General features: G+C 41.8%; 1 protein-coding gene across 1 annotated transcript; it reads right to left on the bottom strand.

The window, feature by feature from the left end:
- Positions 1 to 19,641: 19,641 nt before the first annotated feature.
- On the bottom strand, positions 19,642 to 79,590 carry LOC124787949 (ADP-ribosylation factor-like protein 3). The gene is made up of 4 exons (XM_047254953.1): positions 79,313 to 79,590; positions 66,030 to 66,204; positions 43,141 to 43,322; positions 19,642 to 20,974 (listed from the first exon to the last, which is right to left on the bottom strand). Exons 1-4 carry the CDS (start codon positions 79,457 to 79,459, stop codon positions 20,795 to 20,797), a joined length of 684 nt encoding a protein of 227 aa, XP_047110909.1. The 5' UTR covers positions 79,460 to 79,590; the 3' UTR covers positions 19,642 to 20,794.
- Between the last annotated feature and the right edge of the window lie 42,306 nt (positions 79,591 to 121,896).

The following is a 121,896-nucleotide window of genomic DNA, read 5'->3' as shown; positions in this document are numbered from 1 at the left end:
AGTATCACAGCAAAAACTATAATTGTAGCCAACTTGGTTGGTCCTCATTGTCATCTTGTGATGCTGCAGTAAGTCTGCCCAGAAATGACTTTACACAATTGGCAGGAATGACAATTGAATTGAAAGGCAGGCTTAAGGGTGACTGGCAACAATACCTCCAACATTGGGTATGGTCCTTTCCTAAACTTCTTAAACTTTTGACCTGACTCTTCTTTAACACTAGGTAGCTCAGGTAGACAAGATCTCCGTTCAATACTGTGGCATGAGTGTTTGGCAACCTTGTTGTTTCGCTTGCTGCAGAAAACATAGATGATTCCACTGCTTCACTCCCTTCCATGCCTCCTTCATCTTGTGCTCTAATTCCTTTACATGCTTATTGCTGATTCCAGTGGTCAATCAGGTAAAGTCCAAGGGTGAATGCATCCTTCTTCCAGATACAATTTCGTACAGACTTAGGCCTGCTGCCGTGTGCATATTTGCATTGTAAGCACTCACGATGTATGGTAGACACGCACCCAAGTCATCGTGCATGCTTCTTATGTAGTGAGTAACCATCTTAATTATTATTCCATTTAATTGTTCAATGCATCCATATCCTGAAGTGTGTGCGAGTGCATTTCTTAGCTGCATTATTTTCATCAGCTTGCAAATCAGTCTAAGAAATTCACACAAGAAATTTGTTCCTTGATCATTGATTATGGTGAATTCTGATCCAAACTTCTGAATCCACTCGTTAAAAAAAAAAAAAAAAAAAAAAAAAAACTTTAGCCGCTGTCTCAGCACTTTGATCACATATTGGTATAATGAAAATATATCTGGAGAAATGATCTAACATGATCAATATATATTTATTCCTATCTTTAGTCTTAGGCAGTGCCTGATTTGTGACAGTAAGTGCCAGTATGCTGTACTGATACCTCTGACAACAAAAAATCAGGACTTCAGATTTTGAGTTGTGTCTATTGTAGAACTTTATTTTTTACCAGTACAAATGTTTTATTCACACTTTTAAAATGCTCAGAAAAATGTTAAAACAATGTTTTAAGAAGTCTAAATTTCAAAAACACACCTCAAAAGATCACTGTACTGGAACCTTTTCCTTTTTTTTTCACAAATCAAGCAGTGGTCTTAGGTAAAGGTCCAGCAACATCAAGTCCTACTCTTTCAAATGGTTCACTTGTCTCTGGCAGTTCTTGTAATGGTCCCTTAGTTGTTCCCAAATTATTATGCCTGTTACAGGAATCACACTGTGAAACAAACTCAAAACTGTAAGCTTTACTGCTTGGCCACCAGTATATCTCAGTTATTTCAATTTTTGGTGCTTTTTCACCACGATGATCAGAAAATAATGAATCATGCTGTTCCATCATGATTTGCTCTCTCATTCTTTCTGGAGTAAGGAGGCTGTTTCCTTTACTAGAGATTTTGTACACCATTCCATCTGTTTTGACGAACCATTGATTACATTTCCATATTTTTCATTGTGGGTCTTCCTGCTGAGCTGCTTTTACCTCTCGTCATGACTTACTGTAACACAAGCATGAACCTTTTGATCGTTGTGCCAATGTTTACACGCAGTTTAGTGAATAACCTTAAACTGCAACCCATTCAGTCTAAAAGCTCACCTCATTAATCCGAAATGTGGGTCCTTTAAGCTCATTGACCTTTCAAGCACAGCATGGTCTGTAAACACTGTAAATTGTGTTCCTGTCAAAAATATCTGTTGTGTGTCATACCAAAAACCAAAGCACAAAGCTCCTTTGCAGTTGTAGTATAATTACATTCTGCTTTGTTTAATTGTCTGGAAGCAAATGATATTGGGTGTTCATGGTCATCAATTTCTTGAGACAAAATAGCACCAACAGCAAAATTTGAAACATTGTTTAATGAATGAAGCACTTGCTGAAATCTGGGTACGCTAATGCTGGAGCTGTAGTTAGGGAAGTTTTAAAGTTACTCCATCACATTTTTTGCATTCTGTCGATCAATTAAATATTGTTCCTTTTCTCAGTGGCTGCATCATTGGGCATACTGTTCTTATTGCTAACTGCATAACTGGCTATGAAACATCTGTTGAAATTGGCTAACCCAAAGAATGATTGCAGTTCCTTTAAATTCTGTAGTTCAGGAAATTTCTTGACAGTTGCAATTAGTTTTGAGCCCAGATGGACACCAGTTCACTTGATTTTGTGCATTTATCTAATAATAAACATAAATTTGTGCTCCCTACATGTTCAAAAACTGCTTTAAGTCTCTCAGTATGCTGTTTTGTGTTTTCACTGAAAATTATTATGTTGTCAAGGTATAAAAGAGCTTGTGTCTCTGTGAGCCCTCACAAAACCGAATCCATCAGATGATGGAAGGTGGCTGGCACATTGCAAAGTCTAAATGTAAAGTATTTATAAACTCATGATGCTGTAACAAATGAAGTTGCCACTCAATCATCTGGATTTGCTATCAGCTATTGATATCCATTTGTTAGGTCACAAACCAGAAAAATTTGACACCTGTCCAAGTAGTCTAGGATTTCTACCAATTTTGGTAAAGGGTTAAATGTCTGTTGTTTTCTGCATTCACAGCACAGTATCGATGCAAAAACAGAACTGTGGCTCTCCAGAAACAGATTTCCTTGTAGCAATAATAATTGGTGAAGACCACACTGGATCTGCAACATCTCTTGGTTCTACAATTCCAACTTCCAGTTGTTCTTTAACAATTTTGTCTACCAGCTGTCACTGACTGAAGGGTTTCTGAGTGAACTGGTGCTGCATTTCCAGTACGTATACGATGCTGAATCAATTGAGCGACAGGTAGCTATGAATGTTCTCGGAAAAGATCCACATACTCAAACAAAACAAGCACTGAGAACTGTGCTTCATCTGTCAAATGTTCTATCTTTTGCTAAATCTTATGCTTCAGCTCATTATCAACTTCAACTCTCCATGGCAATTTTTCAGCAACTGTACAAAAATCTGTCTTCATGACTGCGATACTTCATTTGGAATTTGTATGACATCACTTCTACTTATGCTCAGCACTTCAGCAACTTTCATTCCTCACGGCAATATGACATCTTTTTTGCTCATTTTCGCTCTTGTTATGGGGCTTTAGCTATGTTCCAGCTCACCATTGTAGCCACATGTACATTTCTGGTGACATAACAATGCACCTTGTCCAGTAACTCACATTTACTTCACTGTTCGGTCGATAACAGAGTTCCTTCTTTGCATTGGGATGGCTTGACTTCAACATGATTATTTTTCCTTCTCCATGGAGAATTTGCTAAAGTTGATCAATTTGTACATTGATTTGGAGAGTTTGAACTGATGTGTTGGTCAGGTTGATCAGTCCCATAATGTCAGTGTTGGTTCTCCTTTGAGTATGATCTGAAAAATGACTTCCTAGCTCATAGTTGCTATGACCTAGTCCAGTCTTTCTAACCGCAGCACATATCTCTGCCCCATTAGTGGACAAGAAATCAAATCCAACTGAACCATCACAGCATGTTTCATTGCTTGAAACAACATGCACCCTCACTGTGTATTTTTCTTGGCCTAAACACAATTCTATGTCAACCTCTCCATGGTTATGTAGCTTCTCACCATTTAAGTGATGCACTTTTAGCTGCGGCTTAACTTGTCCCTGTATTAATAAGAAGCTCAATTTGTTGTCCATATACACAGTGCCTATCATGAAGTCATTGTCAATCTGACTTTCAGTGGAGGTAACAGGAAGCAATGGCTCAGGCAGAGGGGGAAACGATGTGGTGGCACGTAATCCCCTTTATTCTTTTAACGATCTACCAAATTATCTGTTGCTCACATTACCTTTTCTTCTATTGTGGCAGTCCCTCAATACATGACTCATAGCTCATGATTGTAGCAAATTCATTTCTCCTTACAGTGTTGATGCTTGTAACTGGGTTCCTTACATCTGTAACATTCTACATTTGTATTGAATACGCAACACTCTGCTCTTCGGGTATCAGTAGGCCATCTTAATGCATTTTACAAATCCATCACTGCCTTCTGTACTGTAACCATATTTGAGCAGACTAACCTGAATTCCATCGTCGGATGCTCCCTCGTTGTCAGATGATGTCCAAGCAGCTGCACCATGGAGAGATAGCAGGTACTCTGAATTCTCGGATGTCCACACATCCATCACACCTCCTCAGGACTAATATTTCCATAATTGATCCTCATGCTAACACCATTTCTGTATGGGGTTATGGGCTTGTCTCCTTGGCTGAGGACCTTCCATACTATTTGTCAGGATTGTGTAGGCACAGGGTACTTGAGGTACAGAAATATGCCAACACCAAGTATTTAACCGTCATTGCTATATTCCTTAAAAACAGTTTATAATATTAACATGTTCATTATGCCAACCTGTCATAAATGTGCCTGACATCCTAGCACCAGATACTATTGATGTGAAAAGTCTCATTTTGAGCTGAAAAACCACACAAGTTAAAAAAGCTCCACTCTATGCAGGTGACCATTGACAAAACTCGTCTCGACTGCATGTATGGAGGTGCTCAGCGGCAGGCATATACCAACACTGTAGTTCATCAGCGTCCCAAGATAGCACCAGCTTATGCTTACATACTCATGAGATGCCTGCGTCCAAGCCTTTTGCCCTTACCATTCATACACTTGTGAATAATGTGAAAGTTTTAAACATAGGCAAGTGAAGTAGAATGTCTGGCATTCTGAGGAAAACAAGGCTTATTACGTCAGGTATTGCATCCTCAACCAGAAGACACCAGTTTTGGAAAATCAGTAGTTAGAGAGATCATAAGAATAATATCATACCACTGTAAAGCAATTTCTCTTCTTGTTATGATAGGTTCACAACCTGATTGAGTCAATGTGTATCTTCTCACAAAATGAGACATACCGTATCCAGTCACAAGAGTGGAGATAAGTAATTAAGGACCTTTGGGAATGTCAATCCACAATAAAGAGTGATGATGTTGATGTTTGGTTTGTGGGGCACTCAACTACGCGGTCATCAGCGCCTGTACAAAGTCTCAATTTTTTCACACTCCAATTTTTTGCGCAGTACAATTTAGCCACTATCATGAATGATGATGATGAAATGATGAGGACAACACAAACACCCAGTCCCCGGGCAGAGAAAATCCCCAACCCGGCCGGGAATCAAACCCGGGGCCCCATGATCCAGGGGCAGCAACACTAGCCACTACATCATCAGCTGTGGACTAATAAAGAGTGAACAATAGAAGTTACACACAATATTAATTTACTGAAAGAACACATACCGCAAAATGATGATACATGAAACATGGCAGGAAAAATTACACAAAGGAAACATATTCCATACATCTGATTTCAGTCTTAGTCTCTGACCAATTGTGTTGCCACATAGCCGCCATTCCACCCCCTCACTGCCTTGAAGTGTGGAGCTCCTGGGATGAATAAATATAAGAGGAATGATGAGTCAGAAGGACTTTACAACTTTGAGATGATACAGAAATTTATTCAGCTAACTTACAGAACTGACAGATGTGTTATTTTGTAGCAAACCACCTCAAGTTTCACACAAAAGTGTAAAGTGTCATTTTGATCGAATGTGACTACCTTTTGTGATGTGGCAAACGTCTCACCGGTTAGCAGTTTCTTTCCACACTCATTGCAGCAAATCGGATGTAACTTGTGCGCCGGCAGCATAGATGCAGTCTTTCAGGTTGGCTAAATTGTTTGGTAGGGGAGGAACATACATACGATCTTTAATGAACACCAGAGAAAGAGATCCAGTGGTGTCAAGTCTTGGGAGTGAGGTGGCAGAGGGCTAATACACCAACCCAGAAAGCGATTATCAAGGAAACCTCAAACTTCCGTGAGGGAATCAGGTGTTGCACCATCTTGCTGGTAGTAAACCATCCTATTTCCATCACCTTCACTGTTCTGTGGTATTAAAAAAATTTTAAGCATATCCTGATATAAAAACCACATAGCGAACACACTCTACAGCAGTGAAAGTACGCACTACGCTGGTGCTCCTGGTGGCAGATAGAGTACTGACGCATTACATAGATCAAACTTGATGTTTGCTATAAAATGACACATCTACCGATTCTGTATGTTATCTCAACAAAATTCAGTATCATCCAAAAGCTGTAAGGACCTTTTTGACTCACCCTGTATTCATGCTGTATGCCTCTGCCAGCCTTTGTGTAGACTGGTCTTAGAACAGGAGAAACTGGGCAGGTGTCCTGTGGAGACTAATCCAATGATGGTGTAGTGTCGGTGGTGGTGTTGGTCGACTTAGGTGGCCTCGTGCTTGCTTGTCTGGTCATAGCAAAAGGTGGCTGGCAGGCCCATGACGTAATGTAGACATCAGGTAACAACGGGTTGCTCAACACACACATTTCATCTGCCTGGAGCAAACGCTTGACAGTAACCTTGATGGGTTTGTCATTCTTGTGTTGCTGTAGGAGGACCTCAAGGTGGATAGTCCCGTTGTTGGTGTGGAATAGGGTAACAATCTCAGCTTGTTGAATGTTGTGGATGGGTGGTTATCACCACAAAGAGCAATCAGAAATTTCTCACCAGCAGCTGTTATTTCCTTTGGAAGGGTTGTAGGGTCAGTGAATTTAGCAATGTGTGATTCAAGCAGACATATGTCGCAGCCACTCATTGTGTAGCGGAGGAGCATTTGGTTGGCAACGCTCTTCTCCATTGCACTTTTCAGATGGTAGAGAGGTATACCTCTTCCTGGCTTGTGGAAATATACATTCAGGGAAGTTTGGGACACCCATCATTATGAGCAGAAGGTCAACATCTTCCCCACAATTGTGACGCTTGCTAGCTGAAGCCAGCAATTCTGCCGTCCACATCATCAATGTGTCTGCATCGTCAGCTGCCTGCTTGGAGGCAATTCCACTTTCACTGCACATTGTCGTCAGCGTGGTGATTTGTCTACCCTCATTTTTCACACGCACTAAAAAATTTATTTGTGAAACTGTTGGTATCATGGTGCTGCATACAGTTTTCACACTTTGACCATACTTACTTCGTACATTATTTATATACAAGTTACAAATTTGTTTGAAGGTATGCCAACTCAACCATACAAATCTGTGCGACAGAAAGCCCCCAGCAATCACATAAAACACGTGGTTCCCATTATCACACTGAAACCTCTGGCTCCCAAGAGGCTTCTTCAGCTTACATCTTGCAAATGAAACACAGATTACCATGGTCAGTGTGGGTGTAGGTGATCAGGAATGTTCTTCGTGAAACTGTGCCAGCAATGTGATGGGTCGTACTCCAACATCGACGACAACTTTGATACAGAAGATGATCTCGATGATGCCCTTGCAGTACCACTGAAGTAGCCTAGGTGACAGAAGGTATTAATTCTTGTAATATTTTGCAGCATTATGCACCTTTTCAAATCACTTTTTCTCTATCACAAAAATAAAACCATTCAGTTCCATTTTTCCAATTGAAGAACAGCAATAATTCACTGTTCAGCCTGGACCTTTCACAGTCCTTGATTCATTTTCTTGACCTTGCATTGCCCAAGACCCTCACCTGGACCTTCCCGTGCCAAAGAATCGACAGCTAAAATGAGACGAGGAAAAAAAAACTACATGCATGATATCAGTTTGAGTATTTCTTCACACACTGATAGTTCACTATACAATTTATCTGCCACTTGTATCCATATTCTATCACTGAACACCTCGTTCCTTTCAGTAGGAGAACCTGCTCAGACCAATAATCCAACCGTGCTTGGCACTCTCATTTAATGACAAATTTACATGACCACCTACAGATTTCATACCCATCTTTCTATTCAGTGTCATTACCTAATATGTTGCGAATACAGTATTATTTGTCAATGCTTTGATCAAACATGCTTTCCCAACCATTCATTCAAACAACCTCCTATGCATAACACATGAGAAGTATAGCTCTGATGAGAGATAAGACAGATGGGAGTGATTGTCTGGCTGTAGGGTACAGAAGGCATTTTTATAATTTTCGTGTTACTACTTCCCCCCTTAAGAGAAAATTGAATGTTTACAGACGACTCTTATAAGAAATTTAATGTACTTTCACATGCTGTACAGGTTTTCATTGTTATCATGTATAATTTTCAAGTTGTAGGTAGTGGAGCGAAGAGCAAAAAAAAAAAAAAAATCACTACTTTTCAGCATGCTCTAATGCCACTACCACTCATCATAAAATCAAACCTGACTAGTGCATTTTGTAGGAAATTTTGTGTACTTAAATTTGCAGTGTGTGTTCATTTTTGAAAAACACACAGCTTTCAAAATATAAGTAAAAAACCGAAAAAAAGCAAAACTTGACGTTTTTTTTATGTTTTTCATTGTGAAGCTGGCCTCCAACAAGGCAGCCAACTAGGAATTCACATTCAGTACCCTGAAAAACATATGGAATCATTGATTTAAAAAAATTCTGCAATTTTGTTACAAAAACAGCTAGTTTGGTCACCAGTTGACTGGACTATGAATCATTCCACTTGTTTTAATTGCTATTTGTATGTTGATAATCACTGTTGCTACAGCTAGCTCATGGTCACTGATACCAGTTTCAATGAAAGTATCCTCAAAACGGCCAGCTTTATTTGTTGCCATTTGATCCATCATGGAGAGGCTTCTGATGTATCTGTTCTAGGTAGGTCTCAGAGAAGGTATGTCTGCCACTTATAAAACTATTATTCCCCTCTTGCTTGTTGGATGATTCAATCTCCTCAAATGATGACAATACAATTGAGGAACCTACATGCAACTGAACTTTACATTTTCTCTGAAGTTTTCGGTTACGTCAGGAGATAAGTCTGATGGTCATTAGAAGGATCCAACAATTTGTTTATTTCCAATGTTGACACTGCGCCCAAACTATGTTGCATGCAGCTTCACTTTCTGTCTCAGTAGATTTGAGTTCCTGGTCTACTGCGACGAATACACCATCCCCATTTACCATTAGCCTCTCCGTCTGGTATACACACAAATTTTCCACAAAAATCTTAGTACCATCAATTTCAGATTTTAACCAGCTTCATTTCTCTAGTATTATATGAGCTCCACTTCCTTTTAGGAGTGCTTCAAACTTTGGAACTTCATAGCATATGCTTTGACAGTCAATCACTAGAATTTTAAACTCCTGTCTGTAGGGGACATTTCTTTGGATCTTATCAGACAATTCCTGGTCTCTACAGCTATTATTTGGACTGGATGGAGAATCACCTATATATATATATATATATATATATATATATATATATATATATATATATATATATATATATATATATATATATATATAAATGGTCCTGGGACAGAAAGTGAAGCTGCAAGCAACATAGTTTGGGCGAGATGCAGTGTCAACATTGGAAATAAACAAATTGTTGGATCCTTCTATTGACCATATATATATATATATATATATATATATATATATATATATAAAACAAAGATGATGTGACTTACCGAACGAAAGCGCTGGCAGGTCGATAGACACACAAACAAACACAAACACACACACAAAATTCAAGCTTTCGCAACAAACTGTTGCCTCATCAGGAAAGAGGGAAGGAGAGGGAAAGACGAAAGGATGTGGGTTTTAAGGGAGAGGGTAAGGAGTCATTCCAATCCCGGGAGCGGAAAGACTTACCTCAGGGGGCAAAAAGGACGGGTATACACTCACACACACACACACATATCCATCCACACATATACAGACACAAGCAGACATATTTAAAGATGATATTTAAATATGTCTGCTTGTGTCTGTATATGTGTGGATGGATATGTGTGTGTGTGCGAGTGTATACCCGTCCTTTTTTCCCCCTAAGGTAAGTCTTTCCGCTCCCAGGACTGGAATGACTCCTTACCCTCTCCCTTAAAAACCACATCCTTTCGTCTTTCCCTCTCCTTCCCTCTTTCCTGATGAGGCAACCGTTGGTTGCGAAAGCTAGAATTTTGTGTGTATGTTTGTGTTTGTTTGTGTGTCTATCGACCTGCCAGCGCTTTCGTTCGGTAAGTCACCTCATCTTTGTTTTTATATATATTTTTTCCCATGTGGAATGTTTCCCTCTATTATATTGATATCATTAATTTGAATCCAACAATTACGTTTGTTATTGTCACTGTTGCATTTCGAAATCTTTTCTGTCGTCTTATTTTCCTCTTTCTGTTTTTGCCAGTAGTTTCACTTTGTATTCACCTTCTCCTTTTTACCGTAATCTGCTATACTATTTTATCCCGCCTATATATACTCAATAATACGTAACCCACTTCCAAACCATAACCAAAAAATTTTTTTGCCGCTTTCAGCACTATCACCGCTATAATATCCACCGTTTCTAGTTCACAAACAGTTCCTTTCACCTTTTAAACAACCATTTTGGCCAGTTCTAATAAGTTTCGCTTTATTTCCATTTCCGTTTTTCCCATATCACTTATAATATTTAGCTGCTTCCCACAGGTTTTAATGTCATTATTTCCTCGTCAGACAATTGTTAGCCTCATTTTCATAATCTGCCACCACAAAACCACTCCTTTTAATATGCTACACGCAGTTTTTTCAAAATTTTCCCGAATTTCTCTGTCCTTTAACGTGTTTTGGCGGCAACACAACCACCTAACCTTTGTGTACATTGTTGTCTACCAACCCAAGTCCAACATAGCCCAGCTGTAACCAACACCTTTTCGCCTTTTGTGGATATGTGTGTGTGTGTGTGTGTGTGTGTGTGTGTGTGTGTGTGTGTGTATACCTGTCCTTTTTTCCCCCCCAAGGTAAGTCTTTCCGCTCCCGGGATTGGAATGACTCCTTACCCTCTCCCTTAAAACCCACATCCTTTCGTCTTTCCCTCTCCTTCCCTCTTTCCTGATGAGGCAACCGTTGGTTGCGAAAGCTAGAATTTTGTGTGTATGTTTGTGTTTGTTTGTGTGTCTATCGACCTGCCAGCGCTTTCGTTCGGTAAGTCACCTCATCTTTGTTTTTATATATATTTTTTCCCATGTGGAATGTTTCCCTCTATTATATTGATATCATTAATTTGAATCCAACAATTACGTTTGTTATTGTCACTGTTGCATTTCGAAATCTTTTCTGTCGTCTTATTTTCCTCTTTCTGTTTTTGCCAGTAGTTTCACTTTGTATTCACCTTCTCCTTTTTACCGTAATCTGCTATACTATTTTATCCCGCCTATATATACTCAATAATACGTAACCCACTTCCAAACCATAACCAAAAAATTTTTTTGGCGCTTTCAGCACTACCGCCGCTATAATATCCACCGTTTCTAGTTCACAAACAGTTCCTTTCACCTTTTAAACAACCATTTTGGCCAGTTCTAATAACTTTCGCTTTATTTCCATTTCCGTTTTTCCCATATCACTTATAATATTTAGCTGCTTCCCACAGGTTTTAACGTCATTATTTCCTCGTCAGACAATTGTTAGCCTCATTTTCATAATCTGCCACCACAAAACCACTCCTTTTAATATGCTACACGCAGTTTTTTCAAAATTTTTCCGAATTTCTCTGTCCTTTAACGTGTTTTGGCGGCAACACAACCACCTAACCTTTGTGCACATCGTTGTCTACCAACCCAAGTCCAACATAGCCCAGCTGTAACCAACACCTTTTCGCCTTTTTTCATTCCAGATCTCCAGTTACTTTCCAGTTCACCTTTATCTCTCCCCATATATTTTTATTTTCATTTTCATTTCACCTCATGTTACACTTTCCACCTTCTAATACCATGTCACCCTCACAACACCCCCACAACGACCCTATTAAGTTTTATTTACATTCCCTCCGCAAACATGCTTTCGCCCTGGCCAGATTACGCTCCCATATTCTATTTTCTCAGGCTTGTCTGACATTTGGCATTACCCCCAAAGGCAGGTCTTTAAATATGTCTGCTTGTGTCTGTATGTGTGGATGGATGTGTGTGTGTGTGTGTGTGTGTGTGTGTGCACGAGTGTATACCTGTCCTTTTTTCCCCCCAAGGTAAGTCTTTCCGCTCCCGGGATTGGAATGACTCCTTACCCTCTCCCTTAAAACCCACATCCTTTCGTCTTTCCCTCTCCTTCCCTCTTTCCTGATGAGGCAACCGTTGGTTGCGAAAGCTAGAATTTTGTGTGTATGTTTGTGTTTGTTTGTGTGTCTATCGACCTGCCAGCGCTTTCGTTCGGTAAGTCACCTCATCTTTGTTTTTATATATATTTTTTCCCACGTGGAATGTTTCCCTCTATTATATTGATTATATATATAAACCTATTGTGTGTGTGTGTGTGTGTGTGTGTGTGTGTGTGTGTGTGTGTGTGTGTGTGTGCTACACTAGTCAGCTACCTGGGTAGTGTACACTTGACCCGTTCAGGAGGATCCTACAGTTCTCTACTCTGTAACCCAAGTCTTGAAAGTCACAGTCAAGTTTGTCACAGGACTTCTGAAGTCTCTGGCACATGCCTTTCACTCGATTCAAAATTTGGAAGCCACAATCATTTTCAGGAACAATCCTGTTGATTGTGAGCTTCGCTAAATTCTATGAGCAGGGCTGGATGGTCTTCTTAACTTCTCTGCCAGTCATTGGAATGACCCAGGTATGACCCCAGAACCCAGACAAGAGGCATTGTTTGTTCCAACGTGCACTACAATCTGAAGTTGGTTGGACTCTGTTCCCTCAATGGCTGCCAGAATAAACATTTTAACATGTTGAATGAGGACCCCAGACATACACGCTGAGTGCACGTGGTGTTCCTTCCCATCTTTTACTAACAATTCCATAAGAAGTACAATTCCACAATGTGTCTGAAGTGCTGATGGTTAATAAACCCCTACCCTTTTGTGTTTTCCTCCTCGACACAAGACCCAGGGGGTTTCCCTACACGTGAATGGTGTCTCAGTGCCTCAGACTTGTTGGTTATGGGGATGGGTGTAGCACCCTGAGCTTTCTTTGGCCCCTTTCTCTGCTATACAGGGCACTTAGCCCTACCCTCAGATGCTACCTCCTCACAGTGAAGTGGAAGAAAAGTGATAGATACCATACTTCCTGAGAGAAGACAGGGTCCGCATGAGAAAATCATAATTGAGGTACCTACGATATCTTTGGTACATTACTCTCAGGAGATTTCCCAACACACTAGTCCACAGCAGCTATATGAGGTGGTGGCAGCTGTTGCGGTTCTGAAGTTGTCTGTAGTAGGTGCCATCAAATAGTGGTTGTTGACAGGATGTTGTCTGTCTCACATACATGTAATTTTCAATGGAAAAAATTTCGAGATTTTTCTATAATGTTCTGAAGCATCTACCAATATTATCTAATGTCAATTAACATTGTTGAATGCTCTAGAATATGCTCCAATGTTCCGGAATACAACCTGGAAATGGCACATATTGTTGTAATTGATGAGTTGTGTAACGTAATAAAGACAGAGGAACAATGTCCAAAAATATCTGCTTATAGAGAAAAACTATGTAAGCAAAGAATTCCTGTGTGAGCACAATCTTAGCAACAAAAATTTACAGAGTCCGATACAAACAGATTAGCAAGTACAAAATGTACCAGGGGAAGAAAAGATATTTAAATTCACTAATACAATGATTAACCAAGACAGAAGCGAGAACTTCCCAACAGGATTTCTAAATATGCTCAATGTTCCTGGTGTACCGTATCAAGAAAAATTTTTAAACAATTTCATAAAACTTCACAGAAGTAGAAATGTTACCTCAAAAAGAAAATGGCAAGTCAGCACTCATACTGCAAATTCCACTTATTTCACCTGACTTACCATTTAGCTGTAAAAGCCTCCAATAACCAGCAAGACGAGTATACAGTATGACTATCAATATAAATCCACAGCAAGCATTACAATGTTGTGGGGTTAATCAAAAAACTTATTCCTCTCACAGACAACTAAGTGTAGCATATTAGACAACAACAAAACTTATTCATCTTTCCACCTGAAGGCAAAATTCAGAATGTAGTTTATAACCATACACTCTGAAAAAGACATATGTTATGCAAATGTGGTGGCTAATTGCAAATTTTTCTTATCCAGAAACTGAAGTGAGGAAGAAAAGAAAAATTAATCCAATCCTTTTAGTTAGGAGGGCGAGTCAAATGAAAGCCTTAAATATTTTTAAAAATATTATTTATTGTGCAGAAGTGGTATAAAATTGTATCACTTTTCAACATAACTTCCCCCACGCTCAATGCAAGTCCTCCAGCACTTACAAAGTGCATAAATTCCTTTAGAAAAAAATTCTTTTGGTAGTCTGCGCAACCACTCATGCACCGCGTGGTGTACCTCTTCATCAGAATGGGACTTCTTTCCTCCCATTGCGTCTTTGAGTGGTCCAAGCATATGGACATCACTTGGGGCAAGGTCTGGTGAGTATGGTGGATGAGGAAGACACTCAAAATGCAAGTCTGTGATTGTACGGGCAGTGTGGGGCCTTGCATTGTCATGTTGCAAAAGGACACCTGCTGACAGCAATCCATGTAACATTGATTTAATTGCAGGCCGCAGATCATTTTTTAGGATATCTGTGTACGATGCACTGGTAACAGTGGTCCCTCTAGGCATGCAATGCTCCAAAATGACACCTTTCTCATCCCAAGAGAGAGTCAACATAACCTTCCCTGCTGATGATTCTGTTTGAAACATCTTTGGTTTTGGTGATGAGGAATGGCACCATTCCTTGCTTGCTCTCTTCGTTTCTAGTTGGTGGAAGTGAACTCGGGTTTCATTCCCAGTAACACTTCTTGCAAGGAAGCCATCACCTTCTTGTTCAAAGCCCCAAAGAAGATCTTCACAAGCATCAACACGTTGTTCTCTCATTTCAGGAGTCAGCTGCCGTGGCACCCATCTTGCAGACACTTTGTGAAACTGGAGCACATCATGCACAATGTGGTGTGCTGATCCACGAATAATCTGTAAACACGCTGCAATGTCATTCAGTGTCACTTGGAGGTTTTCCTTCACCATGGCTTCAACAGCTGCAATGTCCTGTGGGGTCACAACTCATTGTGCCTGACCTGGACAAGGAGCATCTTCCACTGAAGTCACACCATTTGCGAACTTCTTACTCCATTCGTAGACTTGCTGCTGTGACAAACATGCGTCATCGTACTGAACCTTCATTCGTCAATGAATTTCAATAGGTTCCACACCTACACTACGCAAAAACAGAATAACAGAACGCTATTCTTCCCTGGTGCAATTTGCAAGTGGGGCGGCCATCTTTATACTGATACTGCGACGGTATGTGTGCATCTGCACTAAGCTGCCACCTACAGGCCATTCTGCACGCTGTTTGTAGCATGCTTACCAACTAAACAGGATAACGGCGCAAAATTTCGATTTGTTATTACACATTTAAGGTTTTCATTTGACTCACCCTCTTACTTTCATGAATACTTTAAAAGAAATTATTTTTGGTAAATTAATTTTGTATTCTGTTCTCGTCTGTTGTGTACTGCCTACTGATTGACACAAGCACAACATGGAGACCAAACTTTTAGCTTAACTGCAGGTAGTCAGAATATGTGCCTATTGGATGTTAATGGACTCTAGCTGGATAAATGTTGTTCTGTTGGTTTGAGATGAGTAGAAACTGTTCAGGCTTAGAGTAAAAGATTAGTCACTACTTTATGGAAGGGTTTTCAGAACACACAAGAATTATTTCTTAGTTCCACTGGTTTTATTCCCAATAATACTGAACTGTGCAATTCCATGGGTCCAAAAGTTTCAACGTGACATGACAACACCTTTCAGGTGAATTTTGCTATGTTCATGAGCTGAAGATGCCAGAAGAAGTTTGTCCGTCTGTGTCCCCTGGCTTCATTACAATGTGATTAGAGTACGCATGGATTCAGTACAGATATTGAAAGTACAGTAACTGTTAAGGATATAAAAATTCATAACTGTCTGCACCCCACACAGTGTTTCAAAAAGAAGCTAGGGGGTCTTGACAATTACTTTGAATCTTCATGGATTTCAAGGATGAGCAAGGCTTGGTAAGACTATATAATCTGGATTAAAATATCTTGGGCATAATGAATAACATCTGAACAGAAATAAAATTAAAATATACCTTATGGTTTGAAATACTGACAGTTTGATGATGTTTTCTAGTTTTAAATATGGCAAACTGCTCAATGTGATGTAACAAAATTAATACTTTATTTAACACTAATAGGAATTTATTCACTTAGCGGAAGATAAGGATAACACTAAGACTTGTTAAGAACTGCAAAAACTATCTACATCAGTGATCTGCAATTCACACGTTAGTGCCAGGCAGAGGGTTCATCAAACCACTTTTACGCTCTCTCTCTTCCATTCCACTCTCTCTCTCTCTTCCATTCCACTCTCAAACAATGTGCAGGACAAATTAATACTTGAATCTTTCCATGCGAGTATTTTATTACAATGACCATTTCTTATTAAGTAGGTGTGCACCAACAAAATATTTCTGTGTTCAGAGGATCAATTTGGTGATTGTAATTTCAGGGAAAGGTCTCACTGCAACAGAAAAACACTTCCATTTTAACAATTTTAACCCCAACTCTTGTATCATATCCATCACACACACTACGCTATTTCACAATAATACACAACAAGTTGCCCTTCTTTGAAATTTTTCTGTCAATTGTCAATCCTATCTGGAAAGGATCCTACAATGCAGCAATATTCTAGCAGAGGACAGTCAAGCATTTTTAAACGTAATCTCTTCAGAACCAAAAGGCTGATAGTTAATAATACATACTGATCTAACAGATGGTCATACAAATGAATTGGAAAATTTCAGGATGTAATCAATAAATAAATTAATAAATTAAGACACTTTGTGTACAATGGCTCACATTCCTAATGTTTCAGAAACAACATGAAGTGATATCTTCAAATATACTGGATGTTTAAAAAAGAATATATGTATTACAAATTATTATTTGTCCAAACTATCAATCGCTGTGCCTTGGCTCGACTACTGGAGAAACGAATATAGTCTAGTTTATATTAATAGCCGTTAGATGCATCGAGATGCAGTGCTACAGACAAATGTTGAAAATTAAGTGGATTGATAAGGTAAGGAATGTGGAGGTTCTGTGAAGAATTGGAGAGGAAAGGTATATGTGGAAAACACTGATAAGGAGAAGGGACAGGATGACAGGACATCTGTTAAGACATGAGGGAATGACTTCCATGGCACTAGAGGGAACTGTAGAAGGCAAAAACTATAGAGGAAAACAGAGATTGAAATACATCCATCAAATAATTAAGGACTTAGATTGCCAGTGCTACTCCAAGATGAAAAGGTTAGCACAGAAGAGGAATTCGTGGCGGGCTGCATCAAACAAGTCAGAATAATCATGGAGGAGGGAGAGGGAGGGAGGGAGGGAGGGATTGGGGGGGGGGGGGGGGGGGGGAGGATGAGTCGAACATTCGCAGATGGTATCGACAGACTCTAGCTACAGGTTGTGTATGTAAAGGAAAGAGTCCTGGCCGCACTTGTGTTCCTGAACAAAATGTTGCACGAATTCAAACTGCATTCCAGTGCAGTCCTTCAAAATCAACTCGTCATGCCAGTCTGAAGTTACAACTGCCTACAACAACAATTTGGCGTGTTTTGCAACATCGGTTGGTTGTGAAGGTGTATAAGTTACAGCTGTTACAAGCTCTGCGTCCTGATGACAAAAACAAATGTGTCGCATTTTGTAACAAGATTCTTGATGCTATTGACAATGATAACACTTTTGCACAACGCATCGTGTTCAGTGATGAGGTGACTTGCCATGTTAATGGTCAGGTAAACAAACACAATGTTCGAATTTGGGGCCTACAGAACCCACATGCAGCCAAAGTTAATGTGTATTGTGCAATATCCCGATCATCTGTTTACGACCCATTCTTCTTTTCATTTTTCAACAAGACAGGGCACCCCCTCACTGTAGCCACCAAGTGCGTGAATATCTGAATGAAACTCTACCGAACAGTTGGATTGGTCGACAAAGAGCTGGCGACTTAGCATGTCTCAGCTGGGCTCCATGGTCACCAGATTTGACATCGTCTGACTTCTTCCTATGGGGTTTCGTTAAAGACAACAATTATGTACCACCATTCCCACAGAACCTTGAAGAGTTGAAGAACTGCATCCATACGATCATAACATCCGTGACCAAGGACATGCTTGTTCGAGTATGGGAGGAATTTGAGTATTGATGTGACATTGTTCGTGTTACTGATGGAGGACACACTGAACATCTGTAATCTGAACTTGAGAGATTCATAAATGTGTGTGTAAAGTTTCATATTTGTATGTCTTAATGTTTAATAAATATATGCATTTGAAATACGTATATTCTTTTTTTAAACACCCTGTGCTACTAATTTTAGTCACAGATAGACCAATCAATGACTATGCCGCTGCAAGTGATGTTTAATACGGGTGCTTGTATACAGAGAAAGTAACATACATTACGACAGCTACCTTTTTATTGTTGTTGTTGTCTTCAGCCCACAAGACTTGTTTGATGCAGCTCACTATGCTACTGTATCCTGTGAAAGCTTCATCATCTCTGAATAACTACTGCAACTACATCTTTCTGAATCTGCTTAATGTATTCATCACTTTTTCTCACTCTACAATTTTTGCAGCTCCCCCCCCCCCCCCCCCTTTCCCTCTACTACTGAATTAGTGACCCCTTGATGTCTCAGAATGTTTTAATCTAGTCAGGTCAGGCCACAGCTTTCTTTTCTCCCCAATTCTATTCAGTACCTCGTTATTAGTCACGTGATCTACCAATCTACCTTTTTAATATTAAATGAAACACAGGAAATTAAATGCTAAATCACATAAACAAAAATATCTCTCTTCCTATAAGACCTAATGCAATTATGAATCATCATACTTCCAAACAAATCACGAAGTGACAAATTTCATTATGGTTTTGTAACTATACCTTTTCCGAGTCCATTAACTGACTAGAATTGTCTTGAACTTGCAAATGGAATTAAATAAGAACATGCACAATACTGAGCAAACTTCCCGTAATTACATTCTCATAAGGTAGCAAGTGACATTTCCACTATAAATCTAGCATTTATTGATGCCCTCTCAATGACTTCACCACCACGATTGTGCACTGAAGTATTTTTTAGTAATTTTTTATATAGCTAGTTCTTAGTAATTTCAATTCTGACATATTAATGGGTGAATTTACCAATAAATTCTAATTTTGAAATGTTTAAGTGAAAATGCAGAATAATGTGAACAAAGCTGCAGGAGCAACACCAAGATGAAGTGTTTATTGCTCCTTACATGGATGTCATGGAAAGAAGGCAGGGGATGGAAAGGAAGAGGATCTTAAAATTTGAGTCACAACATCAATAGTTATAGTTACAACTTTATCTTTGGATAGTTTTTCACAAGATAATGTTTGTCTGCAAATAATGATCTACGAAATCAAAGCTGGTTAAAATGCTGCAATCTATTAGCTCAACCTTTGAGATCTGTCACAAAGGCATATGATAGTGGACTGGTGTAATGTGATAAAATTTATATAGAAAGTATCTAAAAGCATTGAGTTTATGTTGAACATTTTCAGATATATAAAACACACAATACAGTAAATGCATTAGTTTTTATTATAATGATATACATTTACAAAATTAATAAATAGATATTTCAGATTAAATATAAGAGACTGCCTGTTACCAGACATAAGGCAAGAAGGTACTGATAGAATACCTCAGGTAGTTTAATAAAAATTTCAAAGTACTGAGACAGGCAGTCAAGAATGTTACATCAAGTCATGTTTACAGGACCAGTAATTCTCAGTCTCATCATCAGTTTCTTTCTCTATTATATATTTACAAAAACTGAGATTCAGTAGGCCTATTACAAATAAAGAACTGCAGAATTGGTTTGAGAGACCCAAGCTGCTGGCACAGACTGAATTATTGGAACTGAACTTAAGACTCGTAAATTCTGTAAAAGTCACTTGAAATTAAGAGATTCGATAAAATGGATTTAACACATAGAAATGAATATTCTAAAAAAGGAGTACAAGAATTGACAAAGAAAACTATAAATTTAATTCATCAAGCTCAGATTTTACTCCGTCTCTCTCATTCATAGCTACAACACTTTTTCCTTATTTTATTTTACTTGGTCTTTCCTTATTTTTTTCTTAAAATTCAAAAGTTATTTGTTGAAATAATCAGTTTTAAACATTAGCACAACTAATTTTATTCATCTTGTGCATACTTATATTTTGGCTGTGGCAACATAAAGGAAAACAATCACCATGTTTCATTTTGCACCAGCAGATAATAGAGACACAGCAGATAATTCCAAAGCACTTTTATTATTCTGAGCCTCAGTTGATGACAAAATGATTCTGTAAAACGAAGTCTTACTCTGACAGACTCCTAGGCCAAGAATTGCTCATACAGTGACATATTTACCAATCAAAATCCTGTCATTAACAAAATCACACATGTCCATAGTATACATTTGCACACTTCAGACACCCCGTGGAATGTAATCTAAATAATCAGCCTTGAAATTTCAGTTTTACACACACAAGAAAGTACAATAAATCTCATTTGAAAGAGTGGCAAATGCAATAGCACAAATGTCCTATTTCCAATAATACGAAATCATTATGTATAAAACATCTAGTCTACACATAAAAAAGAACAGCAGGATACTGTGAAATACTGTCTCACAATCAACCCATTTATTTTAAATACACAAAAGAAATTTATTTTACTTAGACATTTGTCATGCTGAAAAGAGCTTGTTGCACTTCCAAAATTGAAGGATGCCTCGCTATTTCAGTTGAAGGTATGGCTGTAGTACCCACAACACGAACTTTATGTTTTGAAGCAGGAATGCTGTTCAGGTCTAAAATGTCTGCAATCTCCTCACTGTTTTTTGCATTGGGGAGATCCTGCAACACAGATAAGAACCAGTTATTTTGTACATATTACAGGACATGGTGCCAAGGACCTGTAAACATGTTTTTCCTCTTTCTTTTCAACCCCAGTTACACAAATTAGTTGACACCATGGGCTTGGTAATTGTCACACATCTTTTGTGCATATTTTTTTCGTATTTGTCCATATCATGTCTTTCTTTATCATTCAAACTAATTCTGCCTCGCAAGCACTGCCCTTTTGCTTCATAATAACATGCCTGTCTTTTCTTATATACATCTACATACATAATCTGCAAGCTACCATATGGTGCATGGTGGAAAGTACCTTGACCACTATTAGGCATTCCCTTTCCCGTTCCACTCGCAAATCGAGCAAGGGAAAAGTGATTGTCTAAACATTTCCCTATGAGCCCTAATTTTACTAACTTTGTCTTCATGGCCGTTAACACAGAATGTACAATGGTGACAGTATAATCTTTCTGCAGCCAGCCACAAATGCCGGTGCTCTAAATTTTCTCAATAATGTTTTGCAAAAAGAATATCATCTTCCCTCTACGGATTCCAACTGAGTTCACAAAGTGTTATACTCGCAACCTGTTTGAACCTACCAGTAGCTAATCTACCAGATATGATTACCTCCACTACTGCAATTATTTACTGCCTTTGATTTTATATATTTATCTGAACTATTAATTTACTGACAGCACCAAAGCCCTTTCACTAAGCACTTCTTTAAGGTGAACAAAATTCCCTTGCTTGAGGTAACTGTGATGAATACAGATAGAAAAAATTAAATGTAGATGATGATATTTTGATAACAACTCAATGTAGTTCAGGGTGTATACGTGGACAACAAAAAAATATTCCTGGATTTCTCCCGGATTTCCTGGTTAAAAATACACATTAAATTTGAATTCCATCAGACACCGCATGTTACTTTCTGAAGCATTGAAATAGAGAATGCGAGGCACTTTGTAAACCAGTCACAGCTCATGTCACGTGATCTCGCCAGCCAATGACAGTGGATATTCAGAGTACAGGACACGTGATGTAGTCAGCCAATAGCAAAATCATTGTTAAGTAGCAAGAAAAACCGTAACAGGGAAAGTTAATGGTTTAAATTAATATGCACAGTGTTGCTACAAGAAAAGCAAATTTCTCACGTATAATATTTGTCTCGGTAGATTAATAAGCTGGAAGAGAAGCTAAGCTTTCACTTATATTGTTCACCTTTTTTGCGCGTGTTAACACTTTAAGATACATCACACAAATGCGCCGGTAAAATTGTTTTAATACCAACAAAAATCTCTGATATTCTGGGCTCAAAATTCTTCTAAATATTTTGACATCAAAGAGCTGATTCTTAAATGAGAGTCAAATGCTCTATGATTTAAGAAATTCATCGTACATTCACGCACATAGTTCATCTTGTGGAAAAAGATCTTACATTATGCCATTTTTTGAAACACGACATCAGAGGATACTCAAAGAGTGTCGGAATTTCGTGAACCATATTAAAATGCATAATTCAGCTTAAAGTGCACATTCGTATGTACAGACTCCCAATTAAGTAGGCCTCGACCTGATATTAAGGGTTTCAGTGTGGTTTTCAGGATGTAAATTTTCTTGGAGTACCAGTACTGTATTAGCTCATGTTTGGTTCTTCATTATGACACAATACCATACATGCTAGAAGATGAAAATATGCACTTGAAATGAAGAGGATGGTTGAAACTAGCCAATAGTTAGGCAAACTGACAAATATAACTTCATTGCCCTGCAAGGCATCTATGCTTGACAGTCAGGGAATTGGAAATAAAATAAAATCTGAAACAAATATCATATTTTAGCCTTCCATAATTATGTGACTGTTTTAATTCACCTGATAGCTCCCAGCCACAGAAATCCGTTTTGTTTTCCTTTGATGTGAGAGCAGTAAACAAAGAGGAAACAGCAAAACCACCAAATGTAAATACAGATCACATGAAGACTACCCCCCTTCCCCCTCCCCCTCCCCCACTATAACTCAAGACTGCTCTGCGCATCAGCCCCGGATCTACGATCTTTCCGGGCAATACTAGATAGTGCCCCCCCCCCCCCTTTCCCTCCTCACTTGAATGTTTGAGATAGGACATCAAAAATTTGAAAGGAAACGACTTCACAAAAATACGTTCATTTTGTAGTGCACATCTTTCTGAAGAGTCTGATACATAAAACATATATGAGGGTTGGAACTTTAATAGTGGAAACTATTTATTTACAGCTCGTACAAAATAAGCACATGTTTCAAAGTTTTACTGTCCACAAAGTAGTCCCAGCATTGTGTATAACCCGTTGCCAGCAATGTGGAAGTCGTAGGATACTCTTAGCAGTGCCAGTTGTGTTGACAGTTCGAGCGGCGCGATCTATTGCCTGACGAATTTGTAGTAGTTCTAAAGCGACTGCCGTGGAATGTTTCCTTCAGTTTAAAAATTGAGTTGAACTCACGAGGGCTTAAGACAGGGGAGTGCAGTAGGTGGTATAGCACTTAGCAGTCCCATCAGTCAAACAAATCAGTAACAGCTTGCACTGTACATGCTTGAGCATTGTCCTGCAAAATCATGGCCAGGTCCTGCAGAAACTGTCATCACTTCTGTCTCTATGGTGTTCATTTTTGGAACACAACCATACAGTGCAAACTGTTACTGATTTGTTTGACCGATGTGGCTGCTAAGTGCTATACTACCTACTGCATTCCACTGGCTTAAGCCCTCGTGTGTTCATCTTGATTTCTAAACTGAAGGAAACACTTTAGGGCATCTGCTTCAGAACTGCTCCAAATTCGTCGTGCAATAGACCGCGCCACTTGAACTGTCAACACATCTGGCACTGCTAAGAGTATCCTACGACTTCCACATCGCTGGCAATGGGTTATACACAATGCTTGTGACTACTTTGAAGGCCAATAAAGCTTTGAAGCACATACCTATTTTGTACAAGCTGTAAATAAATAGTTGCCACTATTAAAGTTCCAACCCTTGCATCTTCGAGGAAATGTAAGACATGTTATTTGGTATTAAGTTAGCCACGATGCAGTGCCATGCTCTTCACACAGCATTCTTCAACCGCACATCAGTGTATTTCACTCTGTGGAACTCAAACGTGTATATTTAGCAATGGATGGCATCAAGCTACATTCAGGACAGTGGAAGTTAAAATGTCCTGTGGTGCCTCTCCTGCTCCCAGTTGGCTGGTTTGACATTCTGCCCCTCTTTAAAAAAATCTCGCAGTTAACACTGGATTGGATTATTTGTAACCAGGAGAACAAGAACTCTTCAGAAAATTTGCACTCTTTATTGCCTATTAGCTAATAACTTAACCAGTAAAACAAGAGACTAGCAAGACATCAAACTTTTCTTCAACCCTTAGGTCCTAGCGTTTTCTTCTCTCTTATCTGGCTACAGCTTTAGATGGTGCGCTTTCCTTTGTGCGAAAGAATCTATTAGCTCACTAAAATTTGTCAAACTTTTGCTACATGAAAAATTGAAATGTCATTGTCTAATACCGGAAAAGCTGTTAATACAAATAGTACCCAAGACTGGTGTGGTTTCTCAATCTGACTGCATTTATTTCGTCACAGTCTGCTAGAAAAAACAAAATAGCCTTTTCTAATATTTCAGCAACCAAATAAGCGAGACTATTTTGGCAATAATGGTAATTTTGATAACACGACAGAATATGATTCACGAAGTACCAATATGAAATGCTTATTTGGTCTATTATAAGCAAAATGCTTTATGTTAGGAAACAGTTTCACATTTAATTCACACACTCCAGTTTCTCAGGCATGAGATCAAAAAGTAGTAGCATGAGATTTTTGTATAAATTTGGAATCGTCATATTCTTCCATAATTTGTGTGAAGTCCCCATTTCTCCGGGTAGAATGTGGCTGCTTGCTGCTACTGCTTACACAGCCAACAGCCACATTACTGTAGCCAGAGGCAGGTGAAGGTACTACTCACACACGACTCAACTGCGCATGCACACGAGGGCGCTTGCAACTGCTGAAATGAATCTAATGTAAACAGTTGTAACGTCAACTCATCAGAGGCAATTTGTTGTTATAAAGCATTGCATTGTCTTCCTAAAGCCTTTGACACATTTTGCTGTTGGCAGACACTTGTATGAGCATGATTTTTTTTATATGGCGCATGTCATTTGCAATTTAAGTTTATTTTCATTTATTTTCTCATCCATGTTTTATTGCTGCAGTATTATTCTGCAGTAGCAGGACACAGTAATATCCTTTGTTAGAGTATTGGTTCTTACCAGTCAACATTACAAAAATTTAGCTAAAACAATGAAAAATTCCCGGAATTCTGAAAAATTCTCGGGCTTTTCTCGGTTTTCTCCTGGATGAAAAAATTCCTGGGTTTTTCCCAGATCTCCCGATTGTCCTGGGTCATATACACACTGTAGTTAAACAAATGAATATTGTGTGTAGAGCATGACCAAAAAATTAATGATTTTCTGAAGATAATTTTATTTAGAATAATGTGCATAAAGTGAAAAGATTGTTGAAAACAGTGGCATATCACACCTTAGAGAAAATGGGCAGAGCCATTAGCAGGGTAAGGAATGAACATTAATTCCCAATAAGTACTTACAATGGCTTACAGTATTAGGAGATGACTGAAATGACATCTCTGGCCTGATAAATATACTACCACAGCATAAAATGAAATAAAGGGAGCAATAAGGCAATACTGTAATTAGTGAAAAAGCAAAACCAGGGAAAAGATTACCCAAAAGTAATAAAAACTAAATAACTACACAATGAGAAAGTTTTGTGTGTGTGTAAGGGTCGGAGGGGGAGGGGGGGGAAGGGGGGGTGGCACGCGCGTGCATGTGTAATGCGCTTGATGATCAAAGTACTGTCTTCGAAGATTGCGTATGCACTATTAATGGCCACTTGGGTGGCACAGCATGAATGAAGTACACATGTTCTGTTTTAAAATTAGGTAAAACTACACAATAAAATAATGCCATTTGAAGACCGAATCACTGAAACTGATCAAAGAATACAGATGGAGGAAAACATGCTGAAGCAACTGTAATTAACTGTCAAATAGTTTGCAGAAAAGTCCCAGAACTCTACTCTCTCTAAGGAAACTGTTGTGCTCGCATAAAACTATGAACTGAATTGGCTCAAACCAGAGGCAGAAATTGGGAATATCACCCGGGAAGACAGGTTAGACTCTTCATGAAGCTAAGTGTTTACAACAACAAACAGCAAATATTAAGCCCAACCGATATCAGTGTACCTGGACATTTCTATCAGCCACCATATTCCACCATATCAGTATTACAAAGACAGTCAAAATTCAAAAGTAATGAATATCCCAAACATATGGTAGCTGTAGAGTGCCACTAACTCAACAGGTAATCTCCATAGTCTAGCAGTTAAACATTACTGACCACTGTTACATAGGTCTTTTTTACGCTTGTGGGATTATTTCATATTTTTCTGTCTTGCTAATACCAAGAAAGGGATCCACTGAACCACATGAGTCCAAGGGAGAAGCTTGGATTAATAACCTACACAAAAAAATCGAAATCAAAGGCTGGCATCAGCCTGGACACCGCACAACCCTACCACAAAAGGGAATTTACAAAAACTGATGAAACTCAATTACAACTTATGCCTGTTATTGTTAAGAAGGCTCTGAGTGAAGCCTACAACAATTTATATGTTCAAATCTTCACAAAAATCTTTCATAAAATCCTAAGAAGTTGTAATTCTTTGTTAAGGTCAATGGATGGATTAAATCCTCACCACGAGTACCACTGATCATTTTGGTGTGGGAAACTAAAGACAAGAGGCAAAAATCTCTTGTTTAAAAATACTATCATACTGAAGAGCCTACTAACATAAATACACCATACAAAAAATTAAGTCAACCCCAGAAAATATCAAACTAAAACTATAACATCAGCCTCAATGACCACAATGCGGTGAAGAAGAGTGTCACTTCGGGTATGCCATATCGATCCTGATATTACAAGTCGATGATTATATTCTACAGATTCAACAACGAGAAATGTTGATTGCTACATTCCACCCACTGTTCCGAATAAACCCTAGTATTTTCCGTGTGGTTAAGATCGGATGACTAGTGGTTGAGATGACGAAAGACATTCATGACATCCTGTAGAAGTAAATCTCTAGACAACCTCCTTTGTGAGATATTGGTACAATATGTGCGGATGGGAGAATGTCTTAACTCATCGCATCTACAAGGTGGGGTAGCAAGTGAGCATTTCCACGTGCTGTCCGGGGCCACATGTTCCTTGGTGTCATTATTTGAAGGTGTTTAGCGGAAAAGGAGAAAAAGAGAGGGCCATGGCTACAATGAATGCCATGAAAACTGACATACTTCTTGTCCATATCTTATCCAAACTACATCAGTTTTAAAACGGCCTGTCAACCTACCTTGTACATAAGGTTGTATATTGAGACACAATGCTTTTGTTAGAGAAAGTATTAATACAAAATGCTTAAAGATCAGTAGTTTACATCATTTAAGAGAACTTACTTGGAAGACAACTGACGCTCTCTTGCAGCATCCATACAAGTAAAAGTATACTAAGTCCTGTGAAGACTACTGCAACATTGTTAGGTGGAACTAGTATCAAAAATTGTGACCAAGATAAATTTTGTTAAGTAGATCTTCTGACATTGAACACAGGAGAGTTACAGAATGCATACAGGAAATGCACCATTGATACCAACTATTTTGCATTTCACTATGTTGACTGTGATGGGACTCCAATAGCGGTTCTAAATTTAAAAGGGAATTAAAGATTAAATATTTTGGCCCATAGCAACATGGATGACGGCAGTAAATACAACCATGTTCGAGTCAAATAGGACACAGGAATACAAGAAGATTTCACTGTTTGTCTAAGATGATATCCTGTCTTGGGCCGGAGGGCTACAACCGATTTGGCTGTCCATGACACCACTACAACTGCTGTCGATCGACGCGATGGCAGCTCATCTACAGTCAATGTCCACAGGTGCAGCAAGCTGTTTCCATCATCCAGTGAGCTATACTCAGTACATAACTGAGATTTCTTATGCTTTGTCTGAGTTTAAAACTCCCAAAGAATTAAAATGGTGTAGACATAAATAAGAAGTGACATTTAAGTACTGTTAAATCTGCATATTTATTTATAATATGCAAAGTGTGGATTTGTAATTTGGCTAAGGAGTTACAGACTGAAGTAAATAAACAGTGTGACCTAGCAAGAAACAAAACGAATGTCCAGTAGAAATAGGTATACGATTGACTTAAAGACATTAAATGATCAGATCTTAGATATAGAAGTGTTAGAGCAGGGTCAGAATTTAATGAAACACCAAATGTTCAGAAAACACTGACTATTTTGGACGAATGCTGCGGCAATGTGAGCAAATGCTGTTACTGTCAGAAGCAAGCTGGAACAGTAGGGGAAGGTGCTTTATTATGTAGGTGAAGAGCTATAAAGCTTCTTCAAAATACTACCCATTATCGAGCCCTTGTGAGCAAGCAATGAAGGAATTTAGGCGTTTGTGCAGAACATACTGTTCTGCAAACATACTACATAGGCTCAGATGATTTCGGAGTGTCAAATAATCAGAAATGAACTACTGCACATATCTACAGGACTATCTCTCGTTGATGTGGTATTGAAAAATTTTAATGGTGAAATCCTATTAAAATTATTTAAATGGCCAGCTGTAAGAAAGACAGAAACAGAAGAACTACAGAAAATAGTGGCTAATAGTTTTCACCAGCAAGCAGAAATCAGAGTTAAGAGACACAATGAGAATGTGAATACAACAATATTCCATATCGATGAGCTACAACTGATTTAGCATCATCACCACAGTCCAAATATAAAGAAAGAGACTCGCAAATCCCCCCCCCCCCCCCAAGATGGTGTGGACAATTTAAAATAGTGGGTATTCCACATCCGTACGCAGTATTCTTAGTAGACCCCAAAATGGAGTAAGAAAAAGGTTTATATGCCGTTGATATGGTGAAGAAGTAAAGTCCTCAGGGGACCTCCATTCTACGTGGGTTCGGCAGTTTGATGTCTGTTGGGTTTACAGTTTCAGTATTTCCTGTTCAGTTTTTCCTTGAAACGGTTTCTTCACCTTTTGCTGTTCTGTTGCCTTTCAATTTTACCTTTTACTGTCCCTGCTGTCGAGACATCTTCGCGGGTACGGGGCGCGGTTGGGCTACCCTCTCCCCAAGGAGAGTGGCAGGTTCAGCGGCGTTCGCGACGCACGAGGCGGAGGGAAAATGTGGAGGCTGGCCGTGTGGCATGGCCCGCTCTGCCTGTGAGTGGACATGTGGCTGCTCTTTCAGCAAGGTCCGAGCAGGCACATGGGGGGAGGGGTTTATTGGCTATTGGGAGCTCCAACGTTAGGCGGGTGATGGAGCCCCTTAGGGAAATAGCAGAAAGGTCGGGGAAGAAGACCAGTGTTCACTCTGTCTGCTTGCCGGGGGGTCTCATCCGAGATGTGGAGGAGGCCCTGCCGGCGGCGATAGAGACCACTGGGTGCACCCGACTGCAAATTGTTGCTCATGTCGGCACCAATGATTCCTGCCGTCTGGGTTCAGAGGTCATCCTCAGTTCGTACAGGCGGTTGGCGGAATTGGTGAAGGTGGAAAGCCTCGCTCGTGGGGTGGAATCTGAGCTAACTACTTGTAGTATAGTTCCCAGAACCGATTGCGGTCCTCTGGTTTGGAGCTGAGTGGAAGGCTTAAACCAGAGGCTCAGACGATTCTGCGTAGATCTGGGGTGCAAATTTCTCGACCTCCGCTATCGGGTGGAGAAATGTAGGGTCCCCCAAAATAGGTCAGGCGTGCACTACACGCCGGAAGCGGCTACAAGGGTAGTGGAGTACGTGTGGAGTGCACATGGGGGTTTTTTAGGTTAGAGAATTCCCTTCCTAGGCCCAACAAGATGCCTCCTGAGACGCGGCAAGGTAGGAGAAGGCAAAATGCAACAGGGAATAACAATATTAACGTGCTAATAGTAAACTGCAGGAGTGTCTATAGAAAGGTCCCAGAACTGCTCTCATTAATAAACGGTCACAACGCCCATATAACACTAGGGACAGAAAGTTGGCTGAAACCAGACGTAAACAGTAATGAAATCCTAAACTCGGACTGGAATGTATACCGCAGAGACAGGCTGGACTGTGAAGGGGGAGGCGTGTTTATAGCGATAAGAAGTGCAATAGTATCGAAGGAAATTGACGGAGATCTGAAATGTGAAATAATTTGGGTGAAGGTCACGGTTAAAGCAGACTCAGGCATGGTAATTGGATGTCTCTATAGGCCCCCTGGCTCAGCAGCTGTTGTGGCTGAGTACCTGAAGGATAATTTAGAAAATATTTCGAGTAGATTTCCCCACCATGTTATAGTTCTGGGTGGAGATTTTAATTTGCCGGATATAGACTGGGAGACTCAAACGTTCATAACGGGTGGCAGGGACAAAGAATCCAGCGACATTTTTTAAGTGCTTTATCTGAAAACTACCTTGAGCAGTTAAACAGAGAACCAACTCGTGGCGATAACATATTAGACCTTCTGGTGACAAACAGACCCGAACTATTTGAAACAGTTAACGCAGAACAAGGAATCAGCGATCATAAAGCGGTTACAGCATCGATGATTTAAACCGTAAATAGAAATATTAAAAAAGGTAGGAAGATTTTTCTGTTTAGCAAAAGTGCCAAAAAGAAGATTACAGAGTACCTGACGGCTCAACACAAAAGTTTTGTCTCAAGTACAGATAGTGTTGAGGATCAGTGGACAAAGTTCAAAACCATCGTACAATATGCGTTAGATGAGTATGTGCCAAGCAAGATCGTAAGAGATGGAAAAGAGCCACCGTGGTACAACAACCGAGTTAGAAAACTGCTGCGGAAGCAAAGGGAACTTCACAGCAAACATAAACATAGCCAAAGCCTTGCAGACAAACAAAAACTACGTGAAGCGAAATGTAGTGTGAGGAGGGCTATGCGAGAGGCGTTCAATGAATTCGAAAGTAAAGTTCTATGTACTGACTTGGCAGAAAATCCTAAGAAATTTTGGTCTTATGTCAAAGCGGTAGGTGGAACAAAACAAAATGTCCAGACACTTTGTGACCAAAATGGTACTGAAACACAGGATGACAGACTAAAGGCCGAAATACTAAATGTCTTTTTCCAAAGCTGTTTCACAGAGGAAGACTGCACTGTAGTTCCTCCTCTACATTGTCGTACAGATGACAAAGTGGTAGATATCGAAATAGACGACAGAGGGCTAGAGATACAATTAAAATCGCTCAAAAGAGGAAAGGCCGCTGGACCTGACGGGATACCAGTTCGATTTTACACAGAGTACGCGAAGGAACTTGCCCCCCTTCTTGCAGCGGTGTACCGTAGGTCTCTAGAAGAACGTAGCGTTCCAAAGGATTGGAAAAGGGCACAGGTCATACCTGTTTTCAAGAAGGGACGTCGAACAGATGTGCAGAACTATAGACCTATATCTCTAACGTCGATCAGTTGTAGAATTTTGGAACACGTATTATGTTCGAGTATAATGACTTTTCTGGAGACTGGAAATCTACTCTGTAGGAATCAGCATGGGTTTCGAAAAAGACGGTCGTGTGAAACCCAGCTCGCGCTATTCGTCCACGAGACTCAGAGGGCCATAGACACGGGATCACAGGTAGATGCCGTGTTTCTTGACTTCCGCAAGGCGTTTGATGCAGTTCCCCACGGTCGTTTAATGAACAAAGTAAGAGCATATGGACTATCAGACCAATTGTGTGATTGGATTGAAGAGTTCCTAGATAACAGAACGCAGTATGTCATTCTCAATGGAGAGAAGTCATCCGAAGTAAGAGTGATTTCAGGTGTGCCGCAGGGTAGTGTCATAGGACCGTTGCTATTCACAATATACATAAATGACCTTGTGGATGACATCGGAAGTTCACTGAGGCTTTTTGCAGATGATGCTGTGGTGTATCGAGAGGTTGTAACAATGGAAAATTGTACTGAAATGCAGGAGGATCTGCAGCGAATTGACGCATGGTGCAGGGATTGGCAATTCAATCTCAATGTAGACATGTGTAATGTGCTGCGAATACATAGAAAGATAGATCCCTTATCATTTAGCTACAAAATAGCAGGTCAGCAACTGGAAGCAGTTAATTCCATAAATTATCTAGGAGTACGCATTAGGAGTGATTTAAAATGGAATGACCACATAAAGTTGATCGTCGGTAAAGCAGATTCATTGGAAGAATACTAAGGAAATGCAATCTGAAAACAAAGGAAGTAGGTTACAGTACGCTTGTTCACCCACTGCTTGAATACCGCTCAGCAGTGTGGGATCCGTACCAGATAGGGTTGATAGAAGAGAGAGAGAAGATCTAACGGAGAGCAGCGCGCTTCGTTACAGGATCATTTAGTAATCGCGAAAGCGTTACGGACATGATAGATAAACTCCAGTGGAAGACTCTGCAGGAGAGATGCTCAGTAGCTTGGTACGGGCTTTTGTTAAAGTTTCGGGAACATACCTTCACCGAAGAGTCAAGCAGTATATTGCTCCCTCCTATGTATATCTCGCGAAGAGACCATGAGGATAAAATCAGAGAGATTAGAGCCCACACAGAAGCATACCGACAATCCTTCTTTCCACGAACAATACGAGACTGGAATAGAAGGGAGAACCGATAGAGGTACTCAGGGTGCCCTCCGCCACACACCGTCAGGTGGCTTGCGGAGTATGGATGTAGATGTAGATGTGGATGTAGTTAAAGTGGTAAAATGACTGTTAACGAAATTATCTCAAAGAGAGGTTGGACTATGGTTTTAAGCAAAAATATATTGTTCTCTCTTGGAGACAGGAAACGCAAAAAGACTAATAAAAGCATGTAATTAAGAGGGTTTATATGACATCTTTAGTCACAGTGGGCGGGATATGAAGTGTGACATAACGTTTTTTGGAAAGTGAATGTTCCACTCCCAGCATTCCAAGATGATGAAATATGTTCATGATGTTTTAAGTGTTGGGACTTCCCACTGTGTGAGATATTGTTACAACATGTGCAGATGCAAAAAGTCTTGAACCACCACATCTACAAGGCGGGACAACAAATGAGCATCTCCACCTGCTGTGTGGGGCCACTTGTTCCTTGACATTGTGGTTTGAAGAGGTTTACAAGACACAGTGAAAAAGAGAAGGCCATGGCTACAACGGACACCATGAAAACTGTCTGTTGAACAGGTTTGTGTAGAAAATACTTTTTGCCTTTATCTTATCCAAGTTATATCAGTTTTAAAAAGATCCATCAGTCCATTTTTACACAGGATTTCAAACTGAAACACGATGTTTTTATAAGAGAAAGTGTTAATACATGAGGTTCAAAGTTCAGTAGTTTATGTCATCTGAGTAACGTGGAAGACAATTAACACTCTCTTTAAGCACCCATGCACACACAAGGAGATGAAGTCCTGTGAAGATTGCTGCAACACAGTTAGGTGGAACAGAATAACAAGGCCATGTCGGCAAACATCAATAACGGTTACCAAGAGAAGTTTTATTAAGTAGATCTTCTGACACTGAGCATAAGAGGGTTACAGATGCATAAAGTAAATTTAACACTGACAGCATTCCAAAAAACCATTGATGTTATTCCAGTCCCTCTCACTTGAGTTATTTTTACGGCCACTGTTCTTATGCCGTGTTACGTGATTGGAAAGGATATTCTATTCCTTGTAGATATGATGGACAGTCTGCATATACACCAACAAATCTGTCATATTTATTCATAGTATGTTCATGGACAAAGTCAAACACAATAGCTCCTTTCTACCACTCTGTTATACTCCTTGCCATGAATGACAATAGGTGAAGGGGTCCATGACTGCCTACACTACTTCACAAATAAACAAATGTGTGAAATTTTGCAAAAGCCATTGGAACTACACTAAGTTAACACAATGCAAGGCCCTAAGAAAATTATGTTAGATTTAACATTAAACTTGTGAATAATATTAATGCTTCCGTTACTCAAATCTCTTGTGCAACCAAGAGTCCCACAGACAGATAAGGAGCACACATTGCTCCTGTTTATAAGAAGTGTAAAAGAAGGAATGCACACAATTACAGACAAATATCCCTAACAAGTTTTATACATGGAAGACACCCGGAGGCACAGAAAGATTTCAGGTAGATTATGTAAGTGGCAGACAGAGGTTTCAAAATAACGTTTTATACTGCAAAACATATCCAGGGACAGATACGGGGACCTGACCATAATTTATTGGTTATCAACTGCAGATTAACACAAGATATTTCAAGATAGTAGGAAATTAAGGAGATGGAAAAAAGTTGAAAAAAGTCAGAGGTTGTTGAGAGCTTCAGAGGGAGAATTAGGTGCCAACTGACTGAAGCAGGGATAAAGAATATAAAATAAGTTGAATGCAAAGCCTTGAGGGATGAAACAGTGCAGACAGCACAGGATAAAATAAGCAAAAAGTCCAGTAGAAATCCTCAGGTAATGCAAAGCATACCCAACCTGACACCTGACATAAGGGGAAAATGTAAAAACGCAGTATGCAAAAGGGAATATGGATATCTATAAAATGAGATTGACCAAAATTCCAAAATGTTAAGCAGGAATGGTTAGAGGACAAATGTGAGACATAAGAAGTATGTGTAACTGAGAGCAAGATAGATGCTGATGCTGCCTATATGAAAATTAGAAAGACCTTTGGGGGAAAGAGAACCACGACCTCAGATGGCAAACCATTGCCACGTAAAGATGGAATGCTGAAGGGTTGAACAACTATGCAGAACTATTATACAGGGGTAACAAACTTTAAGTCAGTGTTATAGAAAGGGAAGCAGAAGTAGATGGAGAAGAGTTGGGAAATATAATACATCTAGAAATTTCAGTTGTTTATATACTGTGAAGAAAGTGACCATGCACTGGAATGCTGAAAAAAGTGATCAAGCACTGGAATACCTAAGTGGAAACAAGGCTACTTGAGTAGATGACATTCCCTCAGAAATACTGAGGTCCTTGGGAGAGTCAGCCATTAGACAGAACTATTTTCTCTGCTGTGCAAGATATAAATGAGGCAAGTGAAATACACATGGACTTCAAGAAGAATGTAATAATTCCAATTGCCAGTAGGCAGGTGCTGACAGGTGTCAAAAGTATTGAATAATCAGTTCAGTAAATCATGACTGCAAAGAACTGACAAATTATTTACAGAAGAGTGGAAAAACTGGCAGAAGGCATTCTTGGTTATGATCATTTTGGTCTCTGGAAAAATGCAAAAACACGCAAGGCAATACTGACCCTACAATTTATCTTTTAAGACTGGCTAAATAAAGGCAAACCTACATTTACAGCATTTTTAGTTTTACAGAAGGCTTTTGACAATGTTGAAAAGAATATGCTCTCTGAAACACTTAAGATAATAGAGATAAAATGCAGTGAGGGAAAAGTTATTTGGATTGTATTCTGTCTCCAATCTACAAGCTGTGAAGGAAAGCAGGGACAAATTTGGGACGAGGAGGTTTGCCAATCAGACTGTAATTCTGTCAGAGACAGCTAAGGTCTTGGAATACCAGGTGAATGAAATAGATAGTGTTTTGAAAAAGATGACATATGATAAACATCAACAAAAGTAAAACATTGGAAATGAGATACATTCCAATTATATCTGGCAATGATAACCGTATTAAATTAGAAAATGAGATGCTAGAAGTAGATGAGTTGGATAGCAAAATAACTGATGATGGCCAAAGTAGTGGTGATAGAAAATGCAGATTGCCTATAGCATGAAAAGCATTTAAAAAAATATATATTTAATATAAATTTAAGTGATGCAAATTGTTTCTTCCTGTCTGGAGTGTCACCCTATATGAAAGTGAGACACGGATGGTAAGGCATACAGTTAAGACAATATGATGCTATAGAAGAATGTTGAAGATTAGATGGGTAGATTCAGTAACTTATGAAGAGGTACTGATCAATTTATAGGAAATATCCTGAGGCATAACAAATGCATCAGTTTCGTAATGGAGGGAAGAGAGAGAATATCTGTGTGTGTGTGTGTGTGTGTGTGTGTGTGTGTGTGTGTGTGTGTGTGTGGTGGTTTTTTTTTTTTTTTTTTTTTTTTGGCGCACAACTTCAATGGTCATTAGCGCCCTGACTACTCTAAGAATGCACCGCGAGGCACAAGTTGACCACAACAACTAAAAGGGAAAACACGATAAAAGACAGACTGACAGGCATAGGATTAAAAAACAGCATCATCAAATGTCCTTAGCGAGGTGTGTCAAATTGATAAAACGAAGAACACGAGCAGCTGCTCGTGGGTCATCCGCTAAAATAGCATCGAAAGTATTTGGCAGGTTAAGATCGAGGCCCAGTGTGTTAAGATCTGGACAGGACATTAAAATGTGTCTAACCGTCAGCAAGTGCCCACATGGGCAGAACGGCGCCGGCGCAGCCGTCAGCAGATGGCGATGGCTGAACCGGCAGTGTCCAATTCTTAACCGGGCTAAAACGACCTCCTCCCGCCGAGAAGGGCGTGAGGAGGACGTCCAAGCCACGGGAAGAGGTTTTAAGGCCCGAAGCTTGTTGTCGGTAAGTGCAGCCCAATCGGCATGCCACAGAGATAAGATGCGCCGACAAATCACCCTGCTAAAATCGGACGAAGGGACGCAACAAGAAGCTGTTCGAGGCTGGAGGACCGCAGCCTTGGCCGCGGCATCTGCAGCTTCGTTCCCAGGCATACCGACATGGCCCGGAACCCACATAAAGCTAACTGGAGAACCGACGTCCACCAGCTGCTGAAGAGAGCGTTGGATCCGGTGTACGAAAGGGTGAACCGGGTACGGATCACTGAGGCTCTGGATGGCGCTCAGGGAATCTGAGCAGATGACATAAGCAGAATGTCGGTGGCGGCAGATGTAAAGAACAGCCTGGTAGAGGGCAAAGAGCTCAGCTGTGAAGACCGAACAATGGCCATGGAGCCGGTATTTGAAACTTTGTGCCTCGACAATAAAGGAACACCCGACCCCGTCATTGGTCTTAGAGCCATCTGTATAAATGAAAGTCATGTCGATGAACTTCGAACGAAGTTCCAAAAAACGGGAGTGGTAGACCGAACCGGGGGTGACCTCTTTTGGGAGCGAGCTGAGGTCAAGGTGAACGCGGACCTGAGCCTGGAGCCAAGGTGGCGTGCGGCTCTCGCCCACTCGAAAGGTTGCAGGGAGGGAAAAAGTAAGGTGTTGAAGGAGGCGACGAAAGCGAACGCCAGGGGGTAGCAGGGCAGAGACATACAACCCGTATTGACGGTCAAGAGAGTCGTCAAAAAAGGAACGATAAGACGGATGGTCGGGCATTGACAGTAGCCGACAGGCATACCGACAAAGCAGTATATCGCGCCGGTAGGTGAGTGGCAATTCGCCAGCGTCAGCATGAAGACTCTCTACGGGACTGGTATAAAATGCTCCGATCGCAAGTCGTAAACCCCGATGTTGTATGGAGTTGAGGCGGCGTAAGATGGATGGCCGTGCAGAGGAGTATACGAAGCTCCCATAATCCAGCTTGGAGCGGACGATCGACCGATATAGACGAAGTAGGACGGTTCGATCCGCTCCCCACGACAGACCACTGAGAACACGGAGGACATTTAAAGAACGGGTACAACGGGCGGCCAAATATGACACATGTGGAGACCAGCTAAGTTTCCTGTCAAATGTAAGGCCTAAAAATTTGGTTGTCTCCACGATTGGGAGAGCAACGGGACCGAGTCTTAAGGACGGTGGGAGAAACTCTTTGTATCGCCAGAAGTTAATACAGACCGTCTTCTCGGCAGAAAAACGGAAGCCATTGGCGACACTCCAGGAGTAAAGACGGTCAAGAGAACGCTGAAGACAGCGCTCCAGGACACGTGTAAACTGCGCGCTGCAATAGATGGTAAAATCGTCCACGAAAAGGGAGCCTGATACATCAGCTGGGAGGCAATCCATTATTGGATTGATCGCGATGGCGAAGAGAGCGACGCTCAAAACTGAGCCCTGTGGCACCCCATTCTCCTGGCGAAAGGTGTCGGACAGGACAGAACCCACACGTACCCTGAACTGTCGATCCATTAAAAAGGAACGAATAAAAAGAGGGAGGCGACCGCGAAGGCCCCATGTATGCATGGTGCGGAGGATGCCCGCCTTCCAACAGGTGTCGTAAGCTTTCTCCAAATCAAAGAACACAGCCGCGGTCGGGCGCTTCCGCAAGAAGTTATTCATAATGAAGGTCGACAAGGTAACCAGATGGTCAACAGCAGAGCGGCGCCTACGAAATCCACATTGTACATTGGTAAGTAGGCGTCGAGACTCGAGCAGCCAAACCAATCGAGAGTTAACCATTCGCTCCATCACTTTACAGACACAGCTGGTAAGCGAGATAGGTCGATAACTGGAAGGCAAGTGCTTGTCCTTCCCCGGCTTAGGAATCGGGACAACAATAGACTCGCGCCAGCATGCGGGAACATGTCCCTCAATCCAGATGCGATTGTATGTACGAAGAAGAAAACCTTTACCCGCAGGAGAAAGGTTCTTCAGCATCTGAATATGAATAGAATCTGGCCCTGGAGCAGAGGACCGTGATCGGCCAAGTGCTTTTTCGAGTTCCCGCATGGTGAATGGGGCATTATAACTTTCACAATTCGAGGAGCGGAAGTTAGGTGGCCTAGCCTCCTCTGCCTGTTTGCGGGGGAGGAAGGCAGGGTGGTAATGAGCGGAGCTCGAAACCTCTGCGAAAAAGCGGCCGAAGGCATTGGAGACAGCCTCAGGGGCCACAAGGACGTCATTCGCGACCTTCAAGCCAGAAACTGGTGAGTGGACCTTAGTGCCAGATAGCCGGCGCAGGCTACCCCAGACAACAGAAGAAGGAGTAAAACTGTTGAAGGTGCTTGTGAAAGCAGCCCAGCTGGCTTTCTTGCTTTCTTTGATAATACGATGACACTGAGCACGTAATCGTTTATAATTGATACAATTCGCCACTGTAGGGTGGCGTTTAAAAGTGCGTAAAGCACGTCGACGAGCACGTAAAGCGTCTCTACATGCTGCGGTCCACCAGGGGACCGGTACGCGACGTGGAGAAGAAGGAGGGTGAGGGATGGAATATTCAGCAGCAGCGAGAATGACTTCCGTGAGGTGTGCGACCTGACGATCGCAGCTTGTAAAGGTTTGATCCTGAAAGGTCGCCCTGGAAGAGAAGAGCCCCCAGTCTGCCTTGGAGATGGTCCAATTAGAGAAGCACGGAGAGGGGGTATGCTGCAGGAGATGGATAACACACGGGAAGTGGTCGCTCGAATATGTATCAGAAAGTGCATACCACTCAAACCGGCGTGCAAGTTGGGGAGTACATATAGAGAGGTCTAAATGGGAATAGGTGTGAGATGTGTCCGAAAGAAAAGTAGGGGCGCCAGTATTGAGGCAGACAAGATCGAGCTGGTTGAAAAGGTCTGCTAACAAGGAGCCCCTCGGGCAGGATGCTGGAGAGCCCCAAAGGGGATGGTGGGCATTGAAGTCTCCAGTTAACAAAAATGGTGCAGGTAGCTGAGCAATAAGTTGCATCACGTCTGCCCTGGTAACGGCAGATGACGATGGAGTGTAAACGGTACAAAAGGAAAACGTAAAAGTGGGGAGAGTAATGCGGATGGCAACTGCCTGCAGGCCGGTGTGCAACGTGATGGGATCGTAGTAAATATCATCCCGGACCAGCAACATAACCCCTCCATGAGCTGGGATACCTACCACAGGGGGTAGGTCAAAACGCACAGAGGTGTAGTGTGCCAAGGCAATTTCATCGCATGGGCGTAGCTTCGTTTCCTGGAGGGCTACGACGAGCGGACGGTGCAAGCGGAGCAGCAACTTCAAGTCCTCTCGGTTGGAGCGAATGCTGCGAATATTCCAGTGAATAAGTGCCATCCTAAGAAAAGAAAGATGAGAGAAGTGGTCACCTCGAAGGCCGCTTAGGGCCTGGCTTCGAGCGAGCACTGCCGCCGCTATCAGTAGGCGGACAGTCATCGTCCATTGGGTCTATAGGGTCATCGGCCATCTCGGGAGGATGGCCGGGAGGGGGAGCTTCCTCCGCCAGTGAACGGCCAGATGTACGGCGACCAGCGGTGCGGCCAGGCGAAACGGATGACGGCCTGGGGCGGCAGCCGCTGGGTGGCGCAAGAGAAGAAATGCGCCGTGGCGGGGAAGGAGAACTGTGCTTCCTATGCGCCTTTTTGGAAGGACGTGTAGTGGAAGTACCGGTCGAAGGCTGGGAGGTCGAGGTACGGAGGAAGTCTGCACGGGATGGTTCCTTCTTGAAGGCCCGTGCATCTGACTTCGGTGTCTTCGTCTTAGCAGAAGCTGAAGAAGGTGCTCGTGGCTGTGGGGTGATGGGAGGAAGAGGAGACGTCGACCGCGCGATCTTAGCACTGGCCGAACGGACGACCGTGGTGCTGAAGGTCTGATCGCATGTCTGGGTTGCTACCTCCCGGGTAGTCCGAGGAGAGGCGAGGACAGTACTGTATTTCCCCGCTGGGAGCAGCGTGGGCTTCCTACTAGCCAATAGCTTGCGAGCAGCCGAGGTGGACACTTTCTCTTTGACCCGAATTTCCTGGATACAGCGTTCTTCCTTATAGACAGGACAGTCGCGGGAGGATGCGGCATGGTCACCCTGACAGTTCACACAACGAGGAGACGGAGGTGGACAGTCACCCTCATGGGCATCCCTGCCACAGGTGACACATTTAGCCGCATTGGAACAAGACTGTCGAGTGTGATTGAAACGCTGACACTGGTAGCAGCGCGTAGGTGTCGGGATATACGGGCGAACAGAAATAACCTCGTAGCCCGCCTTGATGCGCGATGGCAGCTTAACACTATCGAAGGTCAAGAAAATTGTCCGGGTCGGTACAAGGTCATTGTTGACCTTTTTCATGACCCTATGGACAGCCGTCACGCCCTGCTCAGCGAGGAATGATTGAAGCTCCTCGTCAGTCAATCCGTCGAGGGAGCCAGTATAGACCACACCACGAGACGAATTCAAAGTTCGGTGGGCCTCCACCCGGACAGGGAACGTGTACAGGAGGGTGGCCCGAAGCAGTTTTTGTGCCTGAAAGGCATTCTCAGTTTCTAGTAATAAGGTGCCGTTACGCAACCTGGTACAGGATTTGACAGATCCGGCTATGGCATCTACGCCCTTCTGAATAACGAAAGGGTTGACAGAGGAAAAATCCTTTCCGTCCTCAGTTCGAGAAACTACGAGGAACTGTGGGGCAGGCGGTAGTACTTTTGTCACTGTTGGCTGGTCACGTTTCTGTTTTTGGGTCGAAGTCGAAAGAGATGGAGTAGAATCCATTGCGGAGGAATCCCCCATGATTGCCAGCGTCTCCGATGGCGCGCTCCTTCCTTGTGGGGACCCTCTCAGAGGGCACTCCCGCCTTAGGTGAATGTTTACACCTCAGGTCACACCTCCCGAGAAACAGACGGAGGGACCAATCGGCATGGTCAGAAGGTATCAGCTCAGGCAATCACCCCTCCCCGGGCCTGGCCTTTACCAGGGGGTACGCGCGTGCCTTACATGTCTACCCAGGGCGGGGACTTACGCGTTACCCCGTCACCGGCTACGCGTGCGAACGCGTGGGTCGGCCTTCAGGCACGCACAGGGAGGAAGGAAGAAGAGGAAAAAGAAGAGAGAGAGGGAGAAAGAGGACAGACTGTCTCAAACGCCGAGGCGGAGACCAGAGAAGGCAAGGAGAAGAAGGCAATGAGAAAGCAAGGGGAAGAAGGCAATGAGAAGGCAAGGAGAAGAAGGCAATGAGAAGGCAAGGAGAAAAAGGCAATGAGAAGGCAAGGAGAAAAAGGCAAGGAGAAGGCAAGGGAAAGAGTAAGGAAGACAGTGAGGTGGAGAAGAGCAAAGAAAGGAACCAACAAAAGGAAGGAAGAAACGAGAAGTGAAAAAACCAAAAGGACCACGATGATAGGTCGTGGAACCGTCCGTCTCCGGACGCAGGCGCGAACTACCCCCGTGAGGGGGATGGACTCCTTTTAGTCGCCTCTTACGACAGGCAGGAATACCGCGGGCCTATTCTAATCCCCGGACCCGCAGGGGGGGGGGGGGGGGGGGGGGGGGTGTAAAAATTTTAGGAGACCAACGGATGAAATACAGTAGGTTCAAATGGATGAGGGTTGCAGTAATTATTTGATAACAAAGAGCATCGCACATGACAGTACATATAGAAAATAATAAACAAAAATGAAAATAATAGGGTGAGTCCTGAAGTATAACAGGATTATAAATGAAATCAGTATACATAATTTATCACAAATGGTCAGCAGCACTCTCACATTGTTCCAGTATGTTGCTGTTGCCTATGGCAAATTACTGTTACTGAATGATTACAAGAACATTTAGAAGAAATTATTTCCACTTCAGGTGTTGGTTGCACCTACCCTTAAATATGGGTAAATTCAAGGTAAAGCATAAACGAGGGAAAGCACTTGATAGCACCCTATTATAACTTTAAAGACTAACATTTGGAGCCTGCCACATTCTTCAAATGCCTAAAAGTAATAACAGAAGTGATCAGCTGAAACATGAAATCAATAATAGGGAAAGAAAATAGATCAGATTTATTGAGGGGATTCAATAAAAGGACAGTTCATCTGTTAAGGTAATCTCACGCTGCATTAGTTCTTAGTATTTAAGAAGTTCTCCAGGATTTGAAGAAAGGAAAATATGGGTTTTATGTCCCATGACTGAAATATCATTAAAGATGGAGCACAAGCTCAGATTGGGGAAGGGTGCAGAAGGAAATCAGCTGTCTTTTTGTATCACTGTTTGGCACCCTTCCCACGACCATGTCACGATTGTCAATACAAAACTGTATTTTATAGCTCATAAAGGCTAGAAACAATTTAAATGAAGCATTCAAATGTTATATATTAGAACCTCGGTAGGATAGAAAATGTAAGCAAAAATAAGACTAACAATAAGGTTAATATTGCATCTTAACATGCCATGTTATGTTATGAAATTTTATCATGTAATGCCACACAATCACAAACCTGCTTATTAGCTAGGACAAGTAGAGGCACATGTGCTAGCCTTTCATCTCCTAAAAGGCTCTTAAGCTCACGAAATGCTAATGGCAAGTTATGGTCATCTGCTGCATCTACCACGAACACCAGGAGGTCTGTGTCCTGCAAGAAGTTACTCCAGTAGGGACGCACGCTTGGTCCACCACCAACTGTAAGAGAAGAAAAATGTGCATCGTAAAGTACCAGCAAGTGGTAACACTCAAACAACAAGGACGCCACGTTACATGTAAGTGAAAATAGATATCTTAGATTAAATTAACAGTTTTCATCCCACTTAGATTTACTTTATTCCTTTTACTATCAGCTGACAGTTTCGCATGGCAGGCTTTAAACAGACCTAATCACAGGGATTTCTACCAATTTTGATAACGCTGACTCACTGCAAACGTTGGTAACATTTGCGACATTCCAAAAACATTCAAGTACCTGAAATAGAAGGAGCTTCTGGTCATGAAAATCCCCAACGTGAATTAAATAAATGCTAAGCTGTTGTGGAATGATGAGCTTATTCCAAACATTCAACCATCTGTCTCCTTTCCAGTGGACTACATTCTTGGAATGTTTAATCTGTCATACCAGATGTTACCTACTTAATTGCCGTAATATTCATACTGAAGTTCCCGAACTTGCTGCTCTCCACGAAATTTAAAATTTTCTGACTAGGTCATGACTGTAATTACCAATTACTGTTACACACTGATTTAAGTAACCCCCATTTTGCGTTTGCTGTGACTGCCCTTTACACAAAGGAGCAGTAGTCGTACCATTAGCATCCATTTCTTACAGAACAACCAACTTCCTTGAAAAGTAGATAATGGAATATAGTTTTAGATTCGACTACCTTCAATGTATCTTAACAATGAGTTTAATGTCTGCAGTCTACTAAACGATTCAGTTACTTGACACAAGAACTCCGATATTAGGTCCTGATAAATTAGCTCATGTCTACATGTCGTAAGCCTTTAAAAGTCAATGCAGGATACAGTTGCCAATGAAAGTGACCAATTTTCATCCTAAGTGCTGGGCAAGTTCATTCGTTTGTTCCGGAGGGGAGGCTGAAACTTGTCTGCAACTTTTGGTTGGTCGGTGATGACAGAATCGAGGCGCACACCCTCAATCTTTCTTAAATGATTTTACAAGAACTATAAGATAAAAAAATTCATATTTGATTTACTTGTAGCTTTATATGTCAGGGTCATTATGATGTGCAGATCATTTTGTTGATGATCATAGTTACTGTGATATTTATGTGGGCGTAAGACACTGAGCAAAATTCAAAAAAATTTGCAATGTAAAACAGGGGTTGTTATGATTTTGCAGCTGTAAAGCCAGAGTGAAATATCCACAACATTCCTCAGATTTCATAAACTGTTTGAGATATCAAAATAAGATTTTGGCAAACTGCAAAGAGGAGACTATTTTGTCATACAGCTATTATGCAAATCTTCATTATCTACAATATTATTCCACTATCTACAGACTTTTTCAATAAAAGAATGTAATTTTTACGGTTCATCGATAGAGGATGAAAAGTGTAGACACTAAAAGTTTATTTTGTACTGAGGATGTGCTTTTTCATACGATACTGGCCTTACTTTTCCTCAGTTCCTATCTTAATAAACTTAATAAACCACTGTTTCAGAATTCTCTCGCCATTACATCTGCACAACATGTTCGTGAGGTGAGACCATGCAAACTCCGCTATGTTTTGTCAAAAGAAGCAAATTTTATCATAGCAACAAGAGAAATATGTAGGTTTTACTCAAAATTTGCCACTCGTGGCACTTCTCTGAAAGTTACAAATGGTTAACAACCCAGGCAAAAATAAATTGCTGCATTTTTGGTGGAATTCTTTTTAGACACTAACCAAAGCCAGGGTGACATATTTTTGAATGGTCGCAATGCAACCAAGTTTGGGTGTGGAGGGGGCCTGCTTAGTATTTACTAAAAATTATGAGTGTAGGCTTCACTTTAGAATGGCAATTCTCCTCCAGTGCTCAGCATTTCTCCTACAGCGCCTGCCCACAGCCCTCATCACTACCGCTCTCCCTGTGCATGCCCTTCTGTCTGTGCATCTACCAGCCATTGTTTACTATGTGAACTTGGCCATGGTTTACTATGTGGACTCTACAATCACTTCAATAACTTTGGAAGTTGTGTAATTTGGCTTACATCTCCAAAACCCATGGAATGTGATATCTACTCCATCCATCATGCACGGATTCTGTCTGCTGTAAATGACAAACTATGAATCTCCATTTTGATAAGAACCCTGACTAACGTCATGCATAAGTAAATGCTACCATATTCCTCTTCCCCCATTCTGTAATGATCTCCAACTCATCTCCAGTACCAACAGCAATATCCGCCAGTAGTTTCACCAATTTATTTTTTTATTTTTAGGGTGTATAAACAACTAGGGGCGTACGCACCCATATCAAAACTGTAGAACACGAAGACAAAGAGAGAGGTTAAAAACAACTACACGTCAATCCATATTGACGGAAGGGAAGGCAGCTAAAAACATGGATGTGAAGAAAGGTCTATAAAATATGCCAGAGAGAAACCGAGGTCCAGAACTAACAATTAAATGGCCCTTACCATATTGCTAGGGTAAAACGCGGTCGACAGCCCCCCGCGCATCGTTTGCTAAAATGGCCAATAACTCAGACAGCAAAAATAAACGGGGTGTAAAAAAAAGAAAAGGACATTGCATCAGGAAATTGCAGACAGTCTAAAATTGGGCGCAATGTGCAAAAAGTGGTGGGGGAGCACTACTTAACAAATGGCGATGATTAAAGAGATAGTGTCCAATAGGCAACCTCGATAAAATGATCTCCTCGCGGTGAGAGGGCCAAGAGGAGGTCGTCCAAGCCACTGGGAGAGGCTTCATAACCCAAAGCTTGTTCCCATGAAGGAAGGACCAGTGGTGATACCAAAGTGACAACCACCTGCTGACAGACGGCAACATTGAGGTCAATGGAGGGAATATAGAACAAGCAGGCTGAGATACAAGGACTGCAGCCTTGGCAGCAACGTCAGACCGATGTGATCAGCAATCCACAAACAGCACAGTGGCTCCATCAAGAGTTAGCAAGTGACAGCTTTCCTGGACCTATTGCACTAAGGGATCGATGGTGTGCAGCACATAGAGGCTTTGAAGGGCACTGAGAGAGTCTGAGCAGATGACACAATTGAAAAGCCTGTGTCGCCAGATGTACTCCATGGCCTGATACAGGACGAAGAGCTCTGCTGTAAATAAAGTTGCAGATAGCATGAAGTTGAGCTGCCGGAGCAAGAGCCAAAAGTGAACTCCAGGAGGTAACAGAGAGAAGGGACGCACTCCATACTGGCGATCAAAGGAGTCATCGAAGAAGGAGGCATAGGATGGCTGGCCATGCATGGCGTACAAATGGCAAGCATATCTGCTGAGGAGAAAGTCAAAGAGATACGACAGTGGTGGTTCAGCAGCTTCTACATACAGACATTCAACCAGGATAGTGTAAAAGGCACCAATGGGCAAACGGATGCCACGATGATGGGCAGTATTGAAACAGCGTTAAGAGGAACGGACATGCAGACACATAAATGAAACACCCACACTCTAGTTTTGAACTACAAGGGACCGGTACAAATGGAGGATGGTGGCTCGATCTGCACACCTGGAAGTACCACTGAGGGCACGTAGAACAAGACCACATACAGCAGGCTGCCAGGTAAGACGTGGGAGGACCAAGAGTGTTTCCTATCGAGCACGAGCCCCAAGAATTTTGTAGTTCCAACGAAATGGCGACAGCAAGGGGATGCTGCTCAGGACAGAACCCTGAGGTTTCCTGATTAAAGGTGTCCAACAAGGCAGAACCCACACGTACCTTGAAAACTCAGTCTTTTAAATAAATTTCCTGAAAGAAACAGGGCAGACGGCCATGGAAGCCCAACATGTAGAGAGTATGGAGAATACCAGCCTCGAGCAGGTGTCCTATGCTTTCTCCAAATTGAAAAACATGGCTGTAGTCTGGGATTTCTGCAGAAAACCATTCATGACATGGGTGGACAAAGTGACATGATGGTAAAGTGCAGAACGCAGTGCTCAAAATCCACACTGTGCAGTGGTTAGTGAATTACAAGTCTCAAGCCACCATACCACCCAGACACGAATCACACATTCCATTGCCATGCAAACACAGCTGGTGAGAGAAATGGGGCAGCACATACGAGGAAGATGTTTGACCTTACCAGGCTTAGGTATGGGTATGAGAGTGACACCACCATCTCGGTTGTACCTATTAAGCAGAAAGTGCTTGCCCATGAGAGAAAGGTGCTGCAACATCTGAAAGTGAACAGCATCTGGCCCTTGGGTGGAGGATCAGGATAAAGTGAAAGCATGATCTAGCTCCCTCATAGTAAAGGCGGCATTGTAGCACTCTTGATCACCCGAGCCTCCTCCGCTCATTTCCGATGGAAGAACGCAGGGTGATAGTGGAAGGAGCTTGAGATCTCCGCAAAATGGTGGCCCAAGGCATTGGAGATAGCAACAGGGTCCACGATGACATCGTCTGCTACAGTCAGGCCGGAAATTGGGGAATGGGAAATGGGGAATTGGGGAGAGCCGTCAGAGGTTGGCCCACACGACGGAAGAGTGGATGGAACTGTTAAAAGAACTAGTTTTTTTGCCATCCCGAAGAATGTGATGACATGTGCATGCATCTGTTTATAATGATTGCAGTTTGCCATTGGAGGATGACCGTTAAAAACAAGGAGCGCACATCTCCGTGCACGAATTGCATCATGGCACACCTCAGTTCACCAAGGGACTGCGACACGGTATGGTAAAGAGGAAGTGCGAGAAATGGAACATTCTGCGGAGGTAAGAATAACATTTGTATGATATTCCACCTGGTCATCACAACTAGCCTTAATAAGCTGCCATTTGATTTGGCACAGAGGAGGGGTAGGAGTCGGCAAATGGATAGCACACGGGAAATGGTGACTCGAGCATGTGTCAGAGGGAACGGACCAGGGAAAAGGTCAAGTAAAGAAGGAAAAGGTGAACTGCAACAGCTTGAAGACGGGTAGCCAAGGAGGTGGGTTGACTGTGAATGCCATCCCGTATGTGCAGCATGACTCCCCCATGAGATGGAATGCCGTCCTCGGGGGGGGGGGGGGGGGGGGGGGGGGGATGCTCAAAATGGACCATGAAGGAATGCAAGCGCTCAAAGTGGTCAAAAGGATGCAATTTTGTTTCTTGAAGGCAGAGAACAAGTGGATGCTGTGATTCTAAGAGCAGTAGTAAATCCTCCTCGTTGGATCAAAAACGGTGAACGCTCCATTGGAGGAGAGTCATGATGAGGAAAAAATGAAGGTAAGTCACCGCAGCAGTTGCTGAGCTGTTCTGGAAGCCGATACCAAAAAATGTCAGCGCCAATGATGAAGGCACATGCGACACCACGGTCAGTCCAAGAGCCATCAGTGAATACAAAAGTACTATCGCAAACTGAAGGCAAAAGAGTGAGGCTGGTGTAGTGTCCTTAAGAAGCGAATGAATGCCAAAGTGAACAAGGCTGCCGCATGAAGCCAAGGTGGTGAATGTTTCACGCCCACCGGGAAAGACTTCCTGCTGCAGGGCAAAGATGGAGGGGGATCCCACTGCATGAGGTCTACAGAAGCCTCGGCACTCTTCTGCTGTCGGCCTGTGGAGTCCAGAGCAGATAAACGGTTGGTGGTGCACACCGGGGACACAAAGGTCAGCCAGGAGAGGGTATCACGTGGCGACACCATCGAAGAGGATCTCCGAGTCAGCGAAGGAGAAGACCTTTTGCCTTTGTTTCACTTCTTTGAGCCTTTCCAGTTAGCAGAGGAAGACTCAGGTGTTGGTTGGCTGGATGGACGTACAAATTTCTCGTGAGAGTATTCCTTCTGTCCCTACCGGCCTGCTGGTTGTTTTTTTTTTTTTTTTTTTTTTTTTTTTTTTTTTTTGTGGTTTTCGGGCGCACAACTTCAATGGTCATTAGCGCCCTGACTACTCTAAGAATGCACCGCGAGGCACAAGTTGACAACAACAACTAAAAGGGAAAACACAATAAAAGACAGACTGACAGGCATAGGATTAAAAAACATCATCAAATGTCCTTAGCGAGGTGTGTCAAATTGATAAAACAAAGAACACGAGCAGCTGCTCGTGGGTCATCCGCTAAAATGGCATCGAAAGTATTAGGCAGGTTAAGATCGAGGCGCAGTGTGTTAAGATCAGGACAGGACATTAAAATGTGTCTAACCGTCAGCAAGTGCCCACATGGGCAGAACGGCGCCGGCGCAGCCGTCAGCAGATGGCGATGGCTGAACCGGCAGTGTCCAATTCTTAACCTTGCTAAAACGACCTCCTCCCGCCGAGAAGGGCGTGAGGAGGACGTCCAAGCCACGGGAAGAGGTTTTAAGGCCCGAAGCTTGTTGTCGGTAAGTGCAGCCCAATCGGCATGCCACAGCGACACAACGCGCCGACAAATGACCCTGCTAAAATCGGACGAAGGGACACAACAAGAAGCTGTCCGAGGCTGGAGGACCGCAGCCTTGGCCGCGGCATCTGCAGCTTCGTTCCCAGGGATACCGACATGGCCAGGAACCCACATAAAGCTAACCGGCGTACCGACGTCCACCAGTTGCTGAAGAGAGCGTTGGATCCGGTGGACGAAAGGGTGAACCGGGTACGGATCACTGAGGCTCTGGATGGCGCTCAGGGAATCTGAGCAGATGACATAAGCAGAATGTCGGTGGCGGCAGATGTAAAGAACAGCCTGGTAGAGGGCAAAGAGCTCAGCTGTGAAGACCGAACAATGGCCATGGAGCCGGTATTGGAAACTTTGTGCCCCGACAATAAAGGAACACCCGACCCCGTCATTGGTCTTAGAGCCATCTGTATAAATGAAAGTCATGTTGTTGAACTTCGAACGAAGTTCCAAAAAACGGGAGTGGTAGACCGAACCGGGGGTGACCTCTTTTGGGAGCGAGCTGAGGTCGAGGTGAACGCGGACCTGAGCCTGGAGCCAAGGTGGCGTGCGGCTCTCGCCCACTCGAAAGGTTGCAGGGAGTGAAAAATGAAGGTGTTGAAGGAGGCGACGAAAGCGAACTCCAGGGGGTAGCAAGGCAGAGACATACAACCCGTATTGAAGGTCAAGAGAGTCGTCAAAAAAGGAACGATAAGACGGATGGTCGGGCATTGACAGTAGCCGACAGGCATACCGACAAAGCAGTATATCGCGCCGGTAGGTGAGTGGCAATTCGCCAGCGTCAGCATGAAGACTCTCTACGGGACTGGTATAAAATGCTCCGATCGCAAGTCGTAAACCCCGATGGTGTATGGAGTTGAGGCGGCGTAAGATGGATGGCCGTGCAGAGGAGTATACGAAGCTCCCATAATCCAGCTTGGAGCGGACGATCGACCGATATAGACGAAGTAGGACGGTTCGATCCGCTCCCCACGACATACCACTGAGAACACGGAGGACAGTTAAAGAACGGGTACAACAGGCGGCCAAATATGACACATGTGGAGACCAGCTAAGTTTCCTGTCAAGTGTAAGGCCTAAAAATTTGATTGTCTCCACGAGTGGGAGAGCAACGGGACCGAGTCGTAAGGACGGTGGGAGAAACTCTTTGTAGCGCCAGAAGTTAATACAGACCGTCTTCTCGGCAGAAAAACGGAAGCCATTGGCGACACTCCAGGAGTAAAGACGGTCAAGAGAACGCTGAAGACAGCGCTCCAGGACACGTGCACACTGCGCGCTGCAATAGATGGTAAAATCGTCCACGAAAAGGGAGCCTGATACATCAGCTGGGAGGCAATCCATTATTGGATTGATCGCGATGGCGAAGAGAGCGACGCTCAAAACTGAGCCCTGTGGCACCCCATTCTCCTGGCGAAAGGTGTCGGACAGGACAGAACCCACACGTACCCGAAATTGTCGATCCATTAAAAAGGAATGAATAAAAAGAGGGAGGCGACCGCGAAAGCCCCATGTATGCATGGTGCGGAGAATGCCCGCCCTCCAACAGGTGTCGTAAGCCTTCTCCAAATCAAAGAACACAGCCGCGGTCGGGCGCTTCCGCAAGAAGTTATTCATAATGAAGGTCGACAAGGTAACCAGATGGTCAACAGCAGAGCGGCGCCTTCGAAATCCACATTGTACATTGGTAAGTAGGCGTCGAGACTCGAGCAGCCAAACCAATCGAGAGTTAACCATTCGCTCCATCACTTTACAGACACAGCTGGTAAGCGAGATAGGTCGATAACTGGAAGGCAAGTGCTTGTCCTTCCCCGGCTTAGGAATCGGGACAACAATAGACTCGCGCCAGCATGCGGGAACATGTCCCTCAATCCAGATGCGATTGTATGTACGAAGAAGAAAACCTTTACCCGCAGGAGAAAGGTTCTTCAGCATCTGAATATGAATAGAATCAGGCCCTGGAGCGGAGGACCGTGATCGGCCAAGTGCGGTTTCGAGTTCCCGCATGGTGAATGGGGCATTATAACTTTCACAATTCGAGGAGCGGAAGTCAGGTGGCCTAGCCTCCTCTGCCTGTTTGCGGGGGAGGAAGGCAGGGTGGTAATGAGCGGAGCTCGAAACCTCGGCGAAAAAGCGGCCGAAGGCATTGGAGACAGCCTCAGGGGCCACAAGGACTTCATTCGCGACCTTCAAGCCAGAAACTGGGGAGTGGACCTTAGTGCCAGATAGCCGGCGCAGGCTACCCCAGACAACAGAAGAAGGGGTAGAACTGTTGAAGGTGCTTGTGAAAGCAGCCCAGCTGGCTTTCTTGCTTTCTTTAATAATACGACGACACTGAGCACGTAATCGTTTATAATTAATACAATTCGCCACTGTAGGGTGGCGCTTAAAGGTGCGTAAAGCACGTCGACGAGCACGTAAAGCATCTCTACATGCTGCGGTCCACCAGGGGACCGGTACGCGACGTGGAGAAGAAGTAGGGTGAGGGATGGAATATTCAGCAGCAGCGAGAATGACTTCCGTGAGGTGTGCGACCTGACGATCGCAGCTTGTGAAGGTTTGATCCTGAAAGGTAGCCCTGGAAGAGAAGAGCTCCCAGTCTGCCTTGGAGATGGTCCAACGAGAGGAGCACGGAGAGGGAGTATGCTGCAGGAGATGGATAACACACGGGAAATGGTCGCTCGAATATGTATCAGAAAGTGCATACCACTCAAACCGGCGTGCAAGTTGGGGAGTACATATAGAGAGGTCTAAATGGGAATAGGTGTGAGATGTGTCCGAAAGAAAAGTAGGGGCGCCAGTATTGAGGCAGACAAGATCGAGCTGGTTGAAAAGGTCTGCTAACAAGGAGCCCCTCGGGCAGGATGCTGGAGAGCCCCAAAGGGGATGGTGGGCATTGAAGTCTCCAGTTAACAAAAATGGTGCAGGTAGCTGAGCAATAAGTTGCATCACGTCTGCCCTGGTAACGGCAGATGACGATGGAGTGTAAACGGTACAAAAGGAAAACGTAAAAGTGGGGAGAGTAATGCGGATGGCAACTGCCTGCAGGCCGGTGTGCAACGTGATGGGATCGTAGTAAATATCATCCCGGACCAGCAACATAACCCCTCCATGAGCTGGGATACCTACCACAGGGGGTAGGTCAAAACGCACAGAGGTGTAGTGTGCCAAGGCAATTTGATCGCATGGGCGTAGCTTCGTTTCCTGGAGGGCTACGACAAGCGGACGGTGCAAGCGGAGCAGCAACTTCAAGTCCTCTCGGTTGGAGCGAATGCTGCGAATATTCCAGTGAATAAGTGCCATCGTAAGAAAAGAAAGATGAGAGAAGTGGTCACCTCGAAGGCCGCTTAGGGCCGGGCTTCGAGCGAGCACTGCCGCCGCTATCAGTAGGCGGACAGTCATCGTCCATTGGGTCTATAGGGTCATCGGCCATCTCGGGAGGATGGCCGGGAGGGGGAGCTTCCTCCGCCAGTGAACGGCCAGATGTACGGCGACCAGCGGTGCGGCCAGGCGAAACGGATGACGGCCTGGGGCGGCAGCCGCTGGGTGGCGCAAGAGAAGAAATGCGCCGTGGCGGGGAAGGAGAACTGTGCTTCCTATGCGCCTTTTTGGAAGGACGTGTAGTGGAAGTACCGGTCGAAGGCTGTGAGGTCGAGGTACGGAGGAAGTCTGCACGGGATGGTTCCTTCTTGAAGGCCCGTGCATCTGACTTCGGTGTCTTCGTTTTAGCAGAAGCTGAAGAAGGTGCTCGTGTCTGTGGGGTGATGGGAGGAAGAGGAGACGTCGACCGCGCGATCTTAGCACTGGCCGAACGGACGACCGTGGTGCTGAAGGTCAGATCGCATGTCTGGGTTGCTACCTCCCGGGTAGTCCGAGGAGAGGCGAGGACAGTACTGTATTTCCCCGCTGGGAGCAGCGTGGGCTTCCTACTAGCCAATAACTTGCGAGCAGCCGAGGTGGACACTTTCTCTTTGACCCGAATTTCCTGGATACAGCGTTCTTCCTTATAGACAGGACAGTCGCGGGAGGATGCTGCATGGTCACCCTGACAGTTCACACAACGAGGAGACGGAGGTGGACAGTCACCCTCATGGGCATCCCTGCCACAGGTGACACATTTAGCCGCATTGGAACAAGACTGTCGAGTGTGATTGAAACGCTGACACTGGTAGCAGCGCGTAGGTGTCGGGATATAGGGGCGAACAGAAATAACCTCGTAGCCCGCCTTGATGCGCGATGGCAGCTTAACACTATCGAAGGTCAAGAAAATTGTCCGGGTCGGTACAAGGTCATTGTTGACCTTTTTCATGACCCTATGGACAGCCGTCACGCCCTGCTCAGCGAGGAATGATTGAAGCTCCTCGTCAGTCAATCCGTCGAGGGAGTCAGTATAGACCACACCACGAGACGAATTCAAAGTTCGGTGGGCCTCCACCCGGACAGGGAACGTGTACAGGAGGGTGGCCCGAAGCAGTTTTTGTGCCTGAAAGGCATTCTCAGTTTCCAGTAATAAGGTGCCGTTACGCAACCTGGTACAGGATTTGACAGATCCGGCTATGGCATCTACGCCCTTCTGAATAACGAAAGGATTGACAGAGGAAAAATCCTTTCCGTCCTCAGTTCGAGAAACTACGAGGAACTGTGGGGCAGGCGGTAGTACTTTTGTCACTGTTGGCTGGTCACGTTTCCGTTTTTGGGTCGAAGTCGAAAGAGATGGAGTAGAATCCATTGCGGAGGAATCCCCCATGATTGCCAGCGTCTCCGATGGCGCGCTCCTTCCTTGTGGGGACCCTCTCAGAGGGCACTCCCGCCTTAGGTGAATGTTTACACCTCAGGTCACACCTCCCGAGAAACAGACGGAGGGACCAATCGGCATGGTCAGAAGGTATCAGCTCAGGCAATCACCCCTCCCCGGGCCTGGCCTTTACCAGGGGGTACGCGCGTGCCTTACATGTCTACCCAGGGCGGGGACTTACGCGTTACCCCGTCACCGGCTACGCGTGCGAACGCGTGGGTCGGCCTTCAGACACGCACAGGGAGGAAGGAAGAAGAGGAAAAAGAAGAGAGAGAGGGAGAAAGAGGACAGACTGTCTCAAACGCCGAGGCGGAGACCAGAGAAGGCAAGGAGAAGAAGGCAATGAGAAAGCAAGGGGAAGAAGGCAATAAGAAGGCAAGGAGAAGAAGGCAATGAGAAGGCAAGGAGAAGGCAAGGGAAAGAGTAAGGAAGACAGTGAGGTGGAGAAGAGCAAAGAAAGGAACCAACAAAAGGAAGGAAGAAACGAGAAGTGAAAAAACCAAAAGGACCACGATGATAGGTCGTGGAACCGTCCGTCTCCGGACGCAGGCGCGAACTACCCCCGTGAGGGGGATGGACTCCTTTTAGTCGCCTCTTACGACAGGCAGGAATACCGCGGGCCTATTCTAATCCCCGGACCCGCAGGGGGCCTGCTGGTTGTGTAGATGGTAACTTCGCCCCATGAAGCGAGAGTATGGTGGCATGTTGTACAGCTGGTGGAGGATACGAGGACACTACCATGATGGTGGGCGATTCCACAACTGCGGTTCTAAATTTGAGGTCGCATGTCTGCGGTGCTAAATTTGAGGTCTCATATATGAGTGGCCATGTCCTTCGTGGAGTGGGATGTAGCAAGGACAATACTGTAGGTGAAAGATGGTAGAACGCAGGGTTTTTGACTAGCCAACAACTTGCGAATGACTGGGTAAGACACTTTTTCCTTCAGCCAGATCTACTGGACAGTTCACTCATAAAAATACAAGGGACAATAGTAGGTGGAGGCAGCGGGGTCACCACTGCAGTTGATGCAGCGGGGAGAAGGAGGCGGACAATCAGCCTTGTGGGCATTCCTACCATAGGTTACACATTTAGTTGGTTGTCGACAGGACTCTCGAGTGTGGTTGAAACAATGACACTGATAGCAGTGCATCGGGTTCAGAATATACGCCATTCAGGAGAGCACAGGGACGAAGAAGAAAAAGAGGAAACGCAAATGCCGAAGTGGAGGAAGGATAGTACAAGGTGAATGAAGAAACAGAAAAGGAACAGTGGAGCGTATTCTGATACTGACGCCAAATACGCAGAATACGTTTCCAAAAACAGTCCAGACATGTTCCCCAAGGGTGGGAAAAAGAACAGCAAGAGGATAGGCATGTGGCACGGAATGGAAAAGATGCTACAAAGGCCGGGGTCCTGTGGTAGCCAAGCACAAACCCCCCAAAGAGCAGTGAGCCCACCTGGGGAACCTATTTGTCTTTGCAAAGGAGTGTCTGGTAATATATTTTAACACTGTCAGTCACCACTCCTGCAGAAAAAGGGAGGGTTGCGCAAGTGGCCACTTACTTGCAGGAATTCAGGAGCAGTTTATTAATGATTTTGAGTTGTTAAATTTCATTTCACACTGAGTTGTTGTCTGTTCCTGCAACTGTATCCATGACTTTTGCACTGGAATGGCCAATGTTGCAAGTCAAGAGTGGTTCATACTGCCTAAAGCCTGCTTCTGGGGCATGTCTTACAACTGTAATGTAAGGAATGTGGGAATATGGTCATTTGAGTTCTGGGGGATGTGAGCACCAAGTTGGATTCATAGGACTCTCTCTCTATCTCTCTCTCTCTCTCTCTCTCTCTCTCTCTCTCTCTCTCTCTCTCTCTCTCTGACCTGACAACAACCAATCTTCCTTCCTAACACTCTGCACTTCGGCACACCCTAACGTAGCAGTTGGCTGCTCCAAACAGCTATGGCATGCTCACCTTCCACAGGCATACCCCTTACACCCCGCATATTCAATTATATCATGGTTTTTACCTATTCAGTTCTTATGTTACCTCTCCCTTGTCCTTTCTTTTACCTTTGCAAGATCATCTGGAAGAAAGCAGATACATGAAAGAAGACAAAGATGCAAGACTAAGCAAGAATAAAGATAAGACTTCTTTGTCCAGGTGGCACTATTAATCTGAGTTTGGCAGGTTTCTGAGGTACATAACTGAATTGACTCTTGTTGTTGGTGCTGTCTGAGTTTGTGGTGCTAAATCATATTCATTGGCAACACATCGCTACAAGAGCAGCTGCAGCATTCCACAGGAGCATCCCTCTTATCTCAATCAATGCTTGCAGTTAATACTAATTTACTACAGTAGAAATACTTAGTGACTCAGATCAACTGACAGAAATTGTTGTTCAGTGACTATTGCAATATATATGAACAGACACTATCTCTGAGACATGGACTAGGAGAGGCAATACACAATTATCAGCAGAACTATTAACCTACCCTAATAATAATAATAATTTACTTATTGTGTGTCAATAGTAGATAATCATTATTATTGCGTACTTGTGTAGAAAACATATAAATTAGGTTTTTTAAACTGAAACATTCAAATAAGAAACATGAGTTATGGGTTTATTTATCGACTGTCAGTTTTTATTTGTAATTCAATGTTGCTATCTGAATTTACATATTGTCATTGGGAGCTGTGGATGTTAGAAAATGGGAGTGCCAAGTGAAGAAATCAGAACACTTCCAAGAGTTCAATACAGTGGGTGACAGCAGTGTGGTGGCAGCCAGAAACATTTGTGCCGTGTATAGAGATAATGCCATTGGACAGAGCATGGCAAGAAAACGGTTTTCTCATTGTAAGGAGGATTGTTTCGACATTAGTGACTCAACGTTCAGCAAGACATTCAGAATTTGATGAAGATAGTTTAAACGATTTAATCAACAATGATCCATGTCAGTGTACTCAAGAACTGGCAAATCAGATGAACTGTGATCATTCCACCATTGTGCAACGAGTAGGGTTCAAAAATCTTGTGAATGGGTACCGCATGCTCTAAGCCAAAATCGCAAAAATAAGCAGGTTGCAACACATGCATCTCTGCTTGCTCATCATCAATTGCCTCACAACCAACACCGACCATTCCTATCCTGTATCATTGCTGGTGACGAGAAACAGTGTCTTTATGCTAACATAAGGAAAAGAAAGGAATAGCTGAGGCCTCACAAATCTGCGAGTGCCCGTACAAAGATCTGGGCACACCCACAAAAGGTAATATTATAAATCTGTAGGAAGAGTGGCAGTGTGGTGTACTATGAATTGCTTCCCCGAGGTGTACCCATTATTGCTGACTTTTATTGTCTACAACTGAGATGTCTTGCAGATACAATCCAAGAACTATGAGCAGGAAAACTGTGTGAAGTGATGCTACTCCACGATAATGCACACCTGCATTCTGCTAGACTGACAAAAAACACTACACAGGAGTTGGGTTGGGAAGTCACTCCACATCCATCTCACTCACCTGATCCTGCGCTCTCCGATTTTCACCTTCTCCGCTCTCTATCAGACAACCTTCAAGGAACTTCCTTTCTGGATGAAAACACACTCTGAACATGGGCGACGAGCTCTTTACCTCAAAACCACATGATTTCTACAGTAATTGAAACATAAAAGTTACGGCAGCATCGGCAGACTGTTATAAATAGTGAAGGAGAACATGTTATTGATGACAGAAGTCTGTGTTACATGTATCTGTTGCGTTTTTTAAACTTTTGGAAAAACACTAGGAACATGTGCACTAACCCAATACAACTGATTAAAGAAATGGGGCACAAGGCACTTAAAGATAATAAAGAGGCAATAAGAGAAATAACGACTGATATGAAGGATGTAAAAGGAGAATTGAAGATTGATATTTGGGAAGCAAGGAAAAAATATACATTCTGAATGTGAGAGGTCAGAAAGAGAATGTGAGGAGGTACTAAGGGATGAATTTGGTTTCAAAAGCAACGAACTATCAAATAACTTTCCTGTATTTAAACCAGGTAATCATATCTTTCAGAACATTCGAGTGCACACTTCCCACCTGAGGGAACCAAAAAAGAAAGATTCAGTTCGTTACTGGATACCTAGGTTTGGGGTGTGGGGGGTGAAGGGTGGAGGGGGATGGGGGTGGAAGAGGTGTGAAGGGATGCACAGAATGGTAAGTGTTGCACATAGTTAGTTTACCAACTGGCAAAAGTTTTGTAAATCATTTAAAAAAAAAAAAAAAAAAAAAAAAAAAATTGGTCTCATGCAGAACAGTATGAACACACTTTAAAATTGATAGACACTAGCCCATATGAAATGAAGTGAGGAAGGAACAAACAGATTTTTGAGTAGCATCTAAATAACGCTAGGGAAAGATGTGCAATTTGCTTTACAACCATTACTAGGTACGAAAGTGTGCCATGGTACTGCGTGTTTCACATGAGAAAGAAAACAATATACCTTTAATATTCGAGCTGACATTGTTGAAGAAAATTTCAGTCTGTACAAGCGGTGGTGATTTTTTCTTCTTTTTTTTTGTTTTTTATAAGTACTGCACTGGCTCCAATATTAAGGGGAAGGAAAATTTATATTTTTTATAATTCATTTAGTAGTTATTTATTTCTTGGTTGCTAACTCATGATTTAGATGTGATAGCCTACGCCATAGTAAGAAAATTATGCAATTATTAAGATCAGATGAGTAATATGTGAGTAATAATATGTAGTTAAGAGAACGTGTTACACAGCCATCAAGCTTGGCTGGTCTTGAGACAAGGCATCCCTGCACGACGTAATAAAGATATACAACTTAATATTGGGGTAATTAGAACAAGTTGCTGTCTTACTATAAAGTACGACACACAATGGTAGGGCTGTAAGTTACGAGAACTAAAAGAATATGCAGTCAGCCGAAAGGGGTAAATAGTATGAATTGCTGAGCTAGATAAGAAAAGGGTTCTCATTACAGTGATGTAGTAAATATTACAGGGAATTTAGTAGGCAAGCAAATCCTGTGATGTCACTTGCAGACACAATAGATCTTTCAGACCAAGGAGTCTGAAGTTTTTGCCCAGAAGGTGCCAATGATGTTATAGTTGTGATGGAGGGAGAAGTCCACACAAATTTGAGTTAGACTCTTAACATTTGTAACTTTGTTCCTGCATTAAGCCAAATCAAAAATTTGTGACCTAGAATACCCCAGATTACTAATTAGAAGGGCAGTGGTGTGAAATTAATCAACTCATTATGTTTGCCTGATGAGGTCTTATTTATTTGAAGCATAACACACTAATACAACAAATTAAAATAAGTAAAACTTACGTACTGATGATAAAAAGAATAATGTAATAAGAGTAATGGAGCTCCTAGTGTAGCTCCTATAATCATTAGGGACAAGAAAAATTTGCAATAAATGTGAATACAGATGGTAAATTCTGTCTCAAAATGTGAAAACATGAAATTTCCCAACAGGAATTTACTGCAAATTTTATACAGATGAATTCTTTTATTACAAATAGTTTGAAATAGCATTATTTTAAACATAGCTGCGTGACAGCAACGGTTCCACGTAATTAGATTAAAAACAGCCGACCCGTTGCAAAGGATAAAGTAGTCTTTACCTAGGTTTCGATAAGTTTAAACCTATCTTCTTCAGAAGTCGGCAGTATTATATTAACATGGAGTGATACGTCATTGCCATTTTTACAAACATCTCCATAGCTCCATTAGTCAAAATCATTAGTCAAATCAAATATAGCCCTAAGAGCATAAGCTTATGCACTCTCCAACTTCCATGTACTTAATGTTATTTATCTGACAAACCCTACCCTTAGGGCTATATTTGATTTTGACTAATGGAGCTATGGAGATGTTTGTAAAAATGGCAATGACGTATCACTCCATGTTAATATAATACTACCGACTTCTGAAGAAGATAGGTTTAAACTTATCGAAACCTAGGTAAAGACTACTTTATCCTTTGCAACGGGTCGGCTGTTTTTAATCTAATTGTTTGAAATAGCTTTACTTTCTGCATAGAAATATAAAAAACATAACCAGTTTTCGATTACTGGTATTGCATGTCATATAGCAAGGCCCAACCTCCCAAGATAATGCACTTATCAAAGTGTTTGCTAATAATAAATGCATAAAGCCAATGCAGTATCAGTATGCTTGATGTTCTAGTGGCATGCCAACAGTGGGCAGTTGAATGGTCTATACAACATACAAGGTGTGTAATACAACCAAGTACTCAATTGTAGGATTTAGCATCTTAAAACAAATAAACACATATGTTTACTAGCTATAATGCAGACACTTTTAACATGGCAGTTTTAGATGGCTGGTATTACAAACTGCGGGTGTGCCAAGTAGCACTCGAGGTCAGGCTTGAGCAACCTCATTAACAAAAGTCTGCCAATCTCAACAAGCAACTGCATGGTAGCCATTCGCAAATGTTTTGTGTTACGCTTTGCTCACTGTTTCTTATTTTGAAATGAGTGAACCGAATAATCCCGGTCCATCAAGGATTTCAAACAGGACCCTCAGAACACCAGAACAAATTAGAGATTCCTGTGACAATGTGTCAATTCTGTTTTCGCAGAACACGGGTGGAGACTGCTCGCGTCTCTGCTCTTTGTGTCTGTGTGTGTGTGTGTGTGTGTGTGTGTGTGTGTGTGTGTGTGTGCGCGCGCGCGGGCGAGTGTATACCTGCCCTTTTTTCCCCCTAAGGTAAGTCTTTCCACTCCCGGGATTGGAATGACTCCTTACCCTCTCCCGGGTTATCTGGATACTTCCCACTAACACCAACCTATCCGAACTCCGGAGATGGGAACTTGCTCTTCAATATATCCTCTCTTCCCGTTATGCACCAGGCCTCAATCTCCGCTAATTTCAAGTTGCCGCCACTCATACCTCACCTGTCATCCAACAACATCTTTGCCCCTGCACTTCTGCCTCGACTGACATCTCTGCCCAAACTCTTTGTCTTTAAATATGTCTGCTTGGTCTGTATATGTGTGGATGGATATGTGTGTGTGTGTGCGCGAGTGTATACCCGTCCTTTTTTCCCCCTAAGGTAAGTCTTCCCGCTCCCGGGATTGGAATGACTCCTTACCCTCTCCCTTAAAACCCACATCCTTTCGTCTTTCCCTCTCCTTCCTTCTTTCCTGATGAGGCAACAGTTTGTTGCGAAAGCTTGAATTTTGTGTGTACGTTTGTGTGTCTGTCGACCTGCCAGCACTTTCATTTGGTAAGTCACACTATCTTTGTTTTTAGATATATTTTTCCTACGTGGAATGTTTCCCTCTCTCTCTCTCTCTCTCTCTCTCTCTATATATATATATATATATATATATATTGTTGTTGTTGTTGTCTTCAGTCCTGAGACTGGTTTGATGCAGCTCTCCATGCTACTCTATCCTGTGCAAGATTTTCATCTCCCAGTACCTAATGCAACCTACATCCTTCTGAATCTGCTTAGTGTATTCATCTCTTGGTCTCCCTCTACGATTTTACCCTCCACACTGCCCTCCAATACTAAATTGGTGATCCCCTGATACCTCAGAACATGTCCTACCAACCGATCCCTTCTTCTGGTCAAGTTGTGCCACAAACTTCTCTTCTCCCCAATCCTATTCAATACTTCCTCATTAGTTATGTGATCTACCCACCAAATCTTCAGCATTCTTCTGTATCACCACATTTCGAAAGCTTCTATTGTCTTCTTGTCCAAACTATTTATCGTCCATGTTTCACTTCCATACATGGCTACACTCCATACAAATACTTTCAGAAATGACTTCCTGACACTTAAATCTATACTCGATGTTAACAAATTTCTCTTCTTCAGAAACACTTTCCTTGCCATTGCCAGTCTACATTTTATATCCTCTCTACTTCGACCATCATCAGTTATTTTGCTCCCCAAATAGCAAAACTCCTTTACTACTTTAAGTGTCTCATTTCCTAATCTAATTCCCTCAGCATCACCTGACTTAATTAGACCACATTCCATTATCCTTGTTTTGCTTTTGTTGATGTTCATCTTATATCCTCCTTTCAAGACACTGTCCATTCCATTCAACTGCTCTTCCAAGTCCTTTGCTGTCTCTGACAGAATTACAATGTCATCGGCGAACCTCAAAGTTTTTATTTCTTCTCCATGGATTTTAATTCCTACTCCGAACTTTTCTTTTGTTTCCTTTATTGCTTGCTCTATATACAGATGGAATAACATGAGGGATAGGCTACAACCCTGTCTCACTCCCTCCCCAACCACAGCTTCCCTTTCATGCCCCTCGACTCTTATAACTGCCATCTGGTTTCTGTACAAATTGTAAATAGCCTTTCGCTCCCTGTATTTTACCCCTGCCACCTTTAGAATTTGAAAGAGAGTATTCCAGTTAACATTGTCAAAAGCTTTCTCTAAGTCTACAAATGCTAGAAACGTAGGTTTGCCTTTCCTTAATCTTTCTTCTAAGATAAGTCGTAAGGTCAGTATTGCCTCACGTGTTCCAGTGTTTCTACGGAATCCAAACTGATCTTCCCCAAGGTTGGCTTCTACTAGTTTTTCCATTCATCTGTAAAGAATTCGTGTTAGTATTTTGCAGCTGTGACTTATTAAACTGATAGTTCGGTAATTTTCACGTCTGTTTACACCTGCTTTCTTTGGGATTGGAATTATTATATTCTTCTTGAAGTCTGAGGGTATTTCGCCTGTTTCATACATCTTGCTCACCAGATGGTAGAGTTTTGTCAGGACTGGCTCTCCCAAGGCCGTCAGTAGTTCCAATGGAATGTTGTCTACTCCGGGGGCCTTGTTTCGACTCAGGTCTTTCAGTGCTCTGTCAAACTCTTCACGCGTATCATATCTCCCATTTTATCTTCATCTACATCCTCTTCCATTTCCATAATATTGTCCTCAAGTACATCGCCTTTGTATAGACCCTCTATATACTCCTTCCACCTTTCTGCTTTCCCTTCTTTGCTTAGAACTGGGTTTCCATCTGAGCTCTTGATATTCATACAAGTCGTTCTCTTATCTCCAAATGTCTCTTTAATTTTCCTGTAGGCAGTATCTATCTTACCCCTAGTGAGATAGGCCTCTACATCCTTACATTTGTCCTCTAGCCATCCCTGCTTAGCCATTTTGCACTTCCTGTCGATCTCATTTTTGAGACGTTTGTATTCCTTTTTGCCTGCTTCATTTACTACATTTTTGTATTTTCTCCTTTCATCAATTAAATTCAATATTTCTTCTGTTACCCAAGGATTTCTACTAGCCGTCTTTTTACCTACTTGATCCTCTGCTGCCTTCGCTACTTCATCCCTCGAAGCTACCCATTCTTCTTCTACTGTATTTCTTTCCCCCATTCCTGTCAATCGTTCCCTTATGCTCTCCCTGAAACTCTGTACAACCTCTGGTTCTTTCAGTTTATCCAGGTCCCATCTCCTTAAATTCCCACCTTTTTGGAGTTTCTTCAGTTTTAATCTACAGGTCATAACCAATAGATTGTGGTCAGAGTCCACATCTGCCCCTGGAAATGTCTTACAATTTAAAACCTGGTTCCTAAATCTCTGTCTTACCATTATATAATCTATCTGATACCTTTTACTATCTCCAGGGTTCTTCCATGTATACAACCTTCTTTCATGATTCTTAAACCAAGTGTTAGCTATGATTATGTTGTGCTCTGTGCAAAATTCTACCAGGCGGCTTCCTCTTTCATTTCTTAGCCCCAATCCATATTCACCTACTATGTTTCCTTCTCTCCCTTTTCCTACACTCGAATTCCAGTCACCCATGACTATTAAATTTTCGTCTCCCTTCACAATCTGAATAATTTCTTTTATTTCATCATACATTTCTCAATTTCTTCGTCATCTGCAGAGCTAGTTGGCATATAAACTTGCAATACTGTAGTAGGTGTGGGCTTGGTATCTATCTTGGCCACAATAATGCGTTCACTATGCTGTTTGTAGTAGCTTACCTGCATTCCTATTTTCCTATTCATTATTAAACCTACTCCTGCATTACCCCTATTTGATTTTGTGTTTATAACCCTGTAGTCACCTGACCAGAAGTCTTGTTCCTCCTGCCACTGAACTTCACTAATTCCCACTATATCTAACTTCAACCTATCCATTTCCCTTTTTAAATTTTCTAACCTACCTGCCCGATTAAGGGATCTGACATTCCACGTTCCGATCTGTAGAACGCCAGTTTTCTTTCTCCTGATAACGACATCCTCTTGAGTAGTCCCCGCCCGGAGATCCGAATGGGGGACTATTTTACCTCTGGATTTTTTTACCCAAGAGGACGCCATCATCATTTAATCATACAGTAAAGCTGCATGCCCTCGGGAAAAATTACGGCTGTAGTTTCCCCTTGCTTTCAGCCGTTCGTAGTACCAGCACAGCAAGGCCGTTTTGGTTACTGTTACAAGGCCAGATCAGTCAATCATCCAGACTGTTGCCCTTGCAACTACTGAAAAAGGCTGCTGCCCCTCTTCAGGAACCACACGTTTGTCTCGCCTCTCAACAGATACCCCTCCGTGGGGGGTATATATATATGCGAAAGCTTCAATTTTGTGTGTATGTTTGTGTGTCTATCGACCTGCCAGCGCTTTCGTTTGGTAAGTCACATCATCTGTGTGATGATGTTCAATCTGAGATCAGTACTAATCTAGCTAGTTAATTAACCAACTTAAAAGTTTTTAACACATGGCATATGTGGTGTTCTGTGATGCAAACACAGAACTTTAAGTTGTTTTGGTGAAGATCAAATAACTGCTTGTGGGGTTATGAATTCTGAAAGTCACTAGCAATGAGCAAATCTATTTTCAACTGTGCTATCTTGATCATTTGGATGATGATTATTTATTTTGAAAAAAGTTAATGAGACAGTGCATTTTTTGGGGAGTACTAAGTTTATAATATCTCTGGTTTTGTGTTATTATAATGAAGTAAATTTATGACAGATTATATGACATTTTATGAAACAAAGGAAATTATAAGTCATCCCATACTGAAAAGGGAAAGTGATCAGAGTGAAAACCAAATCTTAAATTACAACCTGAATTTAGCAGAGAATAAATTATTTGCTTACATAGAGTACCGCTAGTTGCTACATATGTTTTTCTCTTGTCTCTGATTCTTATGAATACAGACAATTAACTGTGCTGATAGTACACTAATCTATAAACTGAAAATTTTACTGGTTGAAAACAGGATCATTGGCACCATATTACATAAAATTTTAGATTGGAAAGAACCTGCAAACTAAACATTGGAATGCAAAAGTGCTTTACAATCTGGCAGCAGGGAAAATTTTGAGCAAAGAAAGCTGACTCGGTACACCACACAACTCTGCTTATGTTAAATACATGGGCCATAGTACTTAACACTGTAGTGACTTGTTTTCAATGGTGCCTCTATCAGCTGCCTTTACAATAACCTGCATGTGCTTGGGGAACCACTACTTAATTAGAGTGAACAATAACACTTGTTGGAATCCTGTCATATACTCACTCTCCCAGATGCTAAGCGAAACATCTTTGTTTTGCAGACTGGTGACCCTGAATCCTTCAGTGGGTTTAACAGTTTTAACATCAGTGCTCCCTGTTGTCACTTGATTTAACAGTGTGCTCTTCCCAGAGTTGTTAAGACCAAGCACCAGAACTCTTCTCTCAGGATTGTCTTCCAACTGAAAAGTTTAAAAATCATAACTACTTCTGCAGAAACAAAAATGAAAACAAATTATACAATTCAAAACCTATTTCAACCTCTACCACAGTTGTCACTATAGGTCTGATATCAACCTCATCCTAAGGTACCTGATCGGATGACAAAATGACCTACTAAAACACTGAACACTTGTCTCTGAACAACTTTTCCCAATTTAGCCAACATAATAGAACCCTTACATACTTTAATGCGGTGACACTAATGTTTGTTTCTGAAATTTGCAACAAAAAAGGGAAGCAATATAAAAAGAAAGATATTTTCACTGGCGTCTCATAAATAGATAGGTTCCCTATAAAAGGCATTGTGACTATGCGCCAGATCATGAGACACTTACCTAAGGACTAAAAGATACAATGACACATCAGAGTACAGGGGGTAGAGAAGCTTTAATTAAATCTTCAAATAAATAAATAAATACAATTACATAATTATATTATTGTTTATTTGCAGATACACCGTAGTACTGTGACATGCCACTAGAGCCACCAAAACAAATATTTGCATCCAATCTCCATTTTATCATTGGGCCGCACAACTTTGTTTTGGCCACTTCTGTTGATGGTGCTGTGACACATGGATTCCAATGTGTACAAGGACCACAGACATGTGCATCTAAATCTGTAACAAATTAATTATGTAACTTTGTTTTACTGAGATGATAATAAAACTTCACGACTTCCATGGTCTATTAGAATTTAGAAATTAGTCATGAACACACGTGCAGCAGTAGCAGCAGCAGCAGCAGCAGCAGCATAAGCATCATTCATACAATTCAGAAATGATAATCCATGGCATGATAGAGCAAATCTCACTAAAATATTCAATAAGATACATTACTAATGACATCCGTCATGCCTTATTTCCTTTGACAAATATACACGAATCACAATGATGAGAATAACAGCCAGCAGCGTGGGCCACAACAGTCATTAAATACGAAAGTTTACAGCAAAATCAAGAGAGATCTGTAGCAACTCATTACAAACAATACGGTAAGGTTAAAAGTAATGTTGGGAAGGTAAGCCAATGACTTATAATTCTCATTAGAAAATCAAAGTATAGCGCAGGTAAATCACATTTTAGTTCAACAGCAATATGAAAGAAGGTTTGGAAAGTGTATTCACCAAGGTAACTGTAACATAAAAGGGTGCCCTAAATTTGAGTTTCAATACTGTACTTTCATAAATGGTGTAAACAGTTTCATACACCACATGTAGCGGTCTACAAAGGAGTCTGTGTTCGTACTGTTGCGTATGTATACACGTTTTATCAATTATCTGTCACATAAAATTTTAGTATCCCATGGGTTGACAATCTAATAATATTCTGTTTGTCAAAAATCCTGTCATACGTCCAATCTCGTACAAAGATGGAACATATGTATGATTGGTTACCCTCAGGTTCTGATGTCATTTCTACATGTAAACAGACATCAGTGTTCCAACATATAGGAACCATTGCGACTGGCCAGTATCATAGCTGACTTTGCAGTAGTATCGTCCAATGCAAGCAGTGATAAGACACAAAGTGCAAATTACTTGTGTGTCAGTGCAATACTGTAATAAGGTATGTACAGTTTGTTAATGTTTTAACATGGAAAAATATTTTGGACAGTATTTTCTGCTGAAAATTAAAATTATACTGTAAAGTGTTGTGACGTTACAGGTCAATAAAAGTGTTCCTCTGATAATGTGACCATTTTTGCATTTCAGTCATGCTCTCAGTACCATAAGAAATGAATTAGCAAGGTTCTACTGTAGTACAGAAAAATATTGGAGAAATTAAACCAGTATAAAAATTTATCAGATGAAACAATTTTGTTGTTTGGTAGTAATATCATATGACAGCTGAAGCTTAATGAAAGTGAAGAGAAAGATTGCATTGGCAAAAGGTGCTTTTATGACTGAGAAAAATATTTTAAGCAGCAAACATATGAATACAGATGGCAGAATCAGTGATGTGTAACTGCTTCAGATGGTAAAAAAATGTTCTATTAAGTGGGATGAAAACCTTAGTGAGAAGCAACTTGGTGAGACTATATTGAAGGTACTTAGCAGGAGTCTCAACTTTGCGGTGACCCTAAGGAGTGTCACTGTCGCGCCCTTTATCAGTGTGGTTGAGCAGGTGGTTCTCAAACTACCTCCAAGTGAAGCTGAAAATGTCCGACAGGAAACGTGAAGGTAATTCACCAAGACCAAGCTGCCTAAATCTAACATCACATGTGATGAGAAGCTGGTTGTCAAGACAACTCCAAGAGGATGGTACCATTGCGGTGCTACCAGCAGATAAGGGGAACACTGCCACCATTCTACAGAAGACTAACTAAAACATCAAAGTCCGACAACTTGTGGGTGACCCAGCATACAGACCAATAGAAAGGACTGCACTGACAAGGTGGACATGAAGATCAGGGCTCTTTTAAAGGAAACCTGCATATCTGAAAAAGTCTTGAGGCAGCTGAGGCCAAAAGCTCTAGTACCACCCAGGCTTTATGGACTGCCCAAGGGCACAGAGAAGGGGTCCCTCTACATATGATAGCAACATTGGCGTGGTCACCTATCCCACTCTTCAGCACCTGAAGAAGATGCCCTTACCATATGTGGGCAAATGTGCACCACAATCACAACTCAGACAATTTTCTACACCATCTGAAACAGTTACACATCACTGATTCTGACATTTTGGTTAACTTCAACATGGTTTCCTTGTTCAATCAAGTGCCACTGAATGAATCACTAAAGTTGATTGGAGAAAAGTTTGATGGTGCTCTCCTGAACTTGTTCAGGCACATTTTAACTTCAACATACTTCCTGAATGGGGGTTAATTCTATGAGCAAACAGAAGGGGTGGCAAGGGGCAGCTCACTCTCATCAGTGGTGATGAACCATTTTATGGAGAGGTTTGAAAATGAGGCACTTGCATCGGCCCCAGTCAACCGAATTGTTTCTCGAGATATATAGATGGCACATCTTATTTGGTCCTAAGGCAGGGAAATGTTCTTTGTTTTTCTGGAAGAGCTGAACTCATGCCACCCTTAACATAAAATTCAGAATGGAAATGGAGAACAGCGGACAACTCCCATTCTTAAATGTTCTTGTCCGGAGGAAGGCAGATGGCACTTTTGGTCATAGTATTTACTGAAAACCAACCCACACCAATCTATACCTGCAAGCCTGTAGCTGCTGCCATTTGGCACAGAAGAAAGGTGTACTCAAAACTCTGGCCCATCAAGCAAGAACTCTTTTGGATCCAGACAATTTGGCTACTGACATAGAACACCTGCAGTCTGTGTTCTATAGAAATGGATATTCTTCCAAGAGATGTTCAGATGGCACTATGCCCTCCTTCTCCACCAGAGAAGTCAGTAGATGTACAAGACGAACAAAGAAGGGTTTTTCACCATATGCCTGGCGAATATCTGCCAAAATCAACAGAAGTCTTCTCATATATAATGTTTAGAGCATTTTCTGCCCACCAATAGAGATTAAGGCTCTGTTAGGAAATGTAAAGGATGATCTGGGCCTACAGAAATTAGGCATTTACCACATACAATGTCATGTATCGGCCAGACCACCAAAACCGTAGACATCAGGTGTAAGGAGCACCAACAGCACACCAGACTCAAACAAGCTTCCAAGTCAGCTATAGTGGAACATTGTTTGGAACTCCATCATCTGACGAATTATGAGGATGTCAAGATTCTGACACAGACACACAGATACTGGGACAACATTATTAAAGAATCCATCAGAATAAAGATCGCACAGAATCTTATCAACCATGACACAGCATTTCGACTTAGCTCCCCTGGAATCCAGCATTCTATCTCCTAAATACACAATGGAGGAAACAGCCGAATTCTAAGGGAAATAACTTTGAAAATGGTTATAGAGCAAGTAACCCAGCACAACCAAAGCAGGGCACACCATCAGTGGTACTTCAGGTAGCATATCAAGTACCCGAAGACAGTCATTTCGAGAATGAATGGCAATTTGAACACCAGCCGACAGTAAATAATTTGACAGCCAGCAGGCATATACCTCGGAGAGAGCACCTGACGCAGTCAGTGATGATAATGGAACAGTATAGGCCACAGGAAAGATTAAGTGACAACAGTCAGAAGACTGAAAAGAAAAATTATTTCATGCAAAACTGCTCAAACTGCCACACCTATCAATGGTCAACTGCCTACTGATCCACATCGCAGCTGATAACTGGGTAGTCGGACCAACTGTTCAATTTTAATTTTCTTATCTTAAGAGTGTACAATAGGATTGGCAAAACCTATTCCTTTCTTTTTCAGAGTCTACAAATATTGTGGTGTCACCAGCAAATCTGATACAACCTACCTTGTAATCATGAGCTTTTATTCTCCTTCGAGATCTGAACAGCTATCTCAATAAATACATTAATTATACAAGGGGCAGAGGAAATTCCTGTCTAACTCTTTCTAATCCTGAGCTCTTCTTGTACCTTACTGATGTCTACCTTAGTGCTTCGGTTCTGAAGCAGTTGATTAATAACTCTTCTAGCCTTTCAGTCCAGTCCTATTTCTTCTTAGTTCTGAAGATTAGCTCTCAGTTCACATTCTCATAAGCTTCTTCTAAGGTAAGTTGTTCTAAGTAAAATAAGTTATTCTATTCACATCCATAGCATGGGCAATGCCAACATTACTTGTCAACCCTCTGCTTTCTCTAAATCCAAATTACTCTTCTCTAATATAATTACTAATTTTTCTTATTACACATGTCAAATCTTGTCTTATTGTTAACTTATAATATTATGCCCCTCACATATCGTGGACCTTGCACCAAGGTGGAGTGGCTACTGTGCCTCAACAATACTGATATCTGTACCCATGGTGCAACTTCAATGGAGGGGTATCTGCAGGGAGGTGAGACCAATCCACGGTTCCTGGAGAAGGGTGGCAGCAGCCTTTTCATTCTGTAGTTGCCGGAGCAACAGTCCGGATGACTGACTGATCTGCCCTTGTAACACTAAGTAACACTGCCTTACTGTGCTGATACTGCAAATGGCTGAAAGCAAGGACAAATACATCAGTTTCCGTTTTTCGCTGAGGACATGCTGTTCTTTGTACAGCTTAACGACGATGGGATCCTCTAGTCTAGGGTAAAATATTCCAAAAGTAAAATAGTCCTCCATTCAGATCTCTGGCCAATGCTACTTAGAGGGACGATGTCATCAGGAAAAACAAGACATGCATTCTATGGATCGGAGTATGGAATGTTAGATCCTTTAAACAATTTGGAAGGTTCAAGAATTTAAAAAGGGGAAACAGACAGGGTCAAATTAGATATAGTAGGAATTAGTAAAGTGTGGTGCCAGGACAAACAGGGCTTCTGGTCAGGTCAGTACAGGTTGTCAACATAAAATCAAACAGGGGTAATGCAGGAGTAGGCCTAATAAAGAACATGAAAACAGGAATGTAGTAAGCTACGATGAACAGCATGGTTAATGTATTATCAAGGACAAGACAACATCCACCACACTAGTGCAGGCTTATATGACAACTAGCACCACAGATGAGACTGGAAGAAGGTATGAAAGGAAATTATTCAGATAGTTCATGGAGACAAAAATTTAACTACATGTGACTGGAACTGAGTAGAAAGAAAAGTAAGAGAATGAAAAATAGCAGAACACAGAATCGAGGAGAGAGGGTGGGAGAGTAAGGAAGGAAAGAGGGAGTAAGGAAGGAAAGAGGGAGTAAGGAAGGAAAGAGGGAGTAAGGAAGGAAAGAGGGAGTAAGGAAGGAAAGAGGGAGTAAGGAAGGAAAGAGGGAGTAAGGAAGGAAAGAGGGAGTCATCTGACAGAATTTTGCACAGAATGTAATTTAATCATCAATAACACTTCGTTTAAGAATCAAGCAAGAAGGTTGTAAACATGGACAGACCTGGGGACACTGGAAAGTTTCAGACTGAAAGTGTAATGGTACGATTTTGAACTATAAAACATTTCCAGAGGTACATGTGGACTAACCATAATTTATTGGTTACTGGCTGAAGGAAATGGCGAAAGGTAGGAAATTATGGAGATGGGAGCTACGAACCAATGGCTGTTGAGCATTCCACAGGGAGCATTAGTCAACAACTGACTGAAACAGGGGAAAGAAATATGATTGAAGATGAGTGGGTAGATTTGAGAAAGTGAAGGTAGTAGACAACCACACTGTTAAAAAGACAAGGCTTAGTAGAAGTCCTTGGACAACACATGAGGTAAAACACATGAGGTAATGAATTAAATTGATGAAAGGAAGAAATACAAAACTGCAGCAAATGAAAGGGAACACAGGTGTCTATTAAAACGAGTTTCATAGGAAATACAAAATGGCCAAGTATGAAAGGTTAGAGGACAAATGCAAGGCTGTAGAAACATGCATGACTACGGGAAAGATAGATGCCATCTATAGTAAAATTGAAGAGACATTTTAAGAAAAAGGAAGCAGCCTTAGGAATATCACTAACTCATGGCAAGCTAGTACTTAGCAAAGAAGGGAAAGGTGGAAGGGATAGATACAGGGCCAGTATAAGGGAGACAAACGTTAACACAACATTATGGAAAGAGAAGACATACTAGGTGAAGATGAGATGGGTTATATAATACTTGAAAAGAAATTGACAGTGCACAGAAAGAAGTAAATGGAAACAAGCTCTCTAGAGTGGCTGATATTCCTTGAGAACTGTTCAGATCCCACTGCTAGTAAAGCAGTAAACAACCACTGTATCATGCAACTGTTCTGTGAACCCCCTGCTTTGGCCTTATTGTGCTGTACATCTGAAGATGGCCACAATGCAGGCCAAAACCAAACATCATTTGTACTGCTGGTAAAGCAACAAATGACTGTGGCATCACCCAACTGTTCTGTGCACTTCTGGCTTCAGACATATGGTGCTGTAAATCTGAAAATGGCCAGCATAAAGCCTGAAACCAGTCATCATTTTTAATAAATGATTATTTGCAATCTTAACTGTTTCACCATGTGATAATGTGCTATAGACTGCTGTAATTTCTCCACCCATGTTATCTAAATTATGAACTCATATAAGCCAACCTAGGGGAAAGTCAGTTTTGGTTCTGGAGTAATGTTGGAGCACACAAGGCAATACTGACCCTACGACTTATTCCAGGAGACAGTTTGAAGAACTGCAAAATAAATAGCATGTGCAAAATAAAGTGAGCAAAATACTATCTACAACTTGTAAAAGAAACCAGACTGCAGTTATAATAGTCAAAGGACATGACAGGGAAACTGAGATGGGAGTGAGACACAGTTGTATCCTATCCCTGAAGTCCTTTAATCTATACACTGAGCAAGCTGTGAAAGAAACCAAGGAGTAATTTAGAAAGAGACGACTCGGGTAAAAGAAATAAAACTTATGAGGTTTTCTGATGACATTGTAGTTCTGTCACGGTTGGCAAAGAACTTGGAAGAACATTTGAATGGAAAGGGTAGCATCTTGCGAAGAGATTATAATCTATGAATATCAACAAAAGTGAAAGAAAGGTAATGGAAAGTAGTCAAATTAAATAAGGTGATGCTGACAGAATTAGGTGAGGAAATAAGACAAAAAGAGTAGTAGTGAGGTTTGCTATTTGAAAACGGATGAAAATAGAAGTAGAGAACATTAAAATACAGATTGGCAATTGGAAGATAAAGCATTGCTGAAAAAGAGGAATTTCTTAACATTTAACATAAATTTAAGTGTAAGGGTGTACTTTGAATTGTAACCCTATATGGTAGTTAACATTGATGACAAACAGTTCACACAAGAAGTACACGAAAGCTTGTGAAACTTGGCACAACAGAAGAACAGTAAAACTTGGAAGGGTAGATTTAATAACAAATGACCTAGTAGTGAATCAATTTTGGGAAAAAAGGACATTAATGTATTTCATCAACTTACCAATATGTAGTTACTGTCTCAGATGGCATCCTAAAACACTAACTATGAGGATGGTTTGGAAAGTTCTCGGAGTCACCATGAGATATCAGCACTGGTGCAACGAGTTTTTCACGTGATAACTCATTGGACTGTTTCCTGTAAACACGTACCACGTCAGTTCTCTTGGAAGAGAGCTGTGGCAGTGACATGGCTCTATTGTTGTTCCCACGTAGTGATTTACGAAGATGGAGAGAAATCAACATTCGAGCAGTGATTAAGTACTTTGTAAACAAAGGTATGAAAGCACAGGACATTCATGCCGATTTCCAGAATACACTGGGGGACTCTGCTCCTTCATATTAAACTGTTGCCAAGTGGACAAATGAATTTAAATTTGGTCGAGAGAGCTTAGATGACAATCTGAGCAGTGGTCGCCCAAGATGTGTCACTACTCCAGAAATCATTGCAAAAGTGCACAAAATGGTCATGGAGGGTCACCGATTGAAAGTGCGTGAAATTGCTCATGCTTGTCACATGTCATCTGAAAGGGTATATCACATTTTAAGTGAAGAACTAGAAATGAAAAAATTATCTGCAAGTTGGGTGCCGCAACTCTTGACGCTGGATCAAAAATGCATGAGAATGGATATATCAGAACAATATTTGGTCCATTTTAGAAGAAACAAACAAGATTTTTTGCACTGTTTGTGACCACAGATGAAAATTGGGTGCACAATTATATCCCAGAGACAAAACAACAGTCAAAGCAGTGGAAACATACTGATTCTCTGCCACCAAAGAGAGCAAAGATAATTCCTTCGGAGGGAAAGATCATGGCATCAGTGTTCCGGAATGCGAAGGGGATTCTGTTTGTAGATTATCTCCCCACTAGGCAATCACTGGAGAATACTACACTAATCTCCTGGACAAACTGCACCAAAAGATATGCGTAAAAAGGCAAGGTTTAGCAAGGAAGAAAGCCAGCTTCCATCAAGACAATGTGCGCTCGCACACATGTGCCATCGCCATGGCAAAATCACATAAACTAAGGTATGAATTGCTGCCACACCCTTATTCACCTGATATGTCTGTCAAATTTCCATCTCTTCCCAAAACAGAACATTTTTCTTGGTGAACGAAGATTCACTTCAAATGGAGAAACGATAGCCAGAGTTGACAACTATTTTGTGGGCCTGGAGGAAACTCACTTTTGAGATGGGATCAATGATCAATGCATTGGAACATTGTTGGACCATGCGCACTAATACACAAGGAGACTACATTAAAAAAAAAAAAACTGTTTCTGTGATGATGAACTTTTTTTCTATTCCGAGAACTTACGTACTATAATAAGTGTGCTCCCTGAAACACGCTGAAATCACATTATTTCTGCTCAAAATAATAGTCATGTGAAGACCCACATTTTAAATTCTAGACATCAGCTCTATTACATTTATTAGCCTTTTTGTCAAATTGTGCCAGATATGTACACAACTCTTTTGCTAATGCGGAAACCTGCCTTCATTTACTAACATGCAAATTGAGATTACATGTTAACAAGTTCCTCAGATATGCTTTTCTTATATTGCCAGTCCGTATTTTACATCTTTCTCTATTCATCAGTTCTTTTGTTGTGCAAGTAGCAAAACTCATTTACTACTTGTAGTGTCTTATTTCCTAACTTAATACTATCAGTATCATCTGTTTTAATTTAATTACATTCCATTACCTTTCTTTCACTTTTATTGGTATTCGTCTTACAATCTCACGACATTATCCATTCTCTTCAAATGCTCTTCCAACTTCACTACCACTTCTGACCGAATTACAGTCATCAGCAAACCTACACGACAAAATTGTTTACTTTGTACCACATTTAACTCCCTGTGTCAGTATGACACTGATGGTGTTAAGGAATGGAGTAGGAAGTGGCAAGATACCCTCAACCGATTTTAATATGTATGTTTCTAAAGCCCACTGCACTGTTGCTATAAATTACATTCATTATTTTGTCTTGTGCTTTATGTTTAATGCACAGAGATGATAAAATTTTGTGGTAAATGGAAATGTCGTGTGGCTAGGGCCTCCCGTCGGGTAGACCGTTCGCCTGGTGCAGGTCTTTCGATTTGACGCCACTTCGGCGACCTGCGCGTCGATGGGGATGAAATGATGATGATTAGGACAACACAACACCCAGTCCCTGAGCGGAGAAAATTTCCGACCCAGCCGGGAATCGAACCCGGGCCCTTTGGATTGACAGTCTGTCACGCTGACCACTCAGCTACCGGGCGGTAATGAAGACAAGCGTAAAGCTGGTCACGTTCTGGAGGTAATTGTGGAGCTCTGCCAATAAACTGAATATGCTCTAAAAATTGCATCATCTTATTTTGACTCCAGAAGACAACCTGAACATCATGAATTATCAATGATGCACATGGCCGAAAATGGCTTTTGAGTGACCAAGAATATTCAAGATTGCGCCACAAATTAGGAAACATATTCAAAAGGACTTCATTAACTAGATGAAAAAGTACAGTATTCAAGCTTTACAAAATATTCACGAGTGAAAGCTTCGATCGCAAATGTCAACTCTTTTCATCCAAAGCTTTGTAAATTTTTCTAATTATTTATGTGGTTATGGTATATAAAAAAAAACTAATTTCTATCCAAAAGGTAAATGACATCAACTGCCTAGAAGGTGTAATATTGAATAAAGCCATCAATTGTTTTCCTTATGTCTAGGTCTACAGCCATCAAATATATATAGCCTTAGTGGTACCATAACTTATTTTAATCAATGTCGGGATTTTATAATTTAATTTATTTTCAAACAGAGCTTCGCACAATGATATTGGTGAATATAATGGTAGACCTGACTGTGATGCTGACCCTCCTCTTCTGACGTACTTTAGTTACTTTTCAACACTGACCACTTATCAATAACATGTGACTTGATACAATGGTCTATTTTAAAAAGAAGTGCAACTTCTATGGACTCTTTACATTTTGGCACATAAAATTTTGCTTCAAATTCCCTGGATGCTATTTATATAGCTGTCTTTATAATTGTTTACCACTATTATTGAACCATGGTGTGTCCCTCCCATAATTTGCTATCCCTTGAGGCATATGTCTCATACCTAAATAACAAAGTCTTGAAACTGTGGCATCCTATATCTACTTGCTCTTCAGAACTTTTGTGTTTGCCACTGGGCAGACTGATGGAAGCCTATGTCTTGTCATATTTGCTCAGTAGAAACAATTGGCTTTTCCAACACTAGCAGCCATTGATGCTTTATGGTTACAAGTCTATGTTCAACGATTTGAACTGTTCAGGTGCATTTATTGCTAGAAGATGCAGTTTATACCAAACGCATACATCTCCCAATTTATTATTCATAAATTGAAATACCCTCCTAATACCACAGTGCAATTGGAGAATTCATGAATGAACCACTCCCAGATTTCTAGACACATTATGACACTTCCATAATTGCTGCAAGTAGCCAACAGAAACATTTGGTTACTATTTCTTACTTCATCATCTCACATTTTGAATATGGATTTTCCAGAATGAGATTCTCACTCTAAAGCAGAGTGTACGCTGATACGAAACTTCCTGGCAGATTAAAACTGTGTGCCGGACCGAGACTCGAACTCGGGACCTTTGCCTTTCGTGGGCAAGTGATCTACCAACTGAGCCACCCCAGCACAACCCACAACCCGTCCTCACAGCTTCAATTCTGCCAGTACCTCATCTCCTACCTTCCAAGCTTGACGGAAGCTCCTCCGCGGTAGAGCACTTGCCCGCGAAAGGCAAAGGTACTAAGTTCAAGTCTCAGTCCAGCACACAGTATACCAAATACTAATAAACTATTTTTTACATACAAAAATATAATTTTTACATGTCATTAGTGGCTATCCTCAACACATTAGTGTTATATTTACTCATAAATTATAAAGTAAATGACAACTATTAAACACTGGAACTATGGTAACTTCGAAATGTCAAATGTTTACTGAATAAAATACTGCGAAATGCCCCAACAATTCCAGATAAATTATCAACTTTCCCATTTACCATAAACTAATTTTTTGAAATAAGCATCTTATACTGGCACATCAGTGTTACCGTTACCATATTACTGCAATGCATTCTTTATAATTTTTATGTACTGACATATGAGAAAGGTCTTGTTGTTATACTGGTTCTACAAAATAAAAAAATTAAACAACTGTGACCCAATAACTTCAATCAGTCATCCTTTTAAGAGTAGCCTACAATCTTCGAATTCTTTCATAAATATGACCCTCTGTATATAATCTGATAATAGGCTCGATGCAACCAGAAACTGTCATACCAACAATTATTGTACTTGACAATGTCATGTCACTGAGAACTGGATGATGGGGAAGCGCTAGTATAGCCTGTATTGAATATCACCCAACAGAACAGCTGACTTATATCATCTAAAATTATGTCAATTATGCAGTGGCAAGACACGATATAAATTGGCATGGTGGTCGATCAGTCTATAATTTGTGTTTCTAACGATACGTTTTGAAATATTATGTCATTAAATAGGATAAATTTTTATTCAGGAGTCAGCCCATTTAATGCGGCATATGTTTAAAAAGTGAAAACAGTCCAGCAGCAGCCTGCATTTACCCTAAAAACGAAAAACTTATTATGGGTGTCTACAGTTTATTGAAGCTCCATCGTCGAATGTTTAGATTTCTTGTCATTTTCGCAATGTATACAAACAATTCTATTGGAAACATGAAGCAACCATGTTAGGTCAGTGTATGGAGGTATGAAACGTCCATATGGGCAACTGATTAAGTTATCATAGGAACAAGTATTTTATAATCACGTGAAAATTACCGCTGTCGTCGTCGCCTTGCCAAGATACCTTTGTTGCACTTAATGTTTTATTCCTTTTGGGTAACGTTATTTAATAGTGCTGAATAATATATTATAAACATCTAAAAAAAAAAATAAAAATAAAAAAAAATGGGAACCAAAGGGCAACACTGTATGCCCCAAACACATTAGCATTTTATAGAATGCCAATCTTCTTACGACGCGCTGCCAGTGTAATAAGTTTACGAGCGAAAATATCAGTCACCTAAACTACTAGAGCGTTAAATTACGTTACATACACGAGAAACGTCTTCAAATCCTTCGTCGATACTTCTCGCGTCCCTCTGCTTCCAGTATCTGTAGATTAAATAAGCACAACCGCAAACAGCAACACTTGAACCAACGACCACTAGTCCTCTAATTGGGGATGACCAATTACTAGCCATTCTCCTTCAACAATATATCACAACATATTAAATCCCAACCATACAACTATTAAACATGCTCTCAGTAGCACACACAAAACATGCCTAAAATGCCAAACTTAAGCTACATCTTTGGTTCTTTGCTGTCAACGAGGTTCTATGCGGTCAACACTATTCAACACATTCGATAGTGTACATCATCTAACTTACGACAATCGAAAAGGAAGACATACGAAGAAAGTGTGGGAAAAAGACTTGCTGTGCGGAATAATAATAGGTGTAGCTAAAACTAAACTTGAAATTTAGTTAAAAATTGTAGACAAACTATTATATAATCTTTATGATGGTACATTCATTATTCAGAATGTGAATGTAAAATCGCTCGTTCTACACCATTACAGTTAATCGTACCAATAATCAATGAAACTAAACAATGATTTTTATAGCTTATCCAAAATTATTTTAGGATTGACAACTGTGATTGATAGCGTGGACGGAAGCGGTTAAGGAGGCAGGAACCCACGCATCAGGCCCGGGCCACTTTCCGCCAATACCACGCTACCTGCTGCTGCAGCAAATCCCCGAGGTTACCAAACCCTTTACCCCAGACAACACTTTCTGCTTGCAGTGGGCTACATTTGAAGCCAGCTTGCTGTTCTGTGTGATTGTTGCGTCCTGTGACTTTCTATGTGTTCGGTTTTTACGGATGTAGGAGTTGTTACAGTTATTCGTTGTGTGGCACTCAATGCGGGAAGTTCGTCCAAAGTTATAGGTGGAAAAGTTCGACGTCGTTCTCTTGGCCAGGAGACTGCCAAACGAATGCAGTCAAGAGAAACGTTTTGCGTGTAACATGCCTAATTCGAGAGTGAAAAACTTAATGGTGACCTGCTCCTCTCCGTTACCAAAGTGTTCTGTCGATCAGAAATGCTGCAGCTCTGAACATAAACAAAACAAAAAAAAATGTTGTGAACAATGGAAAGGAAATGTTCTACGAAGAAGAGGAAGCTGAAGAACCATCGAAACGTAACATCTCTGGGACTAAACGTCATATGGATAAGTGGATTGCCAATATCGATTTCTTTGCAGACTTTTTCAAGGCAGTTGCTCATCCCTGTGCACAGTTTTACACAGCCTTGGCTTTCATTATGGACATTTCTGTGGCCGTAAACTGTTGATGGAGAGGGAAGATATAGCTGCATGGCGATGACGATTTTTAAGAGACATCCCTAGTATAAATATCGACGAAGTGGTGCGGCTTGACGAAATGTGATCACGTTGTCAAGACGTTGGACAAACGACACAACTAAAGGAACAATGGCAATGCCTTTTGGCAAGAGTTGTAGACTTATTCTTCTTCATGCAGGCACCTTGCAGAGTAATCCCGCAGTCTCCTGCTTTTCAAATCAAAGAAAATAGGAGATTATCACGAAGAAATGAACCACGTTATATTTACAAAGTGGTTCGAAGATTCACTAATACCAAATCTTGGAAAAAAAGTCAAAAATTTTACTATATAATGCTCCTTACAATTCAGTTGTTATTGACGAGGCATCTACCATGGCAAATCGAAAGGAGAAAATGATTGTTTGGCTTCAGTGTCAGAACGCCGATATAAGTGATGACATTGAAAAGGAGGAGCTTATGGGAGAACGGCAGTTCCCCCTATACGAAATCGACGAACTGGCAAAAAAAACATGGACATGCAGTCGTTAGGCTACCACCTCACCACTGCCATTTCAACCCAATACAGTTGATACGGGTTCAAATTAAAGATTACGTTGCCAGGAATAATAATAAATTTAGCCTCTCTACAGTTAAAGCACTCACAAGAGAAGCTGTCAGGAACGTCACCGCTGAAAACTGAAGATAGCCGTCGAACATAGCAGAACATCATGGAAAGAGCATGGCAGAATGAAGCTCTAGGCGCGCGGGATTAGCCAAGCGGTCTAGGCGCTGCAGTCACGGACTGTGCAGCAGGTCCCGGCGGAGGTTCGAGGCCTCCCTCGGGCATGGGTGTGTGTGTTTGCCCTTAGGATAATTTAGGTTAAGTAGTGTGTAAGCTTAGGGACTGATGACCTTAGCCGTTAAGTCCCGTAAGATTTCACACACATTTGAACAATGAAATGCTTTTGGAAAATTATTTGGAGGAGATGATGATTTCATTAAATGACTGCAGTGCCAGTGGCACTACAGGAAATCATCATTGCGACGAGAGCACATCAGTGGAGTTTTTCTATTACCCGCGTAGAAATGATGCACAGGCGGATCCAGCTACTTTTCTGGAGTGCGCAGTTTACATCTGCAAACGAAACAAAATTATATCGTCGTAAGTTTTGAAACTTCAGTGATAAGGTCTTAATAGCAACTAATTTCAAAGGAATTTCACTTCAAGCATGCAATACGCACCACACAAAATAAATACTGCTGTTTACAATATAAAAACAATGAAGTTTGGCCCATTTAAGATACGTTTTCCCGCCGTGATAAAAACGCTTAATTTTATTTTTGGTTGCGTTAGAATCACGTTGGTGGATCGCAAAAATTTCAGTTTCATTACAAACCTACAACGACCTATTTCACGTGCCGAAACTGTTTCGGCGCCCGATTGGTAGCTGACGACCGAGCGGACCATTGTGCGTTACATTTAACTCAAATTATCTCGCATTAGAGATCTCAGACAGAGTTCTGGTTTCGAACATATGAAAATATGATGCATTCTTATGATTTCATTCGCATAATTTATTCACCTAACTTCAACAACAAAAACGTTTCCCGCGTGTCGACAGATCCAATAATGACGTGAGAAAATGGACTTTCGATAACTGTCTTACTATCATCTTAATAATTTGTTGCAGCAGATAAAACTAAAACCTAAACGTAGTGTAATTCTTTCAGAACACAATGATGCAAGTTCCATATTTATAAAGTGAATAGTTTGACTGTTTGAGCGAGTTGACTGAAACGTAAGATAACGCTTGTGTTCCGTGCGGTACTCTTCCGCGCCTCCACGTACTGCTGATGGTGTCAATCCTAAAGGAATTTTGGACAGTTTATAGCAGAAATGCGTTTCGTTACCGTAACATATTTACAGTAGCATTAGTAGTAGTAGTAGTAGTAGTAGTAATCTTAGTTGGAAAGTTACTTTCCAGGAAAAGTAAGTTACAGTTATTGTACATCAAATGTAACTTTTTCAGTTACAGCTGTCAGCACACTTATTTTTGCAGTTAACAATACTTTTAAAATTATAATTGTAGCTCATCTGTAAATAAATAATTAACCCTATACAGTAAGAAAGGAAACAAGTATTAATATTAGTCAATAATTGAATATAGTGTCTACAACTACTTCCATCACAGTTGAACCGTTTGTTCATTTCAACAAAAGATTTTTTCAAATGTTTCACCAACCCAATATGCCCCTCGTTGTCGTAACACAATAATCCCTGCATTGAAAACTCTTTCTACAGATGTACTAGTTGCTATTCCAGTATTAGAGAGTCTTGATTGTGGGAAACACTTGGAGCATCTCTACGTCTGTTGAAGAATTGAGTAAAAGCTGTTTGAGATCCTGTTGAGCACATGGCGGGAGTGCACTTTCTCTCCCAAAGCAAAAGAAATTTTCCTTCTTGCCTTCAAGTACTTCTGCTTTCTCCCGGGGAGTATCTCGTGCAGCTGTTATTTGCATCATTTCCAGCATATGGTCTTTGGCCTCACAGGTATGTGGCATTGTAGACTGCTACATTGCGTGTAGGGGATGGTGGGACTAACCCCAGCAAGTCACTGGGATGGCGGCTAGGTACTTGCACCAGTATGGAGGCTGTACCACCTAGGTCTCATTCTGCTGCCATCCAGGGCACAGGGCAGGGATCTGGCTGCTGCTGAAGCGGGCCAGGAGGCAGCCTATCAGTGGAGTCCACAAAGGACTTGGCACTAGCAGAAGGTACAGTGGTGGGAGCCTGAACTTGTAGTGGCTGTGTGCTGTCCCATATGGCCTGGTAATCCGATGTGGCCGTCCTGTCTCCATAGGCACTGACGGATTGCTGCTCTCTCTGCTAAAATTAATGGTTATTTATACTAATTCATAGCTCACTTTTTTATTCATTTATTTGTCCATATAAATCTCTTTTTCAGTACATATATTGTAAACAGGATAGTGGACAGAAAACCTTTTTAGCTATTGGTTTTTCAAATGTCAAATTTTTATGACAAATTGGATCTATACAGTTAATAATTACAAATTTTTGAAATACATTATATTTATAATTTATTTCTACAATTAAAGATACAAATTACATTTTTTCTTGCATAAGATACTGTGAGATCGGATAGTAGCAGTTTTTCAGAAGGTAGGATGTCACAGACTTTTTAAAGCTTTGTAGTTCAGTAAGAGATTTTATATGTTTTGGTAATCTGTTGTAAAGTTTTGTTCCTGCATGATATACACCTTTTTGGTATAATGTGGTGTTACAATGATTTACATGTATGTCACTGACTGACCTGGTACTGTAATCATGGACACTTTTGTTTTGAGGAAAATGGTTTTCTTTTCTCAGTATGCTTTTTTTGACATGCGCACCTACTTCCAGTATATAAATGCAGGGAAGGGGTAGGATCTTTAGATCTTTAAAGAAAAGTTTGCATGATTTTCTGCTGCTCACTTGTTTCATTATTCTTATAATTGCCTTTTGTTTCCTGAAAACTGTTATGGCCTGATGTACATTTCCCCAGAAAATGATACCGTACTTCTTTATTGAATGTACACGAGCAAAGTATACAGCCCTAACTGTTTCTGCACTAGTACTGTTGCAGAGAATTCTTACTACATAGCTCATTTTTGCTAGTGTTGAATTTAGGGCTGTGATATGAGTGTTCCATTTAAGATTTTCCTGGATATGAATCCCAAGAAATTTAGTTTCATTGACAGCACTAATGTTCTGGTTATCTATACATATTACAGGTTGTGCCAGATTTTTATTTTGATCAGTGTGGAAATTCAGGAGTACCGTTTTTTGGGGATTAACTATTAGCCTGTTTCTGGTAAACCATTCAGACACTCCTTTTGTAATATCTTTTGCAGATGCAGTAAGATTTTCTTCATTATTCCGTTCAATCAATAGACTGGTGTCATCTACAAACAGTACTGGTTCAGAATCCCTAACGTGTGATGGGAAGTCATTAATGTAGACCAAAAAAAGAAAGGAGCCTAAAATGGAGCCCTGTGGAACACCATGACTTAGTCCACATGGTTCTGAAAGGTTGTCAACATGCTGTTTCCTGTCATGTAGTGAATAACAAATCTGTGGGCTGGTAGTGCAGATATGTCTTAGTTCACCCTGTAAGAGCTACATTTTACAATGTTGTTGCATTATTGTGGTGCTTGGTCTAACCTGTCACATGCGGTCTAAACACCCTTCATGCTGCAACTGGCATACCAGCATGTTAGCACCTGCTGGATGCTTTCCAATGCTGTGGTCCAGCTGCTAGTTTCTGCAGTAAGGCCTAAAAAATATTGGAGGGATTGCAAATGTTTCCGGGGATGCATAAAATATCTACATAAGCTTTTGAAACAACGTAATAGATATTTATAAAAACACACTCATAAAAAAACTAAGAACTTCATGGAGAATGACATCTTCTATATCTACATCTAAATCCATACTCTGCAAGCCACTGAAAAGTGCATGGGGGCGGTATGACCTATTGTACCAGTTATTAAGGTTTCTTTCTGTTCCATTCATGTATGGAACGTGGGAAGAATGATTGTTTGAATGCCTCTGTGTGTGCTATAATTATTCTAATCTTATCCTTATGATCCCTATGTGAGTGATACGTAGGGGAGGCGGGGGGGGGGGGGGGGGGGGGTAGTATATTCCTAGAGCCATCATTTATAGTCGGCTCTTGAAACTTCGTTTGTAGACTTTCTTGGGACAGTTTATGTCTATCTTCAAGAGTCTGCCAGTATCGCTGTATCACTCTCCCACAGGTCAAACAAAACTGTAACCATTTGTGCACCCCTCTCTGTATACTTTCTGCCTTGTCAGTACTATTTGGTACAGTTCCCACACACTTCAGCAATATTTTAAAATGGCTTGCATGAGTGATTTTTAAGCAATCTCCTTTGTAGACTGATTGCACTTCCCCAGTATTCTACCAATAAACCAAAGTCTACAACCTGCTTTACCCACAACTGAGACTGTGTGATCATTCCATTTCATATCCCTACAAAGATTCACACCTACTATTTGTATGAGTTGACAGTTTTCAACTGTGACTAATTGTTGTTATAGGTATAGGATACTATGTTGTTCCATTATGTAAAGTGCACAGTTTTACTTTTCTGAACATTTAAAACAAGTTGCCAATCTTTGCACCACTTTGAAAGCTTATCAAGATCTGATTGAATATTCATGTAGCTTCTTTCGGACTGTACTTCATTGTAGAGAACCTCATCGTCTGCAAAAAGTGTAAGGTTACTATTAATATTGTCTGCAAGGATATTAATATACAACATGACTGCTGTGTCCTCCTTACCAAAAAGTCCTCAATCCAATCACATATTTCACATGATATCCCATATGATGGCACTTTTGGCAATAAATGTGGGTGTGGTACTGAGTCAAATGCTTTTTGGAAATCAAGAAATATTGCATCTGTCTGACTGCCTTCGTCCAAAGCTTTCAGTACCAGTATGTCGTGAGAAAAGCGTGAGTTATGTTTCACATGGTCAATGTTTTCGAAATCCATGCTGGTTGGCACAGAAGAGGTTGTACTGTTCTGGATATTTCACTGTGCTTGAGCTCAGAATATGCTCTAAAATTCTACAGCTAATAAGTGTCAAAGATTTTGTACAGTAGCAACGCAAAATCCTTCTCTCTCACACATATTGCTCCTGATCTGCCTGTGCTTGCTTTCTTTTTATCTCTCACACATGACAATAAACCATGTGGAAACAATTTTATTCTGCACATGTGATGATATATTACACACAAATATACGTCAGTCACAATACTACCCCCTGCTGCCAACACGATTCCTTTGACTCGTTACACCTCTTAATATTATTTAACTCCCCCTTCAACCACTTGACACCTTTACTCTCCACTTCCAATGCCAACTTCTTTCCCCAGTGTCATTAACCTCGGCCCCACCCCCTCTTCCTCTGCGATGGACCCCTACTCTATTTATGTGCATCAATTCAGAAAAGTTCCCCTACTCCCAGCCAAAACCATGTCACCATGTCCCATATCCTCTTCCTTAAATGCTAAGCTTTGGAATCCCCCCCCTCCCCCAATGGCCTGACCATAAAAATCCCTATTTCCTGATCCCACCTCTCCTTCCTCAGTGACATTCACCTTTCTTATTCTGTCAGTTCCTTTCCCTCACAAACCTGGTTCTACAAAAAGCATCTCCATGGCACAGGCATCCCTGAATCACCTCCACTCTCTCTGCAAAATTCTGTTACTATCCAATCCCCACTAGCTACACCTGATCACCCAAATTGAAGTCCTGATGCTCCAACACCTAGAAGAACGTTCCAAACACCACCTCCATAAGTTACGCAGCCTGCTGACATCGTACTCCTGCCTTGGGGCACCATTATCCAACTCCTGTCCTACCCACAGTGTTCCTCCTCTTCAACCCATCATAGCACCCACACCCTGCCTAGCTGACCTTTTCAACCTACCACATCCTCCAAAAACCCCTACCAACACACCATAAAATTCATAGGCAAAACAATTCAAGAACACTGCTGTTAACCTCTCCACCAAAATTCTCAGAAGTTTCAGTCCTACCCAAAGGACTAACATTCAGCACTTCTCCCAGGTTTAACCATGTTGGACTTGTGAAAGATCTACTCTCCTTCTCCCACTCCATACAGTGGAAACACTTCTGTGTCACCAACCCAGCCAACTGAAGCCAATCCAATCCCAACATTGAATCCTGCCTGTCCTAATTCGTACCATCATCCAACCATAACCCTCCCACATTTCTGCCTAACCATCCCCTTGTCACCTTCTAGGAATTCCTAACTTCCAATCTGGCCTTACCATCCTTCCCCAAGTCCCTCCCTAAGAACTACATCCTCTCAGCTGAAGAAAGGACTGCCCTACATGACCTAAAAATGGAATCTGACCTGATCATCCTCCTGGCAGACAAAGGTTCCACCACTGTTGTGATGAACCAGAGTAAATACCTGGCAGAAGGCCTCTGCCAGTTATCTAACAGCTCCACCTACAAGCTCTGCTAAAGTGATCCCATCCCAGAAGTCCAACATAACTTCCAATCCCTGCTGAAATCCTTAGGCCTTTCCCAGAACTTCTCCCTTGAATCCATCTCACTACTCATCCCAACAACAGCCTGCACACCCACCTACTAAATGTTCCATAAAATCCACAGACCCAACAGTCGAAGGTGCCCCATTGTGACTGGTTACAGTGCCCCCACTGAAATAATCTTGGCCCTTGTTGACCAACATCTGTAACCAACTGTCCAAAACCTAGCCTCCCACATTAAAGATACCAAACACTTCCTGCACCAGCTGTCCTCCATTCCCACACATTTACCTCCCATGTCCCTGTCACTGTTGATGCAACCTTCTTATACACCAACATCCTTCATGCCCACTGCCTGGCTGTGATTGAACATTACCTCTTTCAATACCCTGCAAATTCCAAACCCACCACTTCATTCCTCGTACGCCGAACCAAATACACCCTAACCCCTAACTACTTCAGCTTTGAAGGGAAGGTATACAAACAAATTCATGGCACAGACATGGACACCTGCATGCCACTGTCCTATGCCAACCTCTTCATGGGCCACCTATAGGAAATGTTCTTAGCTTTCCAGAACCTCAAACCTCTGGTCTGGTTCACATTTATTGATGGCTTCTTTATAATCTGGACCCAAGGCCAGGACAGCTTATCCTCATTCCTCCACAACCTCAACACCTTCTCTCCCATCCACTCAACCTGATCTTCCTCCACCCATTGTGCCACCATCCTAGATGTTGATCTCCTCCTCTCAGACAGCTGCATCCACACCTCGGTCCATGTCAACCCCACCAGTCATCAACACTACCTGCATTTCGACAGCTACTACCCCTTCCACACCAAAAAATCCTCACCCATACAGCCTGGCCACCTGTGGTAGACACATCTTCAGTGATGAGACTTCCTTGCCCAGTATGCTGAACTACTCACAAAGGCCTTCCTCAGACAGGCAATACGCTCCAGACCTAATTCACAAACAGATCTCCTGTGCCATATCCCCATACACACCCAATCCTCACATCAATCCCATGAACCAACTACAAAGAAGCACCTCCCTTGCCACACAATACCACTCGAGACTGGAACAACTGAATCACATCCTTCATCAAGGCTTTGATTATCTATCATCTTGTCCTGAAATGAGGGACCCATGATGCTTCCATTCCCTCCCAAAATGGTGTTTTACTGCCCACCCTACCTCCAAAACATCACAGGCCATCCCTATGCCACTCCCTACCCCAATCCCCTGCCACATGGATCATATCCTTGTGGAAGACCCAGATGCAAGACCTGCCCAATCAACCCACCCAGCACCACCTACTCCAGGCTTATCCTACCCCATTACATATGAAAGCAGTTGTGTTATATACTAGCTTTGCTGCAACCATTGCATAGTGTTTTACATTGGGATAACAACCAACCAGCTGTCAACTAGACTGAATGGCCACCACCAAACTGTTGCCAAAAACAAGGTGGCCCACCTAGTGGCACAACATGCAGCAGAACACAACATGTAAGATTTCGATGGCTGCTTTTCAACCCATGCCATCTTGATCCTCCCCAGCACAGATGGAAGCTATCCTTACCACACATCCTTCACTCTCGTAACCTCCCTGGCCTAGACCTAAGGTAACTCGCTTCCCCCCCCCCCAACCCTCACCCAATAGTGTGTGTGTGTGTGTGTGTGTGTGTGTGTGTGTGTGTGTGTGTGTGTGAGAGCGTCCGCGCACGCACGCGCGCACATGCCTGCGTGTGTGGTTGTGTGCATGTTTCTCCTACGAGTTTGAAAAAGGAAGTTCATTATGAAAGCTAGCAAAGCTCTGTACCTTTCATTTATGTACCTATTGACGATGCAGTGCTTCTGCCTTTCTGTGAGTCATCTGCTTTATTCCTAAATAATTCATAATTCTACTAGCCTTCTTGTAGATGGGTGTTATCCATGATTTCTTCCAATTACTGGGCACAGTTTTTTTTGTTCAATGAATCTATGATAGATTATAGTTAGAAGACGGGCTAACTCAGCCACCAATTTAACATACAATATGATAAGAATTCCATCAGGCCTTGGAGCTTTGTTCAATTTTAATGACTTCAGCTGTTTCTCAACATCATTGACAGTAATACTGATTTCACTTATCTTTTCAGTGGCAAGAGGATTAAATTGTCCAGTAAACCATTAAAATTGTTCCAACACACCACTAACATTTTCTCCCGATAAAATCCAGTTATCCTTATGTATGTCTTGTATAACTTGAGAAACTCTAAAATCAGTGCAGGCAGTTCATCTCCCTAAAACTTTTCTTTGGGCTTCTCTGTAAAACAAGTGTTCCAGTTTAACATTTTGTAGATCTTTAAATACTTTTACAAAAGAAATTGAAATGAATGTCAGTTAATCTTAACATCTGAAACAAAAGAATTATTTTGTTGTTATCAGATCAGAGTGATTCAATGGTTATCATGTCATGGATAGTATTACTGACATAAATTAGGCTAAAGTTTGCATTACTTCCTCGAGAATCTCTGTTTGTAAAGCGATTAAAATGTAGTTGAATGTCACAATGTCCTCACAGCTAAGTACAATATTACATGGCCCATTTTTGGACAGTCTTTATTCATGATAATCGCTGGCCAGTTCTGTTATTGTCCAATGAGCAAGCTGCCTAGTACAATTAGATACAAAGATTTTCATAGGCAATGTGCCCTACCGTGTAGGGAATGATTCAGTGGTTTTGTTAGCCATTTCTATGGCTCGACCTATAACACAAATAATAGTCTGTAAGCAAATGGTGTAACCATACTTAACAATAAGTTTGGTCACTCTTTTACATCTTTCTACAATTAAAAAAAATCTTTGAAAGAAACTGTTTCAACCCCAGCTCTGCAGTTCTGTTATACCCTGTCAAGGGACTACCAACGGGGCATTCTGATAAGCATGTTAACACAGCAAGCCATATATATAAGGAGGGGAGGCAGGGAACCTCATGGCATCACTGCACTCGTTGGTTGTATGCAGGGATTCCACTTGTGTATGCTCTTAAGTAGGAGAAGGGTGAGGTAGGGGAGGGATATGTAGTGCTGCATGAGACTCTCACCTCATGCACAAAGAATTCCACAACATGAATCAATTCACAACATTGTTAAACAAATGAGAACATTTCACTCTATTCTTGATGGAAATACTTCTTGTAGGATTGCAGATAGGCACAACAGAGGGACTGTCACAAATAAGCTTTTGGCCAGCGAGGCCTTTGTCAAAAATAGACAACAGACACACACTCATGCAGATGCAACTCAACATACATGATCCAGATCTCTTGCTTACTAGACACGTTTCTCATGTGCCACTCCTTCCAGAAATTATCTCGTTGTCTAGATTCAAAACATGAATATTTCTGTACGCTGCATGACAAGTAGTAATGTTCACTGTATGTGGGTCTCTATGGTGTCTGTTAGAAAAGTATCCAATCTTTGGCTGTGGAAAAAAAAAAAAAAATATGGCTTACAAGGAGTGAAGGACATCTAATCACCCTCAAAGTAGTTTCCTTGGGATTCCACACATTTCTTCCAAGGGTGCCACTGTTGTTGGAAGCATGCCAAAAAAGCCTCTTTTGGAATGGAGTTTATCTTGGCTGTTGTTGCTGACATGTCCTCTCTTGTCTGAAATCGTGTTCCTTTCAATGGTGTATTGAGTTTGGGGAACAACTAGAAGTCACAGGGGGCCACATCAGGAGAGTAAGGAGCCTGTTGAAGCACTGGAATGTGGTTTCTCACAAAAAAGTCTGAATCATGTGTGAGGAATGTGCGGAGCATTGTTTTGATGTTGACAACAAGTTCCATCTTTTGCGCCACACAGCATCACGTAGGTGACAGAGGACATCCTTGCAGTACTCTTTAGTGAGTGTTTGAACCTGTGGTGTGTACTCATGGTGTACCACACCAAGGGAGTCAAAGAAAGCAGTCAGCATCCGTTTGATGTTGCTGCACACTTGGTGGGCATTCTTTGGTGTTGATGACAAGGAATGCTTCTACTATGATGACTGGGATGTGGTTTCTGGGTTATACTCATACACACAGGTCTTGTTACCAGTTACTATGATGTTCACAAAGTTGGGGGCACTGTTTGTGGAGTCCAGCATGTCCTGTGAGACCTCACCACAAAGTTGCATTTTCTTTGCCTTCAGCAGCTTCAGCACGAATTTCGATGACACTCTCTTCATGGGAAAGTCTTTGGTCAGAATGGAATGTGCCAAAAAAGTGCTGATGCCCACCTGTTCTGCAATTTCCTTGACAGCCACATGACAGTCCCGCATCACCACAGCATTCACTTTGGCAATGACCTGGTCATTTTGGCATGTTGATGGCCAACAGGAGCATGGCTCACTCTCCACTGATGTGCAACAATCTTTAAACTGTTTGTACCACTCCAAAATCTGTGTGATGTCCATAATATCATCATCAAAAGCCATCTGAACCTTCCAAAAGGTTCCCACTTAGCTGTCACCCAGTTTCTGGCAAAATTTGATGCAGTAGTATTGCTCCAGTTGTCTGTCATTTCCCTTAAAATGAAAAACTGACACGAAGATACACACTACCTCACTCATCTGCCCCTTGTCAGCAACTGATGCTATGAACAGGCAGGAAAAAATTCACCCATGAGCATGAAGGCTCCATGCAAGTGAGCTAGATTCAAATCCATCATTTGTTTGCAAAAAAATAAGGTTTAATACTTTTCTAACAGATCTCATATTCTTATGACAAGTAGATAACTATTGTTCACCAATAAATATAAATATGATCAATTAGATATTAAATTAGAAGTAGTACATAAACAGCATCTGTTCCATATAATCAAGAAAGTAACAGCATTTTTTCGAAGTAGTCACATACATGCTAAGTTTACTTTGTTAAATTTAATCATAAATAGTTCATAGAAACTTAACTAAAATTAATTATATTATAGGGTACCCATATTTCTGCCTTGTTTTGTTAGTTAATAACTTGTCTTAGTTTGCTTCTTCTAGGATCTCCTCCATAGAGTGGAAACGAGAAACAACAAATGGCAGAATTAATATAAAACAGGTTCAATGGGTCAAGAAAAGGGAATTACTAAACAAGAAGCTCAGTTCGGTATGTTTTGCCCTCTTAGTGTGTTGACTTTAAGATCAGAGTAGTTGTTTGTTTTGCATTTTTTTCAGTCTTTGTTGTTGTGCAGAATTATCTTCTGGGACAATGCGACTAAAATGAATGAATTGTGTATTCAGCAGAAGGATGCAATAGAGCAGAAATATTAACATCTTGCAAGGGCCTTTTCAAAGAACTTATCATTTCTCAATGCATTCACTCTGTAATGGTAATGAAAGTCAGTTTCAGCTGAATTATGATTTATGCAGTTGGAATATACTTGTGCACCAACTGATGCACCTCTCCATCAGAATGAAATTTCCTTCCTCCCATCACCTCCTTGAGTGGTCCAAACATGTGTTAACCATTTGGGGTGAGAACTGGTGAGTATGGTAGTATAAAGTTGAGCATTGTCATGTTGCAAAATGGCATCTGCAGTCAGATGTCCACATTGATTGGATCTGATTGTAGGGCAAAGATTATATTTCAACAATCATAATCTGACAATCTGGTTATGATATTTCTCCTAGAAATGTAGTGTTCCAAGACAATGCCTTGTTAATTCCAAAAGAGAGTCAATATAACCAGCAGATGGCTGTACCTGAAACTTCTTGAGTTTTGTTGATAACGAATGGTGGAATGGTGTCATTCCTTTGTTGCTCTACTAGTTCCAGGTTGGTGATAGTAGATCCAGGTTTCATCTACTGTAATGGTTGTCACAAGAAAACCATTATCTTATGCTTCAAAGTGCCACAAAAGTTCTTAATAGACTTCAGTGCAGTGTCCTTTCAGTTCTGGGATGAGATGCTGTCACGTACATTTTGGAGGCACTGGTAAACTTACGCAGGTCTCTATCATGAATAATGTGATGTGCTGAGCCATGACTAATTTTCAGATCTGTGGCTATTTCATCAATCATCATGGGGCAACTGTCCATCACAATGGCTTCAGCTACTGCAGTAGACTCCAGTGTCACAATTTGGTGTGCCTGAAGCCTGAACTGGGTAGGGAGCATCTGCTACAGGAGTCAAGCTGTTTCTGAACTTCCTACACAGTGAAAAACATTCGTCACCACACTGGAGTGCATTTGATAATGGATTTCAATAGGTTCTGAACCTTCAATATTATGAGAAGGAAAGTGGGGCAGCCATTGTAAGCTGTTGTTGTGGCAGAGTTTTGCTTATCTGCAGTGTGCTGCCACATTTTGAGTTTTCTTTAAAGTGCTGGCACCTGTCCTGTCAACATACTATTGTGCTGTAACCATTTTATGGCTAAATCTGTGGAGTATGTAGTGAAGTGAAGTATTGCAGCAGCCATGGGTACCTGGTGAATGCATGAGTGTTGACATTTTGGTTGTAACAACTGAGCTGCTGAATTATTGTGAGGTGGGCCAGGGTCACTTAGCAAAACATGCCAGCACAGCAGCAAGGTGCAGTTCTTGCAGTACAGACAAGGAGATTTCTCCACCAATGGGTTCTTGCAGTACAGGTAAGGGGATTTCTCCATCAATGGGTTTCAGTGGTGTTGACAGATAAGTGACTAGAAGTGGCACACTGGCATAGTAGGTGTGATGCTATCTTGTATAAATAGATAAATAGCTGTCATTTTTGTAGCAGTTGCATTCACAATCCACCAGTCTACCAGGACATGGGTGCTACACCAGATGAGGGGACTACATGAAGCTACCAGCAGCAGTCAAGTCAAGAGTTTGAGTCTTTGTTGCAGGAGGAGCTTCCAGCACAAAGGCGTCCTTCCAGACTTAGTGCCATGGCACTATGGGCCTTCCAGGCTCACTCCACCAACAAGCCAGACTCCTGCACATGCAGCAGTGGGTCACATTCCATGCATGACAGCTGTCTTCTGCCATCGGGGGTCGTGTGTCTCAGTGATGCACACCAGTGCCCACTAGGACATGATCATGCACTATACAACTGACTACCATGACAAAATTCTCAACTGTCTTTGTGCACAATTGACACCAGGTGTTTGTGGTGTGACTCATGCACTGGGGTCATGCACCATACACTGAGCACAGGTATCAGGAAACTGGGTATGCATGTTGCAACCAGATGGTCAGATGCTAGCAGTCATCTAGCTGGTCACCCGACTACCTTCCTATGAAGCAGGGGCATGGTCGCACCCTGCACCATTGCAGCAACAATGTATGAGTGGAAAATAAAGCATTAATTTTGATAGCCATATCTCTCTGGATCTTCACCAGCCAGATATCCCGCCTCAACTCTCCACAACCTGCCTTCCTGATATCCAACCCTTGGGGTTGGCTGTATTACTGAACAGTAGCATGGGATATCGAATGTTTATTATGTTATTGACATTTTCACATGACTCCCTCTTGTATTGCACACTTTTGGACTTGGAAAAAAAATCAGCACACTGTGATGAGTTACCCCAAAATTTATTCTGTATGCCATTATGAAATGAAAGTAACAAAGTGCATCACATAAGACTGACAACAATTCCAAGGCAGAGAAATGTGTGTTTAGTCAGTCCTGCAGGTATGTGGTACCATCCTCCCAAATGAATTTATTATTTATATGGAGGGAAAAGTACTCATGAACATGCTGTAATTTAGAAAGATGTTTATTTTAGATATAACACAAAAGCCAATGTAGTCTTACAAAGTGTTCCAAAAAAGTTTTGTACCACCTTCAGAATTATAGAAGTTTTGCACTGCCATCAGTATTGTATAGGATTTTACTTTTTGTTTGTTTCAGAAACCTCATTCTCAATACTCTTTTGGCCACAGGAAATTGCTACCACTGCAATGGAAGTCGTAATAAACCTGCGTGCTCAGGTGTGAGTCCAATGTGCTAACTACTGCACCATCTTGTTTGGTTAAATGCCGTTACTAATTCTAGTCAGTTCACTAGGCGTAACTCACATTCACCAAATTCACACTCACAGTAATATCGTTCACTGATTTTCCTCTAACCACCACACCACTGTTAAACTGGTTAAACAAGCATTAACCATTCATAAAGCTTTATTAGAGTTCAGTACACATAGAATACTGAACCGCAAAATCATCAATACAAATCTTTGCAATATTCACTGCAGATATATTGCTACACTTCTGATCCTGTTCTGTGCATAAGAACATTTTTTTATCATTTAAATGTCAATTTAAGCTTCTAATAACTTTCACTGAGTTATAAGAACAGTCCTTTTAAGTTGCCTGGCTCATCTTCATGCAACTAGAAAGTTTTAAATTAAGGACTGCCATATCGACCAACTCATGCAACTAAGCTATCTTATTGTGTCTTCTCAGCACTTATAATGTATGAAATATTCACCAATACAAATAGCTCTGAGACTTCACAACCTTTCAATATTAACTGTTCAACATCAGATACAATTTTAAGTTCATTTATTAGCAAGACATTTTTTATAATTAAATTCAGTCTGGAAAATGTCATCCAGGTTGTTTGCCACCCACTGATTGTCAGTTGGACCACAGTAGCACCTGGTACACCTGCTGCTGCATTTTCAGAACAGTACTGGAATACCTGTCTGCCCCCAGTAGCTGAGTGGTCAGCGCGGCAGAATGTCAATCCTAAGGGCCCAGGTTCAATTCCCGGCTGGGTTAGAGATTTTCTCCACTCAGGGACTGAGTGTTGTGTTGTCCTAATCATGATCATTTCATCCCCATTGACATACAAGTCTACAAGTCGCCGAAGTGGCGTCAAATTGAAAGACTTGCACCTGGCGAACAGTCTACCCGACGGGAGGACCTAGTCACACGACATTTACTGGAACACCTTGCGGAACTCAACTGTGGGTGATGAAACAAATACAAAACAAACATTTTAATACACTAAACCATATAAAAATCTGCAATACAAAATCATAACATACCCTTCTACTTGCCTAGCATCACTCAGCGGAACCTATCAATGTTTGCCATGGTATTTTTGTAAACATACAAAGTCTATTCAAAATTCAGGATAATTTGAAAACTGTGCAATACTGAAACAGGATCCTTCAACATACTGTTGAGCCCTGCTGCCTATGATGTCATGAACCTAAGTATGCTTGAAATCAGCTGAAACATGCAGTGTATCATTCCAGTATGTGAAATATTGGACAGCCTCAGGTGGGCCACTGTCAAAGAGTGAAGCAAGCGTGGTCAACATCATCTTGACCACCTTGTGGACACCTTCCTCAGGAGGGTCCAATGCAAAAAAAATGGAGTAATATCGTATTTGCAGTTGATTTTAATTTCACAGATTGCACTTGTGAACAAACTGCATTTAGTTTGGTTAGTGCAGTCTTTCTTCACAGGTTTTTCTTTACTTTTTTATGTTTATCCTTTCATTCCCTGCTCACAGTGAATCTAATTCCATACGTTTGCAGATATGTAGGTGATGCAAAATTGTTTTTGAGCAGTTGATGTGGTGGATTAAATTTACACTAATTACTGTAACAAATGCTCAAACTGATGACCATCCCTATCCAGACAGTGCTGCTGCCATAAAACAATGGAGCGGGAAAGTTAAGAAAATAATTACATTTGAATTGATGACACTGTTTGTTAATTTCCTTCTGCAATTTATAGTGTATTTCTCATTTCGTTTCATAAGTGTTTTCTTTTGGGTATCCACATAAGAAGTAGTAGTGCATGGGTGTATAGAAATAACAGAAATTCCTGGATGGAACAGTATATAAAATAAGGGAAAGGCAACCACTCACATGTGACTGAAAACAGTTTTCATTAGCTTTCAAGATCTCGCTTTATTTCCGATAGAGAATACACACATTTCAATACACAACCACACAGGCACAAAAGAACACCACCACGGCCACAATGACACTGATTATTGAGAGTAGTTGCCTGGGCTAATGGATGCAGGGAAGGGGTAGGGAAGGATGCACAAGGCAAAGGGGGTTTAATGGGGTAGTGTGAGACTGCAGGAAAGACAAATGAATCGACAGTTGCACAACAGGACGAAATTTCTGAGGAGGTAGAGAATATCAGAGGTATAGAAAGAGTGATGGGGGAGAAAGGGAGGGGGGAAAAGAGAGAAAGGTGTAGATGGAGAGGGAGGCACAGAGGGGAGAGAGTAGGGGATTGGGGGGGGGGTTAAGGAGAGAGGGAGGGAGGGAGGGAAGGAGGGAGGGAGGGAGGGAAGGAGGGAGGGAGGGAGGGAGGGAGGGAGAGAGAGAGAGAGAGAGAGAGAGAGAGAGAGAGAGAGAGAGAGAGAGACCACATCAGAAGGGGGGGGGGAAGAGTTGTGGGAGAATACAGTATATGTGCAGGGAAGGGGTGGTGTGGTGGGGGAGGTGGGAGAGGAAAAGAGAAAAAAGTAAGTTGAGGCAATGGGAAAAAGTGGAGGTTTAGACCATGGGGAATGTGACAACACATGATGTGCTTGAGAGACAATTCTCACCTGTGTAGCTCAGAGAAATTTGTGCTAGAGGGGAGTATCCAAATGGCATGCACAGTGAGGCAGTTTTTAAAGTCATTTGTAATGTGACATGCAGCATATTCGATGACTGGATGGTAAAGTTCATAACTGGCCACAGTTTGTCAATGGCCGTTCCTGTGAGTAGACAGTTGGTCACCCGTCGTGCCCACATGAAATGCTACTCAGTAATTACACCATAGTTGATGTATAGCTTGGTTGCCTTTACAAATGTCCCTGCCTTTTATAGCATAGGAAACACCAGTGATTGAAGTGTGGTAGGAGATGGTGAGTGAGTGCATGGGACAGGTCTTGCACCTGGATCATCCACACAGGAATGACCCATGGAGGGTTGGGAGCAGCACTGGAATAGGAATGGACAAGTATATTTTGTAGGTTAGGTGGTTGGCAGAATACTGCTTTGGGTAGGATGTCCCTCATCTCAGAGCGTGACAAGGAGTAGTCAAAGCCCTATCGAAGGATGTGGTTGAGCTTTTCAAGGCCAGGATGGTTCTTAGTGATCAGAGAAGCATTGGTGGGTGGCTGATTAACAGATTTATTGGTGTAGAAGAGCAGATGGCATGGGAGATCTGTTTACCAGTGAGCTGAATAGGATATTGTCTGTCAATAATGTATTTTTAACGTTATCAGTATAATTAAAAAACTCCTGATTTACACTGTGGATACAGCATTGGTGGGTGACAAGGCTGTAAGGAAGAGACTTTTTGACACAGAATGGGTAACAGCTGTCAAAGTGAAGGTACTACTGGTGATTGGTGTACTTGCTATGAACAGATGTATTTATGGAACCATCTGAGAGTTGGAGACCAAGGTTTTGGGAGGACAAGGTGAAGCAGATTTTGGAGTAAGTGCTGAAGTTATGAGGAAAGAGCAAAGGCTGTTGTTGCCATGAGCCCAGATAATGAAAACGTCATCAATCAATGTAAAACATACCAGTGGTTCCAGGTGATGACTGGATAAGAACGATTTTCCCAGATGACCCATAAATTGGCATAAGACGGTGCCACAAATACCCATGGCAGTACCATGGATTTAATTATAGATTTTTCTTCCAAAGTGAAATATGAGGAGATGTTCAATAAGTAATGCAACACTTTTTTCTGAAAGCAGTTTGTTTCATTCAGGATTCCAGTATATCATATTATTACCCACTCTTTTGGGTACAAAACCGTATCATACAACATAATCTGTGTTCACTGCAGTGGCCTTATGCCACCTTACTGAGAGGGCCCATATGCCTTCATGGTACCACTCTACTGGTCAACATCAGAGTCAACATCTTGCCACATCAATAACCTCACCATTATCCACTTACTGCTTCCTGTGAAGTGCATCCTTCATTGGGCCAAATAGGTGGAAATTGAAAGGTGCGGTACCTGTGCTGTAGGGTGGAAGAACAGTACAGTGAAGTTTCGTGAGCTCCTCTTGGGTGCACAGACTTGTGTACGGCCTTGCATTGTCATGAAAAAGGTGAAGTTAGTTTGCAACAAACTGACTGAAGTCACTTCTTCAATTTCCGGAGGGTAACAGAATACACTTCTAAGATGATCGTTGCCTTATGACAGAGGAAATGAAACAGAATGACCTCCTTAGATTCCCAGAAGACCATCACCACGAGTTTACTGGCCAAGGATGTGGCTTTGAGCTATTCCTTCAGAAGGGAGGTGATGTGACGCCACTCCATGGATTACTTTTTGGTTTCCAGTTTGAAGTGATAAAGCCATGTTTCATCACCTGTGATGATTTTCAACAAAAAACTGTCACAATCTCATAATGCACAAGCAATTCTGCACAAATGGTCCTTCATTGCTCTTTATGGTCTTCTGTTAGTTGGCGAGGAACCCAGTGGGCACACATCTTTGAGTACCCCAACTGGTGGAAGAGTGTGTTGGCACTACCAACAGAGACATCCATTTGTACAGCAGTATGTTTGATGGTGATCTGTTGATCATCTTAAATGAGAGTGTCCAAACCTTCCAACACTGCAGTTGTCACAGCTGTGTGTGGCCAGCTGGTATGCAAATCAGACAGGGTTGCACGACCTTGTTGTGACAATGACAGAACCCTTGCCCAATGACTCACCGTGCTTTTCTCACTGCCAGGTCTCCGTAGATATTCTGCAAGTCCCTATGAATATTTATGTTGCTCTGTTTTTCTGCCAAAAGAAGCTCAATGACAGCTCTCTGCTTGGGAAGCATCTCCATTACACCCATCATTTTGAAGGCTACATATAGAGCTGCCACCTTTTGGAACTTCATGAAACTATATGGGCTCAAGCAGGAATATTCCATGGTGTCCCACAACAAACTCGTCATTTTTTCAACCGAAACTGGCCAAAAAAAGGCAATGCATTACTTACTGAATGCCCCTCATAATTGTGGGTCAAGATGTTGGCCATGAGGATTAATAAAGAGGTGGTAGATTTAGTATTAGGAGGATGCTGGAAAAGGCAGTGTCCCATGGCCCAAGACCATGGGTAATGGAGGTGGGAGAAACTGGTGTACAGTCATGTTGCATCCACGTAGTGGTAATAGGAGAGGGACTGTGGAAAGACGGGGAAGGAAGTGTGCAATGTCGTGAATGTAGGATGGTGCATTGTGGGCAATAGTTTGAAGGTGTGATCAACAAAGGCAGAAGTTGTGTTCTATGGGACCAACCACAATGGGATGATCAGAGGGAAACCTGAGGTCTTGGCTTTGTAAAGCAGTAAAATATAGGGGTGTGGGGGTTGCTAGAGCATTTACTGTGCAATGTTCTATGTGAGCATGACCAAACATTTGCGCCGGCCGAGGTGGCCGAGCGGTTCTAGGCGCTACAGTCTGGAACTGCGCGACTGCTACGGTCGCAGGTTCGAATCCTGCCTCGGGCATGGAGGTGTGTGATGTCCTTACGTTAGTTAGGTTTAAGTAGTTCTAAGTTCTAGGGGACTGATGACCTTAGAAGTTAAGTCCCATAGTGCTCAGAACCATTTGAACCATTTTTGAACCAACCATTTGCTTACATGAATGGCCACTACCAAACTGTAGCCAACCATGGACCTGACCATCCAGTTACTGAAAACGTTGCAGACCACAACACAAATGACTTTAATAGCTACTTCACTATGTGTGCCATTTGGATACTCCCTTCTACCACAATTTCCTGTGAGCTATACATGTGGGAATTGTCTCTCCAGCATATCCTGTGTTCTTGCAATCCCCCTGGCCTCAACTTCAGCTATTCTTTTGCCAGTGCCTCATCTTACATCTTCCCTTTTCTCCTCTTGTCACTGTCCACACCACTTCTATCTAGATCATGTACTGCCTTCTCCCACCACTTTTCTTCCCTCTCTCTATGTGGTCTTTCTCTCTTTTCTTTCCATCCCACTCCCCTCCCTGTCTCTCCCTCCATCTCCACCTTTCTCTCTTTTTCCCTTTTCCCTTTTTTCTTTATCTCTTACATGCTGTACTTCTTCACAATCCCATTATCTTGTTGAGAAGTCGCTGAGTCATCTATCATTCCTGCTCCTGTCTTACACTACTCTGCTAACCCGTCCTTGCCTTATGAGGTCTTTCTTACCCTCTTCCTACACCTGTCAGCCCAGGCATCTGCTCTCATACTTTCATAGTATCAACACAGCAAGGCTGTGTTGGTTAATATTACAAGAGCAGATCAGTCAGTCATACAGACTGTTGCCATTACTACTGAAAAGACTGTCCCCTCTTCAAGAACCACAAGCTAATCTGTCCTCTCCACAGGTACGCCTCAACTGAGGCAAACAAGCTACATTGCCCAGGCAAGTCCATGGTTCATAGCATGTGCTTCTTAGTATTAACCTAAATACTTACACAATGTGATGGACCCAAGATGTTCACCACTAATCTTGTGATCAGATACTACATGATTCCTTCTCTCTGTTGCAGACTTTATCTTACTTTTATCCACATGTAAAGAGAGCCGCAGTTCATTACACCAAGTGGAAATATTGTCCACATATTCCTGCAATTCCATACAATTGTCCAATCATGATACGATACTTTCCTGCAGACAACAGACTGTCAGTGAACTACCTTATAGTGTTGCTGAGCCTATCCAGTAAATTGTTTATGTACATTGAAAACATTAGATGTCCTGTTAAATTCCTTGGGGCATGTCGACATTGCTTTCATTTCTGTGAAACAATCATGGTCCAGTATAACATACTGTATTCTATTAGTCAAATATTCCTTCACCCAATCACATATTTATGAATATGTTCCATGTTGTCATGTCTAGGGTGGTAGTTGACAATGTGGTACAGTGTCAAACATCTTATGGAAGTATAATAAGATGCAATCTGCCTGTTCATCTGCATTTATTGTTTACAAAATTCCACACCAGAATAAAGCAAGCTGTGTATCACAGGACTGGTTTTCCTCTACATCTGTGATGATTATCTGAGAGAATCTTGTTTCCCTCCAAGAACCTCATAATTTTTGAGCTTAGAATATGTTCTAGAGTCCTGTGACAAATGAAGATTAGGAACAATGGTCTATAGTTCTGTGCATCTGATCTATTACCCTTTTTGTAAACAGGAGCAACCTACACTCTTTTCCTGTCACACAGGACTGTCCACAATGCAAGTGATTAGTGATAAATTTGAGCTAGGAAAGAAAATAATTCCGTGGTGTATTTATGTAAAAATCTAACTTGACTTCTGTTAGGGACTGGTGCCTGTTTTGCTTTAAGCAGTTTTAATTGTTTTTCAATACTGGAGGTGCTAATATCAATATCATTCATTTGTGAGTCTGTGTGGCAATCAGAGATTGACACAATAGTATCCTCTTGCATGAATACATTTTTAAATGTGGAATTTAGAAGTCTCACTCACTTTAATGTGACCAACATCTATGTTTAACATCAGTGTGAAATAACCCCTCACAGATGTCAGTTGGTGGCACTAACAGTGGAGGGTTTGTGAAGCATGTTGGGGGATTTGGAAGACAGTGTAGTCATTGTCATAATGTGGAAAGGCATGATTATTGGCTTTCAGCCTAAGGTTGGAAGCATTTCTGAAACAGTTAACTTTCTAAACTGTTCACAGGCCACTGTGTTTAAAGTGTATTGTGCATAATAAAGTGCCAGTACCCAAAACTGGTGCCGAGGCAACTGTGGTGCACCACAGGCCATAGATGAAAGGAATGAATGATGGCTGCGGAATAGACATGCAGTTGTTGAGAACTGACCATCCAGGTGAAACACAGAGCTACTAACAATGACTCCTCAATCACTGGTAAGTAAAAGTTGCAGCATATGGGCCTCCACATCAGGCACCTGGTTCATGCCCCCATGCTGCCTGCTGTTCATTGGTGATGAAGGCTGGAATTTGCACGCCAATACCACAACGGGGTTGGTGTTCTTTTCAGATGAATTACATTCTCTGCTCCATTGGACAGTTAGATATTGGCCCCAAACATTTAAAAGCAAGCATCCTGCAACAGTCATTAGAAGGGTCCAGGCTGGAGGAGGGAGCATTATGATCGGGAAATGTATTTGTGGCACTTCCTGGGTGACATTGTCATTCTGGAAGGCACAGTGGATTAATACAAGTATGCATCTATCCTTGGGGACCATATCCGCCCCTACATGCAATTTTTTTTTCCTTGGCATGATAATAACTACCACTTGGGACAATGAAATGTGTTACACAGCTTGCAGTATAAAAATGAGGTACCAAGAGCATCAGGATGAGTTTACCATACTCTTCTGGCCACCAAACTCCCCAGATTAAAACCCAGTCTAGAATCTGTGGGACCACCTCAGTCAGGCTGTTCTTGCCATGTATCCTCAAGCGAGAAACATTGCACAGCTGGCCACAGCATTGGAGCCGGCATGGCTGCATGTCCCTGTTGGTACTTTCCAGAACCTCACTCACTGCCTGCAAGTCTCACAGCAGTTCACACTACAAAAGGTGATTATTCATACTTTTGACAGATGGTCACATTAATGTAATTGGAAACTGTATTACTTCAGTTTTCTGTCTTGAGTTTCCACACCAGATGAATGTATAGGAGATTGAAAGGGAAGTTTTGATCTGTTCATTGACTTTATGTATGGCGAGAATGCCTTAAGATTTTCTGATTAATTTCATCATGCAATGATTGTGAAATTTACTGTAGGCTTCACACATGGTCCTTCTTACAGATGCTTGTGTTGCTATTAACTTTTCTCTTTTGGCATCCCTCCAATCTCTTTTGCAGCTAGACTGCAGTGGTCTCTATTCTTGTAACATTCTGCTCTCATTCTTACAGCAACTTTTCAGCACAATATTTTTCATAGCATTTAAACTGAAGTGTGTTCATGTTACTTTTATCCAAAAAATAAATAAAAGATTACATTTTGACTTCATAATCTTTCCCAGTAGAATAATTTACAATGCTCTTTGGTTTCAAGTCAAGTTGACACAATATTTCAATGGTTCCCTTCGCTGTTCTCTCCACCGTCAAAATACTTGATTTGAAGATCCAAACTTGACTTGAAGATCCAAAGATCTTGACTTGAAGATCCAAATGCAACACAAGAAGAGTACAACAAAACATTACATTCGTTACTGTTAGTTGCAGAGTGAGTACATTTTTTAGGATACACTGAATGTACTAAGGAAGTAGAAATATAACAATATTAGAGAAGGAAAGTTGCTATTCACTGTATAGCAGAGATGCTGAGTCATGATAGGCACAACAAGACTGTGATTGTGTGTGTAAGTCAGCTTTCATAATTCTTTGTGAAAATTAACTACTGATACGAAGTCTTGAGAATGGTAGTGAAATGACTTCTGGGACTTTTGTTAGGAAGAGATCAGCTCTTGACTTGTTGGACATTCAGTCTGGGACAGTCATTAACATTACCTTCAGCATGGAGAGAAAGAACTTTATTATCAGTTCTTGTGTATGTGTGTCTATTACTGACAAAGGCCTTAATGGCTGAAAGCTATAATTGTGTGAATCTTTTTGTTGTGCCTATTAAGACTCAGCATCTCTGCTATATGGTGAGTAGCAACTTTCCGTCTCTAATATTGTTGCTTTCCATCCTGGATTTTCCATTGGAAGTAGAAATACGTTTCATAGTGGAAGCATTCATACTCATTGTACTATTTAAACTTGCTTGAATAGGCACAAACATATCATAGCAGTTTAACAATAGTTCAGTATTATCACAGTTTCTGGTAGTTGCTTCACTTTCATAATGTATACATTAGCTTGTTCTGGATCTCTTAAGTTCTCCTTCATGAGGGCTCCTATGGAATATGACAAATGAATAAATGAATGAACATCCTTATCTTTCACTCAGGCTGTTATTAAAGAACTCAATGTTGTCAGACAAGGCAATGATGTGTCTAAGGGTTGCGATTTAATCATTGCAAGGCTAATCCTTCCTGAATTCTTGTTCTCCAGTACAGTTTCTGTCCAGTTGATGCAGGACTTGTAACAGCAGTCTAGTCGATCAAACTTTCCCAAGAACTGATAATAAAGTTCTTTCTCTCCATGTTGAAGGTAATGTTAATGACCGTACCAGACCTGAATGTCCAAATACAGGTCATACAGCATGGAACAAGTCAAGAGATGATCTCTTTCTAACAACAGTTCCAGAAGTCATTTCACTAACATTCTCAAGAGTTTGTATCAGTAGATAATTGTTACAAAGAATTATGAAAGCTGACTTACACACACAATCACAGTCACTTACATAAAACAGTTTTTGTTAAGACAGTTTGAAGCACTAGCACATTGTGTTACATGTACACTATATTTATGTCTACATTATTTTTCAAAGTAAATCAGAATTTGTACATGAATTCAAATGAGAGTTTTAAATGAATGCTGAAAGTTATGTGAATGTACTGCATAAATTTTGTATTACAAATATAAAACAACTGATTCATGTATAGGACCAACACAGGGGGCATCAAAAAACTGTATACATACTTTGAACTGTCATAGAAAATTTATTTCCTGTTCTACAAAGTTCAGTTACTGGGAGAAAGTAGTATTATACTTTTTCAACAGGTGGCTGCAGGATCATCGCTCTTGTTACTCAATCCAGTTAGTGGCAAATTGATTCCATATTCCATGGTATTCATAAATTGTACAGCGAATGACAAGGTTTACTGCCGATGAGATGGCACCCTGCTGCACTGTCACGGATACATGTGAGCATACCTGGATCAAAATTTTCCTGACCAGTGAGGAGAAAAAGGAGGAGGAGGGGATTACTGTTTAACATCCCATTGACAACTAGGTCTTTAGAGACAGAGCACAAGCTCGGATTAGGGAAGGATGGGGAGGAAATTGGCTGTGACCTTCAAAGGAACCATCCTGGTATTTGCCTGAAGCAATTTAGGGAAATCATGGGAAACCTAAATCATGATGGCCGGACGCAGATTTGAACCATCATCCTCCCGAATGTGAATCCAGTATGTTAACCACTGCACCATCTTGCTCGATGCCACTGGATAGGATGCAGCAAGAAACTCATCCACTCCCTCCAGACTTTACACTGCCCAATTTCTTCTTACAGAGTACAGTAGAAGATGAGGTATACAAACATAAACCACACCTATACAAACTTTGGAATGAGATTGAAGCAGTGTGCGCAGAAATCCTATTAGCTACTTTGGTACGATTTATGGAATTAATATAGACTCATGCTCAGAAATGTATTGATGCTGAAGGTCACCATTTCGAACATTTCCAGAAATTTAACCTTGTAAAATACTAAATAAAATTTCTGTGACATTTCTAAATGTGTATACATTTTTTATGCATATAGTCTTTGAATATTGAAGGATCATTGAATGCTGCTTCATATGATCTGGCAACCTTCCCTTCCCTGGCTGCACCATGGGATGAAATACTTTCCCTGTTACTTCATCTGTACTAGAACAGATGGGGACACATTCACTGCCACAAAGCCATTGTTTTTTGTGGATGATATCAAGGACACATTTGGTGAAGTGGAGTCTCTTAGAAAGATGCGGTTGGGCTCCCTGTTGATAAAACCTTCTTCTGCCACCTAGTCCACAGCTCTTCATGCCTGTGATCATCTTGGCAATGTCCCAGTGTCTATTATGACTCACTAATCTCTGAATATGGTCCAGAGAGTGATTTTTCATAGTGATCTCATCCTGCAAACAGATGAGGAACTCCAGGCTAATCTGGAGTGGCATGGCGTTCATTTTGTTCGATGTGTGCAGAAGTGTCGAAAAGACAACTATTGTGTCTCACTGTTTAGAGGCACAAAATGTGTGGGTTTTTTCAGCTCATTGCTAAATGCAAATAAGTAGGAGGCCAAGTTGACAGGAGCTGAAGGAGTCCAGGTTGCAATAATATGTGGTACAGCACACTGTTAGAGAGAAGGATTATTACTCAAGAAACACATAATACAATGAAAATTACTTATCTTCAGTAGTTTGTAGGACTGCAGCTGCGGCTATGAACTAACAATCTCAAAAACATGGAATACCATGAACTAATACAACATATTCTCAGGGACTAAGCCTGATGGGCCCTCCTCAGAGAATCAATACAAACAGAACTGGCTGAGGGCCGATTATGAAAGTGTGTCTGCCTAGGTTGAAATCTAGCTAAAAACTAAACAAGGCACACTCCAGTTCCGTCGAGATACACAGCCCGCTAGAGTGTGCTGTGCTCGGCAGACGACGGGCTGCCAGCCTTGTGTTGGAGTGGCATTGTAGTCGTATCTGTGGCAATGATACCACAACAACCACACCAATACTGGTGCCTTCATTCTGGCTTTTGAGGGGGATACCTCCAAGAGAAGGTCATGGTCATATGCGGTGCTTGCATTTTGGGCATATGTCATTCCACTGTACGGCGGGCCCTCTGTGAAGAGACTGTGGCCACCCACCCCATGATGGAAGCCCCTGTGTTCTGCCACCAGTGTGTGTCAGTTGTGCTGATCGCCACTCTCTTCACTCACCGAATTGCTCAACGTACAAGAGAGAAAAGAAGATCCAAAAATAATAAAAGTCCCTGGATCACCTGTCTTATGCTGACACTTGCCAAAAGTATGAGAGACTCCATCCAGAGTCACTATCTTCAACTTTTGCTTCTGTTACTTCCTTTCCTCCTCCTGCCTCTCCCTTACCCCAGCCCCATCCCCCTCTCCCCTCCCCTCCCCTGCAGTTCCCATGAACTCCCGTCCAGAAGCCACTCCAGTCAAAGAAGTGCCCCCCTTCTTTGACACCTGTTGGTGATCAGGCTCCTTCCTAGGACCCCTCTCCCCAGTGTCTCTCAGGCTGGAGGATTCTTGCCACCACATGGCCATGAGATTACCATCTGTGCGCCCAAATGTCATCTGCTCCTTTTTGGTTCCAGATCTTGCAGAAGCCTGTACTCCCCCAGTGCCCTGCCCTCCTCCACCTCTAAAAGAGAAGGAGGAGGAGAAGAAGAAGAAGAAGAAGAAGAAGGAGAAGAAGAAGAAACATAAATCCCAAGACAAGGCCCCCCTGGAGGTGCCATCTCCCCCCTTGCAACCTGGGTCTGACATCTTATTTATGGATGCCACCCCATCCTTGTTGGTGACAACTACTGATGGAGTGACATGACCTCCTCACGGCTTCTTTATGTCTAACCTGGACTCTCGCCACATGATCATCGAGTGGAATTGCAACGGATACTATCATCACTTACCAGAAATGCAACATCTTGTCTCCTCCTATTCTGCGTCCTGTCTTGTTCTTCAAGAAACACATTTCTGTGATGACCACTCTCCAACATTTTGTGGTTATCAGGGCTTCTCTCAGAACTGTGCTGGCCCTAGGGTAGCATCTGATGGGATCTGCACTTGGGTTTGCTCTGATGTCATTAGTGACCGGATCCCCCTATGTACAAACTTGGAAGCAATAGTGGTTCAAGTGCAAACGACTCTGGCAATCACCATCTGCAATGTCTACCTCCCTCCACATAGGTCACTCCCTTATGTTGCACTGTCTACCTTAATCCAGCAATTCCCATACCCATTTCTCCTCCTTGGGGATTTCAACGCCCACCACCCACTGTGGAAGAGTGTCACTTCAACAGGTAGGAGTATCCTAAATGACCAACTTACCACAGACCTCGATTTGTGTATCCTGAATGATGGTTCCCCTAGCCAGTTCAGTGCCGCTCATGGCACATTCTCTGTTATGACTCTCACGATCTCCTCCCCCGCCCTTGTGGCTTCCATAGATTGGTCATCCCATGATGACCTTTGTGACAGTGACCACTTTCCAATGATTCTATCGTTCCCCTGCGACTGCCAGGCAGACAGGCCCCCATGATAAGCATTCCACAGGGCCAATTGACCTTTATACAGGGTGGTCCATTGATCATGACTGACCCAAATATCTCATGAAATAAGCGTCAAACGAAAAAACTACAAAGAACGATACTTGTCTAGCTTGAAGGGGGAAATCAGATGGTGCTATGGTTGGCCTGCAAGATGGCACTGCCATTGGTCAAACAGATATCATCTGTGTTTTTTAAAAAATAGGAACCCCCATTTTTTTATTACATATTCATGTAGTATGTAAAGAAATATGAATGTTTTAGTTGGACCACTTTTTTCGCTTTGAGATGGATGGCACTGTAATAGCCACAAACACATGGCTCACAATTTTAGACGAACAGTTGGTAACAGGTAGGTTTTTTAAATTAAAATACAGAATGTAGGTACGTTTGAACATTTTATTTCAGTTGTTCCAATGTGATACATGTACCTTTGTGAACTTATCATTTCTGAGAATGCATGCTGTTACAGTGTGATTACATGTAAATACCACATTAATGCAATAAATGCTCAAAATGATGTCCGTCAAACTCAATGCATTTGGCATACGTGTAACAACATTCCTCTCAACAGCGAGTAGTTCGCCTTCTGTAATGTTTGTACATGCATTGACAATGTGCTGACACATGTTGTCAGGTGTTGTCGGTGGATCACGATAGCAAATATCCTTCAATTTTCCCCACAGAAAGAAATCCGGGGACGTCAGATCCAGTGAACATGCGGGCCATGGTATGGTGCTTCGATGACCAATCCACCTGTCATGAAATATGCTATTCAATACCACTTCAACCGCACGCAAGCTATGTGCTGGACATCCATCATGTTGGAAGTACATCGCCATTCTGTCATGCAGTGAAACACCTTGTAGTAACATCAGTAGAACATTACGTAGGAAATCAGCATACATTGCACCATTTAGATTGCCATCGATAAAATGGGGGCCAGTTATCCTTCCTCCCATAATGCTGCACCATACATTAACCCGCCAAGGTCGCTGATGTTCCACTTGTCGCAGCCATCGTGGATTTTTCCGTTGCCCAATAGAGCATATTATGCCAGTTTACGTTACCACTGTTGGTGAATGACGCTTTGTCGCTAAATAGAACGCGTGCAAAAAATATGTCATCGTCCAGTAATTTTGCTTGTGCCCAGTGGCAGAACTGTACACAACATTCAAAGTCATCGCCATGCAGTTCCTGGTGCTTAGAAATATGGTACGGGTACAATTGATGTTGATGTAGCATTCTCAACACCGACGTTTTTGAGATTCCCGATTCTTGTGCAATTTGTCTGCTACTGATGTGTGTAATAGCCACAACACCAGCTAAAACACCTACTTGGGCATCATCATTTGTTGCAGGTCGTAGTTGATGTTTCACATGTGGCTGAACACTTTCTGTTTCCTTAAATAACGTAACTATCCAGCGAACGGTCCGGACACTTGGATAATGGCATCCAGGATACCAAGCAGCATACATAGCATATGCCTGTTGGGCATTTTGATCACAATAGCCATACATCAACACAATATTAACCTTTTCCCCAATTGGTAAACGGTCCATTTTAACACGGGTAATGTATCATGAAGCAAATACCGTCTGCACTGTCGGAATGTTATGCGATACCATGTACTTATATGTCTGTGATTATTACAGCACCATCTATCACAAAGCAAAAAAAGTGGTCCAACGAAAACATTCATATTTCTTTACGTACTACACGAATATGTAATAAAAAATGGGGGTTCCTATTTTTAAAAAAATGTAGTTGATATCCGTTTGACCTATGGCAGTGCCACCTAGTGGGCCAACCATAGCGCCATCTGGTTTCCCCCTTCAAGCTAGACAAATTTCGTTCTTTGTAGTTTTTTCATTTGATGCTTATTTCATGAGATATCTGGCCTGGTCACTATCAATGTACCACCCTGTATATGTCTGCTGTGCACTTCAACGCCTCCCACTTGAATTTCATTGATGTAGTCATGCAAGGCATCTCTGCCACTATTCTTCATGCTGCTGGCACTGCTGTCCCCCTATCCACAGGTCCCCTCATCATCGACTCGTACCGTGGTGGACCAAGGATGCCACAGTCGCTGTCCAGGACCACTGACAGGTGCTGCAGCGATTTAAGTGACACCCTTCACAGACCAATCTCCTCACTTTTAAGCTTCTCCATGCTAAGGCTCATTACCTTATTAAGCGAAGTAAGGAGGAATGCTGGGAGCACTACGTTTCCTCCCTGGGGACGTATGCCTCATCATCACATGTTTGCTCCAAGCTCCATAGCCTTCTGGGTCATCAGTGACACTCAAGTTTCCAGGGTCTTACCTCCAAGGTGCTCTCTGCACTGATGCATTGGCCCTTGCAGAACACCTAGCGACACACTTTGCAACAGCATTGGTGTCTTCTTCCTAACCTATGTGTAGGTACATGATAAAAGACCCCCAGGCTATTGGAAGGTTAAAAATGAAACACTGATCGACTATAGGTGTTGGAAAAGATGTTAATTATGAATGCACAGTAGGTGCAGACAAATGAATATATATATATATATATATATATATATATATATATATATATATATATATATATATATATATATATATATATATATATATATATTTTCACCTTCCCCTTTTTACCGTAATACAATTTTATCCCGCCTATATATACTCAATAATACGTAACCCACTTCCAAACCATAACCAAAAAAATTTTTATTTTCCGCTTTCAACAATACCGCTGCTATAAAATCCACCGTTTCTAGTTCAATAACAGCTGCTTTCACGTGTTAAACAACCATTCTGGCTAGTTCTAATAACTTTCACTTTATTTCCACTTCCATTTTTCGCACATCACTGATCATTTTTAGCTGCTCCCCACAGGTTTTAACGTCATTATTTCTTCGTCAGACAATTGTTAGCCCCATTTTCGTAATCTTTCACCACAACACCACTCCTTTTAATACATTTACACGTTTTTTCGAAATTTTCCCGAATTTCTCCGTCCTTTAATGTGTTTTAGCGGCAACACAACCACCTAACCTTCATGCACATCGCTGTCTACCAACCCAAGTTCACCACAGGATCAACTTAACCAACACTTTTTCGCCTTTTTTCATACCAGATCTCCAGTTACTTTCTAGTTCACCCTTATCTCTCCCCATATATTTTTATCTTTCATTTTCATTTCAACCTCATGTTACACTTTCCACCTTCTAATACCATGTCACCCTCACAACACCCCCACAACGACCCCATTAAGTTTTATTTACATTCCCTCCGCACACATGCCTTCACCCTAGCCAGATTACGCTCGCATATTTTATTTTCTCAGGCTTGTCTGACATTTGGCATAACCCCCAAAGGCCTCACACTTAAAGTTCCCATCTCTGGCTGCAACCCTTCTTTCCATCAGTCCCTATACCAGTTCCAAACTGAACAATCCATTGCCCTCACCCACCTAATCCTTCACCTACACATCAACTCAGCCAATGAACACACCCATCAACTCCTATCCTTAATAAAAGTCCTTAATCTTTCCTCTCCCACATCCACACCGGCTATTCAGAGCATCCTCCTACAGGCCAACCGCAAATTAGAACAGCATGCCACCCTTCACCTCAAAAAACTATCCAATCTCCTGGTTTCCCACCTCCGGAAAGGCAACTCACTCACCCTTCACAACCTTTCCAGCAAACCTCAACCACCTCTCATTGCACACAAACCCAGTTTCTCCCATCTACTCAGTCTCCCACTTCCAGCTCCACTCCCTCCAAAACCTCAAAATTCCAATCAACACAATCTGGCACCACAACACCCTAATTCAGTAGTTAACCTTTCCTCCAAACCTCTCTCCCAATCTGAAACCTCTGTCCTATCCAAAGGCCTCACCTTCAGCCCCACTCCCAGATTCAACCAAACAGCCCTCGTCAAAGATTTACTGTCCTACACTCGTACTCTCTGCTGGAAGTATCACTTTGCCACGAAGAAAAATGATCCTAATCCTACCCCTAATGATCCAACTCCCCAAGACACTATCCAAATTGAACCCTGCCTGGAACAGTTCGGTCCTCCGTCACAGCGGGACCCACCTCCTCTTCCTCAAAATCACCCTCCCCAAACCTTCCAGGAATTTCTGACTTCCAGCCTTGCCTCTCAATCCTTCTTAAAAAACCTCAATCCTACTCCTAACATCACCACTGCTGAAGCCCAGGCTATCCGTGATCTGAAGGCTGACCGGTCCATCGTCATTCTTCCGGCGGACAAGGGTTCCACGACCGTGGTACTTGATCATCGGGAGTATGTGGCTGAGGGACTGTGTCAGCTTTCAGACAACACCACATACAAAGTTTGCCAAGGTACTCCCATTCCTGATGTCCAGGCGGAGCTTCAACGAATTCTCAGAACCTTAGGCCCCCTACAAAACCTTTCACCTGACCCCATCAACCTCCTGACCCCACCGACACCCCGCACCCCTACCTTCTACCTTCTTCCTAAAATTCACAAACCCAATCATCCCGGCCGCCCCATTGTAGCTGGTTACCAAGCCCCCACAGAACGTATCTCTGCCTACGTAGATCAACACCTTCAACCCATTACGTGCAGTCTCCCATCCTTCATCAAAGACACCAACCACTTTCTCGAACACCTGGAATCCTTACCCAATCCGTTACCCCCAGAAACCATCCTTGTAACCATTGATGCCACTTCCTTATACACAAATATCCCGCACGTCCAGGGCCTCGCTACGATGGAGCACTTCCTTTCACGCCGATCACCTGCCACCCTACCTAAAACCTCTTTCCTCATTACCTTAGCCAGCTTCATCCTGACCCACAACTTCTTCACTTTTGAAGGCCAGACATACCAACAATTAAAGGGAACAGCCATGGGTACCAGGATGGCCCCTTCGTACGCCAACCTATTCATGGGTCGCTTAGAGGAAGCCTTCTTGGTTACCCAGGCCTGCCAACCCAAAGTTTGGTACAGATTTATTGATGACATCTTCATGATCTGGACTCACAGTGAAGAAGAACTCCAGAATTTCCTCTCCAACCTCAACTCCTTTGGTTCCATCAGATTCACCTGGTCCTACTCCAAATCCCATGCCACTTTCCTTGATGTTGGCCTCCACCTGTCCAATGGCCAGCTTCACACGTCCGTCCACATCAAACCCACCAACAAGCAACAGTACCTCCATTACGACAGCTGCCAGCCATTCCACACCAAGCGGTCCCTTCCCTACAGCCTAGGTCTTCATGGCAAACGAATCTGCTCCAGTCCAGAATCCCTGAAGCATTGCACCAACAACCTGACAACAGCTTTCGCATCCTGCAACTACCCTCCCGACCTGGTACAGAAGCAAATAACCAGAGCCACTTCCTCATCCTCTCAAACCCAGAACCTCCCACAGAAGAACCACAGAAGTGCCCCACTTGTGACAGGATACTTTCTGGGACTGGATCAGATTCTGAATGTGGCTCTCCAGCAGGGATACGACTTCCTCAAATCCTGCCCAGAAATGAGATCCATCCTTCATGAAATCCTCCCCACTCCACCAAGAGTGTCTTTCCGCCGTCCACCTAACCTTCGTAACCTCTTAGTTCATCCCTATGAAATCCCCAAACCACCTTCCCTACCCTCTGGCTCCTACCCTTGTAACCGCCCCCGGTGTAAAACCTGTCCCATGCACCCTCCCACCACCACCTAATCCAGTCCTGTAACCCGGAAGGTGTACACGATCAAAGGCAGAGCCACGTGTGAAAGCACCCACGTGATCTACCAACTGACCTGCCTACACTGTGACGCATTCTATGTGGGAATGACCAGCAACAAACTGTCCATTCGCATGAATGGACACAGGCAGACAGTGTTTGTTGGTAATGAGGATCACCCTGTGGCTAAACATGCCTTAGTGCACGGCCAGCACATCTTGGCACAGTGTTACACCGTCCGGGTTATCTGGATACTTCCCACTAACACCAACCCATCCGAACTCCGGAGATGGGAACTTGCTCTTCAATATATCCTCTCTTCCCGTTATCCACCAGGCCTCAATCTCCGCTAATTTCAAGTTGCCGCCACTCATATCTCACCTGTCATTCAACAACATCTTTGCCTCTGCACTTCTGCCTCGACTGACATCTCTGCCCAAACTCTTTGTCTTTAAATATGTCTGCTTGTGTCCGTATATGTGTGGATGGATATGTGTGTGTGTGTGTGTGTGTGTGTGTGTGTGTGTGCAAGTGTATACCCGTCCTTTTTTCCCCCTAAGGTAAGTCTTTCCGCTCCTGGGATTGGAATGACTCCTTACCCTCTCCCTTAAAACCCACATCCTTTCGTCTTTCCCTCTCCTTCCCTCTTTCCTGATGAGGCAACAGTTTGTTGCGAAAGCTTGAATTTTGTGTGTATGTTTGTGTTTGTTTGTGTGTCTGTCGACCTGCCAGCACTTTCATTTGGTAAGTCACATCATCTTTGTTTGTAGATATATATATATATATTTTCACGAGTTCCACAGCACTCACTGAACAGGTGCTTCAACAATTTGCAGAGTATGGAGTAACAGCCAATTTTAAAACACTAGTTTTGGTAGGGAGCAAGTCAAATTTTTAGGACATGTTATGTCAGAACGAGATATATTATCTGAGCTGAAAAAACTTTATGTCATACGCAGTTGCCCAGGTCCAAGGAATAAAAAGCAACTAAAAACTTTAGGACTAGCATTTTTTTTTCATAAATTCTTACCACAGCAAGTTGATGAACAGTGATGCATTCCTCAACTTTTTATGAAAAAATATGCCTTGGTTATAGGATGATAAGTGTGAAGAGGGCTTTAATAACATTAAGCAGGCATTAGTCAATCAAACATTATTAGCCACCTCGATACGTCCAAGGATTTTTGTCTATGCACAGATGCCTCATCTCACGGGCGGGGGCATGCTTGTTCCAGATGTGAGAAGAAGAAGGTTAGGAAGTACCCAAGGTCATCAGGTTTGCTAGTCGCACATTATCAGAAGCAGAAAGATATTACTCTGTGTCAGAATTGGAAAGTTTAGCTGTAATATGGGCATTACAGTGACCATCAGTCACTGTCATTTCTTTTAACATGTAAACTATTACACTGTAGATTAGCTAGGCGGTATCTATACTTACAAGAATTCAGTTTCGAGATCATTTACATTAAAGGAAGTCAGAATGCTACAGCAGATGCCTTGTCCATGTTACCACAAGATTTAGAGGAATTTGGTGAATTAACAGAGGAGACTGCAGAAATCAAAACATTATTAATGCAAGGTACAATGCAACAGTCTGATTAGCATAACTTTTGTAAGCAAATGAAAACTATACAACAGCAAGATCGCAGATGGAGTAAAGTGATGCAAAACCTTAAGCAGGATGAAGGTGGAAAGGTAAGTAAATGGTATCAGGAGTACAAGGGCGTTTTGTTTCATAGGGAACATGAAAAATCTGATCAGTGGTGTGTGTGTGTGTGTGTGTGTGTGTGTGTGTGTGTGTGTGTGTATTCCTGAATATTATGTCAATAAATTTATAAGACACACACATGAAGTATGGGGACATTATGGAGTAGGCAAATGTACTGAAAAAATTGTAACACTTTGTCATTTTCCAAATTTGAGAAGGCGATCCTACAGGTATTAAGAAAGTGTGCAATATGTCAAAAATCAAAACAGTGCTACATGTCGAGATATATTGGGCTACACCCAACACTCACAAAAAACCCTCTAGATATAGTATCCCTGGAAATAGCTGGTCCATATCCAAGATGTAAAGGAGGAGTAAGATACGTAGTAGCACTAAACAATATTTTCTCGAAACATAGCAAAATATATGCTATTAAAAATGCAACAGCCACAAATATCAGAAAAATAATTGAGGGAGACTATCTGAGAAGAGTAGGTAAACCAAAGGTACTGCTAACTGATAATGCTTCATATTTTGTTGGGCAAAAGTGGAAACAATTAATGACCTCACAGGGCATAAAGCACATATTTGTAAGGTTTTGTTCACCCAGAAGCAAGCTCATCAGAATGAGTCTTTAAAGAATTTAAGCGGTTTATTAGAACATACACCCCTCATAAACATATCTGATGGGTAGAATACATAGCTCCTTTCATGCAAGTTGTCAATAACCTTCCACATTATTCAACAGGTTTCACACCTAATGAACTGATGTTCTGGACAAAACAAACTAATGAGTGGGAGTTGCCCATACCAAAGGTACCCACAACAGGAAATGACACTAAAAGACAAAATCAAACAAGCCAAGGTTATATTAGAAAACAGGGCCGAATATAGAAAGAGAATTTATAGTAAGAAACTGGAACATGTTACACAATTTTTTGAAGGGCAACGAGTCCTCTTACGGACGCACCCTAAACCGGCAAAATTTGGAAAACTGAATAAGAAGTGGGAATTACTCTATACAGGACCATACATAATTTTCAAAATACCACACCCTGGGACATACAGATTAGTCTGTGAGAAAACAGGGAGAGATAAGGGTCTCCACCCTCACAAAGATATAAAAGCTTTTATAGAATGATGAAACTAGGTAGCATTTTTTCTTTCTATCACAAGATAGTACATAGTGTACATAACACTAAGTGTAATTTTTCTTCTGGAGTGTATTTTAAGATAAATTGATGTGTATAGGCATAAGTAATTTTTTTGATTTGTACACGTAGGCATAAAATTAACAGCAATGAGAAGTACTGCACTGTTTAATATGAAGGGAAGGCGTTAACAAAATTAGATGTGTACCCAGAGATTTAATTAAATACTAAGCTATATACAGCATATTTACAAGCAAAAGGAAGCATAATGAAAAATTATGCGAGACATGTAAGCTAAGGACAAATGACAAAATACTGTAAGATATGTTAAATAATTTTCTTTGCAGAGTAAATGATCATAATGGGTAACAGAATAAACAAATATCTATGATTTTAAACAAAGTATGGAAATATCTGTGCACCTATGCAATGGCCAAATGTATCAGTGGCCATCGAGCTACTTAATGCAATTAGTTTTAAGTTTTTTTCTTTCAGTGACCAATGCAATGTCACAGTGCAGAAGAAGAGAATTACGTCGAGAGTAGCAGGTACCAAATGAACAAATGGTTCGCACCTCAAGTAAACAATTTAGTTATAAATATATTAATATAAAGGTCATAAGGCAAATGAAAAATGCATCATTGCATTGTATAGCTGTGACAATTATCAGTACCTATTCACTGCAGAGTACATATAAACATTTAAACATGAGATTTTACAAAAACCAATTAATTTCCAGGTATTTGAGAGAGATAAGTCTACGGCGATTAAAATGTCATATTTTGCACTAAGCTACATGTGAACTGAAGTACATAGCACTAGCACATAAAGAAACAACATGGTACTACATTAACGATTAGCCGTTACACATTATTTCCATGAAACAAAAGTTCCTTTGCAAATAGTCCATGTCTGTATGAGTAACATTTCCTCATAAATCCTTGAATCAGTAGACAAGTATTTCCTTTCTTCCGTCCCAAACAAAGGAGGTAGCACCAAGCGTAGTTAGGCCAGCAATGTGTAGTTGTTGTCCTCTTTCCGATGTTTTTCCCCCTCCTCTACCTCAGGAAGATATGAGCTCTCATAAGTGATAAAAGCCTATCTATATGTGTCTTTCAACAAGTGGATGGTCAAGTGGGGTGACATGAACATGCATGTGCAAGGAAATAATGTTTGAGTATCGTGGCTCAAAATGCTTGACATGTTAAGAAGTGAACTACAGTTGATCGAGCTGGTACTTACCTCATCAACGGATGCTGTTGGTCAGGGTTCTCTCCACTGAAAATGTGAGTAAAACGAGTAATAATGATGCTCGGACTGTAAAAATGGAGATCTTCTGCCACAGCGTCAGATTTTGAACTATAAGCACACACCCACTGCACCCAGAATGAAGACAAATGCTATGGCAACTCTTCAATATATGACACTCAGGTGAAAGTGTGACACTCAATGTGAAATCAGAACTAAGAAAACGAGTGCATGCTCGTGCGATGGTAGCATCTAACATGTTGACCATTGGCAACTAGTTCTTAGCCACCAAATCTGCCAAAGTGCAAGTGCAAAACCTGGCAGCAAGAATAAAGCAAACTGAACATTATTGATAGTGCGCTAAATTCAAATATGTAATGGACTAACGTATTCCAGAATGAGCAGAGTGTGCACTGATGTGAAACTTCCTGGCAGATTAAAACTGTGTGCCGAGACTCGAACTCGGGACCTTTGCCTTTACGGACAAGTGCTCTACCAACTGAGCTACCCAAGCACAACTCACCTCCATCCTCACAGCTTTACTTCTGCCAGTACCATGTTTGACTATCATATTATGTATATATAATCTTTTAATTTCTTGTAGAACTCTAACATACATAAGATAAGCTGACATATCCATTCCATTAAATAAAGAGAAACTGACAAATAAAGGGCATTGACCCGTATTGGCAAATGTAAACATGTACAAGCATAAAACACTGGATGTCTCCATACCATGTCAACGTACAGTGTGGGGCAATTGTGTAGGTATGTGATAAAAGACCCCCAGACTATCATAATGTTAAAATTTATTAAAAACAAAAAAAGAAACACCAATCGACCATAAGTGTTGGCGAAGACGTTAATTATAAATGCACAGTAAAGCGCAGACAAATGAAAAAACCACCATTCTTTTTTTTTTTTTACATAATTTTGTTTCACACTCTGTTGTACAAAGGGTGTTCAAAATGTTTTGCACACTTGTCTCTAATTTTTTTATTTTTTTACAGGAGGAGAATGAAATTTTTTGTGAACATACTTGGAACATTTAGCTATAAGTTGGTATATAAAAGTATTTTCTTTTATTTACAGGCGAGCCATAATGGACCGTGAAGTAGATGTCAGGTTGCAACAACGATCGGTGATGGAGGTCCTCTTCAAGACTGGCGATGACTCTGCCACATCGATTCATAGGAAGTTGCTCCCTGTTTATGGGGAGGACACAGTGGATTGCAGCAATATCCAGTGGTGGTTGCAGAGGTTTAAAGAAGGTGATTTCTCTCTACTGGACAATCCACAATGCAGTAGACCATTGATGGCAGTGAGTGATATGAATAAGGAGACCATTGATCAAACATCCAAAATGACAGGTGTGTGATGACACAACAGCATGCTGAAATGACTCATTTGTCATTGGGTAGCGTGGTATCACTGGTACAGTCACCACGGTACAGAAAAATCTGTGCACTTTGGGTGCCTAGATTATTGACAAGAGAAATGAAAACAATGAGGAACGAATGTGTGCGAGGGCCCCGTGAAGATCTTTGCTGAAGAGTGGAAACAGTATTTTGACGGTGTGATTACCCAGTATGAAACATGGTTGTTTTTGTCGGTACCTGAGAGCAAAAGCCAATCCATGGAGTGGCATCATCTGGGTTCCCATCAGAAGAAGAAACCAAGACTTTCACGAACAGCAGGCTGAAGGGCGATGGCCTCCTTCTTCTGGGATCAATGTGGTGTCATTTTCATAGACTTTTTGGAACTGGCTTCACAATTGACCGGGACTGTAACTGTTTGGCATTGGACAAGCTGTGACATGCCATCAAGACCCACAGACCACAGCTTCTGGGTCAGTCCATCAGACTACACCATGTCAATTCCAAACCCCATACAGCCCTTATGATGTAGGAGAAAATCAGGAAAATGGGTTGGAAAATTGTTCCTTATCCTCCCTACAGTCTGGACTTGGCTCCGACTGATTTTTACCTTTTTGGTCGTCTGAAGGCCCACCTGCATGGCAAAACATTTGATAGTGAGAAAGACCTTATTTCTTGTGTCAACTGATGGTGTAAAAGTCAATCTCCAGAATTTTACCAAAGTTCATTTACATCATGTAAAGAACTTTGGGCCAGATGCGTGACAGCTGAAGGAGGCTGCATTGAGAAGGCTCAATGGATAGTTAAATGCTCCAAGTATGTTCACAGAAGATTTCATTCTCCTCCTGCAAAAAATAAAAAAATTAAAGACGACTGTGCAATACTTTTTGAATGCCCTTTGTATGTAGAAGTTCTGTTAAGGAGTGCCGTGCAGAGGATGATGGGCTACGAGTGACTTGTATCATACATGTTTCAAAAAAAGAAAAAAATTGGTAGCAGTATTAAGTATTTTTTATTCAAGTGAAGAGGATTTTCTTAATTATGACATGCACTGGTGTACTTGGAGTCCGTTGCCTGCATCTACAATTGAAATGTAAGAGAAGAAGTCCGATAGCC

This window comes from Schistocerca piceifrons, chromosome 1 (assembly GCF_021461385.2).
Source record: "Schistocerca piceifrons isolate TAMUIC-IGC-003096 chromosome 1, iqSchPice1.1, whole genome shotgun sequence".
Taxonomy (NCBI): Eukaryota; Metazoa; Arthropoda; class Insecta; order Orthoptera; family Acrididae; genus Schistocerca; species Schistocerca piceifrons.
The sequence above is the reverse complement of the archived record's forward strand: the minus strand, read 5'-3'. Positions and strand labels throughout refer to the sequence as shown.

Excerpts from the sequence above, each read along its gene's own strand:
- LOC124787949 (XM_047254953.1), bottom strand. The coding sequence starts at position 79,459 with ATGGCTAGTAATTGGTCATCCCCAATTAGAGGACTAGTGGTCGTTGGT. Across the intron at positions 43,323-66,029 it reads TTCGCTTAGCATCTGGGAGA|TTGGTGGTGGACCAAGCGTG; the intron begins GTGAGTATATGA and ends CTTCTCTTACAG. Across the intron at positions 20,975-43,140 it reads TTGTCCTAGCTAATAAGCAG|GATCTCCCCAATGCAAAAAA; the intron begins GTTTGTGATTGT and ends TCTGTGTTGCAG.